This window comes from Citrus sinensis, chromosome 9 (genome assembly GCF_022201045.2).
Source record: "Citrus sinensis cultivar Valencia sweet orange chromosome 9, DVS_A1.0, whole genome shotgun sequence".
Taxonomy (NCBI): Eukaryota; Viridiplantae; Streptophyta; class Magnoliopsida; order Sapindales; family Rutaceae; genus Citrus; species Citrus sinensis.
In genome coordinates this window covers 30829344-30970646 of record NC_068564.1, presented here as the reverse complement: position 1 = coordinate 30970646, position 141303 = coordinate 30829344, and the positions used below count along the sequence as shown (strand labels likewise).

At 34.9% G+C, this 141303-nt stretch overlaps 15 protein-coding genes, 1 long non-coding RNA gene and 2 other non-coding genes across 25 annotated transcripts; 11 read left to right on the top strand and 7 right to left on the bottom strand.

Annotated features, from left to right (window-relative positions):
• The first annotated feature begins 6461 nt into the window (after positions 1 to 6461).
• On the top strand, positions 6462 to 12197 carry LOC102617069 (putative chloride channel-like protein CLC-g). 2 transcript variants are annotated; one of them, XM_006474341.4, is made up of 7 exons: positions 6462 to 6984; positions 7798 to 8207; positions 8330 to 8507; positions 8905 to 9167; positions 9537 to 9806; positions 9898 to 11026; positions 11791 to 12197. In XM_006474341.4, exons 2-7 carry the CDS (start codon positions 7798 to 7800, stop codon positions 11923 to 11925), a joined length of 2385 nt encoding a protein of 794 aa, XP_006474404.1. In that variant the 5' UTR covers positions 6462 to 6984; the 3' UTR covers positions 11926 to 12197. The 2 variants fall into 2 exon arrangements, with proteins under 2 accessions (XP_006474404.1, XP_006474405.1); XM_006474342.3 differs by lacking the exon at positions 6462 to 6984 and adding an exon at positions 7621 to 7639.
• Positions 12198 to 12756: 559 nt separating this feature from the next.
• Positions 12757 to 17807, bottom strand: LOC102617565 (calmodulin-binding receptor-like cytoplasmic kinase 3; the record flags this gene model as incomplete). The annotated part of the gene is made up of 8 exons (XM_025097415.2): positions 12757 to 13071; positions 13222 to 13520; positions 14186 to 14275; positions 14353 to 14518; positions 15844 to 16124; positions 16421 to 16672; positions 16819 to 16929; positions 17588 to 17807. Coding segments are annotated over 8 exons (1629 nt in total), but the record flags the coding sequence as incomplete, so codon positions are not given.
• A 10057-nt stretch (positions 17808 to 27864) lies between these two features.
• Positions 27865 to 35171, top strand: LOC102618138 (probable sucrose-phosphate synthase 1). The gene is made up of 13 exons (XM_006474345.3): positions 27865 to 28246; positions 28330 to 28419; positions 29689 to 29930; positions 30218 to 30281; positions 30393 to 31091; positions 31217 to 31333; positions 31476 to 31607; positions 31708 to 31884; positions 32211 to 32264; positions 32373 to 32435; positions 32568 to 33512; positions 33662 to 33789; positions 34539 to 35171. The coding sequence occupies exons 1-13, from the start codon at positions 28064 to 28066 to the stop codon at positions 34816 to 34818; spliced, it is 3174 nt and encodes a 1057-aa protein (XP_006474408.1). The 5' UTR covers positions 27865 to 28063; the 3' UTR covers positions 34819 to 35171.
• A 3528-nt stretch (positions 35172 to 38699) lies between these two features.
• LOC102618419 (heptahelical transmembrane protein 1) lies at positions 38700 to 40798 on the top strand. The gene is made up of 4 exons (XM_006474346.4): positions 38700 to 39160; positions 39270 to 39362; positions 39786 to 39843; positions 39939 to 40798. Exons 1-4 carry the CDS (start codon positions 38874 to 38876, stop codon positions 40623 to 40625), a joined length of 1125 nt encoding a protein of 374 aa, XP_006474409.1. The 5' UTR covers positions 38700 to 38873; the 3' UTR covers positions 40626 to 40798.
• A 1000-nt stretch (positions 40799 to 41798) lies between these two features.
• Positions 41799 to 44538, top strand: LOC102618790 (probable glycosyltransferase At3g42180). Its single transcript, XM_025097946.2, has 3 exons — positions 41799 to 42244; positions 42343 to 42706; positions 43457 to 44538. The coding sequence occupies exons 1-3, from the start codon at positions 41835 to 41837 to the stop codon at positions 44126 to 44128; spliced, it is 1446 nt and encodes a 481-aa protein (XP_024953714.2). The 5' UTR covers positions 41799 to 41834; the 3' UTR covers positions 44129 to 44538.
• Positions 44539 to 49365: 4827 nt separating this feature from the next.
• On the top strand, positions 49366 to 50602 carry LOC102619094 (probable glycosyltransferase At5g20260). The gene is made up of 2 exons (XM_025097169.2): positions 49366 to 49721; positions 49937 to 50602. The coding sequence occupies exons 1-2, from the start codon at positions 49380 to 49382 to the stop codon at positions 50600 to 50602; spliced, it is 1008 nt and encodes a 335-aa protein (XP_024952937.1). The 5' UTR covers positions 49366 to 49379.
• Positions 50603 to 54522: 3920 nt separating this feature from the next.
• On the top strand, positions 54523 to 63819 carry LOC102618699 (uncharacterized). 4 transcript variants are annotated; one of them, XM_025097635.2, is made up of 16 exons: positions 54524 to 54836; positions 55116 to 55183; positions 55795 to 55950; positions 56657 to 56722; positions 57056 to 57206; positions 58351 to 58430; positions 59242 to 59514; positions 59592 to 59735; positions 60429 to 60563; positions 60866 to 60964; positions 61672 to 61728; positions 62069 to 62273; positions 62530 to 62648; positions 62927 to 62995; positions 63214 to 63312; positions 63399 to 63819. In XM_025097635.2, the coding sequence occupies exons 1-16, from the start codon at positions 54713 to 54715 to the stop codon at positions 63636 to 63638; spliced, it is 2085 nt and encodes a 694-aa protein (XP_024953403.1). In that variant the 5' UTR covers positions 54524 to 54712; the 3' UTR covers positions 63639 to 63819. The 4 variants fall into 4 exon arrangements, with proteins under 4 accessions (XP_052289828.1, XP_024953403.1, XP_006474410.1 ...); XM_006474347.3 differs by having other exon boundaries at positions 54525 to 54836; positions 56550 to 56717; XM_052433868.1 differs by lacking the exon at positions 63399 to 63819 and having other exon boundaries at positions 54523 to 54836; positions 56550 to 56717; positions 63112 to 63231.
• Positions 63820 to 69974: 6155 nt separating this feature from the next.
• Positions 69975 to 75468, top strand: LOC102619196 (putative clathrin assembly protein At5g35200). 2 transcript variants are annotated; one of them, XM_006474349.4, is made up of 16 exons: positions 69975 to 70140; positions 70684 to 70808; positions 70900 to 70969; positions 71102 to 71199; positions 71426 to 71567; positions 71657 to 71757; positions 72391 to 72474; positions 72649 to 72699; positions 72792 to 72857; positions 72927 to 72992; positions 73071 to 73151; positions 73261 to 73338; positions 73726 to 73875; positions 74010 to 74082; positions 74361 to 74473; positions 74677 to 75468. In XM_006474349.4, exons 2-16 carry the CDS (start codon positions 70710 to 70712, stop codon positions 75037 to 75039), a joined length of 1635 nt encoding a protein of 544 aa, XP_006474412.1. In that variant the 5' UTR covers positions 69975 to 70140; positions 70684 to 70709; the 3' UTR covers positions 75040 to 75468. The 2 variants fall into 2 exon arrangements, with proteins under 2 accessions (XP_006474412.1, XP_015384568.1); XM_015529082.3 differs by having other exon boundaries at positions 69993 to 70140; positions 70628 to 70808.
• Positions 75469 to 76227: 759 nt separating this feature from the next.
• LOC102619487 (uncharacterized) lies at positions 76228 to 79714 on the top strand. The gene is made up of 3 exons (XM_006474350.4): positions 76228 to 77098; positions 78158 to 78342; positions 79037 to 79714. Exons 1-3 carry the CDS (start codon positions 76642 to 76644, stop codon positions 79550 to 79552), a joined length of 1158 nt encoding a protein of 385 aa, XP_006474413.1. The 5' UTR covers positions 76228 to 76641; the 3' UTR covers positions 79553 to 79714.
• Positions 79715 to 80000: 286 nt separating this feature from the next.
• Positions 80001 to 85802, bottom strand: LOC102619791 (uncharacterized). Its single transcript, XM_006474351.4, has 6 exons — positions 85547 to 85802; positions 85135 to 85458; positions 83307 to 83427; positions 81994 to 82053; positions 81466 to 81880; positions 80001 to 81361 (listed from the first exon to the last, which is right to left on the bottom strand). The coding sequence occupies exons 2-6, from the start codon at positions 85389 to 85391 to the stop codon at positions 80226 to 80228; spliced, it is 1989 nt and encodes a 662-aa protein (XP_006474414.1). The 5' UTR covers positions 85392 to 85458; positions 85547 to 85802; the 3' UTR covers positions 80001 to 80225.
• A 1039-nt stretch (positions 85803 to 86841) lies between these two features.
• On the bottom strand, positions 86842 to 88840 carry LOC102619388 (vesicle-associated membrane protein 711-like). Its single transcript, XM_006474602.3, has 4 exons — positions 88228 to 88840; positions 87441 to 87631; positions 87199 to 87362; positions 86842 to 87092 (listed from the first exon to the last, which is right to left on the bottom strand). The coding sequence occupies exons 1-4, from the start codon at positions 88445 to 88447 to the stop codon at positions 87005 to 87007; spliced, it is 663 nt and encodes a 220-aa protein (XP_006474665.1). The 5' UTR covers positions 88448 to 88840; the 3' UTR covers positions 86842 to 87004.
• An 8671-nt stretch (positions 88841 to 97511) lies between these two features.
• Positions 97512 to 98969, top strand: LOC102620067 (36.4 kDa proline-rich protein). Its single transcript, XM_025097394.2, has 2 exons — positions 97512 to 98182; positions 98734 to 98969. The coding sequence occupies exon 1, from the start codon at positions 97589 to 97591 to the stop codon at positions 98174 to 98176; it is 588 nt and encodes a 195-aa protein (XP_024953162.1). The 5' UTR covers positions 97512 to 97588; the 3' UTR covers positions 98177 to 98182; positions 98734 to 98969.
• A 2842-nt stretch (positions 98970 to 101811) lies between these two features.
• On the bottom strand, positions 101812 to 108443 carry LOC102620348 (uncharacterized). The gene is made up of 6 exons (XM_006474353.4): positions 107901 to 108443; positions 106921 to 107007; positions 105820 to 106002; positions 105608 to 105694; positions 105460 to 105531; positions 101812 to 104172 (listed from the first exon to the last, which is right to left on the bottom strand). Exons 1-6 carry the CDS (start codon positions 108084 to 108086, stop codon positions 102223 to 102225), a joined length of 2565 nt encoding a protein of 854 aa, XP_006474416.1. The 5' UTR covers positions 108087 to 108443; the 3' UTR covers positions 101812 to 102222.
• A 5545-nt stretch (positions 108444 to 113988) lies between these two features.
• On the top strand, positions 113989 to 117301 carry LOC102620630 (probable galactinol--sucrose galactosyltransferase 6). Of its 2 annotated transcripts, none has more exons than XM_052434185.1 (4): positions 113989 to 114210; positions 114310 to 114363; positions 114437 to 116019; positions 116331 to 117301. In XM_052434185.1, exons 1-4 carry the CDS (start codon positions 114040 to 114042, stop codon positions 117136 to 117138), a joined length of 2616 nt encoding a protein of 871 aa, XP_052290145.1. In that variant the 5' UTR covers positions 113989 to 114039; the 3' UTR covers positions 117139 to 117301. The 2 variants fall into 2 exon arrangements, with proteins under 2 accessions (XP_052290145.1, XP_006474418.1); XM_006474355.3 differs by having other exon boundaries at positions 114060 to 114208; positions 114324 to 114363.
• Positions 117302 to 117969: 668 nt separating this feature from the next.
• On the bottom strand, positions 117970 to 123263 carry LOC107176476 (zinc finger BED domain-containing protein DAYSLEEPER-like). Of its 2 annotated transcripts, none has more exons than XM_015529047.3 (2): positions 122903 to 123263; positions 117970 to 121367 (listed from the first exon to the last, which is right to left on the bottom strand). In XM_015529047.3, the coding sequence occupies exons 1-2, from the start codon at positions 122939 to 122941 to the stop codon at positions 118140 to 118142; spliced, it is 3267 nt and encodes a 1088-aa protein (XP_015384533.1). In that variant the 5' UTR covers positions 122942 to 123263; the 3' UTR covers positions 117970 to 118139. The 2 variants fall into 2 exon arrangements, with proteins under 2 accessions (XP_015384533.1, XP_015384534.1); XM_015529048.3 differs by having other exon boundaries at positions 117970 to 121388; positions 122903 to 123262.
• A 7853-nt stretch (positions 123264 to 131116) lies between these two features.
• On the top strand, positions 131117 to 131250 carry MIR396B (microRNA MIR396b). The gene has a single exon (NR_129314.1). It is a non-coding gene; the product is annotated as a microRNA MIR396b (primary transcript).
• A 4231-nt stretch (positions 131251 to 135481) lies between these two features.
• Positions 135482 to 137013, bottom strand: LOC127899685 (uncharacterized). Its single transcript, XR_008051612.1, has 2 exons — positions 136618 to 137013; positions 135482 to 136494 (listed from the first exon to the last, which is right to left on the bottom strand). It is a non-coding gene; the product is annotated as an uncharacterized LOC127899685 (long non-coding RNA).
• MIR396F (microRNA MIR396f) lies at positions 136684 to 136855 on the bottom strand. Its single transcript, NR_161533.1, has one exon. It is a non-coding gene; the product is annotated as a microRNA MIR396f (primary transcript).
• Positions 137014 to 141303: the final 4290 nt, after the last annotated feature.

Below are 141303 nucleotides of genomic sequence, written 5' to 3'. Positions count from 1 at the left end.
ATTAAATGAGTAACATGATTAGCTTTTTACCCGCGTAATGATCTTTAGACGTTCAGCTGAGGGAACCTTCTAAATAGTAGAGGAAGATGAAGCAATAGAACTAAAATGATAATGACCTTTAGACGCTCAGTTGACAAACACTTCTAAATAAGAGAGGAAGATGAAGCAATAGAACTAAAACGATAAAGAAATGGGTCCATAAATTTGTGGCGGATTTGGGTTGGGTCCAGTGATGCAAGAGGTTGGGATGTTCATAATCCAATTTGATCCGCTCAAATCGTGATAAAAAAAAAAACGATCCGTAAAAATCTAATTTGTGGATTCGTGTATTGAATTATCTTGACAACTCGAAAATCCGTAGTCGGTGAATTGGATACGGATTTACTTATGTAAATTCGGAAAAAAATCTGTGAATCAGCAAAAAAAATATTTATTTAATTAAAAAATAAAATATAAATGTAGCATTGCTACTTACTAATAAATAAATAAGTTAAAATATAGTTAAATTAATAGCATATTACATCTTATTCAATAATAATATAAAATAAAAAATTTGAATAATTAGATAAGCAAATATAGCTTCTTAAACATTAAAAATCCTAAAGCAAAACAAAAAATCCTAAGCTAAATAAAACATTTTAGCATATAACATCAAACCTCTACCTGGCTGCCGCACAAGTCATCACTATTTCGCTTCATCACTTGAGGTAATTAGCTTAATTTCTTATTTTCATTTCAAGCTTTTCGAACTCTTCAAATTTCTTAATTTCTTCATGTTTCATCCAAGCTCTTAGATTTCAAATTTTGTATATATATTTAAATTCATAATTTCAGTTAATTTTCATGTATTGATCTAAACAAATAAGATTTTTTTTTCTTTTCGATGTGTTATATTTTGAAACTTTGGAAGTATTATTCTAGCTTTATTTAAACAATTAATTTATTTAAATATTATTCAATTTTTAATTTAATTGATAGTAAAACTATTTTATATTATATATTTTAGAGTAATGATACATCCACAAACTCTTGTACAAACTAATTTTGTACAAACTGACGTGGCATTAATTCATTGGTCGAATGAAAATATAAATTAATAAAAATAAATTATGTGAGCCAAGTGATATTTAATTCAACCCATGCCACATCAGTTTGTACAAAATAAGTTTGTACAAAAGTTTGTGGCTGTATCATTACTCTATATTTTTTTTAATTTAGTTACTTCGTAAATTGGACAAAATTAAAGATTTTCGTAAAATAATGGATTGGATATGGATTGAGTCAAATCCGTATTTAATCTACAAAAATATATATTATATTTAGATTGAATTTTACCAATCCGTCAATTAGATTAGATTATAAATTTATAATTTATAAAATCATAAATCAGATATAAATTAATATTTAATATGTAAAATTCAATCCGCAAATATCCCTATTAAGAGTGATGAGAGGTGGTCGGCGACGGTGACATAGCCTGATGCAGCGGAAGTTTAATGTTCAAAATATTCCGTTGATTCTAGAGAATACCGGAACAAAAGAACAACTAAATTCACGTTGATTCAAAAGAATACCGTGAATTTAGGGGTTAAGACTCGTTGATTCCGTAGAATACCAAGAATTAACTGTTCAAATACTCACAAAGAGATTTGAAAATTGAAATATTATTAAACTCAAAATTCTCTCCTTCAAAGGTTACAAGAGGGAGCTATTTATAGTAGTAGTAATTATCCTAATTCATGAAGGAAAAACAAAATCCTAAATTGAAAGGGAAACAAAATTCTAAATTAGAAAGGAATTTAAAAGTCTTAAACTTTAGTTAATAAGGAAACTAATCCTAGTATAATATGGATTCCTACTCTTCATCATTCCCCCCAGGGTGGAGAGAATTCGCCCGCGAATTCGGATTATCAGCAACATCTTCATCATGATCACCTCTGTAAGGAATAAGATGCTTAACATTAAATACATCTGCAGTGCGGATATGACTAGGAAGCTTTAATCTGTAGGCATTAGGATTTATCTTCTCTATAATCTCCAAAGGGCCGATTTTCCTGGCAGAAAGTTTGTTGTACTCACCAACTGAGAATCTATCTTTAGTTAGGATAATCCAAACAAAATCTCCCACTTGAAATTCTAAAGCTCGACGTTTTTTGTCTGCCATAATTTTATAACCTTCGGTCGTCTGCTTCAAAGACTCTTGCGTAGTTTCATGAATCTTCTGAAGCTGCTCAATAAAGTCTTCTGCTTTACCACTTTTGCGAACTAAATTTAGAACTGGAGCCAAGTCAATGGGAGCTCGTGGATTATATCTGTAATTTACCTGAAAAGGGCTTAAACCAGTACTACGCTTAACTGCACGGTTATAAGTAAACTCGAATTGATATAACTTTTGATCCCACATCTTCAAGTTATCGCCAACTAGACTACGCAGATGGTTTCCTAAAGAGCGGTTGACAACTTCAGTTTGACCATCTGTTTGTGGGTGGTAAGCACTACTAAAATTCAGGCGAGTGTTAGTCAATTTCCATAATGTCTTCCAAAAATGGCTAAGAAATCGTGTATCCCGATCAGATACTATAGAACTTGGTAAACCATGCAATCTATAGACTTCCTTGAAGAATAGGCGAGCAACAGTCAAAGCGTCTGTAGTCTTCTTGCAAGCAATGAAGTGAGCCATTTTCGAGAATCGATCAACAACAACAAATATTAAATCCATACCCCTCTGAGTGCGGGGTAATCCTTGTTGGCTAAGACCAGCTCCAATGCCGACCTTAGAAGCATCACAATGTACCTCAAAAGTGAGCGAAAAATCTGGTAGAGCAAGTACTGGGGCAGTAATCAACTTTTCTTTGATAATCTCGAATGCCTTAGTAGCTGCCTCTGTCCAAGAGAATTTTCCTCCTTTCATGCAATCCGTGATTGGTGCCATAATAGTACTGAAATGAGGAATGAATCGCCTGTAAAAAGAGGCCAATCCATGGAAACTTCTGGTGGCGGATAAAGTAGTTGGCGGAGGCCAATCTCGAATAGCATCCACTTTTGATTGGTCAACAGATATACCATCTTTCGACACCACATATCCCAAAAATAATACTTTCTCTGTTAAGAAAATACACTTGTTTACTGCTGTGTATAAACTTGCTGCTCTTAAGGCTGAAAGCACTTCTCTCAAATGTTGTAGATGTAACTCGTGGCTGGTGCTATATATAAGTATATCATCGAAGTAAACAACCACAAACTTTCCAATGAAAGGGCGAAGAACTTGATTCATGACTCGCATAAAAGTACTCGGAGCATTGGATAAGCCAAACGGCATTACCAACCACTCGTATAACCCTTCGCGAATTTTAAAAGCTGTTTTCCATTCATCTCCAGGTCGTATTCGAATTTGATGGTAGCCACTTTTCAAATCAAGTTTGGTAAAAATTGTTGCTCCACTGAGTTGATCTAACAAGTCATCTAATCGAGGGATTGGAAAACGATATCGAACTGTAATTTTATTGATAGCTCGACTGTCCACGCACATCCTCCAAGAACCATCTTTCTTTGGAGTCAATAAAGCAGGGACTGCACAGGGACTAAGACTTTCACGGATAAATCCCTTTTCTAGTAACTCTTCTACTTGGCGCCTTAATTCCTCATGTTCTGTAGGACTCATACGATAATGAGGTCGATTTGGTAGTGTAGAACCTGGTACCAAATCAATTTGGTGTTGTATATCCCGAAGAGGTGGTAAACCCTGTGGTAGCTCCTTGGGGAACAAATCTTGAAATTCCGCCAGAATATGTGTCACAGCTTCAGGAATCTTTGAATTACCGTTACTCTCTTTTCCCAATAAAATGTAGATTCTCTTTGTCTCTGCTACAACATCTATAAATTGCTTCTTGCTTAACAAATAATTACCCAAGTCTTGCTGGAGAGTAAACTCCTTGTTAGGTAGGAGAACGATCTTGGTGTTGTTAAACATAAAGCTGTAGGTGTTTCTCTTCCCATCATGCACTACGTTTCGATCATATTGCCAAGGTCTACCCAGTAATAGATGACAAGCATCCATAGCCACAACATCACACCAAATTTTGTCTTTATAAATTGAACCAATGGATAAGGAAACTAAACAACATTTCGATACTGTCACTTGATTCCCCTTCTTCAGCCATGTGAGCTTGTATGGAGTTTGATGAGGTTCTGTCTTTAAATTTAGCTTTGTTATGGCTTCTTCTGAAATGACATTCTCGCAACTGCCGGAGTCTATGACCATACGACATACTTTACCCCCAATTGTGCAAGTAGTCTGAAAGATATTTTGTCGTAGCCACTTGTCTTTGTCCTGACCTTTAGGAGTGAAGAATGCACGGTTCACGATCAACATTGGTCCGCTATCACCATGTTCTTCAACAGATTGAGCGCTACCACTACTATCAAAAGTTGGTTCTACAGCAAACTCTTCAGTTTCTTCCTCCTGATAGTCTTCGCTTTCCTCTGTGCCTACGAATAAGCCTTTACCATATTTTCCTCCCTTTTTACATTCTGTCATTCGGTGCCCATTTTCTCCGCAATTAAAACAGCGTAATCCCGAACCCGAGGATTGGGTTTTGCTGCTTTGACCGATTTCACTAGGCTTACTAGTTTTATTTGGAGGATTTGGAGGAGTGAAAGTACGAAATTGGGAAGTCGGGTTTGAATTATCACGAACAACACTTTGAGCACCCCGAAAGCTTGAGTCATTAGTACGTCGACTAAATTGCTTCTCCAACTGCAAGGCTTGTTGGTGTGCCTCTGAAACAGAGTATGGGTCAAGTAAATTTAATTGGTCTTGAAATTGAGATCGTAGGCCTCCAATATAGCGGGAAACCTGTTGCTCTTCTGTCTCTGTCAAGTCATTGCGTGCCACCAACCAATGGAATTCTGTAGTGTAATCATCCACTGATCGATTACCTTGCCTTAAATTCTGTAGCTGTTGGTATAACAGTTTGGCGTAATTATGAGGCAAGAATGCTCCACGCAAGTGCTTCTTGAACTTTTCCCAAGAATCAATCTTCTTTTTGCCTTGCCTAATCCTTGTGAGCTTAGTTTGTTGCCACCAAGCTGCTGCTCTTCCACGAAATCGAGTTGCAGCAAGCGAAACTAGTTTATTTTCAGGAACTTCTTTGTATTCGAAAACTTCCTCAATGGCGTTAATCCAATCCAATAATTCTTCAGGTCGACCACTTCCTTGAAATTCGGGAATGTCAATTCTCAACCCATATTCCCGTCTTCTGTCATCAGTAGACTCAGTTTTAGGGCGACGCCCAGAGAATGGGTTAGCAAAGCTTCCACTTGATTTGTCTTCACGTTCTGGAGTACAATGGCGTTCGTCAAGTAACTCTGCCATTCGTGCCATTTGTGCAGCTAACATATCAATTCTGGCTGTCATACTAGCCAGGGATTCATCTTTCGAAACATCTTCTTGAGCATCACGAGCTTTTCTTGGAGGCATTTTTTTTTTAAATTCGGGTTTAAAAAGGTAGTGGGGCTAAACTGAAAGTAAATAAAAATCTTAGGCCGAAACTGTAATTAAGCAAAAGTTTTAGATTTCCGATGACAGTGGTCAGAAATCGAGTAAGGATGGGTGGATCTGAAAGATTTTGGGTTGGTAAGTATGATGGTGGTGGTGGTTTGTCTGAAAAAGTTATGTTTTTTTTTTTAAGCTAAACGAAAAAAATCAAAAAGGGAAAAAGGAAAGGTTTTGTGGTAGATGAAGTTAGATTGGTGATACCAGGTTTTGCTCTGATACCAAACTGATGCAGCGGAAGTTTAATGTTCAAAATATTCCGTTGATTCTAGAGAATACCGGAACAAAAGAACAACTAAATTCACGTTGATTCAAAAGAATACCGTAAATTTAGGGGTTAAGACTCGTTGATTCCGTAGAATACCAAGAATTAACTGTTCAAATACTCACAAAGAGATTTGAAAATTGAAATATTATTAAACTCAAAATTCTCTCCTTCAAATGTTACAAGAGGGAGCTATTTATAGTAGTAGTAATTATCCTAATTCATGAAGGAAAAACAAAATCCTAAATTGAAAGGGAAACAAAATTCTAAATTAAAAAGGAATTTAAAAATTTTAAACTTTAGTTAATAAGGAAACTAATCCTATTATAATATGGATTCCTACTCTTCATCATAGCCGCACTGATGGAACGGAGAAGAAAGAGGGATTTTCACTTTTCACATTTATGTGTACATATATATTTTCAGTAACATCAGTGATTCAGTGCTACCCGATTTCCCCTCTAATCAATCTGTATTCATTTTTTCATCTGACAATTTTCTACACCACTTATTTTCTTTGTCGTTATCTAACGGCTCATATCATTTTGGCTGCACGGTGCAGACTGCAGATTATGCACCGTGGGCGGATCCATAATATTAATAATAATAACAAAACGACGTCATAGGGACACGTATTGGATAGTAGTGGTGGTTAATTCATTTTGATCCAGACGTACCGTGCTACACACGATCATTACCCTCTTTCGTGGCGCCCCTACCAGTCCGCCACCAGGACCAGCCGAATAGGCGAAGAAGCAGACTATCCTCTCTAGACAGGCCGACCATCACCGGTGAGGCTTCTTCTTTAATAGAAGAACCAACATAAAAGCGTTTCAAGACGCTATCTACCGATAAGAATACGAAACGGGAAACCCAAAAAAAAAAAAAAAAAGGTCCCCCCTTGTGCTTCGTCCAAACCGAAAACGGCTAGGGGTGGGGGAGAGAAGCCGAGCCTCTGATCGACCGGGACATATAAACAGTTGCGGGAATAGGGACAGATTTGAGATTCCGTAGCGGTAGGCGCCATCAATTCTTTGTTCGAACTTCGAACGAAGTTTCCGGAGTCCCAAAACTTGGCGCCACATGGGGACAACTGGATACGGATACAAGTGACGTGGATCTCGATTGCTCCAACAATTTGTTTGCATAGGAAAATTACGACAAGGTACTTTGCATTTTGCTTAAATACAAAAAAAAACGCTCTTATGCTTTTTTTTTTTTTTGGAAAAAAAAAAATGTGGTGAGAAGATCCGTTTATGATTTATCTCTCTCTTAAAAAGTATGCATTCTGCAATCTTGATTTAGTAACTAAAAATTAGTTATTTACACCGAGAAAATAATTGTTTTTTTAATGAGAAACAAACTTTCCATTTAAAAGGGAGTAATTTTTTTCAATGAGAAATAATAAACTTTCCATCTAAAAGTCAAATTGTAATGTCGAGAATTTAATAGAGAGATTTGAATATTATTTCATGAGTACGTTTTTTTTTTTAAGAGATAAAATAATTTTATTTTTTTTATTATTTACTTTTTTTTGTCTCGCTGTTCTCATGCGGAAAAGATATTACGTGTTTAAATTTGAACAAGATTCCCCTGAGAGAAAAAGTTGTTCTATTAAAACTAGGGAGAAAAAAAGAGAGAGAGAGAGAGAGAAAAAAACCAACAACTATAAATTAAAAAAAAATTGGAAAAACAAAAAGAATCGAACTTTATTGCACACGACAAAATACGTGCTGCCATGAGACCAGTGAGGTGTGACGTTTAAGAGAGCACGACTTAAACTGAAACGGAAAACTGAAGCTGAAAGTCTGAAACTCCAGGTGGAAATCTGTAATTGTAGCACTTTTCGTTTTCAGTTGTAGAATCCAACTCGCTCTCAAACTCCATCTCTTTCGACTTCAATTCAATTTAATTCCGCCTTCTAATCTTTTATAATCTCTCTGTACAATGGTAAATAAATAAATATAATCATCCACAGATGAAAACCCAACCACCAACAGAAAAGATGGCCACCGCTGCTGCTTTTGAAAACTTGAATACGGCGGGGGTGGAGGGAGGGCAGGACCCGGAATCATTGACGGTGCCTCTGCTGTCGCATCAAAGATCAAGATCGAGCATCAGCAACTCAACTTCCCAAGTAGCGCTTGTCGGGGCTGATGTGTGCCCCATCGAGAGTCTTGACTACGAGATAGCTGAGAATGATTTCTTCAAGGAGGATTGGAGGACACGTGGCAGAAACCAGATGATTCAGTACATATTCATGAAGTGGTCGCTTTGCTTCTTGATTGGTTTGATTGTTGGCCTCATTGGCTTTTTAAACAATCTTGCCGTTGAGAATATTGCCGGCACCAAATTTGTTGTTACTTCCAATATGATGCTCGCCAACAAGTATTTATATACATGCTCTCACTCTTGATTTAATTTAATTTAATTTTTATTTATTTATTTATTTATTTATTTATAGTGATGATGATGTAATTATAATTGTGGTGGGTTTGTTGTCGTTACAGGTTTGGAATGGCGTTTCTGGCCTTCTCAATTCCGAATTTAGTACTTACTCTGTTTGCGTCTATTGTTACGGCTACTGTTGCGCCGGCGGCAGCTGGTTCCGGCATACCGGAAGTGAAGGCTTACCTTAATGGTGTTGATGCCCCGGGAATATTGTCGTTTCGGACTTTGGTTATTAAGGTACGTTTGTTTATATTATTCATACTTAATTGGTTGATAAGCCATGCTTTAAGGCGGTATCGTGATTGTTTATGTAAATGGTGAGGGATACATGTTGGTTACTGCTTGCTTTTTCATGTTAGCTTTCAGAAGGGCTTCGTGAGTATGTTAATTTGGATAGAGTTGTAGGCTTCAAAATTACTCAGTCACTACTAACTCTGGTATCTCAGTCTCTTCTCTGATTTTCTTTTGATGGTAGTTTTTATACATTAATAGGATTCTTTGTTTTATCTGACCAAACTTGCTGAAAGTCTTTGGATATTCTATTCTACACTAGGATAAATGTTTCATGTACCTTTTAAGTTAAGTTTATTGTTTTCTAAAGTAAAGGTATCTTTCATGTTTGTTCAATGTGCAGATAATTGGAAGCATTTCTGCTGTTTCATCTTCTCTTCTAGTTGGAAAAGCAGGACCCATGGTGCATACTGGTGCATGTGTTGCATCCCTACTGGGGCAGGGTGGGTCAAAGAAATATGGCTTAACATGGAAATGGTTACGCTTTTTCAAAAATGACCGAGACCGGCGAGATTTTGTAACATGTGGGTCAGCAGCTGGTATTGCTGCCGCTTTTCGTGCTCCAGTTGGTGGTTTGCTGTTTGCTATTGAAGAAATGGCATCTTGGTATACCAATCTACCCATCTCAACTTCCTTTCATTGTCTTTGGAAGTCATTTTTTATTTGTTGCTTTAAAATATATATATATATATAAAAAAAAAGAATTACCACAATTTCATTTGCTTAAAATTTAGAAATTCCCATTTTTCTGGTATTGCTATGTTAAGTTAATGTTTAGCTAAGAATCCTTCATGGTTCATGCTTTTGGTATGCTGAGGGAAAGTAGAATGGTTTGCCAAGATCATCCATCGTTCTATTAGCAACAGCACATTTTCAGCAGATCTCCATGAGTGGGTATAAAACATGGATTCTTCGGTTCTCCTTGTAAAGGTGGATTCTTTAATATTTACTGGATATGAAAATTTTATCTTGCAGGTGGAGAAGTGCCCTTCTATGGAGAGCTTTCTTCACAACAGCTATTGTTGCAATTCTGCTCAGAGCTTTTATTGATATTTGTAAGAGTGGCAAGTGTGGGCTATTTGGCACAGGGGGACTGATAATGTATGATGTATATTCAGCAGATGCTTCATATCACCTAGCTGATGTTCCCCTTGTGCTTCTCCTTGGAGTTGTAGGAGGCATATTGGGAAGTTTGTACAATTTTCTTTTAGATAAGGTTCTCCGGATTTACAACTTCATTAATGAGTAAGCAATTGGAGAAAAAATAAAACTTTTTCAGTATCTGATCTAATATTTGTTTGGGAAGCTCATTTCCATTATGTTTTTCCTTTTCCAGGAAGGGTATTGCTCCTAAAATTTTTCTTGCTTGCACAATATCCATTTTGACATCGTGTCTTCTTTTCGGATTACCATGGCTTGCATCTTGCCGTCCTTGTCCATCTGATGCATCGGAAGCATGTCCAACAATTGGCCGGTCTGGAAACTACAAGAAATTTCAGTGCGCTCCTGGTTATTATAATGATCTTGCTAGCCTAATATTCAATACAAATGATGATGCTATCAGAAACCTTTTCAGCAAGGACACTGATAAGGAGTTTCAGCATTCATCAATGCTCATATTTTTTGTCACATGCTTTTCTCTTAGTGTTTTAAGCTATGGGATTGTTGCTCCTGCCGGTCTTTTTGTTCCTGCTATTGTTACGGGAGCATCCTATGGACGGTTTGTTGGAATGTTAGTTGGTTCACACTCAAATCTTAATCATGGCCTTTATGCTGTGCTGGGTGCTGCTTCATTTCTTGGTGGATCCATGAGGATGACAGTTTCTCTATGTGTTATTATCCTAGAACTAACTAATAATCTACTATTGCTGCCTATGATAATGCTGGTTCTTCTCATTTCCAAGACTGTAGCAGATGCTTTCAATGGCAATATATATGACCTGATAATGAAGGCAAAGGGATTTCCTTATCTGGAAACTCATGTTGAGCCTTACATGAGACAGCTGACGGTTGGTGATGTAGTTACAGCCCCTCTTCAGCTGTTTCATGGAATTGAGAAGGCTGGTAATGTAGTTCATGTTCTCAGAACTACAAGGCATAACGGATTTCCTGTAATTGACGAGAATCCACTTTCCGAGACCCCAATTCTCTATGGTTTAATCCTTCGAGCCCACCTCATTACACTGTTAAAGAAGAAAGCTTTCTTGCCCACTCCAAATCCAACTGTCAATGATGCTTTCAGTCAGTTCTCAGCAGTGGATTTTGCAAAAAGGGGCTCCGGCAATGGTGACAAAATAGAAGATATCGAATTATCAGAGGAAGAGATGGAGATGTATGTAGATTTGCATCCGTTCGCAAATGCATCGCCTTATACAGTTGTGGAGACAATGTCACTGGCTAAGGCTCTCATTCTTTTTCGAGAAGTTGGTTTGAGGCACTTGCTGGTGATACCTAAGATCTCCAATGTAAGAGACTCTATCCTTTTGCTTACCTTTTATTCTTTTTTTACTTGGTCCTGAACTACATCAGCTATCTTTAGTTTATTCTGTCAAGTTTCATTCTTGAACCACGTCCAAATGGTAATATGATTCTCCACATATCCAATTTATTGTGTGCTGAGTGGTTCTCCTTTTTACTGGTCATGATTCCTCGATTACACAATGTGCTTTATTCGAGTTAGAACTATTGTTGGGTCATTTTCAAAAAGTTCAAAATTTTGAAATTATTTGTTATATGCTTTGAAGCCTGACTTGGAGGTCTCCTCTTTGAAACTACGGAAATGTCCATACTATATGAATCAAATTATATAAGCCATAAGAAGAGGATCTTTGTTATTAATATGTGTATTTGTACGGCATGTGTTTGGACCTGTGTGGATAGTCTGTTGGTTGACATGTTATCTTACCTGTGAAGAGGCCTGTTGCACTGTTTCCTAGGAGCTAAGCTTTTAGAATGATCGATTACTCAACTTGTTAGACTTGCAATCATTTTATCTGTCCAATTTTATGGGCCAGTTCGGTTACTGCTATGGATATTTCTGAAGTAAATTATTTGATCCCCTAAGCGCATTGCCCTTGTGTTTGCAGTTGTGGGGTTTGCAGTTTCTTCTTATTGTCCTTGCATGAGCACCATCTCTTCTTTTGCTTTGCTGCGGAATGGTGTGGTTTTATTGATAGTTTCTGACAATCATATGTGTCCCATTAGTAATTCAACTGCTACTTAATTGCAGGGATCACCGGTTGTGGGTATCCTGACAAGGCACGATTTCATGCCAGAACATATATTGGCTTTGAATCCTTTGCTGGCAAGGAGCAGGTGGAAAAGATTGAGGATTCGCTTCCCGCCTTCATTAAAACTGTTTTAGCAAATCTCAGTCATCACTCATCGCACACACTCGAAAATCGAAGCTTCTAAATAATGTTCTTGAGCCGCACAAAGCTCCTGAATCATGCAAAGGTAGGGGTGGTGCCATTTTTTCTTTTATTTATTGAAGGCAGTGCTGAAGAGGAGGCAGTGTTCTTTTTGGTGTATTAGTAGTAGATTACATTTTTTGTAATCAATTTTGCTTTGGTGAAATGTATATATGCATTTAGTAAACTTTTTAAGATAATTTTGAATTGTCCGCCCTTCCTATTATGCTGATAGTCAGATAATCTTAGCCTGTTAGGATGAGTTTCTTTTCCAGCAAAATAAATAAATAAATATGATGAGAGTAAGGATTTGAGTCTCTATAAAAATATTATGAGAGTTAATTTCAGTCCTCTTTCAATATCAAATAATTGAGTAAAGACGATTTCTCTCTTACGAAATATTAGTAGAGTGGACACTCCTCTAATATTAGAGAGGGTTTAAAGAATTTGGACAAAAATTCAAATGAATACATGTCAAGAGGAGGTTCCAGTTGTATAATTTATTTGTAAATATTAATTGTAATAATTAATATAATATCTGATATAATATTAATAATAATCCTGTATAAGAGTATTAAAAATAAATAAATAAATAAATAAATAACATTTAAAAAAAAAATGTTTGTCAACGAGTAGGCCAACAGCAAAGAGACGTACAAAGAAGAGATGCCCCATTTCCTGCTGACACTTGCCATAAGTTTGCAATTATCTTTGTAATAACAATTTGAAGAAACAACTTAAAAAAAAAAAAACATAAAAACCGGAAAGCCAAAGAACAAGTGATGTTGAGATGCTGCAAATGACCATATTCCCTTTCTCTTTTTGGTTTTCATTTTTTACAACAAAGCTAAAATAAAATTAAGAGCAAAACCACGCTCAAATTTATATTGCTACCCTTTCTTTACGCTCTTAAGGGAGTCTGCTCTAATTGCCCATAACTGCTCTCCAACTGATTTCATGTCCGGCCGATCATTTCGTATTGGAGCTGCACACTGAATTGCCAAACCAAACATTTTGGTAAGTATCTCCATACTGATTACTTCCTTAATTGAAGGATCCACCATATCCAATAGGTTTCCTTCATTGTATCTCTTGAAGGCCTGCACAACGAAAACAATATATACTTTTAAGGATCCAACATATCCAACAAGTTTCTGTTGCATGAAAGGGCAATTACCATTATTCCATGCAGATTTAGCTTACAAGCAATCTGTCAGAATCAAAATATTGTCAAAAGAAGACAATCTTACCCATCTAAGGGTCACCCGCTCTTCAGGTGGTCTCTTCAACTCTACAGGACGGCGTCCAGTTAGAATCTCAAGAAGTAAAACCCCAAATGAGTATACATCACTCTTGGTGGTGAGTTGATAGGTCTTCATATATTCAGGATCAAGATAACCAACTGTTCCTTTCACTTTGGTTGAAATGTGCGTTCGATCAGAATCCATTGGACCAAGCCTTGCAAATCCAAAATCAGCCACTTTTGCTCTCATACTCTCCGTCAGAAGGATGTTGGATGACTTCACATCTCGATGGATAATTTGCTTCTCTATTCCAAGAAAAGATATAAAATTGGCCATTTGTTAATAAAAGAAAATACAGAATTGATGAAATGAGCATGAGAATAGAATTAATTACTGAGGGCTAACAGAGGGATAAGAAAGTTGCAGCTGCAATTGTAGGATTTCTCAATGGATTAGGAAGACCACCACTTACTACAATCATGCAAAATATCATAGAGGTAGTGCCATTGATAAGAATATAAATGTAGAAGTCAATAACTTAGTTATGAATTGCAATACAATCATAAAGATTTATGAAATAAAAGGTCTGATAATGATTTTCTCTTTTCATCTTATAGGCAATACTAAGATCTGACACTTAAAAGTAGAGACCAATTGTTTTGCATCAAAACTCAAAAGGCTGCATTTACAATGGAAACAGAGTCAAGAACAGAATCTAATTGAGACTTGAACAAAATTAAGGCAAGTTTCATTCCGTCATTGCAATTTGATTCAAGGTCAGTTATCATTAACCCTACCAATAAGTTTGAAGTATTACACCAATAATTCCAGACAATACAGTACATTCAACATAGTTTTTCTTCCCCTTTTGTTCTACAGTTGGTCATTAGGTGTTAATAATAACAAAATGCAATTCTAGATGATAAATTGATAATCTTAGAAACTATTAACCAAGTCCAAAAATTTTCACCTGCATATAAATGGAGATATGTTAGTCCATGGGCAACATCAATAGCTATCTCAAGCCGCTGATTAAAATCCAGGGTTTTTCCATACTGACCTGTCCAAAGAAAGAAAGAAACAGCAAAAATGTTAGCATTCGCAATCTGGTTAAATAGCAAATTTTAGCAATCTTACCATCCAAATGTTCTCTAAGTGTACCATTTGGTACGAACTCTGTTATAATAAGGCGCTCATTTCCCTTATCAACAAAACCAAGTAGCTTCACTAGATTCCGATGATCAATTTTGGATAGAAGTTCAACTTCACTACTGAATTCGGTTTGCAGGTTCTCAAACTGCTCCTGTACAAGTGAGATGAATAAAACCAGAAAATTCAGTTATCTAAGATCATTCATTTGACAAAACCAGTGATAAGAAGAAAGCTAATTTCCCATGATCATTCATTTGATCAGAAGATCAACTTCTGACATGTGCATGTTCATTACCAATACAATCAATTTAGAAACATAAGGTTAAGGAGAACTGAAAATTAGGCAACGTTATCCGGTAAAAGGAGACTTATAATGCCACAATATAAGGACTCCTTTATCGAATAAATAAATATTAACCATGTCATCAACTTATGGCTTTAGAATATATTAACTCTGGTTCATCCTACATTTCCACCATTATTTATAAGATAACTTGATAAACTTTTGTTCTCCGGCCCCTCCAGTCACAGCATTTATCATTCAAACCTGCGTAGCTGCCACTCTTTTGAATGATTTCAAACCATAGCAAGTTTAGGCTGCAAGGGGCCACTACTGCCTCAAAATTTTATTTTCTTTCTCCTTTTATGCCCATAACCTTGCAAGAGTCAGGACTCAGACTCTTATTGAAATTAAGCAGCCTCACCTAACCCTTCGGAGTAAATAAGGTACTAACCCAAAAGATGATATTACTAGCACTAAAATGGACTTGTAAAGCCCACATGACTCTCTACCTATGGGATAACAAATTGATATTGAACTGTTAACCAAGCTGATTGAGTCTATCTCCCAACATGTTCAAAACCTTTAAGCAAATGTCTACAGTGAGATCTTTAAATAAGTCATGGTTAACCAAACCTATGGTTCCTCCCTAGAACATAATCAATATAATAGAGGTCTAAGGATGTGTTTGGGATTAAGGTTGGACAGCTGTAGCTTAAAAGTTACAGCTCTAAAGTGTTTGATAAACACTAACTGCTGTAACTTAAAAGTTATGTTGATATGATTTTTCAATTGTATAATGAAAGATCTATTATATCTTTAATAATTTTGTCAAAATTATTATTTAAAATTTATATTTACTACATACTATTAACTTTTTCTTCATAGTTACAACTTTTTTTTCTATAGCAATTGTAACTTAAAAGTTACAACACCTCAATCCCAAACAAGACATAATTCTAAAGGCACTCTATGCCTAGAATACCACCCATCCAAGGTTCAAGAGGCCCAATGCCATGTACTCTAGAAAAGAACTCCTAGGTAGTAGAGTCAACCCAATAATATAGGAGCCTTGATATGGATATCTCCCATAAGATAAACTTCACCAACCAAGGAGAAAGAATTCCCAAAAATATTAAAATGGTGAAAAACTATGGCACAAGAAGAATTGCCAAACATATGGAGGACTGCCTTACCTTCTTTGCTCGTTTAATGGCGACCAGCAGGCCATCTTCTAGCTGGGCCTTGTAGACAGTTCCAAAGCCACCTTCACCAATTCGTAGTGATGGTGAGAAATTACGGGTAGCTTTGACAACCTGACTCATATTGAGATGTACAGATCCAATTCTATTAAGTTTTGGAGACATTGTGAATCTAGAAGGACTAGGTGGTACCCTCATTGGACTTGGTGGAACCTTATCAGCACCAGAAACCTTTTCAGAACCAGAATTCACGTCTAAGGAGGAAGCAGAATCCACTGCAAGAACAGAATTGTTTCTCTGTTAATATAGCATCGAGAATCAAGAATGCCAATTGTGACATGATTTACATAAAACATAAGCTAGCCAAGTTATCACCAAAAAGAGGAAATGAAGACTAAGAATACAGTAGAATAGTAGATGAATAAATTGTACATGCCATTACAGGGGATTCTTAATTAAAAAAAATCATTCAGTTGTATAGCTGCATAAAATTGTGAAGCATATCTGGAGCTATAAATGGTTAGAATTTTGTCATCATGACATTGTATGAGATTCCTATAAGAAGGCTTACTTGAATTTGGGTCCCTGGCAAGAACAGTGTGGGCAGTTGCTTTCCGTTTTTTATAAAAGCAAGGACAGAGAAGAGCACAAGACATGACGAACAATCCAGTTGCAGCTATCCCAACCTTTTTGGTAGTTGAAAGAGATCCAGAATAGTTCTTCTCTTCTCTAGGATGGAAATTTTGACCAGCATCATGGGTTTTCGGTTCTTCCTTCACCTCCTTTTGTAAATTTTTTCTTCCAGGACTGAAAGACAACTTGGCTGAGAAAAGGTAATAGATATTAAAGCTCCAAAATTTTTATCACAAACATAGACCAAACTTCATAGAGCTACACATTTGTGATACTGATACTATAGCACATCTTTTAAATGTAAAATCCAAACCAACATTTCATATAAGTACATACCTAGTGAGAGGTCCAACCCGCAGTAATCACTTCCAGAATAGCCTTCAAACCTTTGACTGTATTGCAAACCCAGACGCAAAGATTCCCCAAAATTGCAGAAATAGCAGGAAACTAAAAACAGCACCAACCATTCTCAGGATTTCCATCTTTGCAAATGAATAGACGGGGAGAGCATCTCTATATATGGAAAGGCAACCAAGAAAAGTGGAGAAGATGCGGAAAATACAAAACTATGGCCCCACAACCATACCAAACTGAACCACAGTCATGTTTAACAAACAATCCTTGAATTCAAGGTTTAAACTATAAAGTGCTCTCGTACGGCAATCAAAGAGAGAAACTCAATCAAATTCTTGAAAACAGATATTTATATTAAGCAGGCAAGTTCCATTTCTCACAACCACAGCAAAATCCTAACAAAGTCTATGGGACTCAACCCACCAAATTGATTGACAAGTTGAATCACTAGCAAGTAGCAACATCTAAGTCTCAGCATCCAGATGGCCAAACTGAAAAAATAAACAAATAAGCTAAAAAAAAATTCCTCAAATCTAAACCCCAAAAACTCAAAAATCAAAATTAAACTTCATTCACAATCATCTAGTTCAACAAACCACAAACTGAAGCTAACAAGAAACTAAAACACCTCCAACTTCACAATTCAAGCCAAAAAAACCACAAAAAAAAAGAAAGAAAAATCTTTCTTAGCAACTAAGACCTTCAAGTGCTAAAAAAATGAAAAAAAAAAAAAAAGTGAAAGAAACAGAACCTGGAAGGAGCAAAATTTGATGAAATATCAAGACTGCTTTCTCGTGGAAGAAATATCGAAAAAAAGTAAAAGACAGGCTTCCCTTCTCTGTTGTCGTCTCTGTGGAATAAGAAGAAGAAAGGTGGTGGGCTCTTGATGTTTTGTTTTTTTTTTTTGAGAAGGGCTCTTGATTATTTTGAATGAATAATGGATGTGGGCTCACGGCCGTCTCAGCTCGTTTTTATATTTGATATTATCATGATATCATGCAATTACCATAATTGCCACTACGGACAAATGCTTGAGGCTTTGGGATTTGCTTTGCACAAGGTTGACCGCTGGGGATCCTTCGGTCGTTCGTCATCAACCATCGTCACATCGGTTATTGCCCGGATGCCTCCTCAGGGTTATTTTAGTCATTGTCATTGGTCAGTAAGAAAAGTAGGCGGTAATTACGGTTATTGATTGCTGGCTGGCGGGATCAAAGCGACTATGTCTTCCGATTGCGACACGTGGATGCCTGACAAGCAGAGGATCAATGGGACTGTCTTAGGAGTGAGGCACCTGATCCCTGCTTACAGTAGAAGTATCGAAGAAGTACAACGAATGTGAAATGGCTTCACGTGCAGTTGAATATTCAAGTACTCGACGGCAGCAATCCCCATTGGAAGACTATTACTAATAATTGATGGACCCCTCAGGTTACGTTAATCATAACTTACGTTCACACACAGCTACAGTACTTATGGTGGAATCCGCTACTATTAATGTGTGTCGCCTACGTTACATAGCACTGGCCATAATTGATTTATAATCAAATTAATTTTTTGTCCTCTTCTTTTGTTCAACAACAACAACAACAAAGCCATCTCTATCGTTGTCATTCGTTGAACTGTGCACATCTTCAAACCACAAAACCTAAAGAAGTAAAGATTACTTATGGCAAAATTCCAAAATAAAAATAACAAAGTCTTCTGCTTGCGCACGACACAATCTATAAATATATTTAGAGTAAATTTAAAATTAATGTTGGACAACTGTAGTTACAACATTAAGGTGTTTGATAAACACTAACTGCTGTAACTCAGAAGCTATATTGATATGCTGGAAAATCTATTATATCTTTAATAATTTTTATCAAAAATATTATTTAAAATTTATATTTACTATATATTATTAACTTTTGTTTCATAATTATAATTTTTTTTCGCAGCAAATATAACTTAAAAGATACAGCACATCAATTCCAAAACAGGATTTTAGAATTCATCACATATCTAGATTGTTTTTATTTTTATTTTTTAAAATTATAAAATAATAACAATCTAATTTTGTGTCTACTTAAATTTTTTTTTTACTAATTTAAATGGCTGAAATGCATATAAAAAGTTAAATTTTTTTTAATACCTGCTCTCTTACCATATAATTCAAAAATTTACACCCATACGGCATATATATTTACTGTAGTATAGCACATATATATCAGAATTCTAGATCTGTAATGGCTCGGATATGCTTCCACACATACATGAAAGAAAATCTTTTCCAATTTTTTTTTTTAATTTTGGGTTCACAGTAGGGCATGTCCTTTACCATTCAGCAATTACGTGGTTTCCAGCGATAGCATCTTTTACTTTCAAATAAAAAAGATATTATTTACAACTGGTAAATAAACAAAAGAATGTTGATACTACATGCATCTGCGGCCAATGAGGTACTCATATCTATCACGAACTCTCTTGTCGAGTTTAAACCATATTAAAAATTAATTAACATTTTCTACGTGCTTGTTAAAGGTAGTTCATATAATCATTCATTCATGTGCGGGTTAAAATTAAATAAATTAATACTCAACTGCTAGCGAGTCTGTACACTGTTACATTATTTTAACTACTCTTATATATATATATATATATATATACACACACAAACACACACAACATCTTTCAAAGAGGAAAACACCAGGAAGCGGCCTATAGAATGAAAATAGATCATAATAATCAAATGATTCGAGTCATCAAATTAATAGTCAAGGAGTGGCCGTAAGCTTTTTGTTCCTCTCTTTTTTCTCTTTTCCTTAATTTCAAATTTCATACGCTCTTACTTGAAGGAGTTTCAAATTTACAATCAATTTTTCCATACTCGGTCTATGAAACTAGAGACAATTTTTTGCTACAGAAGTTTGTTTTAAGAATTTTTCAGAGGTAATGGAGCAGTTGGTCACTCTTGTGAGTTGTGTTACCATTAGTATTATTTTCTTCTTCTTCTTTTTTAATGAATTTGAATCCAATATTTATATTATTTATGGTCTTTGTTGAAAACGTTCATGCTTGCTCGCAAGTTCTTCCTCTCCCCTCTCTCTTAAATCCATGAATGGTTTCTATTATCTCTAGACAGGACTTAGATTTCTTTAAAAAGCAAATTTTATCTTTTAAGTGATGAAAGCTTAAAGAGTCCCTAATGGGCTAGTGTGTTCAGGCCCAGTCCGTTGTTGTATTACGGCTTGCAGTTGTTTCTTTTAAGTCCTAACAATACAATTACTAAGACGTATAATGTGACTGCCGATAAGTTTTGACAAATTATTTTTCTCCAAAATTTCACGTTTATTTGTATACATTTTCAGCTGCGAAATCAGTTAAATTATCTTCTGATATGCCTTCTTTAAGAGAATTTTTTTTTTCTTTAAAAAAAATCTTCTTGTAAGATACTTAATAAGCATTTTATTTCGAGAAAGTATTTGGAAGCACTTTACTTGAAAAAAAAGAAAGGAAAAGTGGTGTCCAAAATGTTTTCTTTTCCCCTCGGAGAAATTTCAGAATCACAGATTCTTCAAACCGCCATCAACGAGCATCACATCAAAGAGAATCAAGAACTTGTTCACTATACTCCTCCAGTTGCATTTTCAGAATTAGATATTAACCCTAGGCCTAAATTAATGGGCCCCAAAGTCCACATCACAAGTAGCCTAAAACTTGTATGTATGTGTGTGTCTATATATATATATATTTATATATAGATAGAGAGAGAGAGAGAGAGAGGGGGGAGAGATGTGAAAGATGAATGATCATAAACCATTAAGCTATCGAGCTTTAGTAATAGCAACGGAGCGGGTTTGGGGCGTAGATCATAATCCCCAAACCCGTACCCAATTTGGAAACAATTCCCGAACCCACCTAGGGATGGCAATGGGGAGGGGAGGGGAGGGGACCAATCTCCCCATACCCATCCCCGATATTTTGCATATGTCCCCGTCCCCTCCCCGTCCCCGTCAGAATTACTTGAGAGAATCCCCATTTCCTCCCCGAATAATAACAGGGGATCCCCGAGGGTCCCCGATCCCCGAATAACTAATAGTCTAATACATTATTTTTATTTTTGATTTTAAATTAATCATATTAAAATAAAAAATTCAGATAAAAATAAAGTTCAAAATATATCTTACATTAATATTGATCCATTACAAAGTCACATTCAAAATATAAATTATTAAAATAATTATAAAACAATGAAAATAATATAAGTAAAATAACTTATAAGTGCAAATATTAATAACTGTATAATATAATCACAATGTAAAATAAACTCATATTGTTATTGTAAGCTCGTAACCAACTTTGACAGCACATTAAGGCCTCCAATGTGCTTGGATGAAGTTTGTTATGGTGTGGGCTCACAACTCTACCACCGGTGCTAAAAGCTGATTCAGAAGCAACTGTTGTAATTGGAATTGCCAAAATATCTCTAGCAATTCGAGCTAATGTAGGATACCTATTAGCATTTAATAATATAAAATATTTTGATATTTATTATTTTTAACAATATTTATAATTTTGTTATTTATTTATTAGTAATTTTAAAAATAAAAATAAAAATAAAAATAAAAATGGGGAAATGGGTAGGGGATGGGGATTCCACCTCATCCCCGTCCCCTCCCCGAATAAAAAATTGGGTATAAAATTATCCCCGTACCCTCCCCGAATGGGAAAAATCCCCGAGGGTACCCGTCCCCGTGGGGATTTTTGCCATCCCTAAACCCACCCCATAACTGACAAAAATTTGATTGGGGGTAATTCAGGGATGTCCCCAATAATCCCTTAACTAGGTGGGAATTAAAATGGGGACTCGATCCCCAATTTTAAAAAAATTTAATAATTTTAAATTTTTAGATTTTTTCAAAAAAAATTAATGATTGTATAAATATTTGAAACATAAGTTTATCCTGAACTTAAATCGTTGGTTGTACTGCAATTCCATTGAAAAAAAAAATTACAGAAAAAAGCATGAGTCTCGCGGATCCATGGAGCGATGAAAGAAACTATGTTGAAAGTAATAAAATAATAATAAATTCTATAATTGAAAAATAATATCATATTAGGTCGGAGACAGACTCAACGGAGCCTATGACGTTCATGGCTCAGGATCCGACTTCCAACACCACCAACGATTTCTTAACGGTCTCCATCACTAATCACTAATTCTTATGTTTAATTTCGGAGATCTCAAATTCATGCTAGGTTATAATATGAATTTTGACATTTTCTTCTATTGGTTCAAAAATTGAAGCCCATTAAACTCAAATGCAAAAGTGAGAAATGAGAGCAGTGGCGAAGCTTGGCCTTCCGGTGTTGAACGCCACGTCCGGGAGGGGGGAAGCCCCATTGGAGACTTGGCGGTGCCTATATGAGTAACTCACCGTGAGTTTAGATCTAGTGTTTTAGTTTAGTTTTTTTTTATTATTCAATTTAACATATGTATTTTTCTTAATATCTGATTAAATTTAAATACATTTTATATTTTTTTTAAATATCATATTTTGGGTTTAAATTTGGGTTCAGAACCCTATAAAATCCTCGAAACTCAAACTCAAAATATATTTGAAGCTTGGGTTTATCCCCGTAATAGACTCATTTTTTATTTTAGAATATTTTACAGGGCCATAACTTACCCAAATTGATCAGGGGCCCACAGGAATGTTGCCATCCATATCGAGCTTTATTTAGCACCATCGTTGGCGCATAATGCCAAATGAAAATAAAATTAAATTAAAAAAAAATTCACCTTATAGTAAAATATAGATATTTATTTATTACAATCGTCAAAATTTATTAATTAATCCATCAATAGATGAAGTTTGTCCATTCAAACTGCATTTCGAAGATAGTTTTTATGCGTGTGACCCTAATTTATAAGTTTTGGTTTCTATATGTGTGCCTCTTAATTTATAAGTTTGTTGGGACCAAATTATCGGCGTTTAGATTTCAGATTTGAAGACGGTCGCATGCACTGCCACATGCCCCTATCAATAGCCGTGATTTGTTTGCATAGAAGAAGCACTTGCTGTCAAATCAGCTCTGTACGTACGGAAATTCATAATCGTTAACCCATCTGTGTAACGTACGTGCAACAATTCCATTTCTAGAGTGAGCTTCCATCACAGCTTATTAGTTATTTCTTTAAATTCTCACAATCATGACTTTTTTTTTTTTTTTTTTGGAAGAAAACTATTGCTCATGCTATTTATACCTAACAAATTACTAAGATTAATTTATATCAATTCTGATATGACACCGTTCAGATTTTTTAATATTTTTAAATATTTGAGAGATGTCTAATTTTCCTCCTGAGAAAAAGACTGCCTTCACTCAAACTCTGAGACTCCAAAAAAATAAAATTTAAATTAAACTCTTACAATACATCTGTCGGGCTCAAATTACTTTCCTCACATTTGTGAGGAAATGGCTCTAGCCACTTGGACTTAGCCCAAGTGGTTCACAATCGTGACAGTTAATGCCAAAATTTTCAGCTTTTTTTTCCCCTTCTACTAAAAGTTAATTGCCTTGCACATGCATGCTCTACATCTTCCACATGCATTTCGGTATTCTATCGCTGTCAAGGCCAAACAACTTTGCTTTGAATTTGTCCAATTTTTAATAATAATGGTATATACATATTTGTGGAAGCTTTATTTTCATCGGATCAAATTGTTCATCGTAAAAAATTGTACATGGTTCATTTGTTCTTCTGTAATTTTAATTGATATTTATAGGGAAGCGGTGGCTTTTTCGTCATTTTAACAGCTCTCTATTAATGTTCTCATCTCAAGAAAGGGTTGAATATAAACAGACAAAAATATGAAGATAAAACAATGGAAAAAAATATTATAAAAGAGTGTTAATAATGTAATAAGAATGTGCCAAAAAGGCACAAGAATCTTATCAGCTCTAGTAACTTAATTTCTCATTTCTTTAACGTTTTCATTTCAAAAAGTGCATGCATAAATGAGGAAAAAAATGAAAATAAATTGATGAAATTTAATTTTAAAAAAAAAGAAAAAAATGCAACGAAAAGTGGTAGAAAATAATAAGAGTATCGTCACTTCTGATGATTCTGTCATTTTAGTCGCTTTCTCTTAATATTTTCATCTCAATAAAATAAAGAGAAGAGATTAATATATGTATATATATACAGGGGCGGATGCAGTGTAGGACTAGCGGGGGCTCAAGCCCCCACTGAAAAAAAAAACCCCTTTTTATTTAAAAGAAAAATTAATAAAATTTTAAATAATCCCAGTTAAATTATCAAATAGCCCCGCTCTTTCAATTTCTACTGCCACAGTAAAGAAAATATTTTCAGCAATGAAATTTGTGAAGAATGAACTTCATAATCAGATGGGAGATGAATAGATAAATGATAATTTGATTGTTTATGTAGAAAAATATGTATTTAATAGTGTTGATAATGAGTCTATTGCACAACGTTTTCAAACTATGAAATCGCGTAGAGAATAATTGTAAATGTGTTATAAAAATTTTTATATATTCAAGTTTCAAATTTTACATTTTGCTGTTATTTAATTTTAGCCCCCAGTAAATTATTTTTCTAGATCCGCCACTGTATATATATATATATATATATATATATATATATATATATATATATATATATATATATATATATACAGTGATTCTGATACAAATTTAAGTAGTATTATCCAACAGAATAATTTCTGTAATACTAACTTAAATACAATCGGAAAGCAGTTGACTAGGATAGAAAACCAAATCCAGAAGTCAACCATTACTGTTCCATCAATTTCTCCTATTCCAACAAAATCAGATTCTGACAAAAAGCTTAAGGAACCTATTTTCAAACCCTTTCAGGTTTCGAAAACTAGCCAAAAGCTTGTTCAAGAGTCAAAATCAGATTTTGCTAAAGCCATTAGAGAACAATTAGATAGGATAGAAGCTGCTTCTTCCTCATCTAGCAAAGTTCAGATAGCCCCTGATACTCCTCAATCTAGCAAGATTGGAGTATTAGAGAAAGATGACCAAACTTCTATAGCCTCTTCGGACGTAGAAGCCTTCCAAGAGGAACCCACTCCTAAAGCCAACAAAATCCATTGGGAATTAGCCCTTCCCGCTGTCAGGACTCCACCGGATCTAGCAATAGATAATAGACCAAGTGCATTAAATCAATCTCGGTATAATGCATCTTCTGTCTATGAGTGGAATATTGACGGCATGTCCGAATACAATATCCTAGGATTGTTGCAACAGATGACAATGGCAGCCAATGCCTATAAAACCCAAGCAGGAACCTCTGATCGTGCTATATCAGAAATCCTAATTGCTGGTTTTACTGGTCAACTAAAAGGATGGTGGGATCATCTTCTCACTAATCAGCAACAATTAGACATTCTAAATTCCATTCAAGTCGATGAAAATGGAGCCCCTATTTTTGATGAGTTCAACAACCCTATTCAGGATGCTGTTGCTACTCTTATTTTGACCATTTCCCTCCATTTCATTGGTGATCATTCACACCTCCGGGATAAAAACGCTGAGTTACTACATAATTTAAGATGTAGAAAACTTAGTGAATTTCAGAGCTATAAAACCTCTTTTTTCACCAGACTATTTCTAAGGGATGATGCAAATCATATAACCTGGAAAGAAAAATTTCTTGCTGGATTACCTACCCTTCTAGGTGAAAAAGTAAGAAATTTCATCAAAGCCCTTTATGATAATCGTATTCCTTATGACGAGCTTACCTATGGTGAACTTGTCAGTTTCGTCAATATATATATATATATATATATATATATGTTAAGCTAAAATAAGTATAAAATGATATATGAAAAAATGAAAAGTATGTAATAAAAAAGTGACAAAATAGCCGTCTATCATATTATAACACAGACCAACCGTACATTCTAACACACGTTTGCTAAACACAAAACATACTAATTAATCAAAGTTTAAAATATAATTTCAGTGGGCCCATTCACTGAATACGTGTCCCATTAGGTAATTGGAAATTCCTTTGATGATAACATTATTATATGAAAAAAAATCAAAACGCTTTATATGGTAATAAAAAAATATTGCGTTAACTCCTTTTTAATTGGTAAGTTAATTTGCACAAAATGCAGGACGTGCCAGCTAGGGACATTATTAAAATCAATTTATTTTGCTGCTTTGTTAAGAATGATTGTGAAAGAAACAACGAGGAATAGGCTTCAATTTGTAACTCTGTCGTGTTAATTAAACCATCACTTTATTCAGATAACATTATTGAACCAACATGGTGAATGGTGATGATCTTTTTCAACGTTTTAAGTTACATGATCACTCCTTTTTCAATTTTTTTTTTTAATTTCAAAAGATAAAAAAATAAAATTTAAATCAACTTTTTTATTTTTTATAATTTTTTAATTCAAATGACCAACCAAATTAAATTACTTAAAAATCACATTCAATCTCGAGATAAATTATATAATCACTCATCATAGGTGTTACATAAATAAAATATTTTTGGTCTCTTTTTATTTTACTTTCGATAATCTGTAAGTTATATTTAGGGCAATTTATAATTGCTAAGGCCCCATTTGGTCTAGTTTTTAAATGGAGCTCCTTAAGGAGCTTTTGTTAATAAAACTTTTACTTAAAAATTTTTAGTTGTCAATGAGAGTTTATATCAAAAATTATAAAATCAATTTAATATAGATTTTTTTAAATTATGTTATAAAAAATAAACAACACCATCAAATAAGTAAGTAATATTTTAGATATTTTAATAATTTAAAAAACTTTTTAATCTCGACTCTACAAAATTTAAAATTTGAGTTTTTACTAGTAGAGATATAATAGCTTATTTAATCTTTAAAAGTTTTACTAAAAAATAATCAAACAACCAAAAAAAATGTTGATAAAAATTTATCAAATTAAATAAGTACTTAAAACTATAAGATAAGTTATATCAAATATGTATTATAAATAATACAAAAATAATAATAATAAGTAAATGAATTAAATGAGACCAATTTTAATTTTTTTTACTTTATTTACACTGGCTGTATGTTACACTAAATATGGCTTAAAGACTTCTCTGTCGGACATGGCTAAGGTGCAGATGCTGCAAGTAACAGCTTCGAACTTTCCCATTTCCATCACCTTGCGTTGGGGCCTCTTTCTCTCCCCTCTAGCACCCGTGGAAGTTTCCCATTGGCTGCTGTTACTTACAGAAGCTGTAACATAGACTTCTCCCTTCTCTGTCATTGATTAGGTAATCTACAAAGCATATTACGAGAATATGTCCATAATAATTACAGGTGTAAAACCAAATTGAGGAAACACTGGACCCCGCACGCAGCCCACTCGCTGTTTTCAGATTCGGTACTAAAAGATTCAACGTCCTTATACCCATATCTATTTGACACCTGTCTTTTTCTCCTATTATTAAACAATTCACAATAACATCTCTTAAATTTCTTTTTCACACGATTTTCCTAATTTGTTAAAATCTCTCTAGTGAGGACATAGTGTGCCCTTTTGTATTAAAATGGTCACAGATTTTGCTAAAATGACTCAAGCTGTGTTTAAAATTGAGGTTAGACAGTTGTAATTTAAAAATTATAATACTAAAATATTTAATAAATATTATTTATTGTAACTTGTAAGTTATATTTATATAATTTTTTACTTGTATAATGAGTATTTTATTATCTCAAAATGGTCCCAGATTGTGCTGAAATGACTCAATTGCCCTTCAAGGTTAAGTCAGGGACCTGTTTGATACAAATGGAAAAATGTGTCCTTGTTTTGAGAAAACGTAAAAAGTTTGGGACAAGAACTTTTTCACACAGCGAGTAATTGATTCATTTCAGTACTCGTTAGTTACTGCAACAAATTTCACAAATTTTCCATCGAAGAGAGGAAAACAAAAAACAAAAAACAAAATTTTACCGTTTTAAGACCCCAAAATCACTCAAACATTAGTGCGTCCTCTCTGTCTCTTCTCATTTTCAATTCATTTCACTCTCTCTCTCTCTCTCTCTCTCTCTCACACACACACACACACACTTCAGTTGAATTCACAGTGCCACCTTATCATATATAAACAAACACCACTAAATAAATTATTCACACACACACACACACACATATATATATTTGGTTGTAGAATCAACTTCTCAACAAGAAGAAGAAGAAGAAGAAGATGGCAGGAAACGATTGGATAAACAGTTACCTCGAAGCAATACTTGATGTGGGCCCCGGTCTCGACGACGCTAAATCCTCGCTGCTCTTGCGAGAGAGAGGGAGGTTCAGTCCGACGAGGTACTTCGTCGAGGAAGTCATCACCGGATTCGATGAGACCGATCTCCACCGTTCCTGGGTTAAGGTACGCTTTATTTGTTTATTTATTTATTCGTATAATAATAGTATGTATTTTGATATGTATATTTCTACGCATGTGTTTTGTAGGCTCAAGCGACGAGGAGTCCTCAAGAGAGGAATACGCGGCTGGAGAACATGTGTTGGAGGATTTGGAACTTGGCTCGTCAGAAAAAGCAGGTTTCCTTTCTTTTTCTTTTCCCTTTTTTTCAAATTTTTAATTTTAATTTGTGAGCGTCGGTTTTCTTTGTTTTACTTGGTTCTGTACTTAGCGATGTGAATTAATAATGCTGTTTAAGAATTTGTTTGGAAGGCTCTGAAGTTATAGAATTTTTCAGAAAGGTCCTCGATGAAGAGAGATCATAGATGGAAGGGTTGAGTAAATCAGTGTGGTCTAATCTAGGTGCAGTTTAGTCAAACATTCTGATTTTGATTTTTTTTATTTATTTAGTATTGGTTAATTTTCTACTTGGTTTATTATAGTTCCATTTATTTATTAATATATTTAGAGGTATTTTCAACATTATTAAAAGAATATTCAAGCAGTTAGAGAGTTTTTTAACCCTCCAGTTTGTAGAATTTGACAAAAGGTGTTTTTTGGATGAAAAAAAGGTACTTGGAATATCTATTATCTTCTGAAGAATCTCTTGACGGCCACTTTTCGATAAATACATTTTGAGTGAGCAAAAAATCCTTGAATATGCTTATATGGCAAATGATAGTTGCTTATATTATTTATTAACTTATTAAAAAGAGAGAGAGAGAGAGAGAGAGCAAAAAGGTGCTATATCAACTGCTGTTTTAGAAAGCACTTTTGAGCAAAGTGATTAATTGAAAAGAACTGCCAATGCACCCTAATTCTATTAGTAATTTGCTTTTACATAGATTTTAGAGTAAATTGTCCTCCGGACTACAGGACATTGATGTTCAGTTTTGTGGCTTATTTGAAAAACATGGAACTCAAATTGAAGGATACATGAAACACTAATTGAAGGATTTTACTTTATTTCTTTTTCTTTATACTTTTCCCATATGAGAAATAAGTGATAATGATTCATTCTTCTCTCACAACTTTGCTGAAATTCCAATTTTTTTTGTAATTGTTGGATGATGGAATAGATAAACTTCCAAATATATGATTTTGCTGTCTTTTAAGTAAGTTTTACTTTGAATATGTGGCACACATTAGACAAACCGAAGGTATTTTAATAATTATCTTAAAGTAGCTTTTCTTTTCTTCTATTCTTCATGGCTGGCACAGCTTTCAAGTGCAAACAGTATGTTCCTGATGGATACAAAATAACAACAAAACGAAAAGACAGTATACTTTGCCATTATTTTCCTGTTTTATTTTTATTGATGTTCTTGTTTTGTTTTAATGGAAAAGACATCATGGTCTTTCCCGAGACTTAGCGATTCATAAGTTAATAGTGATCTGTTCTTTTGTAGCTTGAGGGAGAGGCAGCTCAGAGAATGGCGAAACGTCGTCTTGAACGTGAAAGAGGCCGGAGGGAAGCAACTGCTGATATGTCTGAAGACTTGTCTGAGGGAGAAAAAGGGGACATTGTCAGCGATGTATCGGCTCATGGTGATAGTACTAGAAGCAGACTACCTAGAATAAGCTCTGTTGATGCAATGGAAACATGGATTAGTCAACAGAAAGGAAAAAAGCTATATATTGTGCTAATAAGGCATGAACTGAACTCTCACTTTAATTGATGATGGCAAAGAAGATAATGAAATGATTGGTTTATGTCGCTGTATTTATCGATGTTTTTTTTCTTAGTAAAATTGTTCATAAACGTTGCTCTCATTTTCTGATGTACATATTGTAACTATTATCTGAATATCAATTTATTCACTAAGATCAAAACTTAATGGCTTACTAGATGTGTTTGGATTTTGGTACATGCTAAAATATACAAGAATTCCAATATATAATATTTCTGATGATATTTAACAACTACTTTGCCTGCAGCATTCATGGTCTCATACGAGGTGAAAATATGGAGTTGGGCCGTGATTCTGATACTGGTGGTCAGGTAACATTTGGTTGCAAAAGCTTCTTTCTGCTGTAGGCATTTCTGTCCCTAGAAAACTTTTGAAGTTACATGTCAAATAACAGATGAATTTCTACATATTCTTTCTTCTAGGTTAAGTATGTTGTGGAACTTGCAAGAGCCTTGGGCTCCATGCCAGGAGTTTATCGAGTTGATTTGCTCACTAGACAAGTATCGGCACCGGATGTAGATTGGAGTTATGGTGAACCCACAGAGATGCTGACTCCACGCAACTCAGATGATTTCATGGACGATATGGGGGAGAGCAGCGGTGCTTATATCATTCGAATACCATTTGGACCAAAAGATAAATATATCGCTAAAGAACTTTTATGGCCTCACATCCCTGAGTTTGTTGATGGTGCACTCAACCATATCATACGGATGTCCAATGTTCTAGGGGAGCAAATTGGTGGTGGGAAGCCAGTCTGGCCTGTTGCCATCCATGGGCATTATGCAGATGCAGGTGACTCAGCTGCCCTTCTATCCGGTGCTCTTAACGTGCCAATGCTTTTTACTGGCCATTCACTTGGCCGTGATAAGTTAGAGCAGCTTTTAAAACAAGCTCGATTATCAAGGGATGAAATAAATGCTACGTACAAAATAATGCGTCGAATAGAGGCTGAGGAATTATCCCTTGATGCCTCTGAAATAGTGATAACTAGCACTAGGCAGGAGATAGAAGAGCAATGGCGTTTATATGATGGTTTTGATCCTGTACTAGAGCGTAAACTACGAGCCAGGATTAAACGTAATGTGAGCTGTTATGGCAAGTTCATGCCTCGCATGGCTGTAAGTAACTTCTTCTTTTTTGGTTGTGCGGGAAGTTGCTCTTCTTGTTGTCAAGATAATGTTTGTTGGAGGTACATATTTTCTGGTATCATTGTATATGATTGATGATGTTTAGTTTTCTGCAGATAATTCCTCCTGGAATGGAGTTCCATCATATTGTTCCCCAAGATGGTGATATGGATGGTGAAACAGAAGGAAATGAAGACAATCCTGCTTCTCCAGATCCGCCTATCTGGTCTGAGGTATTAATAGTTACCTGGGCATTTCTTTGTGTGTCCGTGATGGACGGCCTACGCTAACTGAATTAGATGATGTTACTGAAGTCGGATAAACATTTAATGCACCTGTATAATTGATGTCGGATTTTAAGTTATTGTGTTGCAGATAATGCGCTTCTTTACAAACCCACGTAAGCCTGTGATTCTTGCACTTGCTAGGCCGGATCCAAAAAAGAATATCACAACTTTGGTTAAAGCATTTGGAGAATGTCGTCCATTAAGAGAGCTTGCTAATCTTGTATGTTTTAAACTCCATGACATTTGATTGTTGAAGAAATCTTGTTTGTAAGCTGACATTTTTGTTGTATCTTCGTTTTCTTTTCATCTTTGCCTTGCAGACTCTGATTATGGGTAACCGAGATGGGATTGATGAAATGTCAAGCACAAGTGCTTCTGTTCTTCTCTCAGTGCTGAAGCTTATTGACAAATATGATCTGTATGGGCAAGTTGCATACCCGAAACATCATAAACAATCTGATGTTCCTGAAATATATCGTCTGGCAGCAAAGACAAAGGTACTTCTTGCTTCATTAAACTTGGTGGTAATTTACTATCATGATTTTATGAAGTGTGTATTCAACTATGTCCATTATTTTCTAGTCTAAACACTAGTCATCTGTCTGAGACCCCAAATCACCGAATTATACTTCCATCTGACATGTTTAATCATATTACTTTGTGTTATTTAGTTATTATCTAATCTGTAAAGTGGATTTGCTGTTATTACAATTTTCGAGTGTTCAACTGCATGCTTTTGAAATAAAATTTAGCTGTTACTCTTTTTCATATAAATATACTTGTGGTATATCTTACAGTTGTAATTTATCCAACTGTTGTGCAGGGTGTTTTCATAAATCCAGCTTTTATAGAGCCTTTTGGGCTTACTTTGATTGAGGTACTATTTCTAGTACTGTATATTAAAAAAAAAAAACTGCGACTGTTTATTTTTCACCCAAAGCTCAAATTTCACACTTTTTTTTTCTTTTTTGGGGTGGCTGAGCAGGCAGCGGCTCATGGTTTGCCCATTGTGGCCACTAAGAATGGAGGACCTGTTGATATACATCGGGTACACTCTGATTTCCCATAAATATTGGTTATTAGAGACCAAATGAAGGAGTCAAGCAAGTTTTACATTTGTATACTAGAGCCAGAAAGGAGTTTACCAAGATTTCGTTACTGATGGAGAGTATTGTTACAGGTTCTTGACAATGGTCTTCTTGTCGATCCCCATGATCAGCAGTCTATTGCTGATGCTCTTCTTAAGCTTGTTGCTGATAAGCAACTTTGGGCAAGGTGTCGACAGAATGGATTGAAGAACATTCACCTATTTTCTTGGCCAGAGCACTGTAAAACTTACCTATCTCGTATAGCCGGTTGCAAACCCAGGCATCCGCAGTGGCAGAGAAATGATGATGGAGGTGAGACATCAGAGTCAGATTCACCAGGCGATTCCTTGAGAGATATACAGGATATATCTTTGAACTTGAAGTTTTCATTGGATGGAGAAAAGAGTGGAGCTAGTGGAAATGATGATTCTTTAGACTCTGAAGGAAATGTTGCCGACAGAAAGAGTAGGTTGGAGAATGCTGTTCTGGCATGGTCAAAGGGTGTTCTGAAAGATACCCGAAAGTCTGGTTCCACAGATAAAGTGGACCAGAATACAGGTGCTGCTAAGTTTCCAGCATTGAGGAGGCGGAAGCATATCTTTGTCATTTCTGTGGATTGTGATAGCACTACAGGTCTTCTTGATGCGACTAAGAAGATCTGTGAGGCTGTGGAAAAGGAAAGGACTGAAGGCTCTATAGGGTTCATATTGTCAACATCAATGACCATATCTGAGATTCACTCTTTTCTGGTATCAGGTCACTTGAGCCCTAGTGATTTTGATGCCTTTATTTGTAACAGTGGCAGTGATCTCTACTATTCAACTCTTAATTCTGAGGATGGCCCTTTCGTGGTTGACTTCTATTACCACTCACACATTGAATATCGTTGGGGTGGGGAAGGACTGAGGAAGACTTTGGTCCGGTGGGCATCTCAAGTTACTGATAAAAAAGCGGAAAGTGGAGAAAAGGTTTTGACACCAGCTGAACAACTTTCAACCAACTACTGCTATGCTTTTAGTGTGCAAAAGCCTGGAATGGTAAAGTTTCTTCTCTTAATCTGTCTGAACAATTGGGACATAATTATTTCTTCTGAATGGTGAATTTTATTGATATGGGTTAAGATTTAGTGCAGTTGATTGTCATCATGGGAAATCTCATTTGGTATCTTACTTATGTCTGTTTTCAGACTCCCCCTGTTAAGGAGCTTCGGAAGGTGCTGAGAATTCAAGCGCTTCGTTGTCATGTTATTTATTGCCAAAATGGTAGCAGGATTAATGTAATTCCAGTTTTGGCATCACGTTCCCAGGCTCTGAGGTAAAATTTTCATTTTTTATTAATGGCAATTTAAATCTTGTTTATACCTTTAAATTCTTCAGATTCCTATCTTAATCATGTAAGTATTGAGCTGTTAAGTTGCCACAAGGCCCAAAAACTTAACCCTAATAGGTCTAGGCTCATAATTGTATTTAAACATTAACAATGCTTCATGTGCAACTGTGCAAGGCATGTGGGCGAAACTCAATGGCCATGATTCATAGGAACTTCACAAATCAAATACAATAGGGAGATTCAATCACCAGATCACCTAGTCAAAACCTGTCCTAATATGATGTTAAGTTATTACTTGCTTAAAAGCCTTAATTGATGGGTTATGATACAACAATAACATTTAAGCTTTAACAAGCATCATGACTTGAGTTGGTGCACCATGGTAGAATAACACCAAGGAGTTCTATATTTCCATTGATCTTGTATTAATAGCTCAAGCATTGCATGCCTGGGGCAACAGATTACTAGGTTTATGGCTTTATGCACCATTGTTAAATTAAAAGTGCAACTGTGTTTTTAAACCAGTAAAATGCAATAATAAGGATATCATGTGTTGAGCTTTGAACCGATAATTTGATTGATTAAAATTAATAACTATGATTCATATGTTTGTGGCATCAACAGTCAAACATGGTCCCAGGGATTTTGTGTCATTTATTCTGGCCCCTTGGTCATGTAATTAAAATTTGTGCTATAATATTTTATCAAATTTAATGGCTTTGAATATATATCAGGTATCTATATCTTCGGTGGGGTGTGGAGTTGTCAAAGATGGTGGTTTTTGTTGGGGAGTCTGGGGACACGGACTACGAAGGATTGCTTGGGGGTGTGCACAAAACTGTAATATTGAAGGGCATTTGCAGCAGTTCAAGCAATCAAATCCATGCTAACCGAAGCTACCCTCTCTCAGATGTCATGCCAATTGACAGTCCCAACATTGTTCAGACGCCTGAAGATTGCACAACTTCTGATATCCGCAGTTCTTTGGAGCAATTAGGACTTCTTAAGGTCTGAAAGGTTTCAGCCTTGTCTCGCTCCCTCCTTATCCTTTCGTTTAAATTCATCTGAGATCTTCTCACGTCTGTCTGACATTGTTCATATTTGGGTCTTTCTCTGTTGGCCTTGTTATGCAAAGCATTCTCTTCATTTTTTTATCTCTTTCTTCCATTTTGTATATTCACTGAAACCCCAAAAGACTCGATGTCTTGTTGCTGCTATCGGCCTTATTTTGTCAATGAGCCAGATCACTTGCAGATGAAATCTGGATGAAAATAATTACGAGTTACTTGGTATAAATTGTAAAATAAAAGCCTTTTGTCCGCATGAGACTATTACACAAATGAAAGCAGTGTTGATTTTTTCCTCAATTGTTTTTTATAATCTGTTACATAAGACTATCTTCTTCGGATATGCAATCAATGACGAAATGAAATTATGAAGCACAAGGGTTCATTTGGCATTGGAATGAAGCATCTGGTAAAAACATGTAGCTGCTGTGGTTTTAGGGCAATGTGATTTTATCCGAGAATTGTTTGATGAAAAGCTAATAACATTCTTTTCGCGGCGCGGTGGGGGTGGGTAGGGGGCGAAAAACTTATATGATCTTCATTAATTTTGTCAAAAATATTATTTAAAAATTATATTTGTCAAGTGTAATAAATTTTTATTTTACAATTTAATAAGAGTTTTAGCTATTAAGCCATAATAGTACGTTTACTTCTCAAACAGGGGAATTGAGATCTAAAATCAAAATTATTGACGACGTTACTTTGTAAAATAAAGATAGAAATCGAAATTAGATTCGTAGGGTCACTCGAATTTGAGAATGGGGAATGAGAGATTGATTCTCAAGAGAGGAGGTGAGAATTAATCTCTCATTCCTATGATTGACCATTTTGCTCCCTAATAAAATAAAAAATACACATTTTGTCCTCATTTGAAAAAAATTATTATAATCAATTAATTAATATATTATTCTAATTAATTAATGTAATAATGTTTATTATTATTATTAATGACAAAATTTTTTACAATTAATTAAAATATTAATACATTATTAACAACAACAACAACAACAACAATAATAATAATAATAATTTTTTAATAATAATCACGATAATTAAAATACAAAATAATAATTATGATAATAATTCATTAAGTATTTTTTAGTAATATTATTACAATCTCACTTATGTTCGATTCTAATAATAAAACAAAATGAACTCATTAAAAGTAATCCAATTCATTTTGATTTCAATTCTTAATAAATAACTTATTCTAATTCTCATTCTCCGTTCTCATTCTAGTCCATTACGATTCTTACTCATTTAGTAAATACATCTTAGATGTGTTCCCTAATGTGATTACAAAATGTATCCCAAATGCATCTAGAGTGCGCTGGAATAGGATTAATCCAAGTCAAATCAATGTTCCCAATTCCAGTGAGCGTACATTGTTCGATGATGTAAATTGAAGGAAGCATACATTATTACACAATAACATTAAATATTGGATATTAAATATTGGATATGTGTAGTAAAGTACAAGTATGGGAAACTCATTCTCTCCTTGGTAAGCCTTTGACCGGAGTAAAAGTCCATTAAAACGGTACACAAATTGACGAAATTTTCCCACACTAGTTTCCTTTGCCAACCACAAGTTTCTTCATTCAATTCATTAGGAATGGGTGCCGCCCAGTCACAATCTATAACTATATGATAAATGGTGTCATGTATTTTACACACACACACCCATTGAAAGAATTTATGTCCATTCTCTGCATTCATCGTCATCCCACTCTTAAATGCACAGCGCAGGTCACCGTACTTATTAATTTACTCGGACATGTCAACGCGTCTTTCTTCTTTTAATTTTGAATAAATTAAGTACTTCTTTTTTATATTTGGTTTTCACAAGTTTTTGACTATGATGTAGATGTACTCTCTCTCTCTCTCTCTTTTTGACTACGATGTAGATGTATGTACTCTCTTTCTCTGTCTCATTCAATATTTCAAAGCTACTGCCTGAGTGCCTGGCTGTTGAGGTGAATTAAGCATGCAACACAAGTCATTAGTTGGAGAAGAAATGTGCAGCTTCTGGTTAACGTTGGAGTGTCTTAATGACTAATAAGAAAATAAACTAAGTGTTAATTGTTATTAATTATTTGGTAGATAAATTTATAATCCAAGGGTCTAATTAACGGTTGGCCACCAGTCTCCCACCGGTGGAATTAATGGTTGCCCAATTTCCTGGCTAATCCCAACCATCACAATCGCGTTTATAATTAAGAATTTGAAAGGTTTAAACAAATGAAAACTGAAAACTTGGATGATTAACCGACACAATGCCATAAATCTTGCTCCCTTTGTAGTTTGGGTTCCTTTCAAGAGAATAGAATCTTCAAGGTATCAAAAGACCCCCCCCCCCCAAAAAAAAAAAAAAAACTAGCTAGCAATGTATATAAGGCAAATAGGCAACTTCCACGACTAATTTGATGGATAGGGAAATATTATGTTGATGCGATCGAATTTTAAATAGGTTAATGAACCTATTAGCTCAAATTTTTTTAAGTTAATTCTTTAATTTCGTAGTTTGAATATTTAAATTTTGAGCAGGTTGGATTTATTTCTAAATATTTAGAATAAAATCATTCTTCAAAAATATGTATAAGAGAATTTAAATACTTACCAATCCACATGAAACATGAAAAAAGAGTAATTTACCACATTCATCCATTGGATGGTACCCAAGATTTCTTGTACCTATTTACAAAATAATAATAAGAGTTCTTAATATTTAAATCAATGTTTTACTTTTTAATAATGATTACAAGATGATATATATGTGTGGGGAAGAGTGAAGGCTTTCTTAACGTAGTATCAAATTCTATATTTATTCATCCCTTAGACACCAAAAAAATCAATTGGGCATACCTTTGGAGAAGTTTAGATAAAATGATAACATATTTATTATTGTGTAGGTGCATTTGTATTACATTATATTAATTATACCGTATTATGGCGTCTTGCATTGGATGCATTACATTAGTTGTAATATAATATTATGTTTGGTGTAGTATGCAGCGCATTATATATAAAATAATATTATTTTGTATTAATGTTAAAATTATATTAATATTATTTATATTTATTAATATTTTTATCAAAATTTGAAATTAAGCATTAAATAATTATTTTTATATATTAAAATTTTAACATAGAAATTATCTAATAATATGCTATTATTATATAATAAAATATTATGTTATATTATTAGTAATATTATATTATAATATAATTTATTTCTATATATTAATTATCATAATATAGTATAATCATATTATAATATACAATATGCAAAGTTTCCAATTCTATGTGAACAACAACACTACATACACACACGCACACTCTCACACACGGTGATTGCGTGTATTATTATAATTAATTGAGCATATTTTTAAATTATACTCGATAGATTTTGAGACTCGGCTATAATCATATAAATATAAACTCCGAATAGTAGTGATTGTGAAATGAATATGGTAATGTATGATAGTTTGAAAAAAAAAAATCTTCAGATCATATTAGTAAATTAATACAAGTTTACCCATAAAAACAAATATACATTGTATTTTTGACTATTTTCTAACACGTAACTATCATATGAAGACACTAAATTAATACACTAATAAAAGAAGCTATCTCAATTTTGTGGTATATACACCCACCACTTTTGATCCCCCATGAATCAAGAAGACCCAAAATTTATTGTTAACCTAACAACTTCAACTTCAATTTGAACACGCTTTAAAATTTGCATGCAACTCCAAACTAACTTGTGGGAAACTCTTTAAATGTTGGCAGTTGGTGCAGTTAGCTAGCAGCTGCTCTTCTGTTCTGTTTAATGTGTTGTGTCATCTCCTCTCTTCTCTTATCTTCCCAAAAATCTTCAATAAATGGTAGGCTCCATTAATTTCACATCACTCTATTAATTCTCTCTATAAGTATCTCTCTTACCAACAACCCTGTAAAATCATCACCTCTAAGCATAATTGAATTTGGCATCAGGCCATGAGTTTGAGAGAAATTACCAGAAGGAAAATGAATCAAGAAACAACAACAACATCAACCCTTTATCCCATTTCTTCGTCGGATCAAAATGTTAACAAGGTCGAGAATAAGGATCATCAAGAAAGCAAAGCAAAACCGAAACGGTATGGGCTGGTGTCGTTTTGGGAGTTACCAGAGTACATGAAAGATAATGAGTACGTACTTCATTATTACAGAGCTAATTGGCCTATCAAGGAAGCCCTCTTCAGTATTTTCCGGTGGCACAATGAAACTCTTAATGTTTGGACGTATGTGCTCTTGAATTATGATAATTTTTTTTTTCAATTTTTCATTTTATTGTTTCTCTTTTCTTATATATTCACTGACTTGTTTGGCTTCTTGGCTTTTTACTTTCAGGCATTTAATTGGTTTTATTATTTTTGTGGCATTGACTGTGGCGAATTTGATGGAGGTACCTCAAGTTGCGGGTCTCGTTAGCTTCTTTACCAGGTTAGGTCAAATTTTTTTTTTTTTTTGGGTTATATTTTCTTTATAAACTTTTATGAATTGAAACAATTTGGGCTAATTCTTTAGTCAAACTTGGTTTTCTTCATCTCTAGTGAATTTTGGCTGTGGATAAGAAAAATTTATGAATAATCTTGATTTATCACTAGTGAAATTTGGTCATTACTGGACTGAAAAATGAAGAAATTAAAAGTTAAAGTAGTAATTTTAAGGCAAATGGTAAGGTAGTAATAATAAAAATGATAAGAAGTAGCAAAATTCCAAGAGAAATTTCCTTGTGAGAAATGGCTCTGTTTTCAGGCCAGCATCCCATAATTCTATAAATAATTTGTGTAAATTCTTTTTGTAGTGTTTATTAGTACCATGCTCAAGATTAGCTTGCGTAACATTTCAAATTATTTTTTGCAGGTCTTTTCCTAATAGTGGGGATACAAATGTTTCTCACGGTTCTAATGGTTTCTTCACGGTATAGTCTCTTCATCATTATAACCATACAATTTCATTTCCATTTTTGCTTGATGCCAAAAATTAAACTAACTAAAACTAGTAAACAAATTGCAGGGCGGGGGCGCAAAAAATCTCGTTGATTTGAAGCAAATAGCATCCTCGGAAATGGGCGCTAATATCCCCCCAGCAACAACGCCAGTAACCCGGTGGCCATTCCTGGTGTTCTTAGCAGGATCAATGTTCTGCCTTCTGTCAAGCAGCATTTGCCATCTCTTTTGTTGCCATTCTCGTCGCTTAAACATCTTACTATTGCGGATCGACTACTCAGGGATCACAGTCATGATCATCACCTCATTTTTCCCACCAATCTACTACATTTTCCAATGTGAACCTCGTTGGCATTTCATTTACCTTGGTGGCGTCACAGCCTTGGGAATTTTCACAATTGTAACACTACTATCACCAGCACTGTCAGCCGGAAAATTCCGGGCTTTTCGAGCCTTACTCTTCTGTTCAATGGGGTTCTTCGGGTTCGTCCCTGCGATCCACGCCGCAATCGTCAACTGGAACAACCCAAAACGTGACATTACCTTAGCTTATGAGTCAGCCATGGCTCTGTTTTATTTGACAGGGACCATGGTTTATGTGACAAGAATTCCTGAAAGATGGAAGCCTGGGTGGTTTGATCTTGCTGGCCACAGCCATCAAATATTTCATGTGTTTGTTGTGTTTGGTGCTTTGGCTCATTACAGCGCCACGCTTGTGTTTTTGGAGTGGCGTGACCGCTTTGGCTGTGCATAGATTATACGTTTCTTAATTTCATTGATTTTGAGTGTTTATTATTCTCACAAGGTTTGAATTGTTATATAGCTGAGAATATTAATAATTCTTAGTCATTCATTTGTTGGAAGATTCTTAAATCTGAACACTATCTGAAGTAATGAGTTTACATTAACATTGCAGTATTGTGTGAAGTGGAGTCCATAATTATTTTTTTTTTCCCCTTTCTCTGTACAAAATTGTTGATAGCTGCATGACTTGCATCAATTTCTAAGCCCGTTTTGAAGTGCAACCCAAACAAAGTGAATAGCCACTCTTACGACACATATGCATCGGGATATATATTCTTAGCACAAATCCCTGTACTTATTTAAAACATTTTTATGAAGCATCTATGAGATTTTATTTAGATGAATATTAGCGATCATGCTTAGGACCCTGATCTTGTCGGGGTTTCAGCATTATGTGACTTGCATTGCAATCAAGATTAGTTTGAAGATCTGCACTATGCTCTAGAAGTTTGTGATCCAAGACTCGTCCACAACTACAAGCTCTGTAACCCACATCAGTAGCATTCGGTTTTTGAGCAATTTTATGCACCTTTGGGATTAGAGTTCCTATTAATTATTCAATTTATAATATCAATGTTCATCTTTACAAATGGGCTTGTCCTCTAATCAGAGCTAACTAGACTTCTCACATGTGAATATATAAAGTTTGTATCTCAATTCTTATAGATAACACAGATAATTGAACATAGCACGATCGAAAATTAATTAATAAATTCTTTGTCTACTGATGTGAAGCAGATTTAAATTCCAACCTATATATATGTGTGTGTGTGTGCGCGCGTGCGTGCGTGTATTTATGTATATTTTTACCATTGAGTCAACTATCAAATGTAATGAAGGTAAAATTAATAAATTATAATTAACATATTACCAGTTAGTTCAGTTGAAATAAGAGTTATAGAGTTCAAATTCCTCTCATAAGAATAATTCACAGCAACATGCTATGCTTGAATCAGATTATAAGTAAGTATCAACCGGACTGATTTAGGAACTGAATGCTGTCAAATTAAACAAGTATATAAATCACTTTTTCTCAGAATAAAGCAATAAAATATGGTCTACAATTAATGGGCCTTAATTATTCTACATCAAAACAGCATACTATTGTATATATAATCGCTTTCGAAAGAGGATATATTATTAGAATTAAGCCGAAGCCATGGAAACTTTGGGCTGCAACATTTCCCTTTTACTGCTTCAAGCTTTTCTTCTTTTTCTAATTCTCTTGCTCACTTTTTCCTCTCCCTTTACTGAAAAACGTGTTGATGTTGCCAGCTTTTTCAGTACATTTGAGACAAGAAACGTCCGTGTCGCCCAGTTCTTCATCAATGCTTCTTCTTCGCCACCACAAGTTTCCTCGTCTAATTTTTCTCTGGCTACGGCCCTTTACAACAGCAGCATTAATAAATTTTACAAGGCTCGTAGTATCAGAGTTGAAGAAGATTTAGCTCAAGCGCGAGCCGCCATTCGCAAGGCAATTCACTTGCAAAACTACACGTCGCACTCACACAGGACGGAGACGTTCATCCCCACTGGATCCATTTATAAAAACGCGTATTCGTTTCATCAGTTGAGTTTCGATCATATATAAATATTTATATATATATCGGTTTTTCCATTTGATTATTGCCAATTGAAATAATCATATGATTTAATTTCACTTCCAGGAGCCATACAGAAATGGTGAAGAAATTCAAAGTATGGATATATAAAGAAGGAGAGCACCCAACAGTGCACATCGGGCCAATGCACAACAAATATGCCATAGAGGGGCAGTTCATTGATGAAATGGAGAGCAAAAACAATCCGTTTAGGGCAAGCCACCCTGATGAGGCACATGCATTTTTCTTGCCCGTCAGCGTTGCTAATGTCGTTCAATATGTTTATCAGCCTATCACCACTGTCAAGGACTACTCCCGCGACCGCCTACAACGGTTGCTGACGGACTACGTCACGGTCGTGGCAGATAAATACCCTTATTGGAATCGTAGCAACGGCGCCGATCATTTTATGGTTTCATGCCACGATTGGGTAAGTACGTACATATACGTGCTTCTTAATTTGCTTTTACCTTTGTAAATACGGACGACATATTCTTAGGAAAAAAAAGGGTTCTCCATGAAAAACATTGTACGTGGTGTGACCTTTTTTTTTTAGATTAAAGAGGGAATTCTAATTTTTATTAAAAGATATAATTATTAAAAAATTCACATGCCACATCAGTTTATCCACACGTGTGATCTCATTAATCATCAATCAAAAAGTTAGTGTATGGCCAAATTCAAAGTTTCTTTTTCGGGAACTACTTTAGTTTGCTTGAATAACACGTTTTTACATGTGATCAAAAGTTAATATTTGTCTCAATGGTCAAGACTGAGTAGAAGAGAGGCCCCATGATCGAGAAGCAAGGCTTTAAGAGTCCAAAATAGTGCAAAGCTATGGGAAAATAATTAATTTAATGCTTATAAAGCTGTGCAGTCAACTGATTTTTCTCTTCTGGTGCAGCGCTCAAGCCTTTCAGCAAGAAAACAAAACATAGAAAGAAACAATGAATCTATAGCTCCAGTCTTATGCTCGATTTAATTTTACTTCGAAATGTGTGATCATAATATATCACCTTCCAATTTCCGATCTTCCTCGTTTTAATTATTGGGAAAGGTTACCAAAAATACCCATTCCCATTTTTAAAAATGTTTTTGAGGGATTGTACCACAATTCAACTAGTGCCGGAACCATAACATAAAATCAATTTCAACCCTTAACTTTGTTGATATATTTCAGGCACCAGAAATTTCGAAGTACGAGCCAGAGCTCTTTAAGAACTTCATTAGAGTGCTATGCAATGCCAATAACTCAGAAGGGTTTCAGCCTCGAAGCGATGTCTCCATGCCTGAAATTTACTTGCCCTTTGGAAGGCTCGGCCCACCAAACATGGGCCAAACTCCCAATTACCGGCCCATATTTTCCTTCTTTTCTGGCAGGCCCAATGGAAACATTCGAAAATTGTTATTCAACCACTGGAAGGACAGAGACAATGAAGTTCGAGTTTATAAATCCCTCCCAAAGGGTTATAATTACACAAAAATGATGGGGCAAAGCAAGTTCTGCTTGTGCCCAAGTGGGTTCGAAGTTGCGAGCCCAAGAGAAGTCGAAGCAATTTATGCTGGGTGTGTTCCGGTTGTAATTTCTGATAACTACACTTTGCCCTTCAGTGATGTGCTAAACTGGAGCCAATTTTCGATACAAATTCCAAGTCAAAAGATACCAGAAATCAAGAACATATTGAAAGCGATACCAAACGAGAAGTACTTGAAAATGTATAAAAGGGTTAATAGAGTGAAAAGGCATTTTATGCTTAACAGACCTGCTAAGCCGTTTGATGTAATGCATATGGTGCTTCACTCAGTGTGGCTGAGGAGACTCAACTTCAGGTTGGCAACTTTGTCTCAGTGAAGAAGAAGGTGGAATGTTGTATATGTTGGGAAAATATGCTCTTTAAAAGTATATGTGTTTATTTAATTGTAATAAATATTTTTTCTGATTAATAAAATTAATGAGGTATTTTATTCAAATATCTTAATTGCATTAATATTTTTATTAAAGTCCATTTAATCATATTATATGTATTTATGTGATCACCATGTGGATTCACAGAAGACATAAATACAAATTATCTTATGATTAAATAAATTTTGTTCGCAGTTGATAAATAAAGTTGGGCACTTTATTTAGGTATAGACTGTAATAAATTCATTGAATGATTTGTCTTAATCATGTATGAATTTATTGATATAATACGACTACATTGAACATGATCACATATGAGATTTAATTAATTTTGTAATAACTGTCAGACTTATTAAATCTCATAGGCATTGATTTTACTGTAATCTTAATCTTGAGTTAATTATGATTTCATGATTGTAATTGTTATTTCATTTGAGTTACCAATGGGAATGACACATACTTGTAGTCTAGATTACCCCGTATCTTGGTGGGAGCATTTATGAGTATTGGAGTTATAGATTAACAATATAGAATTTGTATAACACATCTCTTGATGGGTTTTCAGCACTTGATCATAGAATTCTCTGGCCAGAGTGTGTCAACATATTTAGTATGTTGAAAATGATCATTAGAGAAAACCAGTAAGTATCAAGGAATAAGATGTTATTAAATTGATTGGACAGTTGAGATATCAATTTAATTAATGATGTGGTACAAAGGATTGTGCAGTAAAGAAATCAATGTGGCTTGGGACGAATTATTATTCGAGCATACAATTATGGAAGTCAGTTCCAATCTTTTAGTGGAGTAGATTTGGAATTAAATAATTGGGCTAGGTTAATTATAGGCCTAATTATTGTAGCCACTATTGTATGTTCCCAAATGATCCCCGGGTTAGCTCATTTAATTGACTGCACTACTACTGGACTAATAAGTAAGATAACTAGCTATTTGGGTCAAAAGCATAAATATATCATTTAGTGGAAGGCTCCATTTAATTAACTTTTGTGTAAGGGGCCTTATGTTATTTTACAAGGTGGGTCCCCTATTGAAAAAACAAAGAACGTGGTTTTTGTTTTTTGATTATTTGGAGCCTAGGGTTTTTACTAAATGGTGATATAAAAGGTTTATTTTTCTCTAAAGAAAATTGAGCAGCCACTTTATACAGATCAGAGAAAAAAAATTTTCTCTTTATTGTTGAGAGAAAAATTTTCTCATACTAATTGCTTTGGTAGTGATAAAGGCGCCCGCACGTCAAGTGCAGATTGAATCTGAGTCATAACATGGAAGATCATTGGTGACAGTTCGTGATCTAACAAGCGTGGTGGTGATGGATCGTGATCTAACAGGAGTGGTGGTGGCGGATCGTGATCTAGGAGCCTAAGTCACTTCAGCGGAAAAAGCCAACTCGGATTTTCAAGGTACGATTTCTAGAATACAAATTCTTATATATTATATGAGAGCGATCTTTAAAAGGTTTTATAAAAAAATTAAAAACCTAATTTTTCCCCAACAGTATATGCCTTAGAATTTTGCAACCCTTTATATTGCTCTACATTCTTCTTTCAGTCAAGTGAGGTAATCAAAATGCTCACTAACTTGTAATCACTATTAGCTGTCAAGTAAATTCCCTCCCCCTCCCCCCGCGCGAAAGCTTCTTTTTTTTTTTTAAGTTTCCTAAATATTTTTATTAGCACAGCTTAGTTTTGACTTTTGACAACAAAACTATCAAAAAAGCTAACAAATAGAGCCTTAACTTCAAATTGCTTGCTTTCTTTGATGACAGAGTGCTTCATCAATATAAATTCCACATTTCCAGGCAAAAATTTCTGTTTTAGAAGACACTAGGATCCGTTCAGATTGTATTAAATTTAGAGAGATTGTATTACATTACATTTATATTATCTATGTTTGGTATATCCTACTTAAATTTGGACGTCTTATTACAAGATAAAATAGAATATTGTCTGACACTATAGTTTGAATTAAAAATGAAAAGAATCAAAGTTGGTTCGTGTAAGTGGTTCGACACTCTCACTCCTTAAGAGAGGTCAGGGTTCAAGCACCGCTCTCGTATGAAGTCACTACTTTGACCAGCATTTTACCCCTTACGGGCCGACCCAGTGCGAGCGGAGATTAGTCTGGGTTGTGGTACGAGCTTAAAGGTGCTTCCCACAGTTGGGACCCACTCAAGATCACCTCGTGGTTCAAACAAAAAAAAAATAAAATGAGAAGAACCGATAATACTTCTTGAAAAACAAAAGTTCTGCAATTCGAATGTCGCTCACGAAACATGATAAATTTGGGAAAACATATTTTATAATAAGTTTGTTAAAATGATTTATGGATCTGTGATAGTAAGCTTCTTACTAGAGGAGTAATTACAAAACAGAAAATGCTTCTTTGAATGAATTTTTAGAACAGCCATGATAGTTTATGAATATTAATATGCAAGCACGCATAGGGCCCTGATTTGGTGGGAATTTCAGCTACCAAAGATTGAAGATTTAAGCTAGGCACTTTGCTCATGCTCAAGAAGTTTGTGATCCAAGTACTCATCAATTTCCAAGCTCTTACCTGAATATATAACTTAGGTTTTTTAAAGAATATGCATCCTTGGATTGGAGTTTAAATTTTTCAGTTTGCAAGATATTTATCTTCTCACTTGTAAATTCCAATTTCTTGAAGGTTCCAGTGCGAACTAACTGTAGATATACGCAGTGTGCCATAAAAAACTCCTTCATATCCGCGTGGAGAAAATTCATTGCCTTAATTGCTTAAAAATCTACTATATTTTGCTGGCTAATTACTACATGAAGAAGCGGCCAAAAAAAAATATCTCATATATAGATTAGTTTTTGTAAAGCACGAATGCTTCTTGAAACCACCACTAATATGATCTAGTGGTTGACTTAAACTTTCTTTTGACGAATAGTTGTACGATTTTGTTAAGCATGATGTATATTATTATGAAATGGTTGACTACTAAGATAATACTGTGTGTTAAAACTGCTCATTTTTCCAAGACTAGATAATTATTCCTCAATAATCATTTCAAATATTTGCTCTATCTTTTTCTTTTTGGAATAATATTAAACCACAAAGTTATTTATATTCATCATAAAAAGTATGTTGGAATCTACTAAATGATCATTAACACTGTTGTAATATCTAAAAACAAATTGTGCCTGTCCATTTTTTAAATGCATTATGAAAAAAAGATAAATGGTCCTTGCGCACAATCAATAATGTTACTTGTTAAAAATTTACTTAATTATCATCAAGTAGATGAATACGGCACCGCTTGATATCCAAATTGAGATTTAAACATTGAAATGCTTGCTCATATACAAAACCATCTCCTAGATATTCTCTCTATTTTTAAATGTAAATAAATCACTCCATTTCTAGAATATAAATAGCCAAATCTGCCAACTTCTTACATTTCCACAATATATCTATATATATATACATGTGTGATGTGTGTGTCTCTTGTTCTCTCTTCTGATAAATAAAAACCATAGAAGGAAACTCAAAGGTCTCCAAAAAAATCCATGGCAAATAATAACTTCAGCTGCCATTCACTTTTTCTATTGCTTTCAACTTTTCTTCTCCTCACAATCATTCTCTTCTACTTCTCTTCCTTTAACCAAAAAGATTTCACTGACATATTCACTTTATCAACTTCATTCAATCATGAACAAGAAACCAGCCAAATCACTCCACGAGTAAATATTCCTCCCTCAAATTCCACCAAAAACATCAAAGTATGTTAAGTTTACAAGTTTTTAAAAATTAATTTTATCAAGTATTTATATACGTTTGGTTTTTAGAGTTTATGATAAAATATTGATTTCTTTTTTTCTTGTGTGCTTCTTGTGTTATATATGCATGAGAAGAAAAAGAGTAATTTAGCAAGAATTGAAGCAGATTTAGTGAGAGCACGAGCAGCCATTCGAGAAGCAATTCGAACAAGGAAATATTCATCTGATAAGAATGGGAGTTTCATTCCGAGAGGATCCATTTACAGAAACGCTTACGCTTTCCATCAGTTAAATATCAATTAGGTCGCAGTTATATAGCTAGAATAAAGTTTGCTGTTATTTCCTTAATTATATCATTTTTTAATTATATATTTGTTAATTACTAAATATGGGTAAATACTCATCTAGACACTATATGATATATCATGAATTAGGATTCAAGACTGAGTTGAATTTTTACTCATCACTTAATTAATAATCAGGATTTGTTTAGTTTAGTCCATATATTTTTAATAATTACTCAAAAAATCGCTGTTATACATTTATTCAATCATCTCATTATTCTTTATTTTTGTAACTGTTACATGTTTTTTTCTTTTAAGTAGAATTTTAAATTGTATTGGACAAAACTACTATTTGCACTTGAAAAATTAAATTCAACATCTATAGAAGTAACGATAAAAACATTTTAGTTAATTTCCTAAAATGTAAAGATTAATTGGACGAAAGGTTATATTGATTCTCTTTTTCATTTTTTATTCTTTAGCTATGCCCTTACGGCAACCGTTAACATACTTTGAACTATATCCTCCCTTGAAAATGTTAATTCTCAAAGTTCAAAAGTGTATATTAAAAGGGTCTAGCTATGATGCCACAGTTGTATGGTACCACAGCTGGATCCAGCCATTGGATTTAGTTCTGGTGACAACTGTGGGCTAGATCCAATGGTTGGATCCAGCTGTGGTACCATACAACTGTGGTACCATAACTTTGCCCATATTAAAATTTCAAAAGACGGTTACTGGATTACAATTCAAACATTTTCCCTATAAGCCTTTCTTTAAAGAAAGGTGATATTTTTTCCATAATTAGTGTAATTTGTGAACACGGGGCACTTAGAACATTCACCTTATTAAGGAGATATTATAGATATAGTCAAAATACTATTTAGTCATACAACAAATAAATAATATTATATGTTCAATTGTTTTAAAAAATTAATATATAAGTGATAGTTATATGAAGTTGGACTACATATATCACATATGCAATAACTAATTATATTAATTCTGACGTACCATAAACTTATGATTTTGAAGTTATGGTGGATACTTACTTGAATCAAGATTCACAAAAAATTCCACCTAAGTCACTTCCCTTAAAATTTTAATAATGGCTTTTTACCCCCTCCATTTTATAGGAGTCACGTAGAGATGTTGAAGAGATTCAAGATATGGGCCTACACAGAAGGGGAGCTGCCCATTGCACACGTTGGTCCCACGAAACACATCTACGCCATTGAAGGCCACTTCATAGATGAGATGGAGAGCGGATTGAGCCCATTCATGGCCCGTCATCCTGATGAGGCACACGCATTCTTCGTACCTATTAGTGTCACATACATTGTGGAGTATGTCTACCGCCCTATCACCGACTATCATCGCGATCGCTTGGTTCGTATTTTCAATGATTATCTCCGGGTCGTTGCGGATAGATACCCATATTGGAATAGAAGCGCAGGAGCTGACCATTTTATGGTCTCTTGCCATGATTGGGTACTTAGATCCTTCCTCTTCCTTTTCTTTTTATCATTTAGAAGTAAAAGATTTTCCAAACAGAGAAAAAATAGAAACATACACATGCACGTACACTGATAAAGAAAGCATTTCACAAAGCACCTCACGTTGGCTGATTTTTAACAAAGGATATGAAATCATGCCACGTGTGTATGTAATAAAAAAATTACCAAGAGTAGGGTTTCTCATTTCAGGCGCCCCAAATATCACATGACAACCCTGAGATTTACAAGAATTTCATAAGAGTACTGTGCAATGCCAACACCTCTGAAGGTTTCAACCCCATAAGGGATGTCCCGCTGCCAGAATTCAACTTACCTCCCGGATATCTAACCCCGACAAGAATCCGCAAGCGTACCGCGCAGGGTGCTTCGGTTTTTGCATTTTTTGCCGGGGGCGCCCATGGAGACGTACGTAAACTTTTGTTCCAGCATTGGAAGGATAAGGACGATGAAATTCAAGTACATGAATATCTTCCCAAAGGCCAAGATTACATGAAAACGATGAGGCGGAGCAAGTTTTGCTTGTGCCCTAGCGGGTTCGAAGTGGCTAGCCCTAGACTCGTCGAGGCAATTTATGTAGGCTGTGTCCCGGTGATTATTTCGGATCACTATGCACTGCCATTCAGTGACGTTCTTGATTGGAGCCAATTTTCCATACAAATTCCGGTGGACAAGATTCTGGAAATAAAGACTATATTGAAAGGAGTTTCCGATGATAAGTACTTGGAATTGCAGAAGAATGTGGTGCAAGTGCAAAGGCATTTTGTACTGAACCGACCAGCTAAGCCATTTGATGCACTTCATATGGTGATACATTCGGTGTGGCTTAAGAGACTTAATGTTAGGATGCCCATTTAATTTTTTTTGCCTTCATTGCGTATATAGAGTTTTTGTTTAGTGTAACAAATTCACTATTGTTAATCGACACTGTGCTCAAGAAAGTTTGTGAGCCAGCACTCATGAGTCTTCGAGCTCTCCCGTCTGGGTTCTTAAATATCAATAATATCTGTTCTTTTAAGCAATTTGATGCACCATATGTATAGGATCTTTTAAAATTACATGTAAAAGATTTATCTTTTTCACGTGGAAATTGATATTCCTTTTAATAGATAATGAAAACAATTGGTGATACACCATAGTCAAATGCCCAGTTGTATATTCTAAATTCCTTAATGAAAATAAGAACTCGGGGATCCTATAATGCAATCCTCTCTGTGCCAATTCATAGGGAATCAAGGTGTGAATATACCATAAAAACCTTTGTAGAGAAAATTCACTATCTTAATTGCTTAATAATTTATTGTGCTATTTAATTAACAGTTGTGCTAAATACCTAGAACGCTGAGAGAAGGATAAGAGAAATGGCAACTTGTGTTGTTGTTTTGCCTCTCACTCTCTCTCAACGTTCTAAACATTTTTTATTGTTAAAAAAATTAAAAAAAGTCAAATCATCCTTATTTTCCCTCTCTCTCTCTCTCTGTAGATTGTCCTCACTCTAGATTGTCCTAAAAAATATCAATATAAAATTATTACAATGCCAAGAGAGAGTGATGCACTCTCTCTTGTTAATAAAGTGAGCTTTAAAATGGAGTGTTTTGTTAATAAAGCAAGCTTAATTTTTTTTTTTAATAAAGCAAAGTACATCCATTTATTGGTTTCTTTGATTTGATGACATTCTTTTAACACCTGTTGATTTTTGTCCATCAAATTGCAGGACCTAACACCAAAGTGAGCTTTTGTTGTTTTGCAGACTTCGTTCTTTGCAACTTAGTGTTGTATTTGGTGACAATGAATTTCCTTGGATAAACCTCAACCCTGGAGGAGGTTTTATAAAAAATAACAATATAAAATTATTACAATGCCAAGAAAGAGAGTGCTGCATGTGACAAATTTGCTTGCTTTGTCATTTTTACCTTTTTTTATTTTTATTTTTTTAACAATAAAAATGTTAGAACACTAAGAGAAGGAGAGGGGGGAAACGACAACACAAGTTGCCGTTTCTCTCAGCCTTCTCTCAACGTTCTAGACGAATAATATTTTCTATTAATTAATTATGAAGCTCTGTGGCAGGCACTAACGAAAGTGAAAATTTGAAATGAGGACGAGAGAACATTTTACTTTCAATACACAAGCGGGAGCCCCCTCTTCATCCAAATGATCTTACAAGTTCGATGGAATCCCATTTTGGAAGTGAGACTACTGACATCGATTAAGTATAGAAAGCACTGTGCTATCACACACTGTTTTATATCTCAATAGAAGAAACTCACCTTTGAATTGGTGCCCTTAACAATTGAGAGCACTAACCCATTGGATTACAAAGCTAATTAAATTGACTCTTAATTAAAGCTTGATAACTAGATATTTTTCAATATATGTTAGTGGGAGTTGATTTTTATGATATGTTTGATCTACCTCCGGACTATACCATAAGTTATGTATCTAGATTTTCAATAAATCCCAACTTATGATATATTCATAAATTGTAACAATTCAAAAAATAGCGAACATCTAAAGCGAACAATTGAAAACAAAACATAGAAGAAACAAGAATCTAGCTAAGAGTTTTTCAGCCTCAAAAAGATACCCCCGTGCCTGAAATCAACTTGAACTTGCCCAATGGAAGGCTTTGCCAACTAAATACGGGTCAGGCTCCCATCAATCGGCCTATACTAGCCTTTTTCGCAGGACAAAGAAATTCAAGATCACGAGCCACTGACAGAACATCAAAGAGTATGTCATTTGACACTCCCTTTAAATATTTTGTAGAATTATTTTTTAAATGAAATTACTTAAATGATAAATTAATTTTTTTATTTTGAATAAAAATTTAACAAAATATTTAAATAAATTAGTCGTTTAATAATTTTTTTACACCCACTCTATTTCATAATTTATGTTTATAAGAATTTAAAATTGTGGAGATAGAAATTATGTAACATTTTAATTGAGTTTTTTATTTTGTTTTAAGAGAACTTATGTAACATTTTAATTGATAACATCTTTTGTTATCAAACTTTTTCCTCTGCAAGTGTAATCCACATCTATATCATGACCTATAGAGATGACAAACATTTCAAAAGTGCAGAGGTCCAAGAGATTTGCAAGAGGATTGTGAGTTTTTTTACCTATACCATGGCATGGACCAAATTAAGCTCGCACAATTAAGCACATATAGTTAAGTCCACTCAGTAGCATACATTAAGGGGTATAAGTATATAATTTTCATAACTTAAAAGAGAAAAAAGAACATAACCTTGGGAAGTAAATTTCTTTCTGTTTCGATATTCTGAACACAGTCCCAGCATGAGGTGAAATCCAGAGCCAAAAATCCCTGTTTGTTAATAATCTCATTGTAAAATCCAAATGCTTGGCACCGGACAGTGGAGGATGTAGGCTTTGTCTCAAATCTGCAGGAACATGCACAGTGCACAGCGAAAAAAAAAAAGGAAAATTGGGTCATATGAGGGAGCCAATCAAAGATAAAACTGATGCTTGCAAGAATAGAACATACATATCTCACAGTCAAGGCTAGCTGCGCAATTTCAACAATTTGGAAACCTGATGGAACCTTGCGAGTAGTTCAATGTATTTGACTACATACCATTGAGAATCATATTTTTGGGGCGGAGCAGAAATGGAGATTGGCTTCCGACAGAGAAAGTGCACCACATGAAGACCAGGAAAATACGTTGCCAGTATATCCGAATACACTCAGATTAGGAGTCTCAAACCTGAGCTCAACCATGGTATATATGGTCCCGAGGGTAAAGATCTTAACATGGGGGACTTGAAAATCTTCATACTTAATTTCTAGTTTGTTACAGGAACCCATATATATATGGTCCTCGAGCAGAGGAACCTAATAATCATCAATTCTCGTCTCCTCCTCCTCCTCCTCCTCCTCCTCCATAAATATAAAATATATTAATATCCCTAATGAAACATTAAATACAATTAGTTGTAGTAATATTTTAACAAACAATGACAGAAAATCAATCTAACAACTAAAACCTTTCAAAAAGTTAAACATTAACAAGTACCCGCGAAAGCAGTTTTCTTTGATAGTGATAAGTGCAGTGATGTAACACTAATGAAGCAAAATGTCATGAAGAGACAGGCAGAGAGATGATCTAATATACAATAATATCGTGGAAATCCGTGAGTAGTAAAAATCAAAATTGGGTAGGATGAGGAGTTTAAATAAAAAGGGTAATTTATTTATAGCTAGGCTACGGCGCCTATTAATCCGATGATCAATTTATATCTTAGTGATTGCATTGCATTGGCAGTTGCTTAAGTTTTTTTTTTTTTTTCTATTTTTTTTTTCAGTTATAGTCTAATGACAACTCATTTCTCTCGCACCATCAATATGAGAATGAGAGTATTTAATACTTCAAATAAAAAGGAAATGATACCTCAAATTAATAAAACTAAAAAAATAATGATATTAGATTTATAGTGATGATATGTATAATTTGTATTTCAACTCAAATACAAATTATATATATATATATATATATATCATGAATTTGTTGTGTATATTTTCTCATTGATTCCATCATAGTATTAATTATTAAAAAAAAAAACACATTGTAAAAGAGAGATATTTTTAATATCCTTTTTTATTTTGTTATGATTTTATTATTTGTTCCCGTTTCTATAATATTAGCAAAGTTTTGAGGATCCATGTTTACTGGTTACAACAGGACGAATGAAAGTTTTGAGGGTGTTTTTGTCTTTTCAGACTTCTAGAAGTATCCGCCCACTTCAAAATTGTCAGCTGCACTTTTGCCCGGGTGAACTCACTGGAGATCCGACCCGACAGGTGCCCTAAAACCTTCCCGTTCGAACTTCCACTTGCGGGTACAGTATGTATTTTCCTCGTTAAACCAAGGCAAAGACAAAAGACGGAGAGCACGAAGCTCCGTAAAGAATCTTTAACCGCTGCCTAACGCTTAGGCGACGATGGCCGAGAGGGATGCAGAGGAGGCTACGATGAGCCATCAAGCACCTGAACGAAGCTCCATTCCTTCCGGCGACAACACTGTCTGGGCCGACATCTCTCCTCTTCTTGACGCCGCCTGTAAAGGTTTCAATTCTTTTTCATTTAAATATTCGCTTAGTAATACCCAAATCTCAACTTCTGTTCTGCTCGCGAGGATTTTTTTAAAAATATTTCTTTAAATTAGGACGACGCAGTTATTATGCTAGATTTTGACGCATGGATATTTTTCTTTTGTTGTATTTTTTTCCTCCTTTAATTAGATTTGCTTACGTGTTTGCTGCTAGTAAACTTGATGAGTAATGTGGCTAGTTATAGTTGCTTAATGATTACTTCCTCTTATTCTCTGTAATTTTCGAGTCACAGAACTTGGAGATGGTGAAATGATTCATGGAGAAAATTTCAATCTTTTTGCGGCCATGTCTGCTTTAGAGGTATTGCTATTTTATATTATATTATTGCTTATCTTTGATATTATATTTTATATGAATGCTTTCTTTGTTGATTTCTTCTCATATTGTTCGTGCTTAGTGAGTGCAATGGTTGAATATATGCTCTCTGCTATGTTCATTCTATGTGATGTAGAATGAATCAATCAAGTGACTTTCATTAGGATGTAGTTCACTTCTTCTTTTATCGCTTGTATCGACATGTTTCCCTACATGAGTTATGTATAAGCTCACTATCGGTTAGGATCCTGAAGCATGATATTTAGTATTGTGCATGATAATAGTTTGTGATTGGGATCTTTAACTTAAAGTTTGACTTGAATTTTTGACACACGTTCCTAACCATTCATCCCTTTTATCTAATGGTGTTGATCTAATTCAAAAGGTTATCTTTCATTCTTTTCAGACCAGTAACAATCTTTTCTATTTGATTAAATGACATGAATGGTTGAGATTTGTGTCCAAATTTTAAGCCAATAATTTTCCCTAAAAGAACATGACCTTATTCATTCTTTCATATGACATATCTGTTATGCTTTATGAAATCCTGATCCTTTGATTACACTTACAACTTCAATTTTTGTTATTTATATCAGATAATGGACCCAAAAATGGATTCTGGTATTGTCTCTAAATACTGTTCTCTTGATGAGGCCATTGAAGATGGAGCTGCTCCAGTTCCTCTTAGCCATGATAAAACCATTGATGTTCAAAGCATTATTGACATTATGGACCATCTTCTTGCATGTGAGGTAATGTCGGGATTATCTTCCACTATCTTTAACCCTATGCGATTTCAAAATAGATGTAGACGACTCTTGAATGCTTCGGAACTATGTTAAATATGCCTTGGCAGTTTTCTTTTTGATGTCACAACAAATAAATATGTGGACACTTTTTTTCTCCTCCCTTATATTTATTGAGAAAGAAAATGAATACATCCAGAATAGTGAGAGAAGGAGCTTGTGCTTGTAAACATATGGGAAATCAGCTCATGATTGCCATCTGCAAATATGCTCTCTCCCTCAATCTCTCAAAACAAACTAGCTGTTTGGTTATCCTGGTTCACTTGCAATGCACATTTGGTCAAGTATTGTGTTTGGTTTGCACATTTGAGCAGAAAGTCGTATGCAAACCCAGATTGATTAAGTTTGCTTTTCACATTACCACTTGTATTTTTCTTACCCTCGACCTAATTGCTAAACCATTTAAATTGGGAGTTTCTTCCTTGTGTATATGCTTATGTAGCATTGTAATTATGGTGCGTCCTGTCATTGGCCTACTTCTCTTTCCAACTGTATGGATTGTGCCTTTACTTTTGTAATCAATAAACTGTAATCTACCATGGCAGGCGACATGGCACAGCGGTCATTCACTGGCACAAACTGTTTTTTCGTGCATCTATCTTCTGAGGCTTGATAGGACGTCTTCACATGCTATATTGCATTCTTATTGCAGAGTCATACGTGCAACCTGCAAGGCAGTTGTGTCAGTTGTCTCAGATGCTCGTACACACGAAGTAAAGTACTCCAACATCTCTTTTCTACTCTGAATCAATTATTGCTACATACCTGTCAATTAATCATTTTCCCCTTGTTTTTGTTGCTTTTAGTTAACTATTACTGTGATGCTTAATGCTCCAAGTTGTTTTAAATCAGGATTAAGCAAACTATTTGGCTATGTATGACATTGTACACTTAGCTTCTCAAAAATAAAGCAATGTTATTTCCAATTATTATATTATATCTTGATGGAAAAAGGATTAGCACATATTTACCCTTTTTTCCTTTTGCTCAGAATTAATATTTTGGTGAAAGTATTTTCTATAAATTTTTATCTTTTATGTTTCTTTGTCAGGAGGAGGATCTATTCTCCATGACATATGGTCTTCCTTTGGATGGGGACGGAGATGAAAAGTGCTTATCATTTTTAAATGCTGTTGAAGAAACCATTTGTCGCCAATTGCGGGCTTGTAAAGCCCCGTCATCTAAAAAAAGAGTATTAGAGGGTAGTTATCCAATCACTTTCTCAAATATATTCATCTTCTTTTTCTGTTCTCTAATTACTGAAGCACCAGATATCAAGATGAAAATAGGATTTAGACTATTTTTTAATGGTGAACAACAACGCAAAATTAGTTTGTGATAATGATTGAGGTGGTGACTCATTAACGAGCCTGGTCCCTTTCTTTCGAGCTGATGTTCTCTGGATTTTTTCATGTACATTTTTTCACATACAACAAATGTGTTACCATGTGTCTGCGTAGGACCAGCTTGACTCTTTTTATTTATTTATTTATTTTTTCTGGGGAAAAGTGGATCACAGCTGTGGATGTAGATTCATACTGTTTATTCAATCAAATCCATGATCAAAACTTGTGAGATCAAATTAGTATAACTGCATGGTCCTCATATTTGAGAAGCCAAAAACTCTTTTCAATTGCTGATGATGCAATCACTGACAGTTTGGTGCAGCTTCATGAAATGGTTCCACATGCTGAGTCACAATCTTAAAATCCAGCAACCTCATTGAATTAGACTTTAAGCTGGAATCCAGACCTGATGTTAATTTGAAAGTAGACTATTTATTATTATTATTTTCCTTTCCATGCTTGAGCTCAAGTAGGTTTTGAATTTTTAACTTCTTATGACCATTTTCTATGTAACATACTTGGAGGAGCTACCATTTGTACTGGTTTGCTTAACAGTCTTGTGATGATATATAAGTCGCCTCCGAAAGATCACGGTGGATCTAGATGGTGTTTAGCAAGCTTTTACCAATGACTTATTGAATTTATTGGAAATTGCTTGACCAAAGAAAAAAGAGTAATAAGGAGAGCTTTGACAGTAGTGTCATATGGTGCAATTCGTTATCAATATGAACTCAAAGTTCCAGAAAATGTGAGGTTGTGTCCACATTTATTTTGACAGTGTAAATGTATATAAACTCTATTTCTTTGATTTTAACTTGAACATTTAGGGATTCAGCATCTGCGCTAGTTAAATTTTAAGTCTATAATGTATCAGGAACAGCTCCAAAGTCAGAACTCTGACGAGTTGCATATTTGTGACTGTCATCCTTTATAAATGCCTGCGAATTAAGTTGAGGTAAAAGTGATTTCCTTTATTGATGTACTCGCTACTTTGATGCAGATATAGAACCATTACAACATAATCTTGATTTGGAAGAGGGCTTCTGCAAAGCTTTGTTATGCCGCTTACGCTTTCGTAAGGTCTTACACTGTGTGTACTCATTTTATAGGATATTTGGATGAAATGAAATCTAGCCTGTGCGTTTTTGTGCATTTGTTTCATACTATTATTGCCTTTTCCTTGAATACATCCCTCTCCTTCAACGGAAATGCATTCTTTGATATGTGAGACCAATTAATGCCTACATTTATATATTAAAATTGTTGTTAATGATTTATCTGAAACTTTTTGAAAAAAATTAAATAGTGAGTCAGGAAGATTGGTGTTGCGTTTCTATTTACTTTCAGTTCTTTAATTTTCAAGCTTGAGCTTTCTATTTGAAGCCACGTGCTTCAAAATGCTCTTCTGGGTTTTTAAACAATTTCTATTATTTTCCAGTTGAATAATTTTTCAGGTGTTTGGTTTTTTCACTCCCTTCTATATATGTGTGTGTGTGTGTGTGTGTATTTTGCAATAGATAAAATGTCTCTTGATGCCTTTTAAAGCATAACATGTTTTTTAAACGATTGTTGAAACACTATCAAGTTAAAAAGTTAAGGCTGATAGGAAATGATCAATCAATAGTATTCAAATTTAAAGACAAATAAGAAAAATAAATAATTCTATTATTTCTGGCCCTAAATCATTGGGCTTATCTTTATCAGCGGAAATGATTGTATCTATCACCATTTGTGAACTTCGTTTTTCAGTTGTATTTCTAGTTTTTCTCTTCTAGCAGCTACATGCTACCATGCTGTGGCATTCTGTATTTGTTTACAACCTATTGTATTCGACATAACCCATAGAATTTGTTCTTTACCTGCACTGTTATCATTTATTCGTCTTCTTCAGCATTTTTTCCATACCCTTGCGTGTATGAGACGACCTCAAGGACGAGGCTTCGAGATGGCCAGAAAACATATAGCCTCATGTATATTGGAGCTTGAATCCATTCTAAAATCAGCAGAGTTCCTCAGGTTTGGTGTTTGTGGAACATGCAAAGATGGTATAGAAGGTAAAACAACTGCCTCTGGTCATACTCCAATTGGATTTGATGCTAGTTTAAACAGCAGATCAGCTGCTCCCACTCCACCACGTGCTATTAAAATACTAAGTTGGAAAAGGGTGAGTATTGTAGAATTAATGATATATCTACTAATTTTATTTCATTTACATAACAATATTTATTTCTATTCTGCCAGGCTGTTGAATATTTTGTGAAACTTCTTCATGATCTAGATGTCATATGTTCCTACTCTTTGGACCCTTCGTTAGAAGGTGTTCTACGCTTTGTGGTTCAGTTTCAAAAGTCTAAACCTGATTTGGTTGCAAGAGCTCATCTACAGGTTAGATTTCACTATCTCTGTCTCTGTCTCTCTTTTAGGGCTATCTACATTTTTCCCCCCTCAAGAATAGTCTTCCTTTGGATGTCTGGTCTCCCTCTTTCCCCTTCCTTTGCTCCTAACCTCCGTCTCTTCCATTTCACATAATTGGGTGTCCTTAAAAAATGATATTAAGAAGACGAAAAAGGGATAACAGGCCCATAATTAAATTGTTGTGTTTGACATTCTGAAGATTTATCATTTTTGCTCGGAAGTTTTTTGTATTTTGGTCGATCCATTTTCTAACACCTTGAATACTAAAAGGTCACGTAATTGAAAACAAAAAAAAAATAACAATTGTTACAAGTGAATTTAATTGAGCAATTCATATTCTATCAAGTTAACGTGCTAAACTTTTGAGTGACAAGATAAACCTTGGAAAAGAGTAATACTTCACGGTGAAATAGTTTTCGCATCTTAGTACAAAGGACCGGTTGAATCTTGGATTTTTGGCAACTCATTGCTAGGACACTTTAGCTCCCACTACAGCTTTGTATTCTCTTTGTACACGTCTCTTAAACCCGCTTAATGTTTGGCTGTATCGAGTTTCTTTTTCCTCAATCATGTTAGTAGTCTTGTACCTACATATGGGATTCCTACTGGTATTTTTTATTCAATCATATTTTTGAATCCATGATCCTGGCAACTTGTGAACAGGTTTTACTGGTTCAAGATGGGAAACTTTATGGACGATATCCTATATTTGCTGTGATCACTAAAGCTTCGGCATTGCCTGAATTCACGAAGAACCATGATATTCAGAAGTCTGAATGTTTCATGCAATTGGGGCAGGTGAAAAATTTAACTCTTGGGATTTTAATTTAAATTTATTTTTTAATGAAATATCCTTGAATGATCCAATTATTGTATTCAGGGGTTTTGTTCAAATTTGAAAATCAATTGCTAGTATGAACTCAGGAATTATTTATTTATTTCGGTTTCACCATAGATTACCAGGTCATAAGCTAGTGTGTTAAAAAATGCCATTTGTGTCTGTCCTCTTTGCAATAAAGTTGGGAAAGCAATTTTTAGCATCTGGATTCTTGCTGATGGCGATTGAACTAAAATGCATGTAATGTTATTATATAATGCAGCTAGTGATCAATATGCTCAAAATTCTTTGCACAAATGCTGCATGGCAGAGGCGTAAGCTTGGGAAAATCTTGCAAGATTGGCGTGTTATTTATGTACAGGTTTGTCTTTAATTTGAATTTCCCATTTCCGTCAATTGTCTTGTTCATTTTCTTTTTTTCCCCAAAACTTATTTGAAATATTCTGCAACTTTTGTATGCTTGGGCTTGTTTATTTTTGTTATCTCTATGAATGTTTTAGTTTTACTATATGCCAATTAGTTGGAGGCTGCACCGGTCCTGTTTTTTATTGTGCTGATAATTTACTAGTAAAATCTTTTTTTGAGATCTAAATTATTCACCATTAATTATATACCATGTGTTATTGGTAACAAGTTGAATGTGTATGTAGACCTTTTTCCCATTATCAATTGAGACTTTGGGTAAGTTGATAAATATACAGAGAAATTATTTGTTTTCACTTCACGTTCTTTTTCACTTTTATTTATTAGTAGAATTTTCATAGATAAAGGATATTTCATTTTGGGGAGACTTTTTTGCAGTAGAACAGTTCCCATAGCTCTTTCTTCTCTTTCTTGTACAGTTTGACATATTTTATATATAGGTCTGCTTTCTAATTAGTTTTTACATTTTCTTTGTTGGTTGAGTTTTGTGTTTATCTGGCCCTTTTCTGTGGATTTATGATATATTTCAACTGGGTGAAAAATAATTTTCCTGTCTTTTCAACATGGAATCTGCATGTATCAATGTAATGCTGAAAATACAACCTTCTTTTTGTGTACTAATGTCTTGTATCTGTTATCTAACAGCTAGAGCTTGCTCTTAGGAATGAGGTTGGAGAAGTCTCAAGCAATATGGATGATGAGGTACCTTGCTTTCCTGTCAGCATTTTGAGTGTATTGTTAGTTTCTGATTTTCATGTATGCAGTGATGGAGCAAGATAACTGAGAGGATTATGATAGAAAGAAAACAAAAACAAGGATAAATGTACAATTTAATACACTAGCCAGAAAAGAGTGGAATATCATAGCCAGTATTCATAAATTATATGTTTTCGTATTTTGATTTTCCTTCATATATTGTTTGGACTTCTGTTTGTCAGTTTCTCACTGTAAATGTTTGGACTCATTGAGAACAGGCCCAGCTGTCATGTGCCCGACTGATTTTACGTTTACTGAGTTGCAAAGAAATTTTTTGATTTTGCAGAAAATGTCTGTCAAAATATTAAGACATGTTCTCAATTGGGTGGAGGAGCAAACTTACTGGATAGCTTCTCGTTTTCTCATGCTGGGATTTGAATTGGATCTGTATTCCCCCAGTGAATATTGCATGGTCTATTGGTACCTGTATGTTGTCTTGATCAAGCTTGCTGAAAAAACTCATTTTAGGATGGCTGTAAGCAATGAACCAAGTAAGTTTGTTTCCATTTTCATTTGTGATTTTACTTCTGAGATTTGTTAAATATAGTTGTACAAGCACACAACTTAATTTAGCTGGATTGAATTCCTGAAAAATTTCTCAGAATGTGCTGAGCCTATGGCCCTGAACTCAAATGTTATACTTGAATAACAACAAATTTTCTTCTAAAGAACCTGGGGTGGTTCTCTGTATGTACTACTGAGTTCTTGAAACTTGTTGATTTGTTACTATGCTTCGGTTGATATCAGTTAAACGGAAGGGGAAGAAGAAAAAAGATTCCTTAAAGGAGGTGGCAAAGGAATCTCGAGTCCATCCAGCAATCTTGTTTCTTCAGTGTCATATGTGTCTTGCCGAAGGGCTTACGATGGTAAGTGTCTTTTTATACATTAGTTATGACATTATATATATCTGCTTTATATATTGTTTAAGTTGTATTCTGGGTAGACATTTACTTCATTATCTCCACCAGATTTTAGGTTTTCCAGTCAACTTAAACACTATTCTGCAGATTTGTAATAAATTTCTAATTCAGGATGATCTGGCTACTTATATGTACCCACTGAAATCTTGCGCATTCTTACTTAAAAGTGTTTACACATCGACATGTCAGCTTCTGCACTTTATTAATTAGTTCTGTCTTTCCAGATGCTTGCTGCTTTGAGGAATGACCTCATGGTGTTACAGAGTCAAAACCCTTTTAATACTGAGCAAGAGGTAAAATATTTCCTTTCATTTCTTCTTTCTTATTCATCAAGCCGATGCAAATTTGATCTTTTTCTCCCAGTTAAACTAATATACTTGAGAGGAATTGAATAGTTGCAGTTTTTCAGGTTCAATGCCTGAACCTGCTTGCGTTCATACTTCTGTTGCTATTGAAAGTTTAATGCATGGCTAGAAATTTACTTCTGTTGCCAATTTGTTTTTTCCTCCAGAGATTCCTCCAGCATTTTGAGCTTTTACAGAAAGCTTGCATTCCTGATCACATTTCGTACCCCTCATTCAAGGAATCAACTTCCTACGCTCGCCTCTCAGTGAGTATTCTATGACATTATCGAATACCCAGTCTTTTCCATTATCCTCTTGTACAAACTGTTAACGGGATTGCTTCTGTGCCTAGACCTTAGTTATGTACAATTACTTTAAGGATGCTCAGAGAATCGCAAAGGAAATCAAGAGTAGTTTTTCCAATGACCCGGAAAAATTGGCTGAACTCAGAAGAATAGAGCAGGTTGCAGAGCACAATGGCATAGCTCTTAATGTCATTTCCCGGGTAGGAGCCCTTGACCCGTCACTCAAGGTTACTTTTGAGTTCACTCATCATCCTTGTTTCGCTACTGCTGTTGTTAAGAGATCTTGAATTTTCCTTTTCATGATCTCCACCAATTTTGAAACTTCGCAGGTTTAGCGGTATTCCTAGTAAATCCAGTGTAGAATATTGTAACTTTAGTGTTTATTCAATCCGAGTTCTCAATTATTTATTTCATATATATTGTAACAATAAGAATTATAAAAGGAATCAAAGCACAACAATTTGTAAATGTTCTGTTTTTGTTCTTTTTCTATTTTTCCTTTAGCTAGCTGTCTCCATTCTAATGGCGGCTAATCTTTCACCGACAAACAGTCAGTCTTTAGATGCGGATGCTGACTGATCATAGGTTATATGACATGATCCAGTCAATTTATGGGTTTCTGAATTTTTATAATGTTTCCCGATGAAGTGCAATATTGCTTGTGTTCATTTAGTGGGTCACCACTGCACAAAAAAAAAAAAGAAAGTCTTGTGCAGATTCTTTGTCCAGTTTAAATGAATTTTCAGTGTTATTTCCTTTTTCTATTTGAAGCTATGCTGCTGCTTCAATTATCATAGGGCCTTTGCCATTTTAGTAATTTTATAAAAAATGAAAAGGAAAGTTGTAATGAAGCTGTAATTTTAGCAAGTAAATGTCCACATAAAATTTACTTTATTATAAAAGAAGAGTAGCTGGACGATTAGGGATTCTAATATTTGATTTCATTGTCGGCCAAAAGCGTCCTGGCATCACGCTGTTGAGCCAATTGCGCCCGGTACACCTCCGTACTTCAAAAATTATCTCAATACCCTAAAATTTATTTTTGCCGAAATTTTCATCGATACCCTTTAAAAACGGATAGGAAATTACTAAGCTATCATCATTTTAAAACATTTCAACTCAACGGACAGCACCTCTCCAATTCTCTACTGAAGCAAACAAACACTCATCTGCTGCAATTCCCTCCATTATCAAACTCAAACAAACAAACACTGCAATTCCCTCACTGGCATCACCTCTACTGAAACAAACATTCATTCTCCATATATGGTAAATCGAACTTCAACACGAGCAAACTAAGCCTGAGAAGGAGAAGCTGCCACAATTGATCACAATTGAGAAAGTGAAGCATAGTTCGTCACTACATAATCGCCGGAGAGAGTTGATCATTTACTGCAAAATTGTTAGAATATAACTAGTTGAGACAAATAATTTCATGTAATTAGTTTTCTTGTTAATATTCAAGGGAAAAAAATAAAAAGTTAGGGTTTTATATTGAAAAAATAGATTAATTAGTTGTGAGTCTCTCATAACATGTTCGAAAATAAATTTCTAGTTGTTTTGCTGCATGCAAATTGTGAAAAATTAATGGATTGTGCTGATTATAATTTTGTTATGTAACACAAGATTTGGTCGTGTAAGGTTATGTAAGATTCAAGATTGTGTTTTACACGACCTTCATGTATTGCACGATTACACGACCTTCATGTATTGCACGATTACACGACCTTCATGTATTACACGTTTACACGACCTTCATGTATTGCATGTTTATACGACCTTCATGTATTATACAATTATACAATCTTCTTGTATTACACAATTACACGACCTTCAATTCCACATTTTGTTTCTTGTCAATAGAAACTGCACATTACATTTAGTTTAATTAGGCTCACAATAAATTGGAATTGTGCATATACCTTTACCTTGTGAAATGTCATTAGTTAGAGAGATTCTTAATTTCCAATTATAAGTCATGGTAAGTCATGATATGTCTAGTTATGAGTGAAAATATTTTATCACTGCGAATGGTGTTCTTATGTGTATAACATTACATTAATTTCCTATAGCTGATATTTTTTTTCTTAATTGATTTCATGGATTAATTATATGCAGGCATTCCTCATGTATGCTTGTATGCTTGGCCAGAGGAAGAAAGCACTTTGAAGATAAAAAAAAAAAGAAAAAAAACTTTTTAAATGGCTGTAATATGTTTAATTGCGATTTTAAAATTACACGAATTTTCCATTAATCATTAGATTAACTTAGTTCTTTAAAGACTTAATTTGTGCTAAGAATTTATATTTGCTGCTATGCAAAAAATGTCAATGAAAATTATTAAAAAAAGAAGTGAAATTAAATTGGAATTTAAAAAAATTCCACATCATCATTGGTTTGAATTGTAACTGGTGGCATAGGATCAGATGTCTTAAGTTTGAACTTCGTTGTGATTTTGAATTCCGAAGTATCTATATCAATAACTTCAGCTATCTTCTCCACCAATGCGGCATATGTTGTCGATCGTGGTATCATTATCCCTTTAGCCTTTGAACTTTTGAACTTATATTCGTCATTTTGTTTAATCCATTCACCATTGAAGAGAATAGACACACGTACCAAAACCATATCTGATGATACAATAAAAACAATAATATTAAATTTCATATACAAGTAACTACACGACCTACATGACCTACACGACTTACACGACTATATTTCTTACATGACCTACACGACTATATTTCTTACATGACCTACACGACTTACACGACTATATTACTTACACGACCTACATGACTAACTATATGACGTACACGGTATCAAAAGAATGCACGACTCGAAATATTTTCGCCATAAATAAGTTATATTGCTGAAAAAAATAATTAAACAACCTACATTGCATATATTTCTACGTATAAGAAAAAATGGTGAAAATAAAATATTGTAATGTGAGGAAAATTTCTAAATTTTCCTAAAAATTAAAAAATTTAAAACCCAACAACATTAACATACCTTATTGGGTTGTTTAATAAGCAATGCACCTTTAAAGAAAGAGTGGGTGTTAAAGAAATGAATACATAATTGTATTTGTGTAAGAAGTTATGAGAGATTCTAAGAGATTTTGAAAGAATCGGCAGCAAAAATAGATTTAGGTGAAAAAAATGAAGAAAGAAATATGAAGATAATTCATTGAGTGCATTTGATGCATTCATTAAGGGTATTTCCGACTTTGCTCACATTTGTTAGGGTATCCATGAAAACCAAAAAGGGAGGAGGTATTTAAATAATTTTAAAACTATTAAAGGGTATTTAATTAAAAACCCCCACGCTGTTGGCCTCAGCTCTCAAGTGAGGGATACTTTTCAAGAAAGGATGACAAATGTGTATGTGATTAGAATTTAAGGAGCATGCTAAGTTATAGATTCAGTAACTTACAGCCCACCCATTTTAAGAAGCACTGGCCACTATTTACAAGCTGTTGGTCCCACTTTTTTAGCCTATACTTGCACAAAATGGGTTGGCTGTAAGTTACATAACTTAGCCACACCCAGAATTTAGGCATGAATTAGGATCCTAAATTTTAAATTATTATGTCTAATTGCTAAATTGCGACTTAAAACCTCTCTATCTTTGGTAAAGTTGACTCTGGTTCACAATGATCTGACAGTTAGTGGAGTAATTGAAAAAGAATTTTTTTTTTTTAAATTTCAATTTCAGCTTTCAATAGGATTAGGATTGGAGATAGGGCTGTGTAAAACAAACCGCACGGATCCAAAATGGTCCATTGGATTGGTTTGTCAAAGTCAAACCATCTTTAATAGGATAGAGGTTAGATTGGAGATGGTGGGTTGTTTGTCTCTTGTTGATCGTTTCATTGAATTTGGTTGACTCATAATATGTGCATCATCAATTCATCATATTGTGTTAAGAACACTTCATACTCACATAAAATTTTCTCCTATCATCACCTAGAAATTAGAATCTTTTCTATTTTTGAACCACAGTAGTGTCAAATTAAAGGAAATTTATTAGTAATTGGGGCGAAATTTATTAGTAATTGGGGCAAAATTATGTTGCAACAGTGGTACCGTACCACTATTATAACGTATTAACTAAATCCAATAACTAAGATATCATGCAAGTTCCTTTCGAAAAAGAAAATGTTAGAACTCTTGTGAACAAATGAAAAGTTGATTATTTATAATAAAAACAAATCTTGAATGTTGAAAAAAAAAACACTTCATCAAACTGGACAATCGACGTACATTTTTAATATTTTGGCAGAGTCCAGGGATGCCGGTGGAGCCCACAATCACAAATTCAGTTTCCGTATACAAAATCATATGGTAGAAGCCCGCCGGTTCCCAGGTTGTTAGCTGGGCCCACTAAACATTCATCATTATGTGGGCCCGAGCGACTCTCGCTCAGGAAAAGCACTATAGATTCCAAAAGACAATATTTGCCCCTGGTTTCAGATCAGTCTTATTTCTTTTGTTTTCTTCTTATTTTAATATGGAGGGTACGATCGTCTTTTAAAAAATAGAATTGTATTGAGACGGTGTCACGTGGTTTAATTGGGATCGTAGTTGTACCTTGGAAGGTAGAGTTGTATCCCTCGTGGCGCAACCACTTATTTAACTAAGATTTGGTAATGCCCCTTGATCTCTGATTAATTACACAATTTACCAAAGGGTTGAACCTAATTGCTCTGTGCAATTTGGCAATTTCGGAATAATATTTTATTGTAAATCTCAATTTTTTTTTTTAAGTTTACTAGCACGATTAGGTTACCAATAATGGACGATTATCTTTTAAAATATTGTATTATCAAGATATTGATATTTACTATAAAAATATCTATTTAAATCTCTTAAATTTGTGATGGTGTTTTTCGAATATTATATTTAGAATAGATCGAATTTATTTTTTTAAAAATAGATCTTGATCAATACACACAGACATGTAAATAATTAAAATAAAATTATTTTTAATGCAATAAAAAAGTATTCAATTGGATAAAAATATTATACCCTTGCCATAATAAAGAGAAAGTTGTATGGTAGCTTATTATCTTCAATAATTAACTAGTCAACGACTTATAAATTGAATAATACTAATGATATTCAATTGAGATATAAAGATTATATCCCAACTTATATGAGATATACAATGTAGCAGTAGTCAATACAACTATTGCAATAACAACATAAGAAAATGATAATTACTTATACATGGTGCTTGTTTATTGCTAACCATAAATTATAAAGAATATTTGTTACAAAGCTTAAATTTTGTGTTTATTTATGAAGCATAAACTAGAATTATAAATCTTTATGAAGTTAGTTTGTACTTCCATTTTTCTTTTATAAGAAAGTTCGTAGAGAAAATGATACTTAGATGTTCGACGATTTGCCTAATCTAATGATTAGTGAAACCTTCAAGATATATATACAAACGTTCTTATAAATTGAAAAATGTATTTAATATTGTGTGTTTGTATCTAATATCTAGTGTACAACTAATCTGCTGTTCGTTTCTAGAAAACGACACTAGTATGCTATTCGTTTCTAGAAATTGATTCTATCATCACGCGGATTTCAAGTAATAAAATACGAAATTTAATTTTGGTGTTCTTAAATAAACAAATATATCAATAAAAGAATTTTTATACATTCGTTACTAAACGTTTTAAATTACATGTATATTATGACTAAACTTGTGTGTCATATTTCAAACATATATATCTCTAAAAAATGTTAAAAAAAACAAACGTTAAATCAAGGACACATCAAGTCAATGATTGAATTTTCTAACTCCTCCTAAAGTCCCCTCCTTTCTTCATGGGACTTTTCTCTCAAATCTGTAAGTTGGAAGGTTAAATTTTAACGAACAATTGTGAGGGCCATTTTGTAAAATGAACCAAAAGCAAGGGCAGAATCACACACACACCAAAAGAAATAAAAATCAAAATGGGTGTGCTGCCACCGTTAGATTTTTCCCGTTTCCAAGCGACTTCCCTCTCCCGTTGAGACAACAATGGACGGTCGACCAACAACAAATAATTCAATTCAACGTTTGCATTAAGAGTGGTCTTAAAGCAACCTGCGCTTCTAGACTCTAGACCAAACCTACAAAAAAATCATCCCCTACAACCGATAACAGCTTGGCCTTCACGTACTCCATCCAATCAACACCAACCGTTTGACTCATAATTCTTTCCAAATTAACAGCTTCGTTTCTGTTGGATCTAACAACCGCCCTTGTTTTATTACAATTTTACGTGATTCTTTTCTTTAGCTTTCCACTTTCGTTAACTCAAATCTCAATTTTCAATGCCCGTAATATTATTATTTATTCATAAAATTTTAATCTTTTTCTTAATTATCATGGAGAAAATCTTAAAATATTTTATTACTAAAAAAACTCTCGTGAATAAGCAAAACGGCGATAAACGCAGCCAAAAGAAAAGAAAAGAAAAGAAAAAAAAGGGAAATCGTAAAATGGTTGTAGAGAAGTAAAACCCTTTAAACATGAGAGTACAAAGTTCTTACAAATGCCGTATTTCTGACAGAGATAAAAGAAAGATACCAGAACTAGTATTAAATATATAATAAAGAATTGTCAACACCCCCCCCAAAAAAAAAAAAATTTAAAAATTAAAAATATAAAATAATAGTGAAAGACGCCGACGACTCAACCAGAGGCAGAAAACTCATTTGCTCATTTTGATTCTTTTTTTTTTTTTCTTAGCTACCTTTCTCTTTCCCTTCAACAATTCAGCTCCAGGTAAGCCTTCTGATCTCACTCTGATCATCAGAGAAGTCTTCCTTATCACTGACAGTCATCTGGTTGTCTTTGTTTTTCTGCTTTTCTGTTGTTTTCGTTGATGTTATGATAGGATTCTGGAGAAATTTGTGTTCTCTTTTTTATTAGATCTTTTGATGATAAGTCAAAGTTGCTGTTTTTAGTTTCGTTTCAATTCAATATTAACTCATGTCTCTCCCTTCAGTTCTGTTTGTATGCTTGTACAAGACTTGTTTAAATTCTGAACTCTCAAGTATGTGGCGGTTACTTTTTTCTTTTCTTTTCGGTTTGTTGACTTTTATGGTTTCTTAGTGATGATTAGATCTTAAATGATGTGGTATGAGCTCTAAATTATGGGTTTAGAGTTGAGGGTTTTAATGGATTTGATGAAACTTTTATGAGTTATACAAGTTTGAATTTTGACTTCAGATGGTGAATTGGATTTGCATTGTTTTTGTTTATGGATAAGTTAACAAGGGTAAATGAGGAAAGTGAGTAACATTGGTGATTGATGGGCACTTGTAGAATTTCGTGATTGAGGGGTGGAGAGAATGTCAGGCGGAGGTACGCAGAAGAGCTTCAGGAAGGCGCTTGGAGCCCTTAAGGATACCACCACAGTTTCACTGGCTAAAGTCAATAGTGATTACAAGGTACTTAAAAAAAATAAAAAATGTGCTCTTCTTGATGGTTAGTTCAATCGTGGATGCATCTGATCTTTTCCATGGGGTGTTTAATTCGTAGGAGTTGGATATTGCAATAGTTAAGGCTACGAATCATGTTGAGCGCCCGGCAAAGGAAAAACACATCAGAGGTTTGTTCTGTCCGTTAAGAGTTGTTTGCGGCTTGTGTTTGTTTGGTTTCATACTTTCATGCTTTTACGTCTTTCTGATCTTCCTGACAAAGAAACATTCTCTCTTCTCATTTGCTTTATGTATATTTGCAGCTGTTTTTGCCTCTATTTCAGCTACAAGACCTCGCGCTGATGTTGCATACTGCATCCATGCACTTGCAAAACGATTATCGAAGACACATAATTGGGCGGTACGTAAATCATGCAAGAACATTCTATGATTTGAATACTGAAGTAAATGGGATGAATAAAATGTGTTGAGAATTTAAGCAACAGCAGTGAGACATATTTGCTTTAATTACTTAAAGATTTTAGACATTTCAAGTAGCATAATCTAACTGCATAGTACCTTGATGTGGGACTACATGGATATTTCAATTTGGAGAACATCAGTTCTTGTGTTGTTTGGCTTTATAGGTTGCGTTGAAAACCTTAATCGTTATTCATCGTGCCTTGAGGGAAGTGGACCCCACATTTCATGAAGAAGTCATTAATTACGGCCGAAGCAGGAGCCATATGCTTAACATGGCTCATTTTAAAGATGATTCGAGCCCTAATGGTATATTATATTGTCCACTGTGAATTATTAGTTTTCTCAAAAGCTTAAGCCCGTTGTTTATGAAATATTTTCTTGTATACTATGGTTAGCATGGGATTATTCTGCCTGGGTGCGCTCTTATGCCTTATTTTTGGAGGAGAGGCTGGAATGTTTCCGTGTGTTGAAGTATGACATTGAGACAGATCGTCCTGTAAGAAATTTTTATCTTTAGTGATCATTTAATTTCGATTTTTTCAACTTGATCTGTATCGTTATTATTTATATCTGTGGAAGAATTAATTGCTACATTCCATTTCACTATGACATCTAACCATTCAGTTAATTCAATCTGTTTTAATGGGTTAGGCTTTGATGCATTTAAAAGAAGAGGAATTAAAAAGAACTGCTTAAATTCAAACAGACAGGAAATTATGTTAGATATTATTTGAATTAAAAGAGAAAATTATGTTAGACATTATTTGAATTAAAAGAGAAGATTTTTTTAGATAATAAGTTTTCAGTAAACAGATGCTACAGTTACTACTATCCCTCTTATGCTTTGGAACTAGATTGGATAAGTTTGTAGTTTTTTGACCCATTAACTCGATGAATAATTGGAACTTGCAGTTGTACAATCTATTCCCCTTTCCCTCCCCCAGCATTCTCTTTTTTATTTGCAAAAGGACGTCATCTCATCTTCCTTTCATAAACTTTTCAATATGTTTTTCTAAAAGCTGTGGTGTTGTTAGAAACATGTTGTTGTTGTAGATTCTATTTAAGCCAAATGGAAAACAATAAAGGGCAAAATGAGAAAAGTTCCTAACACATACAAGCTTTGATGCAGAGAACCAAAGATTTGGACACTGCCGAATTGCTTGAGCATTTACCAGCTTTGCAACTGCTTCTTTTCCGTGTCCTTGGCTGTCAGGTAATTCTTTGGATGCTGTCAATTAAGCATCAATGCACTTGTTTCACACATAATGATGTAAGCTTGTTACTTGCAAATGATGGCTTTGATTGCACATCAATCCATACCACACTTTTACACATTTGTTATGTTTAACTTTGCTTTTAATGGACTATATTTGTGATATTTCTACAGCCGCAAGGGGCAGCAGTTCATAATTTTGTGATTCAGTTGGCCCTTTCATTGGTATGTGAACTGTTAATCAAACATGTGATTTCTCCATGTGATTTGAAAATTCTGTTGTATTGTTTCTAACATGTCTTCTTTGATGTAAATAGGTTGCTTCTGAAAGCACTAAAATATATCAAGCAATAAGTGATGGTACAGTAAATTTGGTTGACAAGGTAAGCAACTGTCTATATTTCCTTCAATGAGCTTGGCTGAGAAAAGTTTGCTAACCTTAACTATGACAGTTCTTTGAGATGCAACGCCATGATGCTTTAAAGGCACTGGATATATATAGGAGGGCTGGGCAGCAGGTATTGCCTTTTGCAATATTCTTGTTGTGACAATGATCCCTTCATAGTAGGTTTTATTCTTATTGTCCGTTTTTTCAGGCTGAGAGACTATCTGAATTTTATGAAGTATGTAAAAGTCTTGATATTGGACGTGGAGAAAGGTTTATAAAGATTGAGCAGGTTTGAGTTCTGTACTTGTGGTGCCTTCCAAAACTAATTTTTCTTGCTTTCTATCTCATTACTGTTGTCTTATACTACTGACTGATTAACTTTTGTATTAATACTGAAGCCCCCAGCATCATTTCTACAAGCCATGGAAGAGTATGTGAAAGAAGCTCCGCGGGGTTCAACATTTCGCAAAGATCAGGTACACTAATGCCATTCATTAATCTGGTTTTATTTTGAATGACAACGGATTTAATGTATTTGTGAATGTGTATGCATCTATGTATTTATGTCTTCATGTCTGTGTCTGTATGTGTGTCTCCATGCACATGACAAAACACAAGCATTATCAGCAGGCTCGTATTAAGGCATCCGTAGTGATAATTGTTAAATCTTGTAGACTAATATTGTTGCTTATGTCATTAGGTTACATGCAAAGCGTCTTTTTTTCATCTGTTTTCTTAATATGGATATGGATAATCGTGCATTCGTTTATGTATATCAGACAATTAGGTGACTTTTGAAGTTGCTTTTAATCACTTGTAAATTTTTGTGATATAACTATTGATATTATAATTCTACCACACAGACGGTAGACAATAAAGTTGATGCACCCAAGGAAATGATGGCCATAGAATACAAAAAGACCCCAGAGGTGGAGGAAGCAAAGCCGCCGTCACCACCTCCTCCTGAACCAGTAAAAGTAGAAGCACCAGTCGTTGAACCTCCTGATTTACTGGTAACCTCATAGTCTTTACTTCATTACTTGTTAGTTCTACATATAGCATTTTTTTTTGTTTTCCCCTGAGAACTTAACCATTCAGCTTTCTTTCTCTCACCTTTTTTTTTAAAAAATCTTCGTTTTTACAAAAGGGCTTGGATGATCCTCTGCCTGTCGCATCAGAATTAGATGAGAAGAATGCCCTTGCTTTGGCTATCGTTCCAGGTATATTATTTATTTTATGTGAGGGGATTCTAACTGAAGCAAACTTGATCAAACCTGTTCTAGTAACTAGTTCAGTTACTGTTTGACCCAAAAGCGTAAGCTAACTTGTGAGGGCCAGCAATAGTACCTTAAGTTTTAGTAGTTATCACTAATATGCTTGAAATTATAATGTCATAGAAAAATGAAAAGAGTCTGAAATCTTAGTATTATGTTGTCTCAGTTATCTTGTATTTACGACTGGGAAATTATTTATGATTTCATCATTGTGGTTGTTGCAGTCGAGCAACCGACTTCCGTTGCTCCAACTCAAGGAAATGGAACTGCAGGCTGGGAATTGGCACTTGTTACTGCTCCAAGCTCAAATGAAAATGCCACTGCTGCCAGCAAATTGGTACTCATTTTCCCTAGATATTCTTAATGTTCTGTTTATCTTTTAAATATTGACTAAGGCCCCAAGGTTGCCATATCTCCCACTACACTACAAAATCAGTATTTATGATCAGAAACATTCAGCCTTTATGCACCCAGCACATACATGTTACCTGTTTCAAGTGATGCCTTACTGATGCTCTACATACTGTATTCATCTAAAAGGCGGGAGGGCTGGACAAGCTTACATTGGACAGCCTGTACGATGATGCATTAAGAAGAAACAGCCAGAATGCGAGCTACAGTACTTGGGGGCCACAACCAATCGCTGGTCCAACGATGCAACCAAATGGACATGATCCCTTTTATGCCTCAGGCATGGTTTCTGCTCCACATTCAGTGCAGATGGCAGCCATGGCAAATCAGCAGCATGCTTTTATGTTGCAGCAGCAACAACAGCAGCAGATGATGATGATGGCCCCACAACAGACTTCAAATCCTTTTGCAAACCCATATGCAGCCAATGTCCACCCTTATGGTTCAGGTATGCCGGTTCAAGCCTACAACCCGTATACAGGTCTTATGTAGATGATTTGCACAAAGGATATTTTCGACATCAGTAAACATGGAGGTGAAAAGTGGGGAATAGTTGGTTGAGGATTTCAAAATGCGGGAATGTTTCAAGAATAGATCGTCGTGTACCATATGTTGTGCAGTGTTAGCTAGAATGAGATTCTTTCTTAAATAATTAGTGAAAGGGAGGTTTCTTGATTGTTGATTATTTATCTTGACAAGTGGATAATAATAGTTTTCTAAACTGCCTAATATTTTTTTACCTGTTTGAAGTTGTTGATGCTCGGGCAGGAATCTTATTCTTGTTTATTATTATTATTATTTTTTCCTTGGACAGCTCTGGTAAGATTTTCTTGTAGATGATAAAAAAAGAGCTGTAATCTTTGTGATGTACCACATTCATATCAATGAGACATTACGTTTGAGATTGGTTGATCTTGGATATTCTGCGGTTTCATGTTAAATATTTGGTATTTTTGTACTCTCTCGTCACTTGTGTTTGTTTAATTTTTTTTTTCCCATTATTGTTAATTGTTGCCTTTAGCCAATGAAGTTTCTATTTCTAAATTTTGTGGGGTTTGGTTATGATACAACAGTGGCAACAACACAATTTCTGTCATGAATATGAGCAATTTAATCATGCGTCTGTGACTAGAGAAATTAAAATACAGTACTTAACTTATAAATTGTAACATAAAATTTTGAGTCAAAATTTCTGTTGAGGTCAAAAAGATTAGGTGGGATGGTGGATTCATTGGGTATCAACTTCGTCTGGTCACATGTCCTTAACAAACATGACAGCCCAACCCCAATTCACAGTAACAGCCGCCTTGAAGAGAGACTAGTGTTGCCAAATCGTTGACCACTTTGAGTAATTGAAACGGTGCGGCGATACCCCAAAAGATAGAATTAACCGTCGAACTCGAACAGTGTGAATATTTGACCATTGAAATGCCGGGGTTATTAAGGTTTCCCCTAATACACAACTAGATTTCACTCTTTTCAGATATATTTAGATAAAGATAGTACATTAACTTTAGTGGGTAATGCATATATAAGAATATAAGATGGTGGGCGGTTTAGCCATTCATTTACAAAACAAAAATGACTATCGTGATGAGATAAAAGAAGACCTAAAGTCCCAAAAAAAAAATGAAAAAAAAAAACAAATTTAACCTAGAATTAAGTCAGAGCTGCTTTAATAAACAAATTTACGAACGAATTATATAATTTCTTTTGAAGCAAAAGTCAAACCCAAAAAAAAAAAAAAGTTGAAGTCCTCCTGACAGTCAAGGACTCAAGGGGCTGGAGGAACATTTACAACGTAACAATGATAATCAGCGAAGTACCTGCCGCTTTTGGAGAATGGCTGACGTGGCAAGATCAGATTCACTGTCAAAACTAAACAATAGCTTCTTCTATTCTAGTTCAGTAGTTCTATAAAGAAAACAGAGAGCAAACAAACAATTTTATAATTTTTTTTTTAAAATTTTGTAAAGTATTCTGATAAAAAGAACCGACAGCTTGAACCAGAAAAAGTACATTTTGTTTAGTTTAACCGTTTCCCTTAAATTCCAGAATAGCACTCCAAATCGATAAAGCAAGACGAAGAAAGCGATGTCTTGGCTCTTCAAATCGCTTCAATCCGACGGCTCTGATTCGCCGCAAAGCAGTCCGACGAATCGAAACGGCGGCGTAAAGGAGGAGCTCTCGGTTCTCGGCGAAAATATCGGCCGTCAATTACGCGGAGTCGCCGCCTTCTTGGCACCACCGCCAATCACCGAAAGTCAGTCGCAATCGCGGTCGTCCGATTCCCCGACGCTGCAGGGTATCCGCGACGATCTCGTGGAAATCGGAGGCAGTTTCAAGAGTGGACTCTCGCTGCTGTCTGGTAACAAAGCGGTTGCTGGATTCTCGAAACTCGCTTCTAACCTGTTGCAGTTTCGAAATCAGGATGATTACGGTGAAGAATTTGATGGAGTTGCGGGGATAACGGGGGAGGTTGTTGAGTTTGTTAAGGAAATTTCTCTCCGTTCTGAGTGTTGGACTGATTTCCCTTTATCATTAGATGATGGTAAAATCATAATTTGCTTACTTGCTTACGTTTTTAATTATGATTTCGTTACTTATTTCTTGCCAATTTTTAAATAAGTTCAGCATAAAAATGTAGCATGTATCTTGTAAATTTATATGCATGCCTTAAATTTTGTATATGATACACTAAAAATACGAACACGTGTTGCCCGTGTTTGGATAAAAATGCAAGTATACTGGAAATTTGGCATTTGTCAAGATGAGTTTTCATGGGGTTATCTACCAATGACAAGTGTGATTATATCCTGCAAAATTTGGGAGTATTTGGTTATATCATCAGAGTTGAAAGTTTGGATTTTGCCCGAGGTATTTATCAGCATGCAATAGTTGTTGTCGAGGTACAGTGCTGTCTGGCTTAGGCATAGCTTCTGTTTGTTTGATGGGCAAGTGGAAGTCGCGAAGAATGGTGTCTTGGGTGAGAGACTCTTTAGTTTGAATTTTTTTTTTTCCTTTTTTTGACATTTGTGCAAATGCAGAAGCTAAGATGTGGTGATTTTGTTGAATTTTCTTTTTTAAATTTTATGCTATCTCTTCTTATTGTGAAATTCTCATTGTGAGTTTTTGTGCTTTATTTTGAGATTCTCAAAAGCATTCCTCCTAATGCATGTTGTTACCTGCTATTTCTTCTTTGCCTTAGCTGAACCTTTGAATCATACGCTGCAGAGTTTGTTGTCTGGCTTATATTTTTAGATTGGTGGATGAGTGCTTTAGTGGCAGCTAGTTTCTAGGAATGAGATTATAGATATAAAAGGTTTGGCTGATTGCTGAATTTCTAAGAATTGATTTCTACTGCTTGATTTCTCAAATTTGTATTGGATTAAGTTTGGGACTCGAATGGAGAATGTCATGGTTAGGGTGAGAGTACAATTGCTGATTTGCAAAAGTTAGATTCTGTTTGATATAGAAGATTACTGTGTATTAACTTTGTAGGCCTTATTTACTTCTTCTCAAATTTTTTCACATCCTTTGAATCAAATGGAGATGGATGGCTAATACGACTGCTTTAATTGGTTTTGAATTTTGGCTTGTCATTTTGCAGATTTTGAAATGTCTGATGCTCAGAGAGAACACGCTTTTTCTGTTGAACGGTTGGTTCCAAGTTTCACAGATCTTAGAATCAGCCTTCGTCCTCACTTGGGAGACAACCGATTTTGGATGATCTATTTCATATTATTGCTCCCAAGACTAAATGAAGAAGATTTTGAGCTTCTTTCAACTCCAAAGGCAAGAACTTCCATTCATATGTTATCTCGCCTTTTCTTTTCTAAATTTTATTTGCATGTAAAGCCTAGAAGCAGTCATTGTGGGGCCACTCATGTTTGTATGACCATTAGGCACTTTTCCTCTCCCTTTTCTAAGATATGAATCTCTTTTATTAATGAGACCACTCGCAGCAGAAGTTGTGAAATTCCACCTGGAATTACAATATGGAAGAATCATAATGTATCCAAATACAAACCCAAAAACAACTTTGTTTGATGCATTGAGTCTTGATGGTCTACCTATCCTTATGTTTATTACAATATTTTTTTTTTGTAAATTTCTTCATGTCACCTTTTTGTGGAAGTTATATTCATTGATATGCTTCTATTGTTATTAAAGTCTGAAATTTAGAGAGGATATTTTTTTCTTTAAAAAAAAAAAGAACAGAAAATCAGTTAGTCTGCTCCCTTTGCAACACTACAACCCTTTGTTAGTGTTTCAGTATAATCTCTCACCAACACCGTCATCACCACTACCAAACATGGACACCCGATGACCATCATCACTGTACATATCTTTATGGATTCCAGATGAGAAGACAAATGGTATTGTACAATTTAGTATAAGAAACATATTGTCCAGTTTGTTACATCTTTCTAGTAATAATCACTGTGGAAAAAAAATATCATTCTTAATCAGTCTTATTTCTTTGCAGATTATTGCAACAAGAAATACGCTTCTCCAGAAGCTGCAAACCACGAGGAATGTACAAGTGGGGAATAACACTTCTGATGCATCACAAAAGAGCAGTGAAATCGGTGGGACACAAGAAGAAAATATTGGATCCAGGGAAAAGGATGTTACTAAGATTGTTAATGCAACAAAAGATTTGGAAATTGAAGATGAAGAGAATACTGAGCAATGGTTGGAAGAGGATGACACAGATACAGGTTTTTCTGTGAGTACACGAAAAGAAATTCATCATGAAGAGGATGTCTCATTCAGTGATTTGGAGGATGAGAGCAATGATCGTCCCGGTAGATTATCAGCCAGGAGGTCAGCGGAGGGCACTAAAGCTATTTCACCAAGCGGATCAAGTGATTGGGTTCAGCTCCATGAGAGTTCTATGCATCGTGGTGACCTAGAGAGGGCTTGCCGGTCAACAACTTCTCGGGATAAAGATTCAGAAGGTGAATCAAGCGACTGGCTTGCCGTTGATGATTTTGATTAGGTAATAGGCAGCTATTTGATATCCAGATTTATTGTAAAGTTTTAAAAATTATTTTCTTTTGGGTTCTGTTTTTGTGAATCTCAATTCTCAACTGTCACGCAAGTATTACTGCTTAAAGTAATAATTGAGTCAGTGTCACCTCTAAGTACCCTTTAACCGCGCTGGATTATCTTGAAGTATGTTTCTGTAAGTATTAAAAAAAAAAAAAAAAAGACGAGAGAGAGAGATATTAGAATTATTCCAAGTTGTAAATTTAGAATATAGGTTACAAACATTTTGTATAGTTTCACATTTTTTCTGTGTGTTGCAATTAGATACATTAGTGCCGTTTCACAGAAATGGACTAAATGGAAGAGCTTGCCTGATCTTCTCCAGGCCATCTTCCTTTCCCGGCAGTTATTGTAATTCGTAGTAAATCAACTATACTTTTCTTGGTATGGATAAGCAATAATCGTAAAACGATATAATTTTGACAGGGGAACAAAAAACTGTATGCCCCTTATTTGAGAACCTTTAAAATTCTGGATACAAGCAGGAAAATAAATATTCCATGCATCATCCTGCACATTGGTTTCTATTGTGTAGGAAGCCAAAATAAAATTAAAGCTTCAGCAATGCCCTCTCTCGCTCAAGCAGGTTTCCGCAAAGCTTAGAGTTCCACAGCACTGAAAAATCATGGCCTACAGCCTCCCAATCCTACTGGATTTACAGGAAGTTTGACAGCCAATGAGTTGGGAGGTGGCCCGAATTGTGGGTTTGCGCTGCTACTGATTACCATTGAAGAACCTGGCACTATTTGTGCATATCCTTCTGGCAGCCTCTGTGGCACCACCCTGACTGTAGTGTCCATGGGGTAATAATTTGCACGAGGGAATGCATGGTTAAAACAGTCGGGATAAGCAACTACCGGATGGCTAAGAGAAAAACTTCTTGAGCTTGAGTTGGGTACTTTCAAGGGGTAGGAAGTTATGGATGGAGAAATTAACGGCAGCACAGCCAGCGAGGGCCTCGGATGGCTTAAAGAAAAACTTAACGTTGAGTTGGATACTTTCAAAGGTCCGAAAGTTATGGATGGATGAATTATCGGCGGCGAGGGCCTTGGAAGGCTTAAAGAATAACTTCTTAACGTTGAGTTGGGTGCTTTCAAGGGAACGGAAGTCATGGTTGGAGATGTTATGGGCGGGATAAAAGAAAAATGCCTTATCATTGGGTTGGGTACTTCCAAGGGGCTGGAATTTACGGATGGAGAAGTTACCTGCGGTACTGACAGCTTGGAAATCTCAAATTTTTGTGGCCGCCATTCATGCATGTCATCATCTTTGAAAAGATTCTTCGAGTTAACTGCAGTAGCAGTGACTGGCATCCTGATGCCTCTGCTTTGGGCAGTTTGTGGTTCTCCATGTTCATTAACTTTCTTCAGAAAAGGCATTCTCTGGATCTCATTCAATTGAAACATTATAGGATTTAAAATTTCCGATCTCTGGTTGAAAGTTGACGGTGACTGTGAAGTTGGCGCGGTTGGGTGCATTAACCCATCCATTTTCTTTGATCCTTGAGTCAAAAGTTTTGTGTCAACTGTAGCAGCATGAACACTCTTAGGAGTTAGAAATATACCACAGCCAGTTCCAAAGTCAAATTCAGGAAGGTCCTCAAGAGTAGATGTTGGTTGCTTTGTGACATCAGATGGGAGAGACAAGACAGGTTCTTGAGCAACCAAACTCAGTTTGGTTCTCTCCATGCTTGACTTGTGTATAGGAGGTGCTTCAACTTCAGATGACTGTGACATAGAACCTTTGAGAGAGGTACAGTCTGTGACACAATTGAAATCCAAAAATATTTCAGGTCTCAGAACTGAAGATGTCAGTGAGAAATTAGTATTGGCAGACAAATTATGCAATCCAAGTTGGACTCACCAGTCTTTAGATGCTTGACTTCATTTCCCCAGTTTCCTGTACTCTCAAGAGTGCTGCTCTCTTTTTCTCGTGCAATTCGAATGGATTTCTGGATTGGCTGTTCCCTGGATGAATCTTTTTCCACAGACTTATGATTGGAAGAGCCAAAGGAGGAGTTCAAAGGCTTCTCAGACAGGGAACAATTTTTGCAGTAAAGTTTCTTTGTGGCAGAACTAGTAGATGCTTGCAATTTTCTCCTCACAACACAACCGATCAATGAATCTTTGTAGTCTAGTATAGCAGCCATGCCCTTGAAGAACCCATGTTTTGCCAGTATTGTGATTATGGCGTCACTGCGAGTACAAACGTAGAGATCAACTCCTGGTGACAGTTTCACAAACCCAACTCTCTCCCATTCTTTGTAGCTTTCTGCAACCTGTAAATCAGGATCACAAGAAAAACATGAATCTCATTGATCAGTAAACTCAAGATGAACTCCTATCACATGATGACCTTATTCAACTTTTTCTTCCATTATGATGTACTCACCTTTTGCATGCCTACCAGTCCAGATTTTGAAGAGCCTTCTTTCCAGCACAGTGAGACTACCTGAAGATAGATGTAGACAAACATGTATATGTGTTCCCACTACATATGTGTATTGTTGAATAATCTATATTCTTATATATATTATGCATGACTAGTAAGTAAAAGCTTTCGATATATATATACACACACCTTGTGTATGTAGGGTATGATTTATTGCTCAGCAAGCCTTTTTTATATTAGAACATGAATGCATTTAGTTGCATTAAGAACACTTTTTTCTATCATACATAGTTTTTTGGTGCACTCATCAGCCATCAGTCATCACCTTTCTGAGAATCCTTAGCCCACAATAGCTGTCTGTTGCGGTGCACAAGTACAATAATATCATTTATGAAAACTTTCCAAGCACTTGAGACCTAGTTAAGGATTTTGTTTTCAACCTTCCTAATGTACTTCTCCATAATCTGGTCCCCCCTTGGATGCATTTTCATTGTTTTTTCAATCATCATTTTCCTTAATAACTTAAATCAGAATGATATTTTGGACGATAATTGCAATAGGAGATATGCCATATCCAGACATCATTGCTGGCTACTAAGCACCAGTAGCTTGCCAATCATGTGTGACATCGTTAGATGAGATGTGCCCAAAATCTTTTTAAAAGGAAACATGATTAGTATACTAAGCCACCACAGATATGGATTAAGTCGTTTCCATGCGCAATATACCAAATTTTAATCATTTGTTCAGTCTGTATTTCAGGTGGTTTTGTCTCACATTATATATGCTATCTTATAATCATTAATATTCTCCTTTCTTTGTCTTTGTGGTTAGTTTTTCTTGAGAACCCTAGCTCTCCTATTGAAGAAACAGCTCCTTCACATTATAAACAAACTTGAGAAATCATAGAATTTAAGGATCTGAGGTTTCCATGCATCAAGCAGATTGAAAATATCATCATATAAAAGAGTAACAGGACCAAGATAAGCCGTGATGCAGTCACACAGGAAAATTAACTAGATAAGTAGAGAATACAAAAGAAAAGAAGCGTTACAGTTGAATTTTTTTCAAGATACAAGCCATATATTAAATATTCATTAATTGAAAAAATAAAATATTCCAATGCTTCAGCATCGCCAGATAGCATTCATTTGTTTAAATGGTTTCATCCTTGAAAGACTCTTCATATTTGTTCAATGATAGTTGTATCAACAGGAAACCTAGATTCTTAAGCCAAAAAAACAAAAGAACAAGTGCTATATACATACCTGAACTGCCTAGTTAAAGAAAATGTGGAACAAATCATATCTTACCATCAATCTTCTGTTTCTTGAGCGAGAAAGATCTTGAATATATTTTTCAAAGGCATCTAATCTAACTTTTCCTTTGACTTCTGCAATGTCGGACCACTGGACATCGAACATCTTCTCACCACTACAGAAGAAAAGGAGGAAAAAAGAAAAAAGAAAAAAGAAAAAAGAAAAAAGAAACACGGTCAACAAAATTTTAAAAAATAATAATAATAAATAAGCTACTCAAACCTTCATGCATAACATGTAAATATCTTAGAACTTTGTGAACCATGTCTGAAACGTGCATAGGTGAAAAATATCTATGAACTAGGTAGAATCACTTTGATTGATAAAATTTGTATCAAAACTTCAATTGATGTGACTGGTACAAGAATAAGAGGTTGGCTCCCAAATGTTATCTTGTTAACCTGAAAAAATGATTTAAAAGGAAAGATTATTAATAGGATACTAGAGATCTATAGGATCATTAGGAGTCACTCTATCATACTCAGGTGGAAGTTGAACAATTAGCATGAAATGAAACTACAACCGAAAGTTCCACTGTCTGACCTCATTTATTGAGTTAAGTAACTTGCTTTCATCCCTGGTCCTCCTTTGAAAGCTACATTCTGATCTTGCATTCTGACACAGAGTAGCATCCTCTGCTTGATTTATGTGTTAATAAATTCGATAGTCTTTCTTTTCTCATCACTTCTTCATAAATGATATCAATTTACAGTTTGGGTCTAACTTCTCTTTTATAAGTTTATGAAGAATTTGTAAACATTCATTCAAGTCTGCCTCATAGGTTTAGTACCAAAAAGCTCCTTTCAGAAACTTTTGTTTCGGAATATCGGATTATTTTAGTTTGTGTCTGCAATCATTCTCACAATTGGAAAGGAAGAAAATGTTAAAAGTATCTTTTCAATACAAAATTACTGAGACAATTGATTTTAGGTGTTTCTGTTGGTGGCTCCATTATATTCATTAGGAAAGTTCATGAAACCCATGTATGGGAACAGGGATGGGTCTGTTTTGCATTTAGTTATGCAACTTGGGTGATATCGTGAGAATTTTCCTTCTTGTTCAGTTTTATTTGCTGCTATTTTCAGGCATACTGTGTCAGGGGCCCCCCTTTCCCACACTTCTTCTTGTAACTAAGTTAAATTCTCTACTTGTACAAGATCAAACTGGTCCTCCGACACAATAAGTGTTGAAAATGCCCCAGATGTTACCAGGTCCTGCATTCTCATCCAATAGCCAGGGAGATCCTTGATTATATCCATAATACATATATGCATTTACGAAGGACTCCTATTACCATTGTTAATGACAAATGTAGACACGCAAATTCTTTTGTAGTCCATGTTATGGTATTTTTTTGGTTGTGAAGATCAACCTATACCTTCAATATCTATGCTGAAGGCATGAGTCTTCATCATATTGATTCTCTAAATCAGAAATGTCATGAATATTATATACTTAAAAGTGGTTCATTTCTTTCTAAGGACATTTCCTAGGATGGATGTGTCGCTAATTCTTCAATCATATGGTCCGAGAATTTATAAGTTCAGTGGGATTGTGTCACAATAATCAGTCATCACATCATTAATATGAAAAGAAATAGCGATGCATGCCCATCTTCATTAACTCATTGGGTGATTGTGCTTATTTATAACGCAAGACATGAGAGAATACTGTTATCAAATGAACTAACTATATCAATGCGAAAAGATAACTTATCTTCACAAAGAAAGATGGCCAGTGAAACGCAAGCACGGATATCGAAATTGAAGTTAAAAGCAAAACATTCATAATGGAATCGAATTTGAGAAGTGACTGAATAAACCTTTTAAAGAAGGCAACAGCAGACACGTGCACAGAAGAACTCAGTTGGAGGGACCCATCCCAGAGCTTTTCAGCGGCCGCAGGAGCTCGCTTGCTTGATATTTCATTTTCAGAGCGCTCAATGCAAGCACGAGGTTCCAAAGAGGCTGCCGCAACAGAAACAGGTTGCTGTTGTTCAACGGCAGCTCGTTTTCTCTTTCCTGTTGATCGATGATCAAATTCAAGATAGTTCACAAGCTCTGTCGCTTCTCGCGCCATTTAATTCAAACAACAAACCATGCGCCAACAAAAGTGATACTCAGCATTCCGATTCCGACAAAGAAATCTGCGAGCCAAGAGAACAAAAATCAATCAAAGCCCAGGTAAGCAAGCAATACTATGCAGTTAAAGATAAGGCAATAATTTTCAATTACTTGTGATCAAAATAGAAAATCAATTCCGTCATAACCAAAATCGAACGACTTTCAACAGGAACTGAAATTCGGAATAGAGAACCGGCAATCTGAGAGCGAATCAAGAGTGGAGTAGAGAAGCTTGAAATCAAAATAAAAATTTTGTCTATTGAAGAGTGCGTGTTTGTCTCTGTCAGCCTACTGCCAGCTGTCAGCATTAAGACCAGAAAGGGCATAAGAGCGTTGCCGGCATGGACCGTCACGTGAGTGGGCGGCACTACTGTGCGGACAAGTTTATTTGAATTCATTTTTCTTTTTCTATTTTTTTTCTTTTTTAGTTTTTCATTTTTCAATTTTGTACGTTAATGATTTACGATACATCTTCTTATTTATATTACGTAACATCAATTTGTGTTAAAGACTTCAAAATAAAACGGGCAAATCCCATTCTTCACCGTCAGCTACCACGTACAAACCCCCCGTAACATAGTGTTTTGGATCATATTATCATTGGTACCCCTCGAAATTTGGAATTTTCTTTACAGTATCTACATAATCGTACAGATATTACCAGTGATTAATTTCTTATTTGTAATTTTTGTAGTAAAATGATAGCAATGGAAGGTTCTAAACGTTATTTAGAACAAGACTCTTGAGATGTGGCATCAATGGTGGTTATCGAAAGTCGACAACGGTGAAAGCTGGTAGGAGGGCTGCTAATACTTTTGCAATTGGTCTTTTTCTGATTTATTTATACATTAATGATGTGCAATCAAACTAATATTGTAATTAAGCACCTAAATTTTCCACTTATAAACTGCAGTTCTTTTGCATTACTAAAGGAGTTTCTGCAGTTATTACGTTGTTATCTTTGATTATTTTCTGTTTTAATGAGAATTATTCATTAAAAAAATAATGTAGAATTGACGGATAATTGTTAATAACTAGCTGATAACAACGGATTATTTTAGAAGAAAACTAATATTTGAACTTGATATTTTTCACAATGATGTATAAGGTTTTTTATTTCAAAAAATGTAACGAAATATTTGTATCTATTTAAGCAAATCAACATAAAATAGGTAAAACGATAAAATAAACTTGATATTATTTGTAAATGCTTATGAGAGCAGTATCAAGAAGCTCTCAAAATGTATTCCGATAGTGACTTTTTTTTTTTTTAACCCTTAATTTGAAGAAAATCTGGGTATTCAAACCCTAATGACATCACCTTTTTAGAAGGGAAAACTTAATTATAATTAATTCGGAGAAAAGAGAAAAAAAATTACTATTGAAACAAATTATTCCTCTAATAAATCAACAAATTCTGAAATTGATTTGCACAGCTTCAGTCCAACATGTACATTCCATATATTCAACCTCTACAACTCTGCTCAGCAAAATTGCACCACTACAATGGAAACGAATTTACAGTTAGTCATTAAAAGAACAAGAGATGAGCTGCTCCTGCCAATTTCACTAGAAGCAGTAACGCCACAGAGGATCACGGCAATAAAATGCAAGCGTAACATAGATGATTATCAAGATTAGACATACTAAACCAGACCTGCAAATTGCAATTAATACAGAAAGAAGTTAAGATTGTACTCCTATCTCATATTATACACATGAATAATTAAACTTATTATCAAATGATTTAGTTGACCACATACGCAAGCTTGCAATTCCCCCAGCACACTGAACTTTTGTATCTGCGTGCCTGCCTTTTGAATCGAACTGTATTTCTATGCAGTGTGGCTGTTTTATCAACGAGCAGATTCAAGCGATCGCCCCTCTCCACGATCTTCTCAATATTGTCTATCATTACGCTCCTAACCTGTTGGAATAACAAGATTAATTAAATAATCTGTTAACTAAGGCCGAGATAATGGATATATTATTATACACAACTTACATGACTCATTTCACCTTTCAAACGGTTTAGCCTGTCCGCATTCGGATCATTTGAGTAGTGGTCCATCTGCTTGCTCAGAATCCGTGAAAATTCATCGTTCATCGCATAAGCAGCCGCTGAATGAATAGAGCGGCCGTAAGTTCTCACGAACCTTTGATGGATATCTTCAAGAAATGCAAAAGGGATTCTCCCTGCACAAAGTTTAAACGATTGTATGTATGAAATAATTATTCAAAATAAAAAAGCAATCTCCAACTCCAAGAACTAGCTTAGTCCATCAAAGAAACTTTCTCCTTATACAATGTGAGTCATTTAGCTGGTAATGACCAGCTCAGACCACGTAATGATCACCGGTGAATACTCATATTAGCTAAGTTAATACAAAAGTTAATTAGCCAATTATGATCATCATCTATGGAACTTCACCTACTGACCTATAGAAATTAATTTCAAAACAAATATTCTTGAATTAAACTCCCTCTAATTTACTCCTACGAAGATCCATGGAAATTATTACTGCCTGATGAAAACATCGTGACACATTAAATCTACATCAAGGCTTAATTTTGTGGTGCCACTACATGTCGAGTCTCTAGATACCATGGAAGAACAGAAATATAACACATTATGGTCAAATAAAACTTAATGCAACTGCCCAATCAAACATATTATGCGTCGTGTCAAGTGACAAGCAGGCTTCATTCAATCAAAATGCATTAAAAGAACAATGTACAAGGTTTAATTAATAAATTAAGCGGACAAACAAAAAAAAAAACAAAAAGCCTACATCCAAAGGAATCATCAGCCATGCAAAGAACGGTGAGATTATCGGTTCGTTTGACGTGAAAAATGTAGTGATCATGAGAATAAGATAAAATACGATCACTAATTCCCTGCGGCAATTTATCGATTACTTGTCTCGCTATTGCATTTCCATTTGTTTGCGCCGCACTAAACTCCGCCAATACCACATTCCCTCTTGCCACCATCCCATATAATATCCCCATTATATTAAAAAAAAAAAAAAGTTCTCAATTGATTGATTGATCGATCGATTTCATTACTTATTAGGGTTTGTTATTTGGGGGGGATAATTTCGACATTCTTTGCCTTGCCCCTCCCCTTTCATTTGTTTATTCAGATGGGAAAGGCAGAGGCATATCGGGACTCGGGAATTTTAGAACTTCTGCATGCTTGCTTGTACTTGTTTGCTGACATTCTAGTTCGAGGAAGTTGTCGTTTTCGAAGATCCGGATTTGGCGGGAAGAAAGAAGGTGGGCTTTGAGGAGAGTGACACGTGGATTCGTTTAACTAATTGGAGGAATTGAATCTAGTTTCGATCGAACCAAATGGTCCATTGCATAAACAAGAAAGCATAAGGGATATGGGCTAGAGTGTAGCTTTTAACACCCTTCTAAATTTTTACAACACCCCTTTTAAATTTTATTTCTTGAAATACTCCTTGTTTGAGTTATAAAATATTAACCGTCTTGCAGTAAAATTTCTCTCTAAAAAGAATATTTCTTTTGAATTTTTATTTTTAAATACATAAAAATCTTAAGATTTTAATTTATTTACTCTTACAAATTTCTAAAAAAAATCAATTAAATTTCAAAATATAAATCTAATTTATGAAATGTGATTGGTGTAAAAAAAAATTGAAAGAACAATTCATTCAAAGGGATTTTGATAATTTAATATAGCTTTGGTTATTTTGATAATTTCAATTGAAAAGGGATTTCATGAGGAATTTTAAGGGGTATCAAAAGGCCTACCCTCTGGGCTGCCCGCAAATCTGAGGAGAGGCTTCGATTTCGTTCAAGTCTGTTGACTTGTGGGCTGGATCGCTGGTCATGTAATTCTTAGCCCGATTGCAAGCTTGCTCGAGTTCAATTAATACCCACAAACAACCGAGAATTTTTTCAACCATACTCGACAAATCCAGTTTATACCATCAATCAATCTATGACGAGTAAATAGAGCTCTGATGGACTAAATCTGTGCAATCGTTCAATGAATTATTAGACTCTTAGGCTGTGCTTTGGCATATTAGATTGGACTAAATTAGTTTAGATTGGATTAAGTTAAATTATACAATATTATATTATGTTTAGTATAATATCGGATTAGACAATATTAAATTATATTTAATTACAAAAAGTATTTATGAATATTTAAGAGTAATAATTAAAATTAATTTAAAGGTATTTAATAAGAACATTAAATGTATAGTAAATTAGTTATTGGATAGTCATAATTATAATAAATTAATAAACCTATTTAATTGTTTAATTTATTTTTATCAGATATTTTAGATATATTTTATTTTATCAAAAAATTAGCAAATAATATATATATATATATAATCAATTAATTACTTGTATTATTACTTTTCATGATTATTTTTAATATTACAATAGTGATTATTAAATCTAATACAATCAATTATTGTAATAAATTATTAAATAGTTAATTTTATTGGAGTAAAAGTACCAATTTAATTAGACTATAAAGCAAACTAAAAAATAAATATCAAGTAAATCATGAATAAAATAATTAATTAATTAATTTTTAAATAATAAATATAAAAATGGTGTTATATATGAAAGAAATTTGTAAATGAATAATTTTTTTTTCTCTTATTCTAATCTCATCTAAACCCGCTTATAAATTGGAATTGTTAATCCCATGAATTAAGGACTGAATTTAAATTTAGTCACTACTAATTCAATCCAAGCAAAGTTGCCAAACATACAATAGAATATTTAATCCTAAAACTAATCTAATCCCACACTTAATCCTAACCCTCAAACATAACCTTAAGTCGCTGAAGTTTTATTCAGTAAATTGTACTATGATAATTTTAAAAAAGAAAAGAAAATAACCCTTCTATTTACTTGATTTGATGGTTCATATTTCAATATTAAGAGATAAAGAGTCGCCTTTGTAATGTTATCCTCCCTTCCTAATTATCCATTTTTGTCATTCAATGCTCGAGTGGTAATATATGTTTGTTCGGTTATGGGAGAATGGATTCGCTATTTATAAGCACCAGTATATTTCACCTTAATTTGTTAAGCTTCGACTCCCAGCTATATCCTATGTATATAATTGTAATGATTTGTAATTTTTTATTATTCAAAGCAAAGTGTGGGTCTCTAATTAATGAGGCAAGAATCCTCCAAAAAAAAAAAATTATTTTCAATGATAATCTCAAAATATATGAGTTGGACTTTTTTCAGACCAAATTAAAATGTCTGGATTTTTTTTTTAAGGTAAGGGGGGTGAGCAAGCTCAAATATAAGTTTTTACCCTCTTATCACCCCTAAAAATTAAACTCAGGTTTTGGTAGAGGCTGCAGCTGCACTGCAATCAACCTAACCACGCGCTTAGGGGTTAAAATGTCTTAATTGTACATTGTACATTTTTTATATTTTATTTTATAAATTTATAATTTATAAAATTTTATTTTTTGTGGGATTATGCTTTAAAAGTTGGGCTTATAGGATTTAAAACTATAAATAGATGTTACGGGTGGATAAAGTATACATAAAAAAGTGTATTTCAATTAAAATAATAAATATTTTTACAATTTTTTTTTTTACTGTAAATATTTCTCAAATTTTTGGATCAAAGTCAGACTTTGTAGATGAAGCTCAAGTATTTATAAAACATGCTCTAGTGGGACGGGCTCTCATTGCCATCCCTATCATAATCCCACAAAAAGAAGGATGTGTAACATAATTAATTTGGATAATTTATCAATGACAAAATATTATTATTATTTTTTTCTACAAATGAGAATAGAAAATAGATGGGACATGGCAGGGGGAGTCTAGAATCACGAACGAAGCTTGAGTTAAAACCATTCCCATATGCCTTTCAGTGTAACACAATGACCAAATATTCTTCTGTATAAGCATCGGATCCATATTTGGCTGGTCTGAAAAATGACTAGATCTCTAATGACAAACCGCACAATATCGGAGAGGCAAGGACCTGCCTCGTGCCTGCTTCATCTTATCACTTCTTACAATTTGGCCTGCGTGCATGAATCCGGATGATGATAGACTTAAAAATAATTAAGAAAATGATATCTCCATGTGCCCATATGTTATTATTGCACTACACAAATTCTTTATTAAAAGGAAAAAAAAGAGTTGAACATGGTATCTTGGTATGGGTGTACTTTTATCTAATAACAAGATCTTGAACAAGCCACGACCACCGGATCGTAACCCACATGAGATATCGTACCAGAGAGAGTTTTGCTCCTGGCCATTAGTTCTGTTGAGCAAACCTCAGCCATTTGATCCTCTGGTATATAAAATGAAACACTAAGCAGACACTGCACACGACAAAAAGCCAATTAATAAGCGCCCTGTCTGCTTATACAGATAATGCGACTTCCAGAGTAGAGGTAGACTGATGAGTTTTATTGGCTCATTCTCTTCTGAATTCATCTTTTTCTCATGTTCACTACGGCCCCATTTCTTATTTCTTTTTGTGTTGGCGTATACGTAGCTTACAAGATATCGCGTTAATTAAAATATTTAGTAAAAATTAATTGTTGTAGTTTAAAAATTAAATTAATTTTATCTGATACTTATATATGATCAAAAACTTATATAATCTCTTTGTTATATTTATTTAAAAATATTATTTAACATACACTGTCAATATTTATTTTACAATAATAACTTTTTCTTCACAAAATTTACCTCTAAGATTATAATAACTACTATTAGCGACCAGTGCATTTACTAAATACTTAGTTTGGTTTGGAAAACAGCTAATTATTTTTCACATCGTTTTGCTAAAATAATCATGGATGACTGAACTAAAATAATCATGGATATTAGCAAACTAATTAACTCAACAGAGATATTAGCAATCATGGATGACTGAACTATAGTAATATTTATGTAGCTAATTGAAGGCTCATTTTGTAACATTTTTGTGTGTTGTCACAGTCTAAAATTATGTACATTATTTGATAAAGGAGGTGCAGTTGATCGAGAGAGGGGAGATAGAAGGTCGGTTATAGAGGAAGAGAAAGAGAGAAAGGCCGACAAATCACATCATGAAGGGGAAAGCAGGATCACGGATGAACAAGATTACAAAAATTCCAGCCTCACTCGTTGCCTACAAAAGATAAAATCCACCAATCAATTCACATGACTGCCTCGCTGTACTGTTCCTTCTTGCTCCTATCATTCGCTTCTCCTCTTCATATGGATTGTTTATCTTTATCCCCAAAAAGGGGAAAAAAAAAATTCTCATTATGGGCATAATTCTTGATTCTAAATTCTAAAACCGTGTCCAAAGTAATTGAAAACAATAGCAACCCCAGTTTTTGGACTTCACTTATGATACATATATTGCAAACATGATAAAATTGTAAGGAAATTTTTAATCCCAGCTAAGATCTTACAAATAAATAAATAATAAACAGAAAATAAATGGAGAATAAAAGCAATTGCACTTCAGTTATGGTATATATAGTGTAAACATAATAAAATTGTTAGGAAATTTTTAAAATCACCCAAGATGTTATAAGCAAATAAATAATAAATTAAAAAAATAAAACAATTGCACAACACAAGAATTTATGTGAAAAACTCATATATTAAAAAAATCTACTATGTGAGTATTTTTCTCATACCAAACACCAATAACATATAATTTCTTAATAGACCTATGGTATGTTACGTAAATAAATGAACTCAACGTATATGTAGTGATTAATTCTTGTAGGAGAATTAATTTTTTTCTTATATTGACTGTATTCTCCTTGAATAAGCCAATTCCAAAGAAAAAAATTATTTATTATTTAAATAAGAATACTACTAAAGAAATAAATTATCTTGGAAATATTAATTAAAGAAAGAAGACATATTTGTTAATGAAAGGAAAATTATCATTCGTATACCCTATAGATGCTCTGTTATCAAAAATACTACAACACTTTGAGGGTATATCAATCGTCCACCCTAAGTTGACAAAATGTATTTGTCGTCCACCAAACTGTTACTTGCCGTTTAAATAGGATGACACCATAGGGGTAATTTGGTCTTTTCATATGATACAAGTGATAATTTAAGGGTATACAAGTGATAATAAAAGAATTTAAGGGTATACGAGTGATAATTTTCAAGGGTAAAATCGTCAATTCACTATAATTCCGTTAACTTTCAAACGGCAGCTAACGGTTTGGTGGTTGGCAGATAACTTTTGTCAATTTAGGGTGGACGATTGATATACCCTTAAAGTGTTGTAGTATTTTTGATAACATGGCATCTATAGGGTATATGAATGATAATATCCCTTAATAAAATAGTCTCTCTTGTATATAATCATCGACAAAAAATAATAATAATTAATAAAAAAATAAAGCACTTCATTTCTAATCAACAGTATATATAATCATTGAGTTTGCCTCGATTTCTTTCTTCTTACCTTCCCACTTTTAATATTCTTGACTTTAAATTAATGCTCACTTTGGGTTGACATTGGGCCATAATACTAATTAGGATCCCTCTATCTTATATGCATGTAAGATACATCCCTCTCACATGAACAATGCGTGAGCCCCACACATATACTGTTCATGTGAGGGGGATGTATCTTACATGCATATAAGATAGGGATTACCTACTAATTATCAACGTGAAAAATTCAGATCAAGAAGAAATTGTGGGTAGTCCTTTCAACTTTATACTATTTTCTTTGAAAAGAATTGCTCAACTTTTAAGTGGATCCCATAGTTGTTCACGAAAAGATTGAAACTTTAGATAAACATAAAATGAAATCCGTATATACTTAGGGAAGATATAATGTATGAAATCCAGATCATCGACACGTGAGAAAAGACCAGAAGTACCTTCACTGTAACCCACTCTAGTTGATGAATCTCCCTTCGAGGGGGCCCTAAAGTTTAAAATGATTAAGCTATTTATATATATATATATATATATATACACACACACACACACCCACCCACACACACACACACATAAAGAAAAAAACGATAAAGGGTAGGACCCTCTTTGCAATTTAATCTAATTAAGGACCCAATTGTATCAACGGTGGGATGGTATAAGCTCACTAGCTCGATTGAACTTTCGTGGAGTTTTTTTTTTTTTTCCCCCACAAAATATGGAATTGGTGTTGTTTAATTAATGGGAAGTAAATTTTTAAGTTAGTCTAATCTTTCTAGAGTTACCAAAACCTCATATTATAATATATTTATTGATGATAAGATTTTGTTTATTTTCACCCAAAGAAAAAAAGAAAAAGTCGCAAGGCATAAGTGGGTCTATTTTATTAGATTTTCTTTTCGTGAATTTAGGGCTGACGTTTATGCAGCAGCAAATTGGTCCATTGACTTCCACTATCGAAATTGTGAGCGTAATTTAGTGGCTTGACTGCGGGATCTTTTCCGCAAAAGAATGGATTAGTGGATCAAACAAAACCGCGTCCGATACTTATTTTTAATTATGAAAATATTTTCTGATTTAAACATATATGCATATGGGTCCAGCTACTATACCTATGGGGTTTGGTACCCCTTCTTTTGTCTTTTTTTTTGGTTTAAACCATCCGATTTCCGGCAACCGCATTGGGCCCCGACTAATTCGGATTCGGGGTGTAGTCACAGTTAAGGCTCTTTACCCCTCCCAAATGGTGTGTTTAGTGAGGATCGAACCCGAGAGCTCTTCCCACTTACCCAGCCTGCGCCGCCAACTGAGCCACAACCCTTCTTTTGTCTTTTTTAAATCCACCGTTGGATGATTATTGGGCCACTAGCATTAAAGGCCCTTGTTGTTCATGTAAAATAAGAAAAATCAAAAGTTTTATAATCATGACATATAAGTCCACAATATTTTAATTTTTTTTTACTCTATTGAACTTGGTTTTCAATTAAATGACTTATTCTTACATTTATTAATATCTATTTAAATTAATAAATTTATTAAATGACTTATTCTTACATTTATTAATATCTATTTAAATTAATAAATTTACTTATTAATTAATATATTAACTAATTTATTACATAATTAAACTATGTAAATTCATCATTAAACTATGTAAATTATTTACTAACCATAATTGATGATAAATATAAATGTGATTTTTTTTAAAATTTAACACGGCAACCAATTTTCTTTCACCCATGTGAGCAGGGTTCAAGCCCCACATATTTTTTTTTTCAAACAAGAGATTTTATATGTCTGGAATACACAAAATACGAAAATAAATTTAATTTGAGATTCTAGTAGGTAATGTTTTATTATTATTTTTATAACATAATGTTTAATTAACATACTAAATTATTTAATTATGTAGTAAAAATATTTTAATTTACTAATAATAATAAAGTGTTAGTTTATGAATTTGTAAAATCATTTTTGTTTGTTTGAGCAATGAGTTTTGTATTTTTGGCTGAGTTTTTGTCCTAAAATAAAAAGAATAAATTTAATTGAGTTTTTGTCCTCAAAATCGTGACTTCCAGAAGCATTAATGCAACTGAAAATTTGAAGGTGTGGGACTAATATGTAAAAATTTAAAAAAATTTAGCTTTTTTATTTTTATAACAAATTATAGGACTCCATTATAATAGACCTTAAAAAAGACAAAAAAGGGGTACCAAAACCCCTTTGCCCTATGAATATGATATATAGAGTAACGCTTCTAGATTTTTTTTTTTTTTTCCTTTTCCCCCGCTTTTTATTGTTTAGCGTTAGAATAATCCAATTTTCTTCTTATTATGGGATTCTTACCATCCACAATTTGAGATTGACATCCACAATTAATAGTACGTAGTAAATGTAATTTTTAAATAAAAATTTTAATAAAATTAATAAAAATATAATAATTTTTTTATAAAATAAATATAAAATTAAATTAATTTTACTTTTAAATTATAATAATTAATATTTACTAAATATTAATCAACGTCAATCCCAAACAGAGCCGTAATCTCTTATTTTTTCGCGATCATAAGGCTTACATACCTCTTGTGAATGTAAATCCATTTCACTAATCCCAATTCCGAAGGTAATTGGCTCACTTTTTACAAAGTGAAGCCAAACAATTTGTGTACCCATGCTACTGGGACAGAGCTACTCTCCTTATTTATCAATATTGTTTTATTCTTCAACATTTATCACTGAAGAATTTGCATTAACTTTCATAAGAATATGTACGTAAGACAAAAACCAAAGCAAAATTCTTAAAAATTGTTGCCAAGTAAATGTCAAAGACAAAACTATGATAAATTCTCCTTTAGTTCTTCAAATTAATTAGACATTAATTTGTTTTCGGATCACTTATTTTTTTAAATATTTTGAACATCTTTATTGTTATTTTTGTGAATGTTAGATTTTTTTTGGGTGGGGGTAGGGGGGGGGGGGGGGAGTATGTCAGTGCTAGATTAATGTTACTTTTGACTTTTGAGGACCAAAAAAAAAAAAACTACTTTCTGATTAATTTCTTGAGTGATGTTTCCTACCATTCATCGAAGATAATTTTTTGACTCCCTCGAAAAATAACATTAACATTAACTGGAGTAACAACGCGATGACGTTTTGCAAGCCAAAACAGAGCAGCCGAACAAAACAACAATAATTAACAAAGAAACACCATTGCTAATTGAATCATAAATAACACTAATATATAACAATTTACATTCCAAACTTTTATCCTAAATTTAATTTTATCTTAAATTGTGTTACATGCGATGTCTCGTTCATGCTTTATAATTTTCAAAAATTCTAAATAATTATTTTATCTCATCATTCACTTGATAAATTAATTATTTTATCTCATCATTCACTTGATAAATATCAAATAATTTAATTAAAATATCGAACCCTACTCCTAAAAAATAACACGAAATTATGCATTTGTAATACCAACTATCCAAATCTGACAGCTGCCTTCTGTGCTCATTAGCTCATCTTCACGTGATTTGCTTTCTAGACTTACAAAAAAATAAAATAAAATAAAAATAAAAAATTTTGCTCGCACGCTACCCCCTATATAACTCCTATGCTTTTCCTGTAAAATCTTCATCACCCTCTCTTTGTTACAACTTACTACAACAGAAAGAAGAGAGATTTAAAATAAAGAAAAAAAAAAAAATGGACTCCTCCAAACTCTCAGCTCTCCTCATCATTTGCATGCTTTTCATCTCCACAGCCACTCCCATTCTTGGCTGTGGCACGTGTGGCAAGCCGCACCCGAAGCACAGGAAACCTAGGCAGCCTAGACCCATCGGTCTTCCTCCCATTGTCAAACCCCCAGTTCCCTTGCCACCAGTCACTCTCCCTCCGGTGACCGTCCCGCCGATCAAGCCACCAGTCGACCTCCCCACTCTCCCACCAGTTGCACTGCCTCCAGTTCTCCCTAATCCACCAAGTGCTAGGAAGCCATGCCCATGTTCATACACACCACCTCCACCAGCGGCTGCCACATGCCCCATTGACACCCTCAAATTGGGTGCTTGTGTGGACCTTCTTGGTGGGTTGGTTCACATTGGTCTTGGTGACCCAGTTGTTAACCAATGCTGCCCAGTTCTACAAGGACTTGTTGAGTTAGAAGCTGCTGTCTGCTTGTGCACTACTCTCAAGCTCAAGCTGCTTAATCTTAACATCTATCTTCCACTTGCTCTTCAGCTTCTTGTCACTTGCGGAAAGACACCACCCGCTGGTTTCACTTGCACTCTTTAGATCTAAGTTAAGTATTTATAAAACTTTCTACTCTCTCTTAACGTCCTATCTTATATTTATTCTTCATGGTGTATTCTCTTCTAACAGAAAATTGATTTTTGCATGAGCTTACCTTCTTCTCTTATGAGCATTAATTTTTGCTCTTTCTTCTTTTATTGTTACTCCGTAGTTTCATGTACAAATTTCTGTATTTTTGTATTTTTCTTATGTTTGTTTGATATTCGGTGCTTTATCTACTGTAGAATGAAAGTATTAGGTGTTAATTTATGAATGCCTACTTGATATATAGTTATAGAAAATTATCAGTTCTGCTGTTAAAATCAACCTGCAATTTTATCAAAACACTTTAACAAGTAAGCTTACTATTGACAGCACAGTTGCCAGAAAGTTTAAATAAACCGAGCCTCCGACATATCGTAAATTGTAGTACTTACGTACTTACACACACACACCCATACATACATACATACGTACGTACGTACATACATACATACATACATACATACATCAATCATAAATGCTATTGATTGATTAGATGTGATGATGTGCGGATGCAGGTTGGTAGATTGATGATGGATACTGAAGGAAGAAATCGACATGAAAGGATGTCGAGACTTATTTGTTTGTTTCTTTTTCTCTCTCCCCCACTCTCTCTGTGTTTCTCTCATTGTTGGGATTGTAATGTTTGGTCACATTTAATTGTACACCCATTTGTTTTTATATGATTTGTCGCATTGTATGTGTGTTTTCAATGTCCTTGACAAGGCAGCAATTATTTGATTTTCCTACCTCATTTTCAATCTCTTTCATTTTCATTCCAGTGTCTTTGATTTGTTGCATGCACAGATAATATTTTCTTTTCATTCAATCATTCATTGATGTAATCAGTTTTTTAATTCTCCAAATAAATATATATATAGATGGAAGTTTGAAGAAGATCTTTGAAGAATGGGAATTGGTCTGCTTGAAACTGCCATCTGTTATTACATGATTTAATGGAGATAATTAAATAGCATTAAAAGAGAAAAGTGAAGCAAACCCTGATTTAATTATAGAACCGAAAAACAGCGCGAGGTTCTTGACTCAGCAAGTGTTCCATAGGTAGTGCATAATACGTAAAGCGTTTGGTGAATAATAATACCAGTAATTAATAATGTTAATCAACTATCTATCTAATTATAACTAATGAAGAGCCAGTGATTCCATTTTACATCAACTATGATAATTTAAAAGTCCCAAGCTCCATTTTAAAATTGTTTTAAAGCTATTATAACAAGAAATATAGAGGTACGGAGACATGCTGGTTGTGGATTTCGAGTGTTCTATATATGCTAACTTTCACAAGTCTAGCTAGCTAAAAAGTGTTGTACAAATAATTAAAGTGAAGTATAGGGACTATGAAAGCATCTTTAATTCTTTCAATTGCCATTCAAAGAACACTTAAAGAAATCTATGGGTAGAAAGTGGAAACTAAAATCGAAAAAATATACCCCTTTAGAGATAGAATTGTAAAGGAGGTTAACAAATTACTTATCTATATATAAGGTAATAGCTCTTATAAAAAAATTGAAGAGAGAGACAAAGAGCTCACCTTGTTAGGACGTCATACCAAAACTGTCTTGAAATTAAACCTTAATGTACTATTTTAGGTGAGTGTTACTAGTACTAGACATGTGAGTTTACAAATTTAATGGAAAATGAATCAGTCAAAGATATAAACACAATTTGGGCCATCTTTTATATGAATTAGCAAGCTTTTAGTGGTAAAATAAGTAAATCAAGTATTTGGATGAATAGAAACTAAATTTTCTCTCCACCTATGTGAATAGAAGTTCAAACCCAAATCTTTCTATACCATTGTTCTATAAAATTGTACCAATGAAGAAACACTCAAACTTAACACAAGAGGATAGGAATTGTGCAGTAATTTTGAATAATGATAAGCTATGCAATATTTTGATAAAACTCAAAAAGGAAGAGTATGTAAAATTATTGCCCATGTAGGGTTGAAGTTGTAAGGGGCCACCATAAAAGTATAAAACTAAGTCACATGAACTTAGTTTGTCTTTTCTCCCAGTGTAACGTGTGGTGTCTGTGCGCTTGATGGGTTCCCCGCTCTTGTTCGACATCAACAGATGCCTTGGTGTTTTTAAATTCTCTTATAAAATTTATGAAATGTCTATTGTAAATAATTTTGTTTAGGTGTTTGGTAACTAGTTTAGTGAAAGAAAAGAGACCCCAATAAATGTGAGGAATATAATTGTTTCGTGGTTTAAGTTAGTCGATTGTTGTGGGACTGGGATATATGTGTAACCGTAAGGGAGCTTTTAAAAATGATTTTACAGGTGAAGATTAATATGGAAAAAGGAACCAATCAATTGATAAAACTTGGAAAGATGAGTCATCATAATTTGTTAATAAGAAGAAATTATTGGGAAAAAGAATAAAAAGAAAATGCATGTGGAATGAATTCGCAACCTTTCTTTTCAGTGATACTATCTTTTTAAAAATTGTACCTCAAATGATTAGTTAATTATGAAAGAATTATACTCCCAATCTTTGAGGTTTTTTGGTCTCTCTCTCTTTTTGTTTTTTGTGGTGTACTGATTTCGTTAAAATTACTTTATTTAATGTAGAGTTCATTTTACACAACGAATGAAAATGGAGAATATCTCATACTTCATAGATAAAGGTTAGGAAATGAATTGTGAAGCATGAAATAAAGATAGAAAATATGTCGGCTTAGTGTCTGCTTGAATGCGCTGCGGCGTGGCAGCAGTCCCGAACGCCCAACTTTGTTAGAACAGCGATGAAGTATTATTGACTCATTAGTATGTTTTGCATTTTAATTTATACATTCGATATAAGATTTCATCAGACAGGAGCGGATACCACCTCCTGGAAAATTCAACAGAAGCCAAAGATAGAGCCCAGCCAACGCCATCCCAATGTTAGAATGAATAAAATGAAGTTTGATTCTTAAACCTCTTCTTTCTAATTTTTTTGAGATGAGATCTTATCATTTAAACCACTTGGAGATAGACACACTCCTGTCTTGTGTGATACTATTATTACTATTAAAGTAGCAACATTTTGTTTGTTGTTTATGGGCTTCGAAGGGACCCACTACTATAAGCGGAACGCGGAACCATCATGCTCATCCTGTGAAGTTTGAACTAATATTTCAAAGCATGTGAAAAGAGAATTGAAATCGTCAGGTTAAGGGAAATGGAGCCAAAACTTGAGATGACTCAACACAACTTGCCTGACCTCCATTATTGATTTTGTTTTCCACGTACTACCTGTTATCTCGACGATCAAGAGTTCCCTTGCCGCCCAAGCAAAACTATTCACAGTCAAATGAATCTAGTGGGTGGCGGACATGTAACTCGATTTAATGCAAGCGTACATCAGGCTTTGCATCATATTTCTCAGTTCTGTGAGAAAAAAACTTACGGTACATCAGATGAATCTGATCCGTATCTATGTGCTTGCAACAAGAGAACTTGTTCCCACTTCCCACCGCGAGCCCAGTATATCATTACTTTCCCAGGTAAGCATTCTAGCATCTCCTAATTAATTAAAGAGCATGTATCCACATCATAAAATACAGCAATTCGCGAGCCTCCAACAGAAACCGACTCAATTCTAACAATTCTTATAACCATAACATATCTGGGAATCCAAATTCAGAAAAGAATTTTCCTCTCTTTGTTGTTTCAATCTAAAGAAGTGCACATGGTATTTTCTCTACTTCTTTAATACCAAATGGATCAGCCACTAAAAGACAAAAATCTGAATCAGAACTAAATCTCAAATGTAAAAGGTGGGCATCCGCTATAACCAAAACACTCTGCCTCACCACATATCAATGGACCCTAAAAATGAACAACCGGAAGAAAATTAACAGTTAAAAAAAAATTATTCTCTGAATTGAACTATATATATGTTACAAATCCTCTAGAAGGATTGCTGATCTACCTGCTAACTAGCTCCAAGGGGAGGACCAGACACAGAGAATAAAAAGCCACCGGATTACAACATCATCAGCAAGACTTACTCAATTGTAAACCACTGGGGAGGAATCTAACGTGATTACAGTGTTTCAACTTGGCAAGAGCTTCTTGTGACTTGCCAAGCATAAGATCCACATAAATTGCTGTCAGAGTGGCTTCTGTGCTTCTGGGTAATATGGATAATGCTTGTGTCACGAAATGATGGGCTCGTTCAAATTCACCTTGCATTGCAAACATCGCAGCAATATTCACATAAAGTGTTCCACGTGCTTCTTCTGGCTTGGGAAACATGGTATCTTGTGAGTCCTCAGGGGAAGGATTCTTAGCAGCCGCTGGCCCTCCATTTAGTTCTTCACAATCAATGATTTTCTCTACTCGCCATTGCTCACAGTCCTCTCGACTGAATGGCAAATCAAAATGATCTCCTCCACTCAAATACATCGAAAAATGCTCAGCTGCTTCTTTGGGCCTGTTCAGCAAGCACAGAGCCTCAGCTGCATAGATATGACCCAGAAAAATGTAAATTCTTGAACAATCCGGGAGTTCCAAGAGAGACCTTGCGGCAGCAAGGGCCTTCACGGGATTTTCCATTTCCAATTCTACATATGCCAAATTGGCAAGGAGAGCTTGCTTAATCATCTGATTTTCTCTTCTACAGACATCTTCATAATAAGAAAGAGAGTTCTGTATGACCTCCAGACTAGTTCCTCCTTTTTGATCTTTTGCATCACCATTTGCAGTAACCTGACCTAAGCCTACTGATATTTTGGAATCAAGACTGGACAAGCTTTTGTGGTTCAAGTTCTTGGAAGATGCCCCTTCGCTTGACTCACTTTCCTCCACAGATGAATTCGAGGGCAAACCAAACTTCGAATAATTTAAGTCGGGATAGTTCAACAAGTGCAAGGCATTAAGGAGACATTGCCGGGCAAGGGGCATCGAGAGCTTAGGCTGTCCATCACTGCCCAGAGATGAATCATCCTTTTCCGGAGAATCCACATGTCCATTTTTTCGAAACCCGTCCTCCATTACAAGATATCTCCACTTCCCTTTGCCAATAACATGAACCTTAACTTCTGATCCATCAGATAAAGACCTACCTGGTGCAACAAGTCCCTTTTCCAAAGCCATTAGGCAGCATTCAGCAAGTCGGAGCCACAATAGAGGCTGTTTATAGAAAACTAAACTTGACTTCTGGAAACAGCGAGCCGCTAGTACTGGTTTCCCACAAGCCAGATACTGCAGTCCACAATTATATGTTATGAGGAGAGATTTATCCTGGGAGAAAGTTAGCAGTTTCAGAGGTTTGTCCTTCCGAAGAGATGCAGAATTACTTAGTGCCTTGGATAAGAATACTGATGATGTATGATATTTTGCAAGTTGATAATAAATGCAGCCAAGATTGTTGTTGAACATGCTTGAAATCCCCATCTCTGTCCGGTTACTTAACGCCAACAACAACTTAATGGCTTTACGGTGGTTCCTACGGGCATACTCAAGCTGGGACTTCAAGAAGAGAGCCAAGGATGAATCTTTCCCACGTGCAATGTTCATTGCAAGCTTGACTTCACGCTTTGCATGCTTTAGGTTCCTAGTGAGGAGAAGAAATCGAACCTTGTAAAGTTGCAACTTCAGTTTAAGATCAACAGTAGAGATGGACCTATCAACAAGGGTCCTCGAAAGTTCATTTGAAGAAAGACCGACTGGCCTTGTTAAATTCTGACCACTGATCTCCAGGCTTGATAATGCTAACACTGTATCATCTTCAAGCGTTTCCTCTGATAGAGTTCTTGACAAAGCATTTTCCGAGGCATTTACTGTAGCAGCCAAATCGGAATTAGAAGCATCTGCAGTTGATGAATTGCTTGGCACAGAGGAATATTTTGCAAGTAGATTAGTCGATTGTTGTCCCATGCTACCACTATCAACTTGATTCACACAACCAACACCGAAAGCTTTTTCCAAATATATTAACACATCCTGTACATCAAGAATCACAATGGAGAATACTTAATATGATACAATTTATCAGTTGCAAAAACAGTAAAGAAGACCTCATATCCAAGACAAAATGTCAGCAAAATAGTTACAAAGTAAATCAACTTTATTAAAATCACACACAAGAAGGTTCACAACAAAATGCACAACAATCATCAAAACAAGCAGCAATCCTGATACAAAACTTTTACCAAAAGTTGAAACAATTTCATAAAAGTATCAATCGTCTTCTACACAAGGCTTGCCAGGCCAAGAACATTAGAAGTATTACACTTGAAAAAAGTTTTAATTAAAAAGGTTAGGCAAGCTTCCCCATATGGATGAAATGCATATCTAGCTATGTGGCAAGAAAATTTGGAAAATAAAATGCCTTCCTCCACTCCAAAAACACAGCTCACAACATTAATTTCCCAACACTGTACACACAGTTACGCACAGACATGGAGGGAACGAGAGAGGGGTTGAAGAGTTGGTTATCATTACTGAAACAAGGATAGAAAGAAAACAAAGATAACCTCACAAGACAAATTATAAGGTAAATAATTTTCAAAGCACAAGTAGTAAAACCCATGAAATGCAAAAGCTATTTAATAAAGCATAGTGCTGGGGCAAAAAAAAGAGTCGTGTGTACACAAATAGAATGCAATTCTGATTCTAATGGAATGGTTCAGCAACATTGTTTGTAATCGGCAGCACAAAATGATGAGATTGAACCAAGTGAATTACGATACAGAATACAGATTGCATGCACTTCATCATAAGAATTAAATTTGGATTACAATCAAATTTACGATTCCAGTGATTAATGCGTAACATATTCTAATCACAAAGAATTCAACTTTAAATAAAACACCGTCTACTCTGAAAATGATTGTATTGACGTTTCTCTTCCAAAAGTAAGTTGTTCACACAGTTCACCAAGCAATTAAAGACCATAGAAGAAAACTCTAGGGCAACATTCACCAGTCTTTTCTGACAAGAAACTGGAAAAGATGAATTGAGAGAAAGGGGGGAAGTTATCACTAGTTATGCAGCCTCTAAAAATATTTCCTATAAAAAGGCTTTCAACTAACACGTAGCATGATTCCTCCATGCATCACAACATTTTTTTAACAAAGTAAAACTTAGTGGTAGGAAAACTGAACCACAGATCTTCTATCAGATGAAGTTTCATTACTGCTTAACACAGAATCAGCCTGCTGGAAACATGCAGGAAAACAGTGAAGTTTGAAAAATTGCAAAAACCACGATGTAATCATAATCACTTACAGCAGATCTGAAAGCATCATGGCAAGCTAGCGCAACATCAAGCAACAAGAGACAAATTTGAAGCGCCGTTGTCTGCTTAAAAGTTAGAAAAGCAGTTAGCACATCATTACAACAACCTAAACAAAAGTCAGGCAAAAACTAGTTGTACCTCATCTATTGGTTCTATATTTTGGTACAAAGGCTCTAAAACTGATAATGCCTTTGCATATTCATGAAGATGAAACCAGATAACCGCCTATAAAAAATTGAAACAAGAAGTCATTTCAGAAACAAATAGCATAAAAGTTAAATTCCTTTGGTTGAACACTCAAAACTAATTATAGCAATTCAATAAGCTACTTGAAGATCAAGGAAGCATACAATGTTCAGTTTTGCGACAGACACGTCAAACTCATCCATGTATACTAAACTCCCACTATTAGCAGCAGAAACTTGATTTCCCACAACACCACTTCCTTTAGACCCCAAACCGACTTTATTTCCAATATTGCCACCACCCTCCGTCTGTTCCCCAGTTGCACGTGCAAGTTCTTCACTTTTGTTCTACAGCAGCACCAAAGAAGAAATGGATGAGAAATCATTCAGAATCAAAACAAAATGAATAATTATTTGCTGAAAATATTAGTATAACAAGATGAATACATTACATAATGTGCTGAAAATCTTAGTATAAAACAACCTACTCTTTCATAACATAAATAATAATGATGATGATGATGATTCTCTTATGACCTATCCTTTTTCTAGTTAAATTAGAGAAATTCAGAAAGAAAGGACGAAAAATAATTATTAATAAAATAAAGCAGCCTATCATAGAGGAGCACAAAACTGAACCTATAAAATTTCAAGTTCCGACCATGCAGGGCAAGAGAAATCTCTTGGAAATCATTCCACACAACCTCCATAAAGAATAATCCAAATCAAGACCATCTAATCAGGCTGCAATGAAGGTCAAACATGTTTTTTTAACAGCAATTATATTCGCGCTTGCACTCTGAAAAAAGATCTGAAAAATGACTGGGAATACTTTTCAAACAGTAGATGAAAGGTAAAGAAGCAAGATACAGTTAGATAGATTAATTAGTAAACGAGTGAATATATTTGTTCCACAAAACCGTCCAGTATGAATATTGCTCCTTTTGGGTGGAAGATCTACCTCCCCATTAGCTCAACTGTTTAAGAAGGATATATGTCTATATTTCCACAAACAAATCTAAAAACAAAAAATGCGTACTACAGAAAATCGATGGCCTCTTACTATAGACAAATTCCAAAAGAGATGTCCTCAATAAAAAAAATTCACTCCATTACAACTATCTATGTACCAAGATTGACAGACTACTGCCTCTGGATCTCAACTTCTATCATACTATTCAAAAATATGATTACAAGATGGGGTTGTGGATGGCCAAGAAAAAGGATGTCCTTGTGAACCTCCATATAAAAGAGATATTATCATACCTTCACATTATTAAGAGCTTCAAGCAGCTTCTTTGGATCTGTACAACCGTCCCGAAAGTATTCGGCAATTGCAATGTTATGAAGAATCTGAACAAAAATCAACAATCCAAGAACTTAAAGACCATCCACCAAAATAAAAAGGGACACGCAACACTGCACTTACGTTGAAATGTTGCAAAATCAGGACAATTAAAAGCTATTGCTATTGTGCTGTGGAACTAACTACAAAGACAGCAAAGGTCATAGAATATGGCCTTAACTGCTTAGGTAAAAGAATCATACTTATTCATTATTATTTTTGGAGATAATGCATAAATTCTCATCTACACATATAATAAAATCAAATTTCAATAACCTGAATACAGGACATGAACACTTCCAAAGGAATGAATAATTTAGTGCAGCAGCATAGAGTAAGCCACAACAGTAAGCATAAGATCCCTCCAATCCCAGTCACAGTCCACAAACAAATCCCTAGACCTAGTCCATACTATTGTTGAACTTAAGCAGACAGTCCAGCTTCTAGTGATTTTGTATTTTCTCAGTAAAATTACTTGGTACACCAGCAATTAATACTACTCTGATAAAAGTAGTTAGCTTGCATAAACATTTTTTTTCTACTGCTTACTCTTAGTCATTCTCTATCATTCACCAAATTCACTCACATTTCAAGGTTTCAAACAGCTCAAAATGGATTGGATAGTCTAGTTCCAGAATTGAAAATACTAGTATAGTATGATTAGCATGCAATAGAGCACAAACCATCCACATTGTTTAAACTAAAATTCTTATAATGATTACAATGAAACTAACAGTAGCACACACAACTTTATACGTCACAATTCATACAAATCAGAGCCGTATTCATTTCCAACTAAAAACGAAAAGGGGCACAAAAAAAAAAAAAGATCGAATCATCATTAAGCGTGTACAAAGGAACAAACACCGAAAGTTATTTCACAGACAAATATTGAAATTACCTTAGGATCATCGGGCTTCTTATCCAGGAGCTGTTTGAGCAAATCGAGGCACTCGTCGAACTTACGGGACTGAAAGTAGAGAGCGGCTTCCTTAGCAAGAGTGGCAGTGACGGAGAGAACGCCACTGTCGTCTTCACCGGAGGTATTACCAGCGGCCGTCGATTGCGTTGAATCTCGAGAATCCATGACCAGATCGACCGATCAGGGGCTACAATCGCAATCAGGTACAACACAACTTGAATCTCGACAACAGAACGTATCCGATTCAGTAAAATATCAAACAATATTTTTGTAGAAAAATATAAATTAAAAACCCTAGGTTTTACGATAGTCTAGGCAGAGATTTTAATTTCATTTGGATAGATTTGGCCTTTTGGGGTTTTTTTTTTGTTCTATTTTTGTTATTATTATTATTTTGTTTTGAGAGGTGGGGAAACCTAAAGAGATTTAATTTGGGAAATTTGCAAAGGAGTACGGTTCAATTAGAGCGAGCGTATGTAATGTGCGTCCGATTTGCAGAGGAAAAAAACCTATGCTACCGAATTTGCGATAGCGAGAGAAAGTGAACGGGTTGCGTTTTGAGTCCAAATGAGTAACTTTACTAGCAGTTTTGATTCGGTACTTTGCAGTTGTATTTTCTTATCGTGGTCGTAGGAAATTCTCCTTTTGTTTTGTCTTCTGGTTTCGGGCTATTTTCGGAGGTGGACCTCTTTTTCAAGTAAATAAGTAATAGTTTGAAGTGTGGAATTTGACTTACAATAATCCTTTGATGTATTTACTTTTTAGGGAATGAGATGAGAATGTGAGTAAATAATTTATTTAATTTTAAAATAAAGAGGGGATTGAAAATTAAATTAGTAAGGGATACATTAATTTTAGAAATGATTAGTAGAGTTCTGAATTTTATGAGGGGTTGAAAATCACAACTCTATTTTTTAGACTCACAAAATTATCCCATTCAAACTTTATAATTTTTGTTTTGTCATTCCTTTATATTTGAAAACTTAAAAAGAAAATACAAGAATCAGATCGAGTACTGCATAGACCGATCTTGTTGGCACTATTACTTGTTGATTATCATTGTTATTACTCGTCTCGGTTGTCGCTGACTGTTGTTTAACAATAATGATGCTCATGATGATGATGATTGTTGTTGTTGTATTTATTATTATTATTGTCGTCATCTTTGTTGTTATTTTATAAATATTTTTGTTGTTATAAGTTTTTTTCATAATAATAATTATAATTATTATAACACATGATAAGAATAACAACAACAACAATAATAATAGTTAACTAAGTACATTTTAATAATTATAACAATTCATTCTCGATTCCAAGATAAAATAAACACATCAATATTTGATTTTGATTTTAATTAATTTCGATTTCTATTCTATTATGATTACAAATTAATGAAAGCACCACTGTTGTTACAATACATATCCATCATAATACGTTATGTGTTAAATAATTACTTATTTAATACGTCATCAGGACATCACGAGTTGTATGAATATCATATTTAAGTCGCTTCGGTGGAGACACGAACTTACATCAAAACTTTACAAATGTCGCATTGTAATTTGTTAGTAAAAATATAGAGATGACATGACACGTCACTGATTTATACAAATATTTACATCACTAATATTACGCATAATATTTTTACAAAACTAATGTTGCAAAATACAAATAACTCATCTCGTATTATGTTGGGGTATTAACGCCCTTACCACGAGTCTTTAGTTTGAAAAACGTAGCTCATATAAATTTCCACATTTTTTTTATTTCGCTTTATTTTACAGCATGTCTTGCAATTTGCAATTCATTATGTGCGGGCCAAGACTTTGGATGGGCTGGGCTGCACTGGCCATCGCATGTCGTCATAGGAAACACCCCAGTATTCTAACCTTCTAACCACACCCATCTCTTTTTCTCTTATAAAAAAAAAATCAATTACAGGCTCCTCCGGGTTCGCTGTCAGTCTGTCACATGCATAATATTAATTTTTATAAAGTACAAAAATAAACTTAAAGAAACTAGTGATTCAATCGAGTTATATGATATGATTCTGATTTGATATTAATTGAATGAATCAGTTACTTAATAATCTTTTCCCCAGATTGCATGACAGAATCACTCGTCATAAAAGACTTTCTACGTTTGATATGCATCTCCATTAGAAATAAGTGTTAAAAGAGGAAAAGCACAAGCTCATTGACAGCGCTAGTGTTGGAGGAAATATCGTGGACCTGTCTTTAGCGCACACTTTTCTGACGCGTCCCTTTTTCTTTTTGTCAATGGTAAGAAGTCCTCTGAAGAAAGAAACCCATATGTCCGAGAATTCTCTCATTTGTTGACTTAATTGAGCTGACATTACAGCAGCATCAAAGATTTAGTTCTAAAGACAAACCTAGCATTTTCTTATTGTGAACACAACTTAAATGCAAGTTAGTCTTGAAATTTTATTACCTCACAAGAATTACTGCATTAATAGACTGTGTTATGTTCCATGCTTAGGGTAATAAGAGCAAGTCACTATAGTATCAACAATTACTGTGTCTGGTACCTGTACGGCCTCTAATGTTGTTAGGCAAAGGACCAATAGGATTGTCAAGGGCGTGAATAACTGCCCGCAAGAGTGACTCGAAGTGAGCAGAAGAAACGATGCCTCCAAATTATTTTTTTGGATAGATATACACCATACACCTAAATCACATATTGCCTGCGATCAATAGATAAACAAGTGATAAGGGAAAAAAAAGAAAATAAATCAAAGTGGATTAAAAGGATAGAACACAGTTATTGTTTTCAGTAACACAACGTTACCTTCATTTTAGTCAATCCAATGAATAGGCGTACTTATTCTTACATTTCTTCATCTTCTTCAAATGTATTAGCAAGATTGAGGTGATCAGACTATGAGTGCTTTGAGCTAGGGCTTGAATTGAAGACGGATTGATATTAGATTATTCTTGCAAGTTCAACAGAGAAGAGCAACCAAATGACTTGTTTGAATTGGAGCTTGGAGATATTAGACTTATGATTTCTTTCAGTTGATCGGAGGAACTCAACATTGTTGTAAACTGCAAAGGTTTTGATAATTGATTAAAGGACAAAACCCTAATTTTGGAGTGTGTGCTTGGCTAGGCGAATAACCGTGCTCTCATTATTATTTCCACCCTAATTTTTCAAAAAAATTTTGAATTAAGCATTCACAAAAATCAATTGTTTAAATTTAGCCAAATGTTTGGATTGATTTATTTTTTTAAACAACTCACAATCACCGACCGTTTCTATAAGCAAAAAGTGGTTCATATCAAAGGTCATGCTAGCTTACAGACTAGATTAGCTACAGCTCTCACAAAATACAGTGTCTAGCCCTGTTTTTAAAATTCTATAATCCTATTTGATTTAGTTGTAATTGTTAAGATATCTAAGCCCCGTTTTTAAAATTCTTCAAGGACAATTATACTGCAAATGCACTGACCCATTGCTCAATGGGAATGAGAAAATTTTCTAAGGAGAATTTTATTTTAAGATAGTTGAGCCAAAGTAGTTGAAGATTCGGCTTAAAAATTTTGACGAATAAATCGATATCACGTGCTTGTTACCTCGTCAAAATATCTCTATAATTTTCTCCTTGGCCGGATACTAGGGTGAGCGTAATGACCTCATTTGTCTTGAAGCTCCGAGTGGCTTCACTTATTATTGACTTTTCCTTCCAACAGGAATGAACAGGAAGATATTTTTGACGATTTCATCACATAAAAACAGCAAAACCACTCATTTTTATTTCAATTCAATCATCACCCGACCCCACGTTACCCAATCGCCATTCTCGCTGCCAATGCCCCCAAAATGGGTGACGAAGCACCAGCATACCATAACTTTACCATTTTCAAACATCAAGAATATTCACGAGATCTTCACAGCATCACTGGTTCATCAATCACCGGTTTCCAGACTCATCTACACCCTACATCAAGTTACACTCCATCGAATATTTCTAACCTCGCGTAGCACCCAGTCCTCTCCCGCCATCTCACTCGCCTTCTCACGCGTTTGCTTTCACCCACGCTACTATAGCAAAACTACCCCCGCAGGAGGTAATCTTAATCTAACCTCCAGAAACGAGTGGTTATGACAGGTGTCAGCTAGACCAAGCGAGTTTTCAGTGTTCTCTACGCCGGTATTGTACGGTTAAAAACTCGTGGAGACAAAAGGAGTACGAATGAAACTCAAGGCGTGTCTCGTGTACGATGATGATGTCAGAGACAAGCTTGCGGACCGCACTTCACATCATACAGATCTTCCACGACTATCAGATATTTTTGTTCGAACAACTATAACCACACACGTGTCCTGTCCTTTTCACTTAATCAGCGCAATTATTTGGGATTTCTGTTTAAAAGCTCTTATGTCACGTGACAACTGACACGTTTTATCATTAATTATCTCACAATCCTATTAGTAGGTGAAGAATATTAGTGGCAAAATTAGCAAATAACCGCAGATAGTTCCAAAGTTGGTGCGTGAGGCTGAGGCACATAATTAGTGGAAAGGAAACATCACGCACGTGATTTGATCAGTGGAAATATAACAAGTTTAGGCTTCACATAAACGTCCAATGAAACGGTAAAAGCCGTAATGCTTTTGGCAATCGTTATTATGTAGCGTGATGGAGTGAAATTCTTTTATTACGCACACAAATTTTCCACGTGATGAAAAATCTAATTGGAAGGTGAATTTTGTGGAAAGTTCTTGAAAATTTTTGTGAAGCCAAAATATAAAGCACGTAGACGGATGGAAAATCTAGTGGGTTTTAGTGCTTCAATCATTTTATTGAGTAGGAAAATATCAAGATTCAAATACGATTTTGGTGAAAAATGAATTGCGACTTAAGAAGCTCAGCCACCTATAAGAAATTGTAAAATGTGCAATATCAGCAATAAATTTGAATATTATTCAATACGCACTCTACGTAGCCCATCCATTGTTTGAGACGTACATCGTACTAAAATGAAATACAGAAACGAGAGTGACACCTGGATCAAGTTGCAGCCATAAATTAACAATTTCTTAAACGAGATGTCAATACGATTGATTGATTTACAAACTGACAAGCACGGGTGATCAATCATGCACTCCAATAATTGATTTGTATGTTGATATAAACAACACATGATTTAAAATCGAAAAATTATGTGGAATATTGGATACGTGTGAAAATATATGATAAAATAAATTGTTGATGATTCATAAATGACTAGAATCGGTGTAATCGTGTAAATCCAGAATCTCGGGACCTATGATGATGATAGCTCCTAGCAACATGCATTCCACTTGCCCCGATTTCCCATGTGGTGCAGTAACATTATTAGGTCCCACAATAAACAAAAAAAACATAAATATAGGGAATCATTGAAATCAAGGGCCCATATGTAACCTTACGTGTACCATCGATGATTGATCATGGTTGGCCCCTTCGAACACTCTAATCAAATTCTCCAAGCACAAGAAAAGATGCCCAGGACACTTGTTTCAGGCATTTTGCCCGCAGGGATTTATTATACGAGAAAATTAGATATGCGTCCAAATTTAAAATAATTATTGCTTAGTTACCAAGATATGGAACTATCGATCTTGACTTGGACAAAATAGTGGGTGGTTGTGGTTAGCCAAAACGAGCAGCCAAGGCACCGGCAGCTGATGACCTGGTGTTGCGTGGGACGGTCACGAGGGGGATGCCTCGCGATGCCGTTTCGGTTCACACTTCCCAGAGGCCGCGTAACAAAATTTCATGGGAAATTGTTTTATGATTTTAAATTTTAATTTTCGAGTGCGTGACGGAAACCGAGTACGTGGACACACATCAGCTCATTTGATTTAATCTACGCGCATGACCTAATAAAGTCCACGTATTAGAACTTATTTGGTACATGGAATTATTTGATTGAACCTTGGTACAGCGTGGATCCGACGTGGGAACGTAATCTCTGGTGAAGGATATTTTAGCTCCGTTGGATTGAGTGTGACGTGGCGCGAAACACGATATAATGCTTTGAGAACGAGGACGAAAAGATCGAAATCGAAAATAAAGTTATAGAGAGAGGGAGACCAATAGAAAAAAAAAATGGCGTCAAATTCTTGTTACAGTTTCAGATCCCCCACTATAAATAACAAGCCTCTCATTCATTCGTCCTCATCTGTCCCATCGTTCACATCGTGCTCTCTTAACAGCATCTCATTCTCAAGCTCAAAATCAAAACTCGTCGTTTTAACCAAGAAGCATTCTGATTCTGGTATATTATTATTTTTTTCTAATTTCTCCAATCCTTTCATTTCTGAAGAAACTTTTTATTTCTGCCAGTTTCTAACAAGCTCTTATTTATTGGCTTCATGTCTTCGAATTCGCAGATATTCTTCCAATCCTTCATTCTCGGTATTCACTTTTAAGGTAATTAAATTGTTCAACTCATTTTGCTTGTTAAGTCTTTTTATGTATGTTAATTTTCTTCTTGGAATTTCAGAGAGACGAGCTAATTACACCTCGAAAGAAGCTTCAAGAAGAAGAAGAAGAAGTTAAAGAGATGACGATCAAACCAGTAGTTAGGATCGCCGAGAGGAAGCTAATTGTAAAGGATCGTACGATCCTTACCGGAGTGCCGGACAATTTGATCACGACGTCCGGTTCGACTTCCGGTCCCGTCGAGGGAGTCTTCATTGGCGCGGCTTTCGATGAAGAAAGCAGCAGGCACGTGCTCCCCATCGGGGCTTTGCGTGACATTCGTTTCTTGGCCTGTTTCAGGTTCAAGTTGTGGTGGATGGCTCAGAAAATGGGCGACCATGGCAGTGAAATCCCACTCGAGACTCAGTTCTTATTGGTGGAAACCAAAGAGGGGTCCCACATCGAATCGAACGATGGAAACGAAGACAATCAGATCGTCTACACTGTTTTCCTCCCTCTAATTGAAGGCTCATTCCGCGCGTGTTTGCAAGGAAATGCAAACGACGAGCTCGAGTTGTGTTTAGAAAGCGGCGACTCCGACACCAAAGCGTCGTCGTTTAGTCACTCTTTGTTCGTCCACGCCGGCACAGATCCTTTCGGGACAATCACTGAAGCAATCAGGGCAGTTAATTTACATCTCAAAACCTTCCGTCAACGACACGAGAAGAAGTTGCCGGGAATCGTGGACTATTTCGGCTGGTGCACGTGGGACGCATTTTACCAGGAAGTAACTCAGGAAGGCGTGGAGGCCGGGCTCGAGAGTCTCGCCAAAGGTGGGACCCCTCCGAAGTTCGTGATTATTGACGACGGCTGGCAATTAGTCGGCGGGGACGATCACAGTTCCAACGATGAGAACGAAAAGAAACAACAGCCGTTGATGAGGTTGACCGGGATTAAAGAGAACGAGAAATTTCAAAAGAACGAAGATCCCAAAACGGGTATTAAGAACATAGTGGACATCGCGAAGACAAAGCACGGGTTGAAATACGTGTACGTGTGGCACGCGATCACCGGGTATTGGGGTGGGGTCCGCCCGGGGATTAAGGAGATGGAGGAATACGAGTCGTTGATGAAGTATCCAATGTTGTCGAAAGGAGTGGTGGAGAACGAGCCAACATGGAAGACTGATGTAATGGCGGTGCAGGGTTTGGGTTTGGTGAATCCGAAGAACGTGTACAAGTTTTACAACGAGTTGCACGGCTATCTGGCGTCTGCGGGTATAGACGGTGTTAAGGTGGACGTCCAGTGCATATTGGAGACGCTTGGTGCTGGCTTAGGTGGCAGGGTTGAGTTGACCAGACAGTATCATCAAGCGCTTGATGCGTCGGTTGCCAGGAACTTCCCTGATAATGGGTGCATTGCGTGCATGAGTCACAATACTGATGCACTCTACTGCTCAAAACAAACTGCTATAGTGAGAGCATCAGATGATTTCTACCCACGTGATCCGACATCACACACCATTCATATTGCAGCTGTCGCATACAACAGTGTGTTCTTGGGAGAAATCATGCGGCCTGATTGGGACATGTTCCACTCCCTTCATCCAGCTGCTGAGTATCACGGATCGGCCCGTGCTATAAGTGGTGGGCCCATTTACGTCAGGTAATGAATCATATAACATGGCCATTCATTTTCTCATAAAAGATCAATATTTTTCTTTTTCTTTTTTTAATTTTTTGATGATAATTCTACACTGCACTATATTAGGTAATATAATCAATTAAGTATATGTATGTCGCGTGTAATTAAATTTAACATAATGGTCACTACTTACATATACATATCAATATATTAATATATCATAATATCATTTATTTTATTTACTATATGACTGACATAATAGTTCCGAAATATTTTAGAATTTCTGATTTGGTGACGTTAATTAAGTTAAATTATATATTAATTTTGAGCAGTGATGCGCCCGGGAAGCACAACTTTGAGCTGCTAAAGAAATTAGTGCTGCCTGATGGGTCAATTCTTCGAGGACGCTTGCCTGGGCGGCCCACACGCGATTGCCTCTTCTCGGACCCAGCCCGTGATCGTGTCAGCTTGTTGAAGATATGGAACATGAACAAGTACACAGGGGTGCTGGGTGTTTACAATTGCCAAGGAGCGGCTTGGAACAAAACTGAAAGGAAGAACACGTTCCACGAAACCACAAGTGATGCAATAACGGGGCAAATTAGGGGCCGTGATGTTCACCTCATTGCTGAAGCTGCCACGGACCCCAATTGGACCGGTGACTGCGCCATCTACTGTCACCGGACCGGTGAACTCATCACCCTGCCGTACAATGCAGCAATGCCAGTGTCCCTTAAAGTCCTTGAACATGAAATCTTCACTGTCACACCCATTAAGTTTTTATCCCCCGGCTTTAGCTTTGCGCCCTTGGGGCTCGTCAACATGTTCAATGCTGGTGGTGCTATTGAGGGGCTCAAATATGTAGTTGAAGGCGGCGCTAAGTTAACGGAGATTGATGATGGGTATGGAGGTGATCAGAGAGCGGAGAATTGTAGCAATGAATTGGTGGGGAAGGTCTGCATGGAGGTTAAAGGTTGTGGCAAGTTCGGTGCTTATGCATCAGCTAAGCCAAGAAGGTGCACTGTGGATTCAAATGAGGTCGAATTTGAGTATGATTCAAATTCTGGGCTAGTCACATTCTGCTTGGAGAAATTGCCTGACGAGGATAAGAAAGTCCATTTCGTGGATGTTGCGTTATAAATCATCAAAATGTCCACATTAGTCTAGAAATTATGAGTTTGTATAACGTGGGGTCTGTGGTGGGAGGGTAACACCAAATTTCCCCCAAAAAACGTATCATTTTCATTTGGAATTTATGTAGAGAAAGAAATTCAATAAAGTTGTTTCTCCCTTTTATTATTAATCTGGTGTTTATTTGCGCTAATTTTTATGCTTGTGCATTTGGATTTACTCGTTTGCAACCACCACTGGTGAGAATCTGCAGATCTTTTCTTTCCTGTCCTGCCTTGAGGACATTAGTAGGATTCAACAGGAAAATTGACATAAATGGTTACATAAACCGAGCCAATGCATTACCTCATTCAATAAAATCCACAAACCGCAATCATGGTATTCCTTGTCAACAAAACATAATGCAAAATGAGATGCTTCAGGTTTGAAGTGCAGAACCCTGTTAGCTGCTACTTGCCGCTGTGATCCCTTCTCTTATCAACTGGTTCGTGTTTCACTAAGAAATTATTTCAAAACACCTATGATATAGATTTCCATTTTAGCCCTGGCCCCAGGCTGATTGAAGGCAATTGATTACTACGTGATTAAGGCTAAAAAGAAACAATGCCAAAAGTATTAACACATCACCATTCTCTTTTCAGGGGGAATAAAAACCACCCTCGAACCTGTTGGTTTATATCCTCAGAATCACATACAACTGACTATATAGGTTATGAATTAGAAAGATTAATAATAAGAGGGGCTTCCATAATATATGCTGTCACAGAGCAGGCTTTGTTTTCCTTCCTGTAGATAAAAGAGGATGCACAAGCAATGGACATAGCTTCATAAAACACATAATGATAAAGAAAGAAGCTACACTAGAAATATCTTCACGTCCCATGTATCCAAACAATCCTTTAGAATGTTACAAATGGTAGCCTAGTGTAAAAACAGGAGAAGCTACAAGTGACTAACTTAACAACAACCTACCATGATCATAAATTGTGATTTAAAGCGACACCTAAGATCTAAATTTCCAATTTCACAAGTGCATTTGATCCTTCTGAAGATCCATACTGGAACCAATCCTTTGCACATATAAGGGCTTCCACCGTCTCTGGTCGTAAGGAACTCCTGTACCGATCCAACTCTTTGCTCACAGTATCAAATACAGAGTCTTGACCAACAGAGCATACAGGTACTGACAAAATATCACGTGCCATCTTTGAAAGGGTGGGATACTTCATCTTGTTTAATTTCCACCAACCCAACAAATCAAAATCATGCGCACGAGGCAACAAAGACTCATCCAAATACTGGTCCAGCTCAGACTTCATCTGCTGGTTAGTTGTCTCCATGATGAACATATCAAAATCTGTCAGTCCATTATCTGATAGAAGAGTTCCTCCCTGGGATTCGTCTGACTTCATATTGTTTCCTGCATTCCCTTCTTCATAAGTTGGAGTTAGAGGCAGAGGAAGCGAAACATACTCAAGAAAAAGCTCATGGATTCCATCATCAACAATCTTGATATAAGTGGGAGCATCATCACCATAAATTTTTGTGAAACTGAATTCAACAAGCTTCATTTTGAACCGGGGGTCCATGACAACTGCAATTGCCAGAACCAGGCAACAATCCCTCCAGTATTTATCAATTTTCTCCAGCATTCCTTTGCTAATGCTACTGACAAAGGGATCCTCATTAGTAACCGAACGAGTCAAGTCTGACAGAATCTTCCATGCTTCGTGAAAGAATGTAATTCCAGTTGGGCTAGTGGTAGTAGTCAGGATGTTGGCTGCATCAAAGAGCGGTTTCAAGAATGCACAGAGAGTCTCTACCAGCCTCCAGTCTTCCATAGATGGGGCTTCTTTGTAATCGGGATCAGAAGTATCCAAGCAAGAAAACACTTCCTTCAACTCAGAAGCAGCCACCAGCATGTGATATGTTGTATTCCATTTAGTTTGGTCATCAAGAGATAGGCTCTTTTCACTGGGCACTTGAAGTTGTTGCTTCAGTTCAACAAACTTTTCTTCATGAGATTCTGAAGTTTTCACATACTTTACACTATCACGAATTTTCCTGACAATTTCTCGTCCAGCTGCTAACACATCCTTTGCCATGCTGCTCAAAGTATGAGCAATGCAATTCCCAACCAATAACTGCCCATTAAGAATAAGGGGATTCTTGATGCATAATAAGGGCCTAAGACAATCAAGCCCCGCTTCAGGTAGCGGATGTCCAAAAGTGAGAGAAAACACCCTACCCTCCAAACTCCAATCAGAAATGCATGCAGCAACTGCATGGCTAAAAGCATTGTCAGATTCAGGATACGGTTCCATCACAACATTGAGAATCCTTCTCTGCAGCTTCCACTCACTATCAATGAAGTGTCCAGTGATAAATACATACCCTAAGGTGTGATTTGAAGTCCACAAATCCAGCGTAAGGCAAAATCGTCCAGGTATGCCCTCAATGAACTTCATAAGACTTTGCTTTTCTCTCAAATATGTGGCAACGCAATCCCCTTGGACAGTGTTAAAGCTCACCTTGTCAAACCGAGGTTGAAGATTTTGGACAAAAGTAATAAATCCAGGATGTTCAACCATATGAAGAGGGTAGTCATGCATGATGATCATCCTAGCAATTTCGTGGCGGCAACGGTCCTGATCAAATGAAATGTAAGGCAAGCTAGGGGATCTGTAGCGCCGTTTTGGTGGGTCACTTCCACCGACCCTTGGGGTATATGGAGTTAACTGATTGTTGTCCTGATTACGTAAAAGTGCTGGACAGGTTCCCTTAGCAATGTGCCGTTTGAGGTGACTGGTACCTGCAACCTTTGAACCTGTGCTGTAGGCAAAACTTTGCTTACATTGCTTACAGCAAGCTCTTCTACATCCAGCACTAACAGTTTCTATGGTGAAGTGCTCCCACACTATGGACTTCTTTTTCCTCCGCTTGTTAGGTTGGGTTTCTGGACTAGTCACCTCATTGTTAGGCTGCGTATTCACAATAGCCAAAGCATTGTTAGGCTGAGTCGCCGGAGCTGCAAATGCATTGTTAGGCTGAGCCTCTGGAACAGTAAATGCATTGTCAGGCTGAGTCTCTGGAATTGCAAGTGTATTGTTAGGATGAGTCTCAGGAATTGCTAGTGCATTGCTAGCTTCCCCTGATTCTCTCAGCTCATTGTTTAACTGTGTTTCTGCAGTCATCATCCCATCATGAGGCTGGGTTTCTGGAGGAGTCATCTCTTCGTGAGGTTGGGTTACTGGAGTCATCATGTCATGAGGCTCGGTTTCTTGAGGCTGGGTTTCTGGAGTCATCCACACATCCTGATCCTGAGGCTGGGTATCTGGAATCATCATCGCATCATGAGGCTGGATTTCAGGAGTCATCATCGCATCATGAGGCTGGGTTTCAGGAGTCATCATCGCATCATGAGGCTGGGTTTCTGTAGACATCATCGCATCATGAGGCTGGGTTTCTGGAGTCATCATCACATCATGAAGGTGGGTTTCTGGAGTCATCACTGCATTGTGAGGCTGTGTTTCTGGAGTCATCACTGCATCATGAGGCTGGGTTTCTGGAGTCATCACTGCATCATGAGGCTGGATTTCTGCAGTCATCATCCCATCATGAGGCTGGGTTTCAGGATTTGCGACAGTGTGAGGCTGTGTTTCAGGATTCATGACGGGGACTTGGGACTGGGTTTCAGGATTCATGACTGCATCGTGAGGCTGGATTTCAGGATTCAGTATCACATCATGAGGCAATGCTTCAGGATTCATCACTGCATCGTGAGGATGTGGTTCAGGTATTCCCTCCTCATTAGGCTCAGCTTCAGGACTCATCTTCTCATACTTAGGCTTGGCTTCAGGACTCATCTTCTCATACTTAGGCTGTACTTCAGAAGTCATTTTCACCTCATTAGGCTGTTCTTCATAAGTGATTTTTCCATCATGAGGTTGTGCTCCATAAATGGTGTTTCCTTCATTAGGTTGAGGTTCCTGAGAGATTTTCCCGTCATTAGGCTGAGGTTCCTGAGATGTTTTCCCATCACTAAGCTGAGCTTCCTGAGGCGATTTCCCTTCACTAGGGTGATCTTCATTTGCCACTTTCTCATCATTGGCCTGAGCTTCATCAGTTATTTTCTCATCATTAGGCTGTGCTTCTTGAGTCATTTTATCTTCTTTAGGCTTTGTATCATGAGTCATCATGACATTGTTATCAGGCTGTGTTTCAGCGGTGGTTGCCATCTTATCTCAAAAAGAAAATTCCTGTATTAGGGAGCATAAAAAACCGCTGAATAGATTTACTCAAATCGACAAAAAGGAAATTGATTTCTGAAGAATACAGGACACTGACTAATAAGATTCAATAGAAGCACGCTAGGAATTATTGTCAAATAATGGAAAATAATTTCATTAACAGCTAATTACAAACAAAAGCTCATGTTGTTTGTGATGCATCATCACAGGAAACATTGCCTCTTAACAACAATTAAATATGATGTAATAATGGTGGCAAATAAGACATGCATCAAGAACCTTCATAACATCCACAAGTAAAAGACCTTTAAGGCATTAGAAACTACGTCACTCCTTGAGTCAACTTTCATTTTGGGGGAAAAAAAAAATTATCAGGAAATCTGCACATATGACTTCATAACCACTATTATAAAATTTAAATGACGATAGTATGCAATGAAAATAGAAGTGCAGTGTATTCTGCCTGCCTGCTTCTTAAAGCATGAAGTTTAACTGGTGCACACACAGTCGTATGATAGTGTGCGGGGAGATATATTCTCAACAACTGATGCTTAAGTCATCTTAGTTATAAAGACTACATCCGAAACAGGGCTTACAAAATTGTATTTTTTTTTCCTTTCTTTTCTTTTAATTCCTTGACTAGCTCAAGGAAATATTCAAGGTATTACCTAGAAACATTGTTTAGAACTTGCTTATCTCATATTTTTTTCATAATTTGAGTGATTGACACCATGTACTACAGCAAAATTATTCAGAAAAAAGGCCACCGCAATATTTAGCCTGTAGCTTTTTATTTAACAGCAGTGACAAGCTAGAAAATTTTTAACAGCCATGCGCCAAATAGCTCTTGAACTCTTGTTACTAACCAAACCATGTGCAGGCCATATCATGACAGGCATGAGGACTTAAAACGTACAGACTACAGAATTGAAAAAGAAAAAAAACGGTTGGGCCTGGGCCAATAAAATGAGGGCCCATTAACATTGACATCACAGCTTCTGCATGATGAGGTCCTCTTCAGTCTTCACTCTAAGCACTCGGGATAACAGTCTGGGCCAGGGCTAAAATAGGTATTTTATATATTTGTGACTGAAAAGGTAAAAAATTCCAAGAATTCAGACTAGATCTAGGGTTTGAATTTGATCAAGCTTTGGGCTTCAGGGAAAAAATAATAATAATAATAATGGAACCAGCCCAGATAAAGCAAGTAGTATACCCATCGACCATGAACAAGAACAGAACACATCCAGTCAGATAAAAAATAAATAAATAAATTTTAGATATCAAAAGTATGTTAATGAACAAATAATTAACAAAAAAGAACAAGACAATTATAGTAATTAATCTCTTATATGCAAACGCAAACCAATAATTCCTTAATCAAGCAACCAAATTATCAAAATTAAGACCAAAAAGCAGCAAAATCGAAAGGACGCGAACATGGGAAAAGTCACGACCAAGAACAGACGAGCTGAAACCTAAACGGAAAAAATTAGGTCTAGGGTTAGAGTTCGGATTATTACCGGTAGTAATGAGCCGAGAGATTCGATCCCGACGTGCATACGAAGCTCAGAGACCGATTTTCAGGTCCCCCGACCGGGGAGAGGGAGACGGAGAGGGGGAAGATCGATCTAGGGTTTTGCAGAAGAGAGAGAGAAAGAGGAGAGAGAGAAAGAGATTTGGGCTTTCGCGAATTGGGACTAACCCGAAAAGCTAATTGGACCTAACAAGGTGAAAAAGAGGGAATAAGAGATAAGGGTTTGGTTCTGTTTGGTTTTGGTTTTGGTTTGGGGGGGATGCAAAGATTAAAAAGAAAAAATCAAGTTGGGAGATTGACTTGCATTATTTTTGGGCATTGAGTTGTGGACTAGTCACCTTGCCTTCTTTTTTTTCTTTTTTTTTGTTTTTTTTCCCTCCCGGAGGTCCAATAATTATCATTAATATTATAAAATAAAATAAAATTCTATCATACAAAATGGACCACAAAAGCCCATATTTTATTGTATTTTAATTTCTTTCTGGGAATTTGGGTGGGTGGAGGGTGAGGGAGTAGAGGGGTACGTGTAGGGCGTGTCATGTAGCCCACCGAATATTTGTGGACGGTTTCGTTAGTATAATGGACCCACTCCCACACCAAAACTCACGACTCTCGCTCACGACTTTCGCTCCCGCTGCTTCCACTGCTACTGCTATTGGGAAACATTGAAGATAAAGTTGGTGATTTTTTCATCTCCAGTTAAGCCCAATCAAGAGTGTCCAAAAAAATCAAGAGGCTCTGAACTGAGCCATGAGTCTGATGCCCACTGTGGGGCTATCCGTGAGTCGGTGTGATCCACCCTGGGGTTTTGGGTGTGGGGGAATGGTCTTAGGAACCCACATCGGCCATATGTTTGGTTTTCGCAGCTCACTAGTTGCTGGGTGATTTGTCATTTCACGTCACTAATTCAATTTCAACTTTAATAACCAGTAAAGAATATTCAACGTTAGAATCATAGTGATTGAAAATTCGATCCGACCTAAACGACTAAACACCAGAAATATATGATTTCTAAATATTTATCAAAGGTATTTAATAAAAGATACATCTCAGACGTAGTTTATTTTTTAAATATTCGATTGGAAAATTTTTCTTATGATATTTGTGTTGGGCTTTAATTGTATGTTTATTTATTAGCATGTTCAAACCCAAATCCCTTTTCTTCATTTATCAGTTGAATTAGCATGCATTCAAAACAAATTCATACTCAGTTATCTAAAGCTTCTTTTTTTTTTTTACCCTTAATTTTGATAATAGACTTTGTTTGTTCACGAATCACTCCTACCCTGGTGCAATTAATCACAGTTAGGTTGTTGAGCCAAATGAATAAATATACATAAGCGAAGGTCCCTAAAGTCAGAGACTCCCCACCAAATATTCATTTACTTTTATAGCTTTTCCCTTTCACCGTATCATCATCTCACAGATCCGGAGCAGAGCAAGCGCAAATTCAAACTGCAAGGTTTATCGATCCAAATCCAGTACAAATTCACCCCATATCGAAGTTATATTTTATTTTTACAAATTGAGGATCCCTCTTGCACCGTCGGCCAGTTTTTGTATGGGCTATGTGGCCCAATGTGATTCACCCACGAGCCCCCTTTCCTTCGAGAGCTGCCTTTCCTTGTCAAGGACAGTGACAGATTGACAACTCGACAAGCGAGAACGAATTTATTAATTTAGCCCCAGTCATTGTGCAGGTGTAGCGGCTTTTAGAGATGCCACGACAATTCAAATAACACCGTATCCTTTTTTTTAAAAAAATAAATAAATAAATTTCGGAATATAACAAAATTTAAAAGTTCACAAAATACCATTTATGACCATTTGATTTTTTTTTTTTTTGGATAAAATGACCATTTGATATTTGCAACACATGATGAAGGACAAAACTATTTATCTATGTAAGCTAAACGGCAAACATTAAATGGGATTAGGTGCTAAATAAGTTTACTTGACGAAAAGTCGTTGAGGTGACACAAAACATCTAAGATCAAATATTTACGATAAAAAAGTTTGATCATGGTCAAAAGGGGGTTTGAATCACTCGTTTATTGGGTTGAAAAAGAATTTGATTGAAATTATAAAAGACAAAATTAACGAGGGGAGATTATAGACATTGTATGAGCTATTTTGGCTTATTCTGAACGTTTGGGCACATATAAGATAGTTTTTTCCCAAATATTTTATGCAAATAAAAAAATAAAAAATATTTCCCTAGCTACTTAGGGACTTGATATTGGAATGCAATGACTAATTAAACTAAATTATAGGGATGTAAAAGACATTCACCCTTTACTATAATTCAGTGTAGCATTATTTTATCCGTTGCAGTTATTACGTGGAATAGAGTTTATCAAAGTTGAAATTGATACCCAAAAGATTAGCTGCATTTACTATCTTGTCAAGAAACTAAAATAAAATAGATGAATGCCTATAATATTGACTATGGACTAAGATTTCTCCAAATTGGGCCTCTATCTAAGTAAATATAAGTTGGAGATTGGTGGGTGATGTAATAGAATATAAGTTGGAGATTGGTTGGTGATAAAATAGAATGCGACATACTTAAGAATATGATTTAACTATATATGCCCAAATAAAAAAATTTAGATGCATTAATAATAATAATAATCATCATTATCATCGTCGTCGTCATCGTCATCTAATGAGAACTTCCTCATTTTAACAAAATGATAATGTTAATAGTAGACAAAAAAATACAAATTTCAATACACTAACAAAAAAAAAATTAGCCTCTAGTGTATTGAAATATGTGTTTTTTTAATATATTTTAATGATATACTTAATCTATTAAAACGAGGATGTGCTCATTAGAGAATAACTATATATAATTTTCTAATGATCCCTTAAGTTATTAAAATAAGAGATATGCAAAAAGAAAAGAAAAACAAACAACTCTAATGCACTACATGACACTACATTTGAGTGTAAGTTTTACTTATCTTTTAGTTTATCCCTTACTTTAATAACTTATGGGATTCCTTATTAGATTATATATGTGTATGTATGTGTGTATGTACATGTATATGTATTTGTATATAGCTTCTCATGTGTGAATACTAAAATGCAATTTCCTAGGATCGTAGCTAAAAAACAAGAAAAATGCAAATTTCAATGCATTATTTTTTGTCATTTAGTGTTTGAGATTTCTTTTTTAACCTCTAGTTATGTCCAAATAAAATCTGCATTTTAACATCCATATATGAGAAGCTCTGCATGTATGTATGTATGTATGTATGTGTGAGTATAGTGGTGCTCACCTGCGGACATTGCATAAAATTAAAAGATAAGAAAAACACCAATTTTAATACACTATTTTATCTTTTAGTATATTGAAGTTCGTATTTTTTTTACTTTTTAACTCTATCCGCATGAACTTTTAATGCAGACATTCGCGCCTAAGAATGACTTTATAAATATAGTCGTATTCTATTAGATTCAAATCTAATAACTCTTAAAATATGCACATGGTAGACCCTATCATATGTAGATTTAAAACTAGTAAAACATTGAATCATTGGATAAATTAGGATGCTTAATGAAACCTAACTATAACTATATATAGTCTCGTTGAATGTGACATTCACTCGTTACATTCTTGACTTCTTAGTATGACAAAAACCAGTTCAGAATCAAGGTTTAAATAATCAATCAACATGTGCATATTAGCATACACCACGTTGTTTATGAACATACATTAATAGGTGTAAGACATTAATTCATCAACTAGTACATCTCATCGACTGTGAATATAATAAATAAACACCGTAATTAGTTGTACGAAATAAAAACATATAATAATTCATAAAATATTGGTAATCTAAAACAAAAATGGACGAGAGGAACGTCATGAAGAAGGGAGGAGTTTTATAGACAAAGTTGTGGGTTAAATCAAAAAAATCAACTGCAAGAGCGCTTTCATATCGTGTCGGGCATGTGTGTCTCTGTAGAGTTAGATAGCGTCAGTGATATGCTGACAATCGAGTACATGCATTTCCATGCATTTGTCGCTCACCTCTTACACGTGCGTGCATTGCGGATCTCCAACGGAGCCATTAGCTCATCACAAAAACACACCCCACGCTTCAATAGTTAGATAGCTTGGAGACTTATTTTGATCAAGTGCCGGAATTAATAGAATAGAATTTTCATTTATGTATAGACTTTAAGCAATTGGGTTCTTTTTTTTTTTTTGGAGTGAAAAAAAAAAAAGTTTACAACACATTTGAACCTTTCACTGAATAATATAATTAAAATAATAAGAATTCTAAAGGAGTTAAATATGTATTCTCGGGGTAGGGAAATACATTTTTTTGTTTTCTTTTTCTAATGCTGATAATTAAGGCTCTAGTTCATAGTAAAATATTGTAGTTTCTATTAAAAAAATGTAATTATAAAATAAAAGTTCATAATGAGTAATTAATATAAATTTTAAATAACCAATAAAGTGTTGGCTCCACTGGCAATGGAGTCCCCTTAAGTGGCTTGACTGGGTTTGCTCCTCAGTTCAAGTCGCAGGGAAGTCACCTTTGTTGGAAGAACATGTGCCTCTCGGTTCGAGCGGGGACTTCTAGCTTGGGTTATGGTACGAGCTTAAAGATGCCTCCCACAGTTGCTCAGTTCAAGTCGCAGGGAAGTCACCTTTGTTGGAAGAACATGTGCCTCTCGGTTCGAGCGGGGACTTCTAGCCTGGGTTATGGTACGAGCTTAAAGATGCCCCCCACAGTTGGGGCTCTCCCCAGGATATCTTGTGGTCAAAACCAAAAAATATATATATATAAATTTTAAATAATAATTTTGATAAAAAAAATTAAAGATATTATAAATTTTTTATTACATAAGTGGTGAATCAAGTCAATTTAGCTTTTAAATTATAATAGCTAGTATTTACCCACTATTTTAATATTGTAATTTAAAAATTACAATTACCCAACTTTAATACCAAACAAACTAAAATCGGTATTAAATTATAAGGATTGTTTTTCAAAAGTTATATATATCACCGTACATCCCACTTATTCTCACTCCAATTTAAGCTACCTCATTTCGAAATCTCATTTCACTTCAATTTACATCAACTTCGAATCACTAAGAAGAAGAGATAAAATCAAGAAAGCTATTTGAGACGCAGACAGAATAAATCAGCAAAAGCGAATTGCACCCAATATCAAAATTTGATCAACTTTCACTCCAACCGTGCGAAGATTAATTTTATTTGTAACAAATTTAACCATCAAGGGCACATTCTACGGATTTGAATAGACAAGATTAATGATAATTATTAAATATTATTATTTCGTCGAATAAGAGTAATAATCTGTTAGGAAAAGAAAACTATATGGTCCACCATTTAGACATCTGTCCCAACAACTATAAGGATAGGTGAAAAGCAAGAGAATTATACAATAATGTCAAAAGAAATCATCAAATTAAACAGTAAAAGAAGAGGTTAATGAAATAAAGATAGGTCTAAAAAATAGTAAAATATAATAATCAAAGTGATTGCCAGCTAAATTACTTGAACAAGATTAAAGGAAGTGATGATTGATGAAGTGAAAGGAGACTAAACTAATTAATAAAAAGGATGTTTTTAAATAATAATAATAATAATAAGGTGACACAATTAAATTATAAAAAAGTGAAGGGGGAATGGAAGAATTGTAATTTGTAAGTGTTGTTGCTGGACAAAATGCAAATGCAAATTCAAATGGAAGGAACAAATAGAAGTGTCCGCCCCGACAAAGCGACCTCCGTCCCGGGAAAGACGGGCTGTAATGTCAATACCCATTTGTGGGGTCTTCTTCACATGCCTCCATGTGAACGCTCCTCCCTAATTTTTTTTTTTTTTTTTCCATTTCCTTTCTCTCTTCTAAGTTTAGCTTAAGCCCCATTTTTAATTTCGGCCACCCACTTAAATTTCTCTTTAATTGATTTCATTCGGAGGGGCTTGATTTAAGTGGATTGATTCAATCCCACATGCCATAGAAACGATGTGCATCTCACACTCACTAGATGACCATCGAGTTCGTAAATCAGTTAGGGCTCTTTGGTCTCATGACATGAACCAAGGGACTGTTATTGTTCTCTAAATATTTTCGAATTAAGGAGATAAAATTTTATACAAATTGACATGTTAATAAATTAAAATAAAGTTCGAGACAGGATTTGAAATTGTGCTCTTCATTATTCAAGGCGTAGATGCTCCTTCTTGGTCATAAAGCTTGGTGGTCTATCATTCCATTTATTGAATTTTGCTATTTACGTTTTTATAAATAATTTTATATGTAATACTCTGCTCCCAATAGCTTTTTACTTTGTAACCGTAGAGGTGTACTCATTTGATAAGCGATTGTAAAATTAAAAAATGGTTTCATGTGCTACATCTCCATTGTGGAAGTTTTACAATAATTTATTGTTTGACAAGTAATAATGTCTTAAGACAAAGGTGCGAATTATTTATTTATGTAAAAGTGCATGTATCCCTTTTGTATATGGAACAATTTTAAAAAATATATTAGAGAAGCAATATATTCAATTATGGGTTTGGACCATGCTGCATACCATTGGTTGGTGAAGAAAGTAGACGTGCGAAAACATTATATAAATACATTATGGATGAATAGGACTATAGGAGCAAAGACGAATATTGAAATTGCATGTTGCAATTGTAATTCTATGTCTATTTCATTTTATCAATCACATGGCCTATTTAGGTTCTATTTCATAAAACTAGTAGTAAAAGGTGAAGGTGTAATGTCTTGAAAAAAAAATTAATGCCTCCATAAATGTTCATATAATGAAAGGAGTGATGATCATTTTGGAAGGGTAATGGAAATGATCAATGTAGAGGCGAGCAATATTTATGAACATGATTTTGCAAGCAAATATTGTTGTGTGTAAAAATTTATTTTGTTTGACAAAGATAGTAAAGTCATGACAAGTCTTGATACCTCAATATTTAATAAAATTTTATATAAGCTAAAGTATGGACTTACTTTCATAAAAGTAAATCGATTTCATACCTTATTTATGATCTACTAATATTAGTAATTAAAAAATTTGTCGAAATATATTCACAAATCACAATGCACATCAGAGATTTGAACCATAGACACAAAATTAGTCGAATTTTGAATGAGCTATTCTTGTAGTAAGATTTAAAATCTACATTCTACGATTGTTTCAAAGTTCAAGATTTATTTATTTTTATTACATGAGACTATTGCTCAGATTACAACTCATATTACATGAGAATATAACTGATATTTACAAATCAAACTATGACTGGGACCAACTTACATCAATGTTAATGGAGCGCTGCCCAGATTTTAACCCTCTCAAATATTCGAGGAATGTCTACTCCTCACTCTTGGATAAGAGAGCAGACTGCCTTCACTCAAATTTAATTGAGGAAGGAAACACTATAATTAATGGTTAATTGTTGCATGGATGAGGGTTCACAAAATTATTTAAACTCAGCCAGATATATATAATCCCCTGTAAAGAGAGAATTGGTGTTATTAACACAATATATAGAGAGAAGTCTGCATGTTAATATGTTATATATAGTGCTCTAATTGGTAATTTAAATATCTTGCACCAGAACACGATTCGAATTAACAATAAGATATTGTGAAGGAAAAAAAAATATTTACCCTAACGGGAGAGTGTAAACCAAACTCCACTAAAAGCGCGTGATGCAAGAGTCTTTGCTTCTGGACAGATCTTACGTAGGACCCACAATGCGCCCCTACTGGGGTATCCGCCACCGTCAGATCCGGTCGATAGCATCCTTGCCGCACGTATATTCATGACCAGCGTAGGAAAAGAAAATAAATATACTGGGTGTTGTATTGTTAGGGCTAAATGGGATCAAACAAACAAAATACGAACTTTTAGTCAGCTTTTTAAACGGAGAGAGCTGGAAATATAAAATATGAAAATATAAAAAGGAAAACGGTAGGGTTAACAGTTGAGTAATCTTAGGCCCAATATTCTTCTTGGGATTGGTGGTAAAAATTAAAAGGACCCCGTTTTGCCTATAAATACAACCCTTTCTCCTTCCCCTAAACCTATGCCTTTCAGATATTTCTCTTAATCTTTTTTATTTTCATTTTAATTTTAGGGTTTGATGGCTGAGAAGGTTTGTGGAGTTTAGAAGAATATATGATGTGATTATGATCCTCTTTGTATTTTTCCACAGCTTTCTTGAACTGCATCATCTTTGCATGAGGCCACAGACTTGGCATGGCATTTGTTGCGGTTCAATAAAGCTGTGGGAAGATACAAACAGGTTCAATAAAATTTCAAGATCCATCTTCACATCACTCGCCTCCTGTAATTGATGTATCCAGCGATTATGATCTATCTTTTACATTTTGTGGGTTATTTTGATTTTTTTAAAATTCTTTTCATCTTCTTTTTGTTTTCCGCTTCGATACACTTTTGTTTTATTTGTTGGATCCATTGACTTGAAGTACTGATAAAGACTGACAATGGAGAATATATTCATTTATCTAATGCTACACAGCTTTTTGCATGAATTTACCGCTTCTTGTCGCCCTTTTTTTTATTTTGGCTCCACCAATCAAGGATCGCTTATTGTTAAATTTTGATGCGATTATGTTTCAATTCTGATCTCTTACTTTCAGGATGATGTTTTTCAGTGTTTCGGCATGTGTGTATACATATATGTAGCTCCCTGAGAGCAAGAAGCTGTGTGCATCTGATAGTTGGTATCATATCATGGATCTGTTGTTAACTTCCTTCAATTTTGAATTTCAATGGATATGTTTTGTGTGTGTGCGCGTTTATGCTGATTCTAATTGTCTTTGTTAACTATCTAATTATTGAGGAAGCATATTTCTGGATTTTACTTTGCTTTATGGTACATGGATGTGTGGGTTACATTACATTGCAGGCAAAGGATAAAACAACAATCGGTCGATTCCTTTGATATTAATGAATGAAAGTGATGTAGACCCACTGAGCTGTTTATGCTGTGTCTTGATCGATAAGGTATATATATCACCAAGTTCAGTCACTTTATTTTAACATTCATTCTCTTCTCTGCAGATTCCATTTATTTCAACAACTGCATCTATACTCCTTCGCAATTTAAACTCTTTTACTTTTACTAATATTGCACGAATAATTAATATTTGTGTAAAGCATTTCAGGTAGGTAATTCAATTCAATTAGGGTTAGTTTATACACAAAATGTCTGGACCATTTGAAAGCTTTGTGTACATGCAGTAATTAGATTGCAAAAGCTCCACTTATTGAATGTTACATGGACCACATACAGCTTAAATATCATTCAGCTATATGTATACATACGCTTTATGAGCCTTGGACTTGAAAATTTAAGTAAGTGGGTGGGTGATGCTCTTTGCTAGCTACAATTTTTATTCCAATATTCTTCCTTTAGAAAGTAAAACCCTGAAGAAGGACGATGATGCACAAGAAGCTTGGAGAAGCAAACTAGGGTTTTCTTGTTCTTTTATCCAATGGAGGCAAAGACAATTAGGTGGCAAGAGAAGGTCCTCTTGCCCGATGACTCTCTTGTCTTGTCTTGTTTGTGCTGAAATTGTCTAAGATGAGATCATATTGCCCATGCTTCTTTCTCCTGGTATAGTAAAAACAACATAGCTTTTTTATGTCTATACACAAGTGGATCTAGCATATCAAAGCTAGATTTTTCAATTTCCGTTGCTTTCTTATGATGCCGCTGTTGCCTATTGTGAGTTGTGACTACAAACTTAGCTGGATTTAGAGGCACTCACGGGGAGCTCAGTTTCAATTAATTGGCCTCCTTTGTTGTTATTTTATAAATGCTGCACAGATCATATGATCTAGCTGCTACTTTGATTACATGTGCCAACTAATCTTAAAGTTTTATTATAATCTTTGTTGTAAGATAGATGTTTTAAATATTTTTTTTTCTTTATGTTGGATCATGCCATGGATAAGCAATTCTCCATTATTCTTTTGGATTTATTACTGATCTTTATCTTTAACAATAGTTTTGATAACTCTGTGATTATAGTACTTGTGATGTAGACTTAAAGGAAACCCACTAGGATAATAAATAATTAAACAATGTTGATTAATTGCTTATAAAAAGTAATGTAGGATTTGTATGTCTGCCTGACTTTAGTTTAGCTTCCCTTTCGGGGAGAAAGTTGTTGAAAAAGCTAAAATTTTCTTGTGCTTTGTGATTGTGATCTTGAAGAGAGATAGGTAAAATGTTTAAATCAAAGCTATAATTAATTAATTGATTGAAGAAGCTTAATGCACATTCCACTAGATCTCGCTGTCTAGCTAGCTAGTACTGTGACTTTTGTCTTATTGCTTAAACTATATGCTGTGATTTGGTAATGTTCCGATTATTTTCAGGACCTCATCACCAAGTCTCTTAACTCCCATCTCTTTACTTCTTTAAACTTATTTGTAAATGGTCTTCTGATTTGGAGACTTTATGGCCATGCATACACGTGCAACCCTACCATATATGCATGAAACATGCATGCCTATTTTGTTTTTGTTGATGAATTAATAAATGGTACATAGACTTTCCAAAGCCTTCGAATTTTCTTTTGTTGCGCTATTCGTTTCCTTAATTTCCTTTGATTTGCTAAACAAGCATTTCTCGCAGACAACAAGAAATTTACGATTTTGTAAATTTCCAATCACTTTGTCTTCATCTTTTATGAAAATTACATGAAAAAGTGAGCTGTCTAGTTTGTTTCATTTTTGAATCTTTTGACAAAGCTAATCAATCATGATTGTTCATTTTTGTTTTGTGCCATTTGATTGTTGGTGCGCACTTTCACATCAGATAAAAAGGAGGCAGGTAGCCGGACCTTTTGCAAAATGAAATTATGTCCTATTTTGTTCGAATTTGTTAAGCTTGCTAGCTAGCTATAGTTTTATGCTAGCGACGTGACCGTAAAATTTCCCAAACACATGGGGGCGGCATTATTGCTTTGGCCCTGCCATTTCCCTTTCGCTTTGTCCATGGTTCTTTATGAGCCCGTTGTTCTTCACAAACTCGATAATTTCACAGCCACTTGCCTTTTTTGGAAGATGTTTCCAGCACTTGGTTACGTTTATGTTGCAATTTGCTATTCGTTTTGTTCAGTTAGATTATGAGAAATGATTAATGGCCGACCTTTTTTTACATTGTGATGAGCGTTGTTCTGATAATCCATATCTTACCCCGTTTAAATCACACATCATTTGTCTAATTGCTCGCTAACATATATATATTGGATGAATTTTACATTGGACCGTTCATTTTTTTTCTTTTCTTAAATGGTACTAACTTTCAATCCCCTTTCAAGTGTAATTGAAATATCATGGAAGTTTGAAAGCTATCAATGCAAATAATCAAAATCTTCAACTTGTAACTTGCGAAGCTTTCTCACAATATCTTAAATGTAAACAATGTTAACGTTAAAGTTCGAAAACTACGTTAACGTTGAATGATGACGCTGACACCATAGAAGTTAACTTGCACCAGGAAAAAATTCATGGTTATAAAAAAAAAATGACAAAATTCAGTTTAGAAACTTGTCAGAATTTTGCATCACATGGCAGTTTCAAGAGCTTGCATTACATCAATCTCTGGGAATTTGGAAAATATGAAGCGTGAACGTACAGTTTAATTATTTCTCTATTTTTGTTTCTTTAAAAAAAAATAATAATAATACATTGGAACTTCACCATACCAAGTTGTGTCAATCGACATAAAAAGGATATTAAAGGATGAAGCATCGATTGAAGAAACGATGAATTAGGGTCTAATATTGGCAAATTAATTATCTGTTTCCGCTCATTTACATCATCTCAATATATTTTGCTGTACAGAAGAACCATGCCCCTTTGTCTGGCTGATTATAATCTACTTTATTGTGGACCTACTCTCCATCAGAACCGTGGAATTCCACTAGGCTTAACATGAAACTTTGATTAAGCTTTTTATTAGGTGAAGATTCCCTTTAACACATCATTATCTGATTAATGCCAATGTTCGTTCAAATTATAAATGCTGTTAATTCACAAATTTAGCTTCATGTAATTGTATTTTTTTTTCCGTAATGGTACCAAATTTGTAGTGTCTAAGTGGCAGAAGCTTAATTAATTGTTAATCAGGAGTCACTGGTAAGCAACTGTTGTTTACTGATTAATGACCCCACAATGATTTCAAAGCAAAATTAAGGAAATGTAGATGGAACAAGAAGTGCTTGTGAATCAACGAATTAATTTAAAAGTGCTTTTCGCTGTTGTACATGCTGTGTGAATCTTGTGAGATCAGCCACTCTGGTTCTTGCATGCGGGTTTCTCATTGTATATCCTCAACCACTGGTCACACCTTTCTGATCATATATAACTTGCCAGCACAGATCATACAAAAGCAAAATTGGAAGTATTATCAGCTCCATTCAAATCTCAAATTTAACATCCAGTAACAGCAAAAGTAGTAAATTTGCAAAACCAGATAACTAGCTAGGGTTATAATTAAGTCATAACAACAAAATTCAAATTAAATCTTTGAACATTAATTATTACTGAAAATGCATATACCATGAAAACGGTCCACAGTACATTTCCAAATCATTAGAGGGTAATCAATTTTGAATCAGAGCAACTATTCCAAGATGGAACATATAGTAAAATTACACAATAAAAAACATGGACGTACACACGAGTAATTAATAGCTAATTAATGCATATTTAGGGCTAAAGGGGTCTTGGTTTATAGATAGATCTTTAGACCAAGAGATGGAAGCAACTAAGAAGAATAATTGAGTAGGTATTTGACAGTAGAGATCATCAGTTATACAGGTTGGCTTCTGCTAGCAGGCTCGCTAGCTCAGCCGTGTAGCTTTTGTATCTTTGAAATTATACAAATACATCTTCTTCTTCTTCTCTTTTTTAATTGTGTGCGTATATCTGTAAATAGACTCACTCAACTACCACTGTCCAGAGAGAGAGAGAGATGTGATAAGCAAAATTAAATATAATAAAAACTGATGTCAGATTGAGAGAGAGTGGTTAAAAAATGATGTCACAAAGTGACAAAGAGAAACCTTTTTCACAGAAATGTAGGATATCATCATGTTCAAGTGGAGGCAAAACCAAAAGGGCCAACAGAAAGAACTAAAAATCTTTCAAGATAATATATATACGAAGCAATTAAAGCTGGGGATTCTCCTCCCTGCAAAAGTAAATATACATTTTTCACCATTTTAATTGAATGTACAGAACGCAATCACACAAACCCAATTATCTGCGAAGAAAAACTGTACATAAAAAATTTACAGCAACTAGGATAGTTTTACACACACACTCCATGCATAATGGAGCTCATGTGTTAAAACAGTAAATATAAAATGAGTGTGTGTAAAAACAAAGACAAAATCATGTTGCAGGGTGATTTTGATCTGTTCTTGAACGTATATTTTGGAACCTTGTTGTCAGTGTCAAATGAGAAAATTCACATTTTGAACATGAATCACAGTCACAGCTAGCTAGCTTAAAGAAGCGCTTCTGTCACAGGATAATGCAAGAATTTAAGAGGGTTACTGTGTATACAATTCTAAGAAGTAATAAATAAATATAAAAAGTTATAATTGTATAGGAATTAAGGGTAAAATATATACAATTGATTACCGGGAAGAAGACCGTGGGGAAGATCTTGGCAGGGCCGCCGGCATACCAAAGGATGAGGTATCTGGCGAGCAGGCAAATCCTGAAGGTGTGCCATGTTCTCCCACAGCTTTCTTGAGCTCCCATGGCGCGCGGTGTCTACATACGGCGCCTAGCTAGCAAGAGCCGTGTATTAATCAGCAAACAGTGGAAGTTCAAGAAAGCTGTGGAAAAGCATGACCAGGACTTAATAATAATAATGTTCAGATCTCATATCTGTGGCTTGATGATCTTCCATTCATTTTACACTCGATGTTAGAGAGGAAGAATTAAGCAGGAAGCCCATACAAAGAGGCTATTTCAAGGACCACTCTACCATATATATAATCTGTGTGTATTGCCAGCTGCTTTATAGGGAGGGAAAGTGTAGTAGTAGCCAGTAGGGTTCAATTCTTACTCTTTTAATACACACACATAAACACACAGACTCACCTACTTTACGACTGAGTGCGCAGTGGGGTACATTTCCAACCAGTCATGTGGGTCACAAGACAGACAATATTGATAAACCCATCAATCTTTATTCAAAATTTCCAAGTACTTTTTATATATTAGCCTCGACTTTCAGACTAATGATCGACTAACATATAATATCATCAGACTCACAATCTCATTCTTTCTTGATAAACTTCTTAATCTATTAATCTCTTAGGGTCAGTTTGGTACGGTCCAGTTACAACAAAACCGCGAAAAGACATTAAGAGAGAGAGAGAGAGAGAGCTTTGTGTGTTAAAAGTATTATTATTATTATTATTATTATTATTATTATTATTATTTAGTGGAAAAGCATGCCAAATCAGCTCTCGGCCATATTGAAATTATTACACTCAGTTTTTAAAGAAAATTGACATTTTTCTCCTATCATCTTTGAATTTTACTACTTAATCCTACAATTTTGAATAATACTCCATTGACATTTTTCTTTTTAAGTTGTTGCTTACGCATTTATTGAAGTTCGAATCTAAGACTTGAGCCTTAAAAATTAGTCATTACCACTGGAGGTAAAAAATAACTTTAATGCGAATAGTAATTATTAGCCAAAAAAAAAAATGTATGTATGTATGTAAAGATATATATATATATATATTGGATTTAAATGAAGGAAAATTTACAAAACGATCCCATCCCCATCACATGGTTGCATGTGATGTGGATGATCTCTTTATTTTTAATATATGTATGGGAAACAAAAGGTATGGGTTGTTTATGGTCCCCCAATCGTCATGTACTTTCTTTTTTAACTTCAAATCTGTACATATTATATATGTAATCATCAATCATGATATTGTTGTAACCGTTCTGCATCTACTTGTTCATTTTTTTTCTTTTTTTCTTTTTTATTAAAAAAAGAAACAATCTTCATATATATAGGATCAGGCTACGGTGCAACTGTGGTACCGTGCCACAGTTGTATCCAGCCGTTAGATGCACTTGGATTGATGGGGTCCACTGGCATCCAACGGTTGGATGCAACTGTGGCACGGTACCACAGTTGCACCATAGGTTTCCCCATATATATGGATCAGGCTACGGTGCAACTGTGGTACCGTGCCACAGTTGTATCCAGCCGTTAGATGCACTTGGATTGATGGGGTCCACTGGCATCCAACGGCTGGATGCAACTGTGGTACGGTACCACAGTTGCACCGTAACCTGATCCTATATATATATATATATAGAGAGAGAGAGTTTATGTTTTGATTCTTCTAGTTCTAGAGTATGCTAATATAAGAGAAATGTTTATTTTTGTTTTTGGTTTGTGTATGGTTCTGATTTTCGAGGATATTCTTTTCCATGAACGGGGACCACATATCTTTTCTGTTTCCATTTTTTTTTTAATTTGGGTGAAAAAAAAATATGTGATGTGTACGACCTTTTTAAATTGCTCGGCATTAATGATAGTAAGTTTCGATTTCGCTTGAAAGACGTGACTGCTTGAAGATATTGTGATTAAAAATACGTTAAAGTACTGCATGAGACTAAGAAAAATATGATTTGCATATTTGTAATAACAAGTTATGTGGTAGGGTGATTCTATGTGAACTATATAAGGATTCGTCTATAATGTGATATTTCATAAATTTACCCATTTATTAATTTCGCATGCTATCACACGACACTTTGAAATTTTACTGTAAAATTAGTAACCGATTATCAATCTGTTATTACATTACGATTGGTGGAAACTATTTGAAAAAATTGAAATGATAGTATAATTTTTTTTTCAAAAGACCTAGACTTGGCGTTTGTTTTTTAACTTAATAATTTAAAGTCACTTAACTTAATTAATTAAGTTAATTAGAGATGTTTGTTTTTATAACTTAATGAGACTTTTTAGATAATTTTGACTTAATAAAATAAGCTAATTTTTTTGGCTTTTTACTTAATAGAGAAATCTCAATTAAGTCAATTACTTGTTAATGTCAAAAATATCCCTGCTTTATAATTTATTTTTCATGTCTATCCCAAAACTCACCCATAGACATTTACCCCACATAAAAATATCCATGTTTTTTCTTTCTTATATTATATACGATAAAATTTGAAATTTATGGTATTTTATATATTAAAATTTCAAAATAATTATGTATTCACTTAAATATAGTTTTATTTATAAATGTTAAAATATTATGGTATTTAATATATTATTTATTTGACATTCAAATTTAATAAGGATACAAATGTAAAAGTCATATTTTCAGCTTTGTAAGTTGAAAAAAACAAACAACTTAATACTTATTTTCCAAGATTCAGACGAAAAAATAAACATATTATTTAGATTCAGACATTTAGATCTATTCAGAATTCATATTAATTCATGTCTATTCAGATTTCAGACAAAAAAACAAACGCCAACATGTTTTGTCTCTTCTTCGCTAATGGTTATAGTATATTACATAAAGACCAGCGGGCATCCTCATTTTTTTTTTCTTCATACGATTAGGTTTTTAAGTCATATGGTTTGATAGAGTTAAATTTTAATGCTATTAAACAACATGACTTTATAGTGTATTAAAAAATAAATCTATTAAGTCGTGCAATTTAATAGAGTGTCCACATTAAAAAATATGAGGGTGGCCGCAGTTGAGAATAATACACACACACACACACACACACATATAAGTGAGGGTGTCCTTTCTTAAAGTGAGAATGTTATTAAAATATAAAAAATAAATAAATACATTAGAAACTATGTTTTTTTGTCTGTCAGTATATTAAAATTTATATTTTTTTATCTGATAGTGACATTTAATTAGAGAATAATTATATACATATATTACCCAAAATAGTTGTTATCTACGACAAAGTGAAGGTGGGGGCATGACGCTATTAAATTACGAACTTTTCAAAATAATAACAATATTAATAAAAAATAAAAAAAACTCATTACAATCAATCTAGCTTGATATTTAGATTGTTCTGATTTGTTGGTAAACGATACAAGTGACCCTAAGCCTACGGCATTTATGAAATGTACCTTAAAACTTATAATAAACGCAGACAACCAAACGTCATGACTGATGCACTGTTTGAACCTAACTAGAGTTCAATTAAGAATTTTTATTAATTACGGTGTAATTGGTTTATTTTCATACACTAGTGACGACCGAGGCCCTAATTTAATATTTTAGTGTAAAAATTAAATATTGGTTATTGTGATTTGAAATTATATTAATTTTATTTCATAGTTATATGATAAATAATCTATAATAACTATCACTTTTTTTGTAAAAATAATCATTTAAAAATCACGTTTAACTTAAGAAGAAGGGTGTAAGAGCGTGTGGGTTGTACAAGTAGAGATTTATGAAATTTAACAGCAATGGGTGAATTCAAAAGTTGAATGGGGTATGGGTTAAAAGAAATTTTTGGGGAGCACAGAGAGGATTACAGCAACACATATTGACAATTGATAATGTCACATCGTAATCAAAAGAAAGGAAAACAATCGGAGTCACATCTTTCACATCAAGATGAGGAAATCTTGCTCTCTGAATTGTACGCATGATGCTTGTCGAAACGTACGTGGCCCAGCATCTTTTATTAGGGATTCTGTGCTGTACTAGCCCATTCCTGACAGCCACTTTAGCCTTGGGCCCAATTTTTTATTAGGCTGAATATAGGCCCGGACAGGACACTTTCTGATTTTTTCACCAGAAAAAAAAAAAAAAATCATATAAAACTAGAGATAAAAAAATCAATTGGAAAAGGATTGATAAAGAAAAAAACAATTAGCACGATATTTAGGAATTTAACACAAAGAAAATAGTTTCTAATTATGGTAATAACTATTAAGTATTACCTAACATAGATGGATTCATTGGAATGAGAAATTCTGATTGGAAATTGCAATAGGTACAAAAAACATCAGCAGGCTAGATGGCTCGTTCCATCATCCGGATGATTAGTTCTTTTCACCTTTACTATTGGGTGGTTTGATATCAAAGCGAAGTCGCCATCCATTCAGTGGCTTTATCACTGTACTGAGCGTAGTTTCAAATCTCAATCGTCTTTCAGTCACAGCACAGTGTGTATTATTACACATACTGCTAAGATCAGCTGCCCCCACTGACAATTTCAGCCTTCACGGTGGGTCAAATAAATAAATAAATAAATATATATATAATAAATAAACCGCCCTCAATCATG

What these genes read in the sequence shown, in the direction of transcription:
- LOC102619388 (XM_006474602.3), bottom strand. Translation starts at nt 88,447, where the DNA reads ATGGGGATATTATATGGGATGGTGGCAAGAGGGAATGTGGTATTGGCG. An exon ending in TGAAAGGTGAAATGAGTCAT is followed by an intron (nt 87,363 to 87,440) that starts GTAAGTTGTGTA and finishes TTATTCCAACAG; the next exon opens with GTTAGGAGCGTAATGATAGA. An exon ending in TGGGGGAATTGCAAGCTTGC is followed by an intron (nt 87,093 to 87,198) that starts GTATGTGGTCAA and finishes TGCAATTTGCAG; the next exon opens with GTCTGGTTTAGTATGTCTAA.
- LOC102618699 (XM_006474347.3), top strand. Translation starts at nt 54,713, where the DNA reads ATGGCCGAGAGGGATGCAGAGGAGGCTACGATGAGCCATCAAGCACCT. An exon ending in TTGCAAGAGCTCATCTACAG is followed by an intron (nt 59,736 to 60,428) that starts GTTAGATTTCAC and finishes ACTTGTGAACAG; the next exon opens with GTTTTACTGGTTCAAGATGG. An exon ending in GTTTCATGCAATTGGGGCAG is followed by an intron (nt 60,564 to 60,865) that starts GTGAAAAATTTA and finishes TATATAATGCAG; the next exon opens with CTAGTGATCAATATGCTCAA.
- LOC102620348 (XM_006474353.4), bottom strand. Translation starts at nt 108,086, where the DNA reads ATGGATTCTCGAGATTCAACGCAATCGACGGCCGCTGGTAATACCTCC. An exon ending in AGAAGCCCGATGATCCTAAG is followed by an intron (nt 107,008 to 107,900) that starts GTAATTTCAATA and finishes ATTTTTGTTCAG; the next exon opens with ATTCTTCATAACATTGCAAT. An exon ending in CTGTCGCAAAACTGAACATT is followed by an intron (nt 105,695 to 105,819) that starts GTATGCTTCCTT and finishes AATTTTTTATAG; the next exon opens with GCGGTTATCTGGTTTCATCT.
- LOC102619196 (XM_006474349.4), top strand. Translation starts at nt 70,710, where the DNA reads ATGTCAGGCGGAGGTACGCAGAAGAGCTTCAGGAAGGCGCTTGGAGCC. An exon ending in AAAGGAAAAACACATCAGAG is followed by an intron (nt 70,970 to 71,101) that starts GTTTGTTCTGTC and finishes GTATATTTGCAG; the next exon opens with CTGTTTTTGCCTCTATTTCA. An exon ending in CAACATTTCGCAAAGATCAG is followed by an intron (nt 73,339 to 73,725) that starts GTACACTAATGC and finishes TCTACCACACAG; the next exon opens with ACGGTAGACAATAAAGTTGA.
- LOC102619094 (XM_025097169.2), top strand. Translation starts at nt 49,380, where the DNA reads ATGTTGAAGAGATTCAAGATATGGGCCTACACAGAAGGGGAGCTGCCC. An exon ending in TGGTCTCTTGCCATGATTGG is followed by an intron (nt 49,722 to 49,936) that starts GTACTTAGATCC and finishes TTCTCATTTCAG; the next exon opens with GCGCCCCAAATATCACATGA.
- LOC102620630 (XM_052434185.1), top strand. Translation starts at nt 114,040, where the DNA reads ATGGCGTCAAATTCTTGTTACAGTTTCAGATCCCCCACTATAAATAAC. An exon ending in AGAAGCATTCTGATTCTGGT is followed by an intron (nt 114,211 to 114,309) that starts ATATTATTATTT and finishes TTGGCTTCATGT; the next exon opens with CTTCGAATTCGCAGATATTC. An exon ending in TCTCGGTATTCACTTTTAAG is followed by an intron (nt 114,364 to 114,436) that starts GTAATTAAATTG and finishes TTGGAATTTCAG; the next exon opens with AGAGACGAGCTAATTACACC.
- LOC102618419 (XM_006474346.4), top strand. Translation starts at nt 38,874, where the DNA reads ATGAGTTTGAGAGAAATTACCAGAAGGAAAATGAATCAAGAAACAACA. An exon ending in GAAACTCTTAATGTTTGGAC is followed by an intron (nt 39,161 to 39,269) that starts GTATGTGCTCTT and finishes TTTTACTTTCAG; the next exon opens with GCATTTAATTGGTTTTATTA. An exon ending in CTCGTTAGCTTCTTTACCAG is followed by an intron (nt 39,363 to 39,785) that starts GTTAGGTCAAAT and finishes TATTTTTTGCAG; the next exon opens with GTCTTTTCCTAATAGTGGGG.
- LOC102617069 (XM_006474341.4), top strand. Translation starts at nt 7,798, where the DNA reads ATGAAAACCCAACCACCAACAGAAAAGATGGCCACCGCTGCTGCTTTT. An exon ending in AATATGATGCTCGCCAACAA is followed by an intron (nt 8,208 to 8,329) that starts GTATTTATATAC and finishes TTGTCGTTACAG; the next exon opens with GTTTGGAATGGCGTTTCTGG. An exon ending in TGATACCTAAGATCTCCAAT is followed by an intron (nt 11,027 to 11,790) that starts GTAAGAGACTCT and finishes ACTTAATTGCAG; the next exon opens with GGATCACCGGTTGTGGGTAT.
- LOC102618138 (XM_006474345.3), top strand. Translation starts at nt 28,064, where the DNA reads ATGGCAGGAAACGATTGGATAAACAGTTACCTCGAAGCAATACTTGAT. An exon ending in ATTCTGATACTGGTGGTCAG is followed by an intron (nt 30,282 to 30,392) that starts GTAACATTTGGT and finishes TCTTTCTTCTAG; the next exon opens with GTTAAGTATGTTGTGGAACT. An exon ending in GACCTGTTGATATACATCGG is followed by an intron (nt 32,436 to 32,567) that starts GTACACTCTGAT and finishes GTATTGTTACAG; the next exon opens with GTTCTTGACAATGGTCTTCT.
- LOC107176476 (XM_015529047.3), bottom strand. Translation starts at nt 122,941, where the DNA reads ATGCACGTCGGGATCGAATCTCTCGGCTCATTACTACCG. An exon ending in CTCTCGGCTCATTACTACCG is followed by an intron (nt 121,368 to 122,902) that starts GTAATAATCCGA and finishes TTTTGAGATAAG; the next exon opens with ATGGCAACCACCGCTGAAAC.
- LOC102619791 (XM_006474351.4), bottom strand. Translation starts at nt 85,391, where the DNA reads ATGGCGCGAGAAGCGACAGAGCTTGTGAACTATCTTGAATTTGATCAT. An exon ending in CAAGAAACAGAAGATTGATG is followed by an intron (nt 82,054 to 83,306) that starts GTAAGATATGAT and finishes ATCTATCTTCAG; the next exon opens with GTAGTCTCACTGTGCTGGAA. An exon ending in GACTGGTAGGCATGCAAAAG is followed by an intron (nt 81,881 to 81,993) that starts GTGAGTACATCA and finishes CCTGATTTACAG; the next exon opens with GTTGCAGAAAGCTACAAAGA.
- LOC102619487 (XM_006474350.4), top strand. Translation starts at nt 76,642, where the DNA reads ATGTCTTGGCTCTTCAAATCGCTTCAATCCGACGGCTCTGATTCGCCG. An exon ending in CCCTTTATCATTAGATGATG is followed by an intron (nt 77,099 to 78,157) that starts GTAAAATCATAA and finishes GTCATTTTGCAG; the next exon opens with ATTTTGAAATGTCTGATGCT. An exon ending in AGCTTCTTTCAACTCCAAAG is followed by an intron (nt 78,343 to 79,036) that starts GCAAGAACTTCC and finishes ATTTCTTTGCAG; the next exon opens with ATTATTGCAACAAGAAATAC.
- LOC102620067 (XM_025097394.2), top strand. Translation starts at nt 97,589, where the DNA reads ATGGACTCCTCCAAACTCTCAGCTCTCCTCATCATTTGCATGCTTTTC.
- LOC102618790 (XM_025097946.2), top strand. Translation starts at nt 41,835, where the DNA reads ATGGAAACTTTGGGCTGCAACATTTCCCTTTTACTGCTTCAAGCTTTT. An exon ending in AACGCGTATTCGTTTCATCA is followed by an intron (nt 42,245 to 42,342) that starts GTTGAGTTTCGA and finishes TTTCACTTCCAG; the next exon opens with GAGCCATACAGAAATGGTGA. An exon ending in TGGTTTCATGCCACGATTGG is followed by an intron (nt 42,707 to 43,456) that starts GTAAGTACGTAC and finishes GATATATTTCAG; the next exon opens with GCACCAGAAATTTCGAAGTA.